Genomic DNA, 121,896 nt, shown 5'->3' on the forward strand with positions numbered 1-121,896 from the left:
ACTGTATGTACAAAGGCCTTGAAGCAGAAATAAATCTGGTGTTTGAGAAAAGTCGTATAATTAGGGCATGATTTCCTACAAATTCAATTTGACCAAACATATTGCTTTCTTTTTCTGAAAGTGATAACTACATTATAAGAAACTAGGCAACAATGCCACTTTATACCTTTTTTGGCATATGAATTAACACACATTTATATATATGTTTGTATTTGCGATTTTTTATTTGCAGTCCTTGTTTTATCTGTTGGATGATAATTTTCTCCATCAATGTCTTGTATGTTAAAATAGCTATGTGTTATTGTAAGACATTTTGGACAAGGCGGGCCACTACTAAAATTGTATTGTTATGCATCGGTTCTGGTTTTATGCACATAAAAATAAATTTAGAGAAAGTGGGTAAAATTAGTGTTAATTTAACTTAGCTTAACATTCTAAAAAAAAAAAAAAAAAGCTATCCTAGTCAGGAAAGGTATTTATAATGCTCAAAGGTAACAGGTTGTTGCTATATGCTGTGCCTCCAAATAAATCAGAGGATGAAAAGATATATATTCAACTGGTGCAATGTTAATTACTTTTCAACATAACCATCAGTGTAAGGGAACAATCATCTTTTATTTAGTTAGTTAAATTTGCAGAAGAGAAAGGCATAATTTGGTTCCAGGACATTGGTTATATTGTACGAATGAGAGCTACTCATAATGTGCATTTTATACTAAAACATTTATGAATACAGATTTCCCAGAAAGTGAATATCATAATTTAAAATATAACCTGGGGAAAATATCAACATTATTTTCAAACCTACATGGACTGTTTAATAAAATGAATATTTGAAAACTATGGCTGTGCAATACTATTGGCATTACATTATTGGGCTCCTGATCCTCAAGCCTTAAAAATATTAACATTTAATACATGATCTATCTGTGGAGTCTAGCATCTTAGACATAGCTTAAATACATCAACTGTCTTTCTCTTGCCTAATTACTCTGGCTAGGGTTTCTAGTACTATGTAAAATAGGAGTGGTGAAAGTGGCATCATTTCTTTGTTCCAGTTCTTAGATGGAATGCTTTCAACTCTTTCCCATTCAGTATGATGTTGGCTATGGATTTGTAATATATAGCCTTTATTATTTTGAGGTATGTTCATTCTATGCCTAGTTTGTTGAGAATTTTTATTATGAAGGATGTTGAATTTAACAAATGCTTTTTCTGTGTCTATTGAGATGATCATATGAATTTCTCCTTAAAACTCTTGATGTGATCAGAAAAGAGGAAGTCAAATGATCCCTGTTTGCTGATGATATGACATCTAGAAAACCCTAAAGACTCCACCAAAAAACTCTTAGTTTTATAAATGGATTCAGTAAACTTCCAAAATATCATTTTATATACCAATATTGACCCAGCTAAGAACCCAATCAAGAAGGCAACTCCGTTTACTATAGCTACAAAAAAATAAAATACCTAAGAATATATTTAATCAAGGAGGTAGATTTCTACAAGGAAAACTACAAAACAATGATGGAAGAAATTATAGATGATGCAAACAAGTGAAAAATTGTCTCCTGCTTATGGATCAGAGAATTGATAGCATTAACATGATCATTCTGGCTAGGCATGGTAGCTTACACCTCTAATCCCAGCAGTTTGGGATGCTGAGGAGGGCAGATCACTTGAGCCCAGGAGTTCAAGACTAGCCTGGTCAACATGGCAAAACTTCATCTCTATTTTTTAAATTATAAATTTTAAAAAATAAAATAAATAAAATGAACATTTACCCAAAGCAATCTACAGTTTCAATGCAATTCCTATCAAACTACCAACATCATTTTTCACAGAATTAGAAAAAAAAAGTCCTAAATCTTATGAGGAACCAAAATAGACCACAAATAGCCAGAGAAATTCTAAGCAGAAAGAAAAAAGCTGAAGGCAGCACATTATCTTACTTAAAATTATACTACAAGGTTATAATGACCAAAATACCATGGTACTATTATAAAAATAGACACATGTACAGGTCAATAGAACAGAATAGTGAACCCAGAAATAAAGCCATCTATCCACCACCAACAAATCTCTGACAAAGTTGACAAGAACATGTACTGGGGAAAGGACACTGTTTTCAATAAATGGTTCTGGACAAATTGGATTGCTACATGCAGAAAAATGAAACTAGATCAACTCAAAAATGAACTCAAGATGCATTAAATAATTAAATGTAAGACCTGAACCTATTAAAATACTAGAAGCAAACTTAGGGGAAACTCTTCTGTACATTGGTCTAGGCAAAGAATTCATGACTTAAGAACCTCAAAACGTAAGCAACAAAAACAAAAGTAGACAAATATCACTTAATTCAACTGAGAAGCTTCTGCACAGAAAAATAAACAATCAACAGAGTGAGCACACAGCCCAAAGAATGAAAGACAATTTTTGCAAAATATGCATTTGACAGGGGATGCATCCAAAATTTACAAGGAATTCAACTCAACAATACCACCAAAGCAAATAACCCCATTAAAAAGTGGGCACAAAATATGAATAGTCAGTTTTCAAAAGAAGACATACAAATGGCCAGCAAACATATGAAAAAAGTCAACATTACTAATTATCAGAGAAATGCAAATTAAAAACCACCATGAGATATCATCTTACACTAGTTAGAATGGCTTTTATTAAAAAGACAAAAAATAACAGATTTTGGCAAGGATATGGAGAAAATAAGACACTTATACTCTATTGGTAGAAATATAAATTAGTACCACATTTATGGAAAACATATAAAGATTTCTCAAAGAATTAAAATTGCAGCTATGTTTGTATTACTCCATTTTCACACTGCTGATAAAGACATACCCGAGACTGGGCAATATACAAAAGAAAGAGGTTTAATGGACTTACTGTTTCACAAGGCTGGGGAGGCCTTACAATCATGGCAGAAGGCAAAGAGAGAGAGAACTCATGCAGGAAAACTCCTCTTTATAAAATGACCAGATGTGTGAGACTTAGTCACTATCATGAGAAACCACGGGAAAACTTCCACCCATGATTCAATTATCTCTCACCCCAGGTCCCTCTTACAATGCTTGGAAATTTAAGATGAGATTTGGGTGGGAACACAGCCAAACCATATCAATATTCGATCCAGCAATCCCACTACTGAAAATCTACCCAAAGGAAAAGAAACAATTATACAAAAAATACATCTGCACTTATATGTTCATTGCAGCATAATTAATAACAAAGATATGGAACTAATCTAAGTGTCCATAGGTGGATGATTGGATAAAGAAAATGTGGTATGTATACACAATGGACTAATACTCAGCCACAACAAAGATGAAATCATGTTTTTTACAACAACATGGATGAAAATGAGAGCCACTACATAAGTGAAAAAATTCAGACAAATACCACATGCTCTCAATTTTAAGTGGAGCTAATAATATATACACATGGACATAGACTGTGGAATGATAGATACTGCGGATACAGAGGTTGGGGGGATGGGAGTGGAGTAGATGATGAAAAATTACTTAATGGTTACAATGTACATTAGTTCAGTGATGAAGTCACTAAAAGCTGAGACGTCACCACTATGTGATATATCCATGTAACAAAATTACACTTGTACCCCTGAAATTTAAACCAAAAATGCCAACTATAAAAAAATAAAGCAAATAATTGTGTTGCTTAAATGTTTGTCTGACTGTACCTGAGAAGGGTGCCTGCTGTCCAGGAATCCCATTTGTTAAGAGTTCATTACCAAGCTTATCTGAGCAGAGACTACAGGAATCCTAGTCATCTTAAACCAGTCATGTTAAAGTATGAGTTCATTACCTCTTTCCTTTAATTTTAAGTTTATACAAGTATGCTTCCATTTATTCTTTTTGGTTTTGTGGTTGGTATACCCATTTATTATTCAATGAACAAATATTTGTAAAGGACCAAAACCAGATTGACATATGTTTATATGTCTTAGTTTGGATTTCATCATAAGGAGACCCTGAAACAAGACTGTGAGTACAGGTACTTTACTGGGGAGGTGAATTCAAGGAATACTGAGTGGGAATGAAGAAGTAGTGGAGAGAAAGGAGGCGAGCTAATAAAAAGTATGGATTCATAAACATTAACAATTCAAAAATGGGACGTTAAAAATATACATGTTTAGCGACAGGTTTGCGTCCATGGGTAATTGGGCTCAATGCTACTTAATTGAGATTACCTGAAAAACTTTGTGAAACCTATTTTCAGAATATATGCCACACACTTGTGCCCCTGAGGGGTGAGGAAAATAGGGAAATTATTTATCAACTCTTTTCTCTCATTGATTAATCCTCAAAACATTAATTTGTTTGCACTCTCAGCCTACACCCCTCTGTGGGCGGAATAGCTTCCATAGCCAGAGGACCCACAGGCAGAGAGATGAAGAAGCCATTTTTTTATATAAGGAAAATGTCCAAAGATGCCCTCCCGAGGGAATGTGGACAGTTAACACACTGGATGATAATATAGAAATTACCTGTCAGTTATCATGGGGGCTTAAAAATTAAATCACCTGGGCATAAATGTTTTAACTTATTATTTTTCTAACAACATTTTAAACACGATTTTATTGTAGCAATTTTGAAAACCTAGAATATAGTATATGGTTTATAAAATCACCAAAAGCACATGAACACCACCACCCAGGAACATCTAGTAATAAAATATGTCTACACACACACAAACACAAACACATACACACATAAAATTCTATTTTACAATAATTTTTACCATTTTGCTTTCTTCTAGTCTCCTATTCTGTAAATTCATATGCAACCACTTACAATTATCCTGTTTTGTATTTAAGATAATATTTTAATTAACCTATACCTAATGTTTCTAAGTATTTGATAACAATATTTATCAAAATATTTACATAAGTTCTATCTACTCTAGTTATACATAATGAGAGTTGGTGTATGGTAGATATACCATTTGGCAAAAGAACTTAAAATTATTTAAACAGAAAGTATCTAACTTTTTGAAAACTTTTACATGTAATGCATATTCATGTAGCAATTTTGAAAATCTCAGAAAATATGAAATGTCAAAATCACATAAAACTAAACCACCCAGAAACAATGAATTATACCATAAACATTCAATTCTATAAAGGGTGCAATAATCATTTTTGCCATTTTATTTTACTCTGCTATTACATAAGTATTCATGTATACGTTCTTATTTTAATTTGTAAGGTGATATTTTTAAAAACCTCACATGCAATGTTACAGATTTTTAGTAATCATTTTTTCTCAGAAAAATTGTGTAAGTCCCATTTCTATTAATCACCAGCTTTTGAGTTCATAAATTATATATACTCACACGCAGAAATATACAAACACCATTGTCACCACCACGAGCACATGGGTTTGTCTTTTTTCTTCCAAACTCATTTATAAGTCATTTTTGGCACTTTTATACATTTCATTTAATATATTTCCTGTCAAAATGTTGTTATTTTCAGAATATATGCCACATACTTTTATCTACTTATATAGGGAATAAATAATGTTTTTTTGGAATAGGAATCTGCTTTCATGGCAATTGATACATATATGTATTTACATACATGTAAAATTTGCCTAAAATCAATAATTAGGTTTTCTTGATACATTAATAAATGACTGATTCAGGGTAGGGAAAGGATCTCTGTTCAGCAATGTTGCTTCAAATACAGTAGAATAAACAAATAATTAGCTGAAAAGATGTTAAGTCAGAAACCTATATTCAATCCACACTAAACATCAAATTAACCCAATCTAAGACTTACAATTTCATAAACTGCATAGTGAGCATACACACACCCACAGACACATAAGCACACACACACAACTTTCCCATTCTACCCCAACTCACTAGCTATAGAATTACTCAATTTATAGTTCAAGTGTTGGATTTCGATAAAAAAAATTGTTCTTGTTTGGGGAGCTAAATTAGTTTGAAGAATCTTAGCTTTTAAAAGACTTTCTATGCATTATTACTTCTTTTTAGTTTACAAATGCATAATTTGTGAACTCCGTTATTTCATATATGAAACACTAACGGAAAATTTCAAAGCCAAAGCAAATATTTTCAAAGTATTTTAAAGAGAAACCAATTTTTTAAAAAAGGAGGATTAAAATCACAAAGTATACTTTTTGTTGATAAAATGTATATATTTTTAGGCCACTGCCAGCTATATTTTACTGGCTGAGGGCTATATACCATATTTTCTCAGAGTGAAAAGATTTAACTTAGTGGAGGAGACTGAAGAACCTTCAGGCATCGTCACTGTTTACATAATTCTAATAGGTTTATGAGTACTATCAGTAATTTTCTACTTTAAATAATCTTTACAGAAAGAAATGGCTTCCAGAATATATGCATACCAAGTGCAAATCTGAAAAAAAAATTTTTTGTGAAACTTATAAACTTATAGTATACTAAGAATGAAACAAATTTCAAAAGTTATTGAAAAATAAACAGAACAAAAACAAACCAACATCACTCCATGAAGTAAAAATAAAATAAGTTTCCTAAAAAAAATAAATGGTTATGTTCGGAACCCTAGTTTTTGAAAAAATATTATTAAAATTGTATCAATTATAAATGTAACCCTGTTTCCACAAAAAACCTGAAATGTCTATACATTTTCTAAATCAGTCAATATTATGAAGCTTTTAAAAATGGAATTTACTGTAAAACTTTAAATAATCAAAACAAGGAAGAACTATGTCCCAAGACTCTTTATTTTTGTTATTTTAGTGCAAAATAAAAGGTAAGGAAATCATAGTACAATAAAAGAATCTGAGCATTTTCCTTGGAGGTAGTATAATTGTATTAATCAGTGTGGACTGATATAACAAAGATATAATCGACTTGGCAGCTGTAACAAGCATATCTCACATTTCTGGAGGCTGCTAACTACAAGACCGGTGCACTGGCAGTTCTGATGATTGATGAGGGCTCCATTTCCTGGTTCATAGATGACAATTTCTAGCAGTATCTTCACTTAGCTGAACTGGCCAGGGGGCTTTCTGGGATCTCTTTTATAAGGGCACTAATTACCTCCTAAAAGTGTCACTTCCAAATACCATCATATTGGGTATTAAGTTTCAAAATATGAATTTTGCAGGAACGAAAACATTCAGTTTCTGGCAATATTGAAACTTTTAATGATAAAGGAAAAAGCTCAAGGAGGCCTGAGACTTATTTCTGCTTGGCCTGACCTATGACTAATTTAGTCTAGGAGTAAACAGTTAGGAATATATACAAGTTCATCATACCAATGATTTCTGATATACGGTCAGAATGATTGACAGGTGGTTTCCAGAAGAGTTAGGAAGTGCCAGGACAGTAAAAAGAGCTATTGAGAAAAGAGGACCAAAGCTTCTCAAAAGTCCTGATAATACTTTATAACCTCTGGCCATATTTTCAGCACTGTGGAGCAATGTGGAGATTTTAGGGCTAGTAAAGCTGTGTCTCTGCCTAAAAACTACCTTTATTTAATCTCTATTCTTTGAAGCCGCCTTGGAGCAGATAAGCTTCTATGTCCTTTAAATTAAAGAAACTTAAGTTATTCCTTATTTGTGTCAACTGTCTTTCAACTCATCACCATTATCCTATCACAGTCATACAGATTCTACAGTAGATATGTAATTTTATCACACTGCTACTGCATCTTTATTGTTATATATCATCTCATCACATCCTATTTTATGATTTTTGAATTTTTGTCTTTTAATACTCTTTTGACTAGCATAAACTAAAATGTTTTGAATATAAGAGGCCAGAACTTAACTTTGTTTTACCATTTCCTTAAACCTTTTAAAATACTTCTTGCTGATTCAGATTTCTCAAACTCTGTAACAGAAAACGAGTTTAATTTTGGTTTCAGATATTTCTATATTTGGCACTTCAAATTACAATCCCTGTTTCTTTTGTTCATCTATTTTGTTTGTCAACCACTTATTTTTTCTTTTGCTTTCATTGTTTTGTTTTTCTTTTTTCATGCTAATGAGATGTTTTAAAAAGATGATAATGAAATTAATTTTATAATTACCTGCACTTACCATTTTACATTTAGATCATGTCTTGAATTTATATCTAAAAATGAGGTTGTTATGTACGGTTTGAGCGAGTTGGTAAGAAGGAAAAATATTTAATGGTAACAATTATTAATAATAATGTGATTATTACATTGATCAGTGACATTTTATAGAGTATGCTTTATTTGCATTACACAATAAGTTAAAAATATATTAATGTCTTATTTTAAAAAAGAAGAGATACAAGGTCAAAATATGTAAGTAGTTTTTCCAAAATCAAAATGGATAGACAATTATGTGGCTAATTCTGGAACCTAAATATAAGTCTTCTAACTTCATGCTAAGACTGTTTCACCTGCATGTACTCCTTTTCCTAAAAAGTACAGGCTCTTAGAGGGATATAAAAATTGTTTCAATTGGCCGGGTGCAGTGGCTCATGCCTGTAATCCCAGCACTTTCGGAGGCCGAGGTGAGCGGATGACGAAGTCAAGAGATCGAGACCATCCTGGCCAACATGGTGAAACCCTGTCTCTACTAAAAATATAAAAATTAGCTGGACATGGTGGAGTGCACCTGTAGTCCCAGCTACTCAAGAGGTTGAGGGAGGAGAATCGCTTGAACTCAGGGAGGTGGAGGTGGCAGTCAGCCGAGATCATGCCACTGCATTCTAGCCTGGCAACAGAGGGAGACTGCATTTAAAAAAAAAAAAATCAAAAACAAACAAAAAACAAAACAAACAAAAAATTGTTACAAAATGTGAAACAAAATAAACTTGATTTGAGAGTGATTATATATTTAGTTCAGAACTTTGATCTTTGTAGGCAATGAGTTAAAATAGTACTATCACTTTCTTTGTGTAATTTGGGCATTCAATTAGATCTTGGAACGTTTTGCTCCGTTATCTCTAAGATAAATGAATAAAAAACAGTGGGAAGTGGTATAAGAATATAAAAAGAAATATAAAATATACAAATCTTTGTTTTAATTTTTTTGTGGCAAAATATAAGCCTTTGCAAAGTTTTTATTGTTTATTCAGTTAGTTAATTACAAATATTTTAAAACTTTAAAAAATATTCTTTATTTCCTACATGAATAAAGTGCATGCATGTAGGTATGTTATCATCACTACTAGATTAGTATTACAAATAAGAAAGAAATTTTAAAATTTCCAGTGAACCATTCCTTCTCCATGTTTTTCAGTGGGAATTCAAATCTTGGCCTCAAGTAGATCTACTTTTATATTTTTCCCAATAGGGTAAAATTTAATTCATATACACTACAGGTTATATTTTAAAACATACCATGTGTGACAATTCTGTTTCCAACATGAACATTATGCTGACATTGCATTTCTAAAGTGAGTGATTCCTGACACAAGGAGACATCCTAGGCTACTGACCTAGAAAAAGCTGGCTCTTTTTCAGCCAGTTTCGTTTCTCTCAGTTACTAAGAAAAAAACACAAATTCAGATGCTATTAATAGCCAAATTCTAAAATCTACCCTGTCATTGTAATATCTATTTAAGCCTCTCAAGTCTCCCAGACTAATGGAAGCCACTGAGCAGAGATCTACTACTGGGTCCTGTATTGGAAAGTGTTGGGTTTCTTTGTCAAACACCAATGGCTTGAAAAAATCTTGATGATAAAAGGTCATGAATATACCTTATTAATTTAATTCATATAAATTGTGATGATTGTAACTGCAAGTAGGATAGCATAATTCAGTTATGAATTGTTTGAGAAGCTATATTTATAAATGTAGTTTCTCAATTTATGAACAGGAAGAAAAGTATGACTTACAGGTAACTAACAACGGTTTAGCACCATGAACTGTACATTTAAATCATTTGACCCCTTTATAATAAAATTAAAACACTTCTTGATACACAATATTTTTAAAAAACAAGAAACTGAAATTAACTCTAATATTAATTTATGTTTTAATTTTTTGTAATGATATGTTACAATTTAAAATTGTTTCATGGAGAAATTTTACATATATCAGTTATGTTTCATTCTGTTCAAGAGTTTATAATAATATGTTTCTCATTTGCAACAAGATGAGATAATTCAATAAACCATATTTGTTATAAAAATAAACTCAGAATTAATCTTAAATGCTCTTTTTAATAATTCAAACTATGAAAAGTTTTACTAGTGCTTTGATGTACTTAGTAACATAAAATATTTTGTGTATTAAAACAAATAAATAGAATAATAGTCACAGAGAAGATTAAAATTATTAAGCATAAATATTTCAAATAAGGAACTTATAGGAAAAGTAAATACCTACATCTCTTTTGCAACTAGTGCTCCCAAACATAAGACAATGAATTTAAGACATATCTACCTCTGCACATTTAAAACAATGAAATAAACATGACTTTTCAAATTCTATTTGTAAATATTGCAAGCATTAAATTATTCTAAAGTTTAGGTTGTATTGGTTAATATTTAAGTATCATCTGCATTTAATCAAGTCATTATATATCTGTATTTATTAAGAGTGTTTTACATGCAAACACTGGCTAAATAATATAGAGAAACTGAAGCGGTAAAACTAAGTCAACTAACAGATGTGTATGTATACATGTGTGCGCGCACACGCTGTGTGTGTTTTACATCTTCAGGAGCCACATAATATTGCCAGAAGACAAAACTGAACACATAAAAAGAGAAATTATATGTGAAGTTATAAAACACTTCTGTAGAAGCAACACAAATATTTCAAAATATTGCAAATATGCTAGAATATGTCTTAAGAATTGTCATGATCAGAAAGAGTTAAAGCCACATTCATATTTAAAATGTTGAGATTACTTCCCTTGAATTTAATTTATTATGCTGTGCCCATGACTTCCACTTGATACTTGACATTTCCTTCTTTCTTTCCCAATTTGAGCTTTCGGCTGAACCGCAAAGAATGAACACAGTAGAAGTCCTTGTCAGGAACTAAGTTCAATGACACAGCAGAGAATTCAATTTCCTGTTGTGGCTTAGAGGCCAAGGGCATGATCGGTTTATTTCCAAAGGGTCAACTTTGTATGGGTGTCTTTTGAGTGATGTGGCCTGAATGCAGGAACTTCTTACCTGATTTCTCAGTCTCACTATACACTTAAAAGAAAATAGAAGCGAAAGTATCTCTCATGCTTACTACCTAGGTTGACTCTTTTCAAAATACTCCGATCTTGTCACATTCAATGTATCTATATTCAGTTCTTTAAGAGGCAGCTGTAATATTTTAATCATGATCATCAAATGCCAATTCTTCATCACTGTTTCTATTTTATTATGCTAACTTCTAAAATCAAGCCCTACTTAGAAAAATTAGTTGTAAACCAAGATAAGTTAGCTGAGTGAGGAGTAGATACATTAGTGCTTCACCCAAGATGCTAGTACATATTCACAGAAGGAGTAGATAATGGTGTCTAAAGCATCAAAAGTTTGGAGATGGCCAAGTAAACTGGATTATTTTCCTTCTGTCTTTTTTACTTGGAAACTAATATGTTAATAAGAAAACTTTCAATACACATCTTGTAATGAAAGCCAGATTGCACAGAACTGAATAGTGAGTGTGATCTGAGAAGTGCTGACAGTGCATAAATCTACTCTTAAAAATTTTAAATTGGAAGGTGATGATACATAGTAAGCAATTGTTAGATAGAAATTCAGGCTCAAAGGTAGTTATTTTATTTTACTTTTTAAGCTAGCACAGGCTTGAATCTATGTTTATAGTGTTCAATGAGGCCATGGAAAGAAAAACAATGAAGAGGAAAGAACATTATTTATGAAAATAGATTTCTGAGTATATGGATGTGGTTAAAGTTTCCATTGAAAGAGTGACTTTGAAAAGGTAGAGAAAAATAATGTTTATTAATGATTAAAGTGAGGTAAATTTGAGCTGTATTGTTAAGAGGTGGGAGAGTAGAAAGAGTTTAGGTAATTAATAGCTAATGCTAATGCACTCTATTTAACAATGAAGATAGCAAGATAATAGAAAGTGTAGTAGTAAGAGTTTATGGAGATTGATTCAGGACTAAAGTGATGCTAAGAAGAAAAAGAAAGTTTGAAAATGCAGAAATTCTAAAGAGTTTTCTGCAGAATGTTGGTATCTTTCTCTACAAATAATTTTTCATGGCTCAGTATACCTGAGAAAAGAAAGTTTTTAGGACTGATCCCAGAGTGGCTATTTGAGGGCAGAAAATGCAACATAACAAGAGTGCAATGGCCCTTAGATAGCTGGAAAGAGGAAGATTACGTGATTGATCATAAAATACAAATTAAATAAAAGAGAAAATTCGATCAGGAAGCATCAGATAAAGTGATTCTTACTGGAGAATAAACGTACAAAACTCTGATGAGAAAGCAAAGTGGCACATAAACGACAGATATGAATATGGAGCTCTGACTGAAGATACAGATATTAAAATTTATTATTTCTGAGGGTGATTACAAGGCTCACTTCTGGCCAAAGAATTGAGAAGTTGAATTTGAGAGCAGGTGAAGTCATTTAATTTGAAGAGACAAAAGTTTATTTTATGGTGCTTATTATTCTATTTAAGTGGATACTGAGACCTTATATGATGCTAAGGAATGAAAGGTAGAGAAGAATATGAGCCTAGTGCCAAAGTCTTCAATAAATGTGGAAGGGGACCAAGAATTACATACATACTGGGACAAGGAGCAGAGATTTTCCAAACTACGCTTCCCAGTGGAGCCAATATATCATAATTATTTTGCTTTAAGCATGTATTTCATCATGCAACCAATAACTTTTTGAAAACAAGAGACTAATATGACTTCTGCTCCTGTCATTTAACTCAAAGTGTTTTAACCCATTCCCATTATTTATAACTACATGAGTCCTGATTAACATACACCTATGGGGTAAGATGCAACTGGGATACAATGAGAAGATTGGTACTCCTAACTGTCAAAGGTAATTATTTTAAACTGTTCTGAGAATTAGGAGAATAGAGTTAACACAGAGCTGTTGCTAGGATATAAAAATTTCTCAGAAATTTTCCATATACAAACTTCATCAAGATCAATAGCTTTGGTTACTCTCAAATAGTAATTAATTGAGAAGGGCTTAGGGCAAATTAATTAAACTTCTTTTTGCTTGAGCTTACTCATTAAAAATAACTTTCACATAAATCATAATAAACAGGGTCTGCCACAAAGTAAGTGCTTAATAAGTGTTGTTTAATAAGATTCTAGCAATGAATACAATGCTTTATAATATTATTATATTAAATGTAGAGTGAGGAGGGAGTTGGATGTAAGGACAGTTTTAACTTACACTAGAGGAAAATAAACCCTTATTTCTTACTCTGAGAAGTGATAGGGAGGTTGGGTGGGGGTGGAAGAGAGAGAGAGAGAGAGCGAGAAGAAAGGAGACTAATTTTTATGGCCAAAACAAAGGTATTTCCATGGAACCTTTTGATAAAGCCTCTGAAAGAGTAAAGAAAATGCCTAACATATTCTAGCCAGAAAAAAAAAGATTTCTAGAAAGATTAACTGAATATTTGTTAGTGTCTGTGGTTTGTTTAATTAAGTCTAAAAAGGTATGCCTGAAAAAAGTAATTTGAGTGTGAATTTTGATACATAGACCAGACTGGAACCATATGAAGAAAACCACAAGCTTTTTGAGAGTTGTGTTGGCAAAAATGATGACAGTCTGGATTGAAAGGGAATAAAGACGGTTTAGTATGAAAAATACTTCTGTTCCTCCACTTTTTAAATTGAGAAAGCAATCTGATAAAGCAACTGAGCAAAGAAAGGCATATTCTACAATTACTTTTGTAGAAGCGGGGAAGCAGGAAGGCAAGAAAGGACAAACCTTTTAAAGAAATCAGCCAAGAGCTTTGAAAAACAATGCACTGGGGAGCAAATTTTAGGGAACAAAGCCGAGGCATAATCAGAGGATAATCTGAGTCTATAGGGAAGAAGGACAATATTTTCCAAGTAGGATTTCCAATAATTATAAACCAGTAACTTCTTTCTTCTTTGGAACTCTCATTCTTCCCTTTTGCAAAGGGAGTATTTATTGCAGTTCTGTCCCAGTTTCATCACTGGGTATGTTTGGCAATTAACATGTATTTCATAAATATTCAGATCATGAAGAGCTGCATCCAACCTTAATGTAGAACATGGTATATTGAACTTCAAGGCTAATAACATGCATAGATAGGATTTGTGAGAACTTGATATGAAAGTAAATACATTTCCATATGAGAGAGATATGTGTAATTGTAACCAAGAGAGTGAATGTGATAGAGGTAATTGTTAGCCTCTATTTATTAATTATCTCTGTATCCACAATCTTTCACATCCCATTATGTATTTTGTCTCGCTAGAGGAATAGAGCAATTCTTTTTGTTTATTTTTTTAAGTGAAAGCAAGTGTATTAAGAAAGTAAAGGAATAAAGAACGGCTACTCCCTAGGCAGAGATCTGAGAAATTCCTCTCCAGGCTTGAATTTGATCTCCACTGTAACCCTATTTTTGGCTAAAAAAAAAGTAGTAAAAGTGACATGTGTCATTTTAAACCCTAGGTCTCAAGGAGAATTGCATGTTTCTTCTTGCCCACTTGTCCTTCTGCCCATGCCATCAGAAAACTTTTCACTGGATATCTGTGGTCCTGTCTGCTGGGCTTTGAAACAATACTAATGTGTGTGTGTGTGTGTGTGTGTGTGTGTGTGTTTAACTTTAAATACATAAATGATAAAACCCCATGTGCGATGAGGAGCTAAGACCTGGACATGGGGTGAAACAGCTCAGCTAAGCCCAACAGGTATTACATGATCTGCAGTAGATTTGGATACTCATCAGGATGAGATCATATCCTTATTTCCATAAGCCATTATGTTTTTGGAAGATGAATTGTCCTGGAGATATTTTATATAACATTTGCCTTCTTAAAGCCCTAAATATGTCTCTGTGTATGATAATTATGTCACTTATTTAAAATTACCCACATACAAACACACACAGATTTGTATATGTTTTTATCATGATATAGTTTCAGGACCTTGCATGTAGGGAAATAATAGAAACTGAAAGAATGAACTTCATAAAGTTTCCCTAAAGGAGTGTGAGAAAACATTTTAAATTTTCTATTTTCAAGGCATGATAAATCTCTTGTTTCATTCATTTAATTCCCTTCTTATATCCTTACCCCCAATTCAATTTCTCTTTCAATAGATGACATTAGATGACTAGGGGTCATCTAATATGTTTATCACTGCTGTGGTTCTATATGCTTTTGGAAAATTTGAATAGCCATACTAGATACATATAATACATTTATATACATTATACCATTTTATTAGTATTTCACTAAACCCTATGTGCTTAAGACACATTCATATTGGTATTAACATTTAGAACTTAGATTTCTTCTGCTACATTTACCACAGGCTATACATACATTCCTCCATTAATTGACAACTAAGTTGTCTCCAATTTCTTAGCATTAAAGATAATGCTACAATCTCTCCTCTTAAAAGGCATTTGAATTAAAGAGAGAAACTAAGCTTTCTGAATGCTGAAAAGAGTCAGGAACCTATAAATTCTGCTTCGTGTCATGAGATATTTGAGATCCTGTAACACATGTATAAAGATAAATAAATTAGAGCCAGCAAGATATTGATAATATTCTACTCTACAATTTATTTTTCTCCGCATTATGACACTTATTTTTTGAAAATAACAACAACAATCACAAAATACATGATATGGTTGGACAATTTGAGGTGGAATTAGAAGGTCTTGAGATGGCAGTATTATAAAAAAACAAATAATGGAAATAGGATATGCAGTGTAAGTTTTCATAAATATTAGCGGAGCAGGGGGGTTTTAAATGGCATGCAGATTACTGTATTATCAACACAGGCTATTTCTAACAACACAAATTGTCAGTTTGGGAGGTACTTTTCAGGCAAAGAGAATGGGACCTCCTCCTTTTAAAAAATGAAAATATTATACACCAAAAACAGACAAACAGAGAGCCAAATCATGACTGAACTCCCATTCACTATTGCTTCAAACAGAATAAAATACCGAGGAATCCAACTTACAAGGGATGTGAAGGACCTCTTCAAGGAGAACTACAAACCACTGCTCAATGAAATAAAAGAGGATACAAACAAATGGAAGAACATTCCATGCTCATGGGTAGGAAGAATCAATATTGTGAAAAAGGCCTTACTGCCCAAGGTAATTTATAGATTCAATGCCATCCCCATCAAGCTACCAATGACTTTCTTCACAGAATTGGAAAAAACTACTTTAAAGTTCATATGGAACCAAAAAAGAGTCCACATTGCCAAGTCAATCCTAAGCCAAAAGAACAAAGCTGGAGGCATCATGCTACCTGACTTCAAACTATACTACAAGGCTACAGTAACCAAAACAGCATGGTACTGGCACCAAAACAGAGATGTAGACCAATGGAACAGAACAGAGCCCTCAGAAATAATGCCACATATCTACAACCATCTGATCTTTGACAAACCTGACAAAAACAAGAAATGGGGAAAGGATTCCCTATTTAATAAATGGTGCTGGGAAAACTGGCTAGCCATATGTAGAAAGCTGAAACTGGATCCCTTCCTTACACCTTATACAAAAATTAATTCAAGATGGATTAAAGACTTAAATGTTAGACCTAAAACCATAAAAATCCTAGAAGAAAACCTAGGCAATACCATTCAGGACATAGGCATGGGCAAGGACTTCATGTCTAAAACACCAAAAGCAATGGCAACAAAAGCCAAAATTGACAAATGGGATCTAATTAAACTAGAGCTTCTGCACAGCAAAAGAAACTACCATCAGAGTTAACAGGCAACCTACAAAATAGGAGAAAATTTTTGCAATCTATACCCCATCTAACAAAGGGCTAATATCCAGAATCTACAATGAACTCAAACAAATTTACAAGAAACAAACAACCCCATTAAAAAGTGGGCAAAGCATATGAACAGACACTTCTCAAAAGAAGACATTTATGCAGCCAAAAGACACATGAAAAAATGCTCGTCATCACTGGCCATCAGAGAAATGCAAATCAAAACACAATGAGATACCATCTCACACCAGTTAGAATGGCGATCATTAAAAAGTCAGGAAACAACAGGTGCTGGAGAGGATTTGGAGAAATAGGAACACTTTTACTCTGTTGGTAAGACTGTAAACTAGTTCAACCATTGTGGAAGTCAGTGTGGTGATTTCTCAGGGATCTAGAACTAGAAATACCATTTGACCCAGCCATCCCATTACTGGGTATATACCCAAAGGATTATAAATCATGCTGCTATAAAGACACATGCACACGTATGTTTATTGTGGCACTATTCACAATAGCAAAGACTTGGAACCAAGCCAAATGTCCAACAATGATAGACTGGGTTAAGAAAATGTGGCACATATACACCATGGAATACTATGCAGCCATAAAAAATGATGAGTTCATGTCCTCTGTAGGGACATGGATGAAGTTGGAAACCATCATTCTCAGCAAACTATTGCAAGGACAAAAAAACAAACACCGCATGTTCTCACTCATAGGTGGGAATTGAATAATGAGAACACATGGACACAGGAAGGGGAACATCACACTCCGGGGACTGTTGTGGGGTGGGGGGAGGGGGATGGGATAGCATTAGGAGATATACCTAATGTTAAATGACGAGTTAATGGGTGCAGCACACCAACATGGCACATGTGTACATATGTAACAAACCTGCAGGTTGTGCACATGTACCCTAAAACTTAAAGTGTAATAAAAAAAAATGAAAACATTAGATTTAAAAACAAGCTTCAAATAAAATACATAGGACTATTTTAAATAAAGATATAATACAAAGGAGCATAAATCTGGAAGTAAAAACAGTCTCAAAGTTCATACTAATTCAACATCAAGAGACTTGAGAACGTAAAAAGAAATAAAAATAAACAAGCCAACAAATCACACTCCAGAAAAACAAAATAATATCATGCAATGGGAAATGAAAGGAACATATTCCATTTTTTCTTAATTTGTTTATTACAGAGACTTCATAATGAGAGATTATCTGTATATTGGCCATATTCAATGCTGATCCCTAGATGGCAGATCATAGAAGTGCTGCATAAAATTTCTATAAGCTGTCTTTTCTTTTTTTGGCTACTTCAGTTTTCTAAAGATATGCGGCAATAAATGTATTAAGGGAATCAAAGAGCATGACAGAAGAGAGTGAGGGAAAGAGGAAGACAGAACACAGACAATGAAATTTCCTTTCAGGTAGCACACTGAATTAACAAGATAACTGAAGTATTAGAAAAGAAAAAGAACAATAAAGCAAATAAAGTAAGAGATAGAGAGAAGGAGTGAGGGAGGAAGAGAGGGAGGGAGGAAGGGAGGAAGGAAGGAAGGAAAAAAGTAAGAGAGAAAAGAGAGAAAAAGAAGGAAGGGAAAGAGAAGGAAAGAAAGAAAGAAGAAAAGAAAAAGAAACAGAAAGGAAGAGAAGAAAGGAAGAAAGAAAGAGAAGAAAGAAAGAAAGAAAAGAAAGAGAAAAGAGATAAAAAAGAAAGAAAGAGAAAGGAAAGAAGGAAAAAAGAGAAAGAAATGAAGGAAGATAAAAAAAGGAATTGAGAGAGAAAGAAAGCAAGCAAGAAAGAGAGAGAGAGAAAGGAAGGAAGAAAAAAGACAGAAAATAAAGAAAAAAGAGAGAAGGTAGTAAGAAAGAAAGGAAGAGAGAGAAAGAAGGGTGGAGAGAAAGGAAGGTAGAATGAAAGAAAGAAAAAAGAAAGAAGGAAGGAAAAGAAAGGAAGGAAGAAAGTAAAGAAAGGGAAGGAAGTAGAGAGAGAATGGGAAGGAAGGAAGAAAATGATACAGAGAGAGAGAGGAAGGAAAGAAGGAAGAAAGAGAAGGAAGGAATGAATAGAGAAAGGAAGGAAGAAAGAAAACAAGAAGGAAGGAAATGCATTTGTATATATAGGTAACTCAAACATGGCATGAATTGCAATTATATCAATGAATTTGGTAGAAAGATTTTTCATGGATCTCTGCTTAGTATGTAACCCAGCTGCAGTGCTCAGTTGAGCTGGCATTGTGATGCTGCAGCCCTTGGAGTGGATGTGGGGAGATGTCAGCAGGGATCTTGGGATGTGGACATGCAGGGGCTGTTAGGCCCCAGGGCAGGGTGCAGTCTGGTGGAGTCTGGGCTCTCAAATGGCAGCATGCTTCAGGTGCTTGGCTCTTGGGAGTTGTGTGGGGCCCAGCATGACCTCTCTCTCTTTGGAACAATGCCATCAGGTGGATTCCAGGCAACTCCCTATACCAGTCTCAGTGCTTGCAAGGGCTGAGGGCCTCTCCCATGGCTAGAAATACAGAGGATCATAGTGAGAATGTGGACCACTGGGAATCTCTCACTCACCTTTTCTTCTGCACAGGGGAGAGTCTCCTGGCTCCAAGCTGATCTTGGCCAGGTTGTCTTCTTTCATGCCCCACAGCTTTTCTGTCACTTAACTGCTAAATTTCGATGTTCTCTCTTAGATGCTTTAGTCAACTTGTGATTCTCTACTCACTAATATGGTCCTTCCTTGCAGAGATGGCAAGTGTTGGATGCTTGTAGTCAGTCTTCTTGGAGCCCCCTCACATAAATAGTTTTTATGCCTGGAAATGACACAGTTTTCCTTTTGCTAAGCCTTTAGTTCAAGTGTTTGAGTAAATCAATTTAGAACTTGAAATTCAAATTCAAAATAAAAGAGAAAACTAAAGCAATTGTAATTATCGGTATTTTAGACACTTTAAAACTTTTTTCCTTAATGGTAGATAAAATAAATACTGTTTATTCTGAATATATATATATATATAACATCTATAGTAATATATGTATATATTAGTAGAAGTAGAATTTCTACAAACGAACTTGTTGAGAATCAGGATGATCTCACATAGATTGTTTTAACATGAGACTGTCTCTTAAATCTTCTTGGAATTATATACATTCTCAGGGCTTGTAGACAGAATCAACTCTTTATCCATTCTGTTCAAAATGAGGTCTAGACATTTTTCTTTTAAATATTTCTCCATGATTTTAGTCTCTGAATTTCACATAAACTTTACATAGATTTATAGTTAATTTTATTGGAACTAGAAAAAATCTAAAATCAATTTATGGAGAGCAAATCTTTTAGAAACTGGCTTCTGAAAATATGATGTAAGGCCCAACAGCCTTGACATCATTTGGAAAATCATTAGAAACGTAGAATGTCAGAATTTATCCCAGGACTGTTGAGTTAGAATATGCATCTTAACAAGTTTTATAGATAAGTGGGCACATTAATATTTGAGACACATTGCTTTACAGGATGAATCAAAGGTTGGCCTGATGCTAATCATTTTCAGTGTCCCATTTCTTCAGGATGTTCAGGTACTTATTTGCTGAAGAAACATCCATTTGATGAAAACAGATTGATCAAAATATCCAGTAAAAGCCCTCTATCATTCGTTTAACGCTATTTACCATTTGATCATCATGAGTTTATGTAGGAGATCGGTCAGGGTGGTAGGAAAAACTGGAGAAAGATGCAAAGCTTCTTGGAAGGCCGGAAGATTTTACAAAAGCTTCAGAAAAGGGTTTGGCTGAAGGCAGCTGAATTCTCTCAGAGTAGATAACAAGGAAGTGTAAGGGAACTGAGCTAGATAAGTTAGTTTACATAAGCCTGGAAACCTGGCCTTTAATCATTTGCATGCAGGACTACTCTCTCTGGGAGATGGGGGGGTGGGGGTGTGACAATGTGAATTGCCCACATGTGTGTTGACTCAAGGCCTTTGACAGTAAATCTATACTGAATACATGTCCACAACGCCAGCTTGTCAGTGCTGTGGCTGTTGACTCTGTACAGCACCTTCCTTGGTGTCTGTGGGTAGCCCGGTCCCCTAGCTCACTCTTTCACTGGATATCTGTGTCCAAGTGCATTTGTTCATCTGTAGTTCAGCCAGGGTCTGTGGGTCAGACCCAATAGGTTCAGTATTATCATTTTACCTTTCTGTACTCACAATTCAAAAAGAGTTTCAAGGCTGAGCACTGTGGCTTATGCCTGTAATCCCAGCATTTTGGGAGGCCTAGGGGGGCGGATCACCTGAAGTCAGGAGTTTGAGACCAGCCTGGCCAACATGGTGAAACCCCATCTCTACTAAAGATACACAAAAAATTACCCGGGTATGGTGGTGTATGCCTGTAGTCCCAGCTACTCAGGAGCCTGAGGCTGGAGAAACATTGCTTGAACCCGGGAGGTGGAGGTGGCAGTGAGCTAAGATGGGGCCACTGTACTCCAGCCTGGGGAACAGAGTGAGACTCTGTCTCAAAAAAAAAAAAAATTCATGGACCCAAAATAATTCTGTTGCATTTAAGCTATTAGGACAGAGAGAGATACAGAGCTGTGTGTAACTCTATTATTTAAAAATGGACCTAGTTCATTTTTACACAATACATGGGAAAGGACCGCAAAGCTATTTGTCATTATTAGAGGTCAAATCCAAAAAATAATCTCACTACTGTCCACTGAATTGCTGAGACCCTCAAGCTTCTTTGGAAATGCACTCTCACTTATTTTGAATAAAATATAAAGGACTCTTTATGTTCACAACTGAAGGTTAAAGTCATACTTTGTATTTACTCTAAGAATAGATTAATACTACACATATTTTTCCTAAGCATATTTATACAATTAATATATAATATTAATATAACAATTAATATCTAAATAAAGTGATAGCATTTAATTTTATAGTCTGAAATATTACCTAAAATTCCAGAAGTCATAACTTTCACATTCTCAACAACGTTAGTAAGTTTCATTTGATTTTATTTAAGACCACTGAAATAACATAGCTAAGTCTACAAGGTTTAAGGGCATGAGATCTATTACAGCTAAATAGTACAGAAAGGGAGAATAATTATGCTTGCATCCCATTTGTTGACATTTCTAAAATACGCTTTGCTACAGAGTGAAAGTGTTAGACTTATGATTTTAAATTCTGTTATAGAAAGCCTAGAGGGATTCCTTTTTTCTTATGTTTACTTGCCAGTTTTTAGCTTGTCCAAGGATGGGCAAAATTTATCATTTTTCTGTTTCAGTCATTCAGTGCTTGTGAACTGTTATCGTTGCAGTTTGGATAGATTTGCAATTCTTACATTTTGCTTGAGACTCTGGTTGGACTCAATCCCCAGATACAAAAGTCAACAAAACCTTTCAAGTTTTCTATTAGATTTGGATTGAAATAGGTAAAGTCAGAAATGTTGCAAAGCAAATTGGAAAAGTGAAAAATAGCCCAAGGGCAATAAAGCTCTTAACTATAAAAGTAGTTAGCAGCATCATCATACAATTTAGGACAACACCAACCTATACACCGAGTATAGATTATATCAAGTTTCCTAATTGAAGAATTGAGTGTCTGCAATTTTATGCTCTTCTTTTTTAATTTTACCATTCAACAAATCTTTGCTTGTCACAAATAAGAGTCAAAATTAACTCTGTGTGGTACAGGATACACCTATGTACTTGCACTAATAACTATGTATTTGTTAACTAATATATTCTTTTAATAAAATTTTCCATTTTTAGTTCATTTTAAAAATGATATGTGACTTAGTCAAATATTCTCAAAATTCATGAGTGGGCAGAAAGTCATATTCAAAAATAGTTATTAAAAAGCTTATTATATGCCTTTGATTTTAAATTAACACCAGTATGATACTTTTCTAAAACTCATAATAAACATAAAAACTAAAATTATGAAAATCCAGCTTCAAAACAATTCAGTCCTATTTGATTTGACCCTTATATGTTAAAACTAAATACTAACCCCAAATTATGTTATTTAATAATGCAAAATTATAAATATTACAGAGATAAATGCTTCTCTATATCTGAGAATTTCAGTTATCAAATTAAAATAGAATTTTATTGCACCATCTAAACATTGCATCTTAGATTATTTGTTTTCTAATTCTGTAAGTTCATAGCTTGGTAGAAAGGAAAGAACATCACTGGGGTCAGATGGCATATTCTATCATTGCAGTATTTTAAATATAATTGTTCCTTTTTGCATAGTCCTTTATCAGATTTTTACATGTAATAAAATGGGTTTGTGCCTGCGTGTGTGTGTGTGTGTGTGTGTGTGTCTGTGTGTGTCTGTGTGTAGAATATCTCCAGGTTCAGGTTTAGGTACAGGCATACCCCTGAGATATTGATAGTTCAGTTCCATACCACTACAATAAAGAAAATATTGCCATAAAGAAAGTCACATAAATTGTGTGGTTTCCCAATGCATTTACCTATAGGTACAGGCACACCTCTAGATATTGTAGGTTCAATTTCAGACCACTGCAACAAAGTAAATATTGCTGTAAAGCAAGTGACATAAATTGTATGGTTTCCCAGTGCATTTAAAAGTTATGTTTATACTATACTGTAGTCTATGAAGCATGCAGTAGCACTATGCCTAAAAAAGTACATCTCTATCTTATTCCATTAGTGTTGTTATAAAGATATACCTGAGGTAGGGTAATTCATAACAAAAAATATTTATTTGGTTCACAGTTCTGTAGGCTGTAGAAGAAGCACGGCTTTTTCATCTGTATCTGGGGAGGGTCTCAAGCTGCTTTTACTCATGGTGGAAAGGGAGCTTGTCTGCAGAGATCACATGGCAAGAGAGGAGGCAAAAAAGAAAGAGGAGGAGGTGACAGGCTTTTTGGAACAGCCAGTTCTCATGGATACAAGAAAACTCACTCTGCAAGAATGACACCAAGTCATTCATGAGGGATGTTCCTCCACAATCCAAACACTTCCTACACTGGGGATCAAGTTTCAACGTAAGACTCGGCAGGGCCAAAAAAGCCATATCGAAACAATAAAATACTTTAATTTTAAAAATACTTTATTGATAAAATATGCTAATGATTATCTGAGCCTTTAGTGAGTAATAATATTTTTCCAGGTGAAAAGTCTTGCTTCAATGTTGATGGCTGTTGATCAGGTTGGTGATTGCTGAAGGTTGGGGTGACTGTGATAATTTCAAATATAAGACAATGAAATTTGTGGCATTTACTTTCTTGTCCTTCAATGAAAGATTTACCTGTAACATGTGATGCTGTTTGGTAGCATTTTATTTACAGTAGAAATTATTTCAAAATTTGAGCCAATTCTCTCAAACCCTGCTAATGCTTTTTCAACTAAGTTTATGTAATATTCTAAATCTTTTCTTGCCATTTTAACAACATTCGCAGTATCTTCATCGGGAGTTGATTCCATCTCAAGAAATCAGTTTCTTTCCTCATCCATAAGAAACAATTCCTCATCTATTCAAGTTTTGTCATGAGATTGCACTAATTCATTCACATCTTCAGGCTCCACTTCTAATTCTACTTCTCTCGCTATTTCCACCAAAGCTTCAGTTACTTCCATGACTGAAGTTTTGAAACCCTCAAAGTCATCCATGAGGGTTGAAATCAACTACTTCCAAGCTCTTGTTTTGACCTCCTTCCATGAATCATAAAGTGTGAAAAATGATGGTGGTATTTTGATGGGAATTTCATTAAATTTGTAGATTATTTTTGGCACTATGGCCATTTTCACAATATTGATTTGATCCATCCATGAGTATAGGATGTGTTTCCATTTGTTTGTATCATCTATTATTTCTTTTAGTGGTGTTTTTTAGTTTTCCTTTTACAGGCCTTTCATGTCCTTGATTAGGTGTATTCCTAAGTATTTTATTTTACTTTTTACAGCTATTGTGAAAGGGGTTGAGTTCTTGATTTGATTCTCAGCTTGGTTGCTATTGGTGTATAGCAGAGCAATGGATTTGTGTACATTAATTTTGTATCCTGAAACTCTGCTGAATTCCTTTATCAGTTCAGGAACTTTTTAGAGGAGTCTTTAGAGTTTTCTGATATATGATCATATCACCAGCAAATAGCAACCGTTTGACTTCCTCTTTACTGATTTGATTGCCATTTATTTCTTTCTCTTTTCTCATAGCTGTGTCTAGGACTTCTAGTATTATGTTGAACAGAAGTAAGAGTGAGCCTCCTTGTCTTGTTCCATTTCTCAGTGGGAATGCTTTCAACTTTTCCCCGTTCAGGAAATGCTGTGGGAAAAAAGTCAAATTAACACCTATAAACATGATGGAACAGTGAATTTTAGCATAGGTCTGACTAAGTATATAACCTGAGAATAGGGGAAATCAGTGGACAATGCCTCCTATAATAGCAAATACAGCTCCTATTGATAATATGTAATGGAAATGGTCTACAACATAATATGTGTCATGCAAGACAATGTCTAGTGATGAGTTAGCTAGTACAATGCCGGTCAGACCTCCTAATGTAAAAAGGGATATAAATCCCAGGGCTCAAAGAATTGTGAGGGATCATTTGATGTTGCTGCTGTGTAGTGAAGCTAACCAGCTAAAGACTTTGATGCCAGCGGGGAGGGCAATAATTATAGTGGCAGAGGTGAAGTATGCTCCTGTATCTACATCTATTCCTACTGTAAGTATGTGGTGAGCCCATATGATAATCCTAAGAAACCAGTTGATACTATGGCTCATACTATGCCCATGTGCACAAATGGTTCCTTTTTTCCAGAATAGTGTGTTATGATGTGGGAGATTATCCAGAAGCCTTGTAGGATAAGGATATAGACTTCAGAGTGGCCAAAAAATCAGATAAGTGTTAATACAGGATAGGGTCACCTCTGACAGCTGGGTCAAACAAAGTAGTGTTGAGATTACAGTCAGTTAATAGCATAGTAATACTGGCAGCTAGGACTAGAAGAGAAAGAAGTAGAAGAACTGCTGTAACTAGGGCTGATCAGACAAAGAGGGGTATGTGATGTTGGGATACGGCTGGGGGATTCATGTTAATGATTGTGGTAGTAAAATTAATAGCTTCTAGAATAGAAAAGATGCCTGCTAAATTAAGTGAGAAGATGGTCAGGTCCACAGAGGATCCTGCATGTTAATATTCCTGTTAAGGGAGGATAAACTGTCCAGGGGGTCCCACCGCCAGCCTCTACCATCGAGGATGCAAATAATAGTAGGAAAGAGGGGGAGGGAGAAGTCAGAAACTCAGGTTATTTATTCGGGGAAATGCCATATCGGGAGAGCCAATTATGAGAGGAACTAATCAGTTGCCGAAACCTCCGATCATGATTGGTATAACTATAAAGAAAATTATGATAAATGCATGGGTGGTAACAATAACGTTGTAAATTTGATCTTCTTTTAGCAGAATACCTGGTTGGCCCAGTTCTGCTCGAATAAGGAGGCTCAAGGCTGTGCCTGCTATCCCTGCTCATGCACAGAATAGTAAGTATAATGTTCCGATGTCTGCGGTTAGTTGAAAACAATCAAAGGTCGATGAACGTAAGTGGAGTGAAAAAGGTAAAATGGCTGAGTAAACATTAGACTGTAAATCTGAAGACGGAGGTTAAGGTCTCTTTTTACCAGTCTCGAGGTGATTTTCATGTTGAATTCAACATGAAAATTCAGACGAAGTTCAAAGGAGCAGCTTCAATCCTGCCGGGGCTTCTCCCGCCTTTTTTCCCAGTGGTGGGAGAAGTAGATTGAAGCCAGTTGATTAGGGTGTTTAGCTGTTAACTAAATTTTCGTGGGTTTAATTCCACCAATCTAGAGAAGGCTTAGCTTAATTAAAGTGGTTGATTTGCATTCAATTGATGCAGAGTGGAGTCTTGCAGTCCTTAGGTTTGTTGCAGAAATTAAGTATAATTTACTTGCTAAAGGCTTTGAAGGCCATGGTCTTATTTAACCTAAATTTCTAGATCATAGATAGTGTTAATGGAGAAATAGGTAAGAGGAGGGTAGAGGAGATTATAAGTGGGGGGAGGGGTAATATGGACTTTATGTTTTGGAACTGTCATTTTATTTTTATGTTATTAGATGTGGGGAAAATTGTCACTGAGGTGGAGAAAATTAAGCGTGTGTAAAAGTATAGGTTGAGTAAGGTTATAGTATCTGTAATGGTTGGGGTAATAAGACTTGTTTTTTGTAAGTTCTTGGATGGTAACTCATTTAGGAAGAAATCCCGTTAACACGGGTAAACCTCCTAGGGATAATAAAATTAATGGAATTATAGGTGTTAGTCATGTTAGTTTATTTCAAGTGTGGAATAACGATAGGGTTGTAGTGCTTGTGCTCAGATTGAGTGCTAGAAATGCGGTAATTGTTAGAATAAAGTAAAAAAGACTGCAATATAATTATTCAAACCCACAAGCAAATTATTTCCGTTGTTTATCGAGATGGAATAATAAGTAACTAAACCTTCCCGCCCACCAGAATATCTAAAAATGGATAAACTGTGAAATATCAGCTTTCTGACACTGGACATCGAGCAGTGCTTGGTAATAATCCATGAGACAAGGTAAGCAAATTATTTAAGGCAAATGTTTGTTCCAGCTCACTGCCTGGAAAGAGTTCCAGGCCACAGGGAAAGGAGGGTAATCGGCGGGGGAGCCTGACTATCTCTGTGGGTTAAAGAGACCAATCTGAATGTTTATGAGACTAAGGCAGATTGATTTTGCGGGGCATAATATCAGGGACGAGAGAGTTGTACTGAGAGAGCTAAGAAGATATGCAGAGGGTACCCTTCAATTCTTCACTTAAATATTGATCTGCTAATGCATGTGATGAAACTACTTGAAGCAGAGACAATATTTCCCCCCAAAAATAGAAGGAACAACACCTAGTGCCACCCTTGGTTCTGGAATAGTTCCTATTTCACTATCCAGAGTAAACAACCTCGTAATACCAGTGACAAATGGATATACTGTAGTTCTCAGAAGGATATTCCTTCAGTAGTATGTCAACATTAGCTCTAAGTTAGAAACTATACTGGTCCTACATAAAATCCTTAAAAGCATGGCTGGAAAGGATCAAACTGCTGTCCAGTTCCTGCACCTCAGAACAAAGTTCAAGAACATGTATAGGTATATAAAAATCATCCAGCACCCAGCAAGTTAAAAATGCCAATGCCAAGATTACAATTTTTAAAAATCCCAAGCATTCAAATAAGAAGGAAAACATAATCCAAAATGAGGAGAAAATTTAAACAATAGAATCAGGCCTGAAATAATAGAGATGACATTACAGCAGAAAACAGGTTTTTAAATTTTTTTTAATACCTGACCAACTAAACAATTAGCCATTGTCAAGGATTTGGAATATATTTATCTGTATTAGTTTCCTATTGCTGCTGTAACAAATAACTTTAAGCTGAGTGGCTTAAAGCAACCTAGGTTTATTTTATTATAGTACAGTTCTGGAGGTCAGAAGTCTGCAATGTGCCTTACAGTGCTAAAGCCAAAGTGTTTATAGGGCTATTTTCCTTCTGGAGGCTCTAGGGGAGAATTCTTTCCTCTGACATTTTCAGCTTCTAGAGACTGTTCGTGACCCACCCCTCCATCTTCATAGCCAACTTTGTAGCACATTTTTTCTTTCTCTGACCTCTTGCCTCCTTCTTATCATGATACAATTATGTGATTATCCTTATAAGAAGGAGGCAGGACATCAGAGAGAGAAAAAAATGTGCTTATGTTGTGATTATGTTGTGCTCTCCCAGAAAATCCAGAATAATTCTTCTGTCTCCAGATCTTTAATTCAATCACATCTGAAAAGGCCCTTATGCACTATAAGGTAACATATTTGCAGGTTCCTAAGATTAGAGTGGGACCACCTTTCAGAAGAGGCATTATTCTATCACTGTTTCCCTCCTGTGAGGCAAAGTGGTCATTCATATGTGTTTTCCAAAGTTCTTCCCACTTGGAGGATTTCACTTTTCTGTCCGTCAGTACCACTCCAGACAGTAGTTGAACTATGCCAGCAGTCCAGTTCCAACAGTTGACTGCATACTGTGTAAGACAAGCTCATTTTTTCCCTCTTTTAATCTGGGGTTAGGAAACTCCTTATTAGGCCACATGCATGTGTGGACAGTGGAATGGTGACGCAGCAAGTGGATGTGTCCTGAGAATCTGAGCCCCCCCGCTCACACAACTTACTCATTTGTGGCAATCTATTCAAGCCTAATTTCATATACACTTACACACATACATATATCTTTCATTTCATAACGGGTTCCTGCTGCACGTGATTAGCACTATGATTTGATGGATCCTCATTGCAACAGAGATTGTAGAGTAATTGGTGCCCCATTATTAAACAATTAGTCTTTACCAGGGTTCTGTACCAAGCAATGAGCTGGTTCCCGAAAGAATACCATGCAGCCATAAAAAAAGAATGAAATCATTTCCTTTTAAGCAACATGCATACAACTGGAGGGCATTATCCTAAGAAAATTAACACAGGAGTAGAAAATCAAATGTCTCATGTTCTCACTTATAGGCAGGAGCTAAATATTGGGTACACGTGGTCATAAAGATGGCAACATTAGACACTGGGGACTACCACTAGATAGGGGAAAGTGGAATGGAGTATGCGTTGAAAAACTACCTACTGGGTACTATGCTTCCTACCTGGGTGATGGGATCATTTATACACCAAACCTCAGCAACATGCAATACACCTATGTAACAAACCTGTACATGGGCCCCCTGAACCTAAAATAAAAGTAAAAGAAACAAAAATAAAATATTAACCATGGAGAAGAACATAAATACTTGTCTCAAAACCCAAGAGTTTTATGCTATGATTCTTTTCTAAGTCTCTACACAGCATCCTTACCTTGGACACGTTCGGACAAACTGAGTCTGATGTGTCATAAGGCCTATGTGGCAGGGGGACTGGCACAGCCCTGTGAACATGCTGCAGAGGTCTCTTTTGCCCTAAACCCTACTCATTTTTAGCAGCTTTACATGTTACACAGGAAATGGGTCAAAGCAGCACATTCAGTTATGATATATGTTGACTCTTAAATTCAAAGAGCTCCAGGACTGACACAGAAAGTTACTTTCATGGTTAATGCTAAGATCAACTATATTTTTTAAAAAATCTAAATCTATGGAAATAAACTCATTTTCTCTCTTTTTTTCCTTCTCTCAAATTTTCCTTTAAAAATTACATCTAAGAAAATCTTCATTATTTTTTATTGATATATAGATGGTATATATTCTAACGTAATAAAAGCAACTGATTAGCACTTTCTGAGAATGTTCTCAATTTGTGATGCTTAGTATTCTTAAACTCAGTTCCATGGTGACATGATTTAAAAGGGCAACAATGGGTGGCGATGCAATTATTGGCTGAGCTGAAAAGTCCCAGTGGGTGTTAGAATCCACTATAAAACAAGTGTTTAAGGACTCATTGTCAGGCACTGCAACATTCAGATGTCTGAGAAAGCTTAGTACAGTTGATTGTAATAGGGCAATTAAATAGAAAAGCACCTACTTGTGTATTTATTACCTTTGGTATTCCATGGGTGTAAGCAACCCTTACATTCTCAGATAATCTTTTTGATAATATATTATTTGGATACAAGGGGTATTGAACAAAGCATAATTGAAAAAAGTGTAGGACAAAACAAGTTTTACTGCAGTTTTGAAAAAGAGAGAAAATAACATATAGCTTTCCCTATTAAATGTTAACAGGTATGATTAGTATTAGGGTTTAGTAGATGGCAGGCTATGGCCAGGCCTATCATACGCCTGAGGATGCAGAGGAGTAGCAGATTAAAAAGAAAGTGTTAATAGCCAATGAGCAACCAGTTTTTTTCTATCCCAAGAATGTGGGAGAGAGAGGGAGAAGAAACACAGGGAAGATCTATCCCCATTTGTGAACATACTAATCTAGATAACAATTACTACAGAAATACACAGTTCTTACCAACTGAATGCTGATAGCAAGATGCACCATAAGATGTCTGTATACAACTGCTTATGAGAAACAGATGTGGGATTTATGGAATTTGGGGACATAGCCTGCTGCAAAATTTCATTGTGAATTATATAATTTATAAGAGATAATAATGGAGATGTTTTAAATGGACTGAAATAGTGCATTTGGTGTAAGTGATCGCATGACCCGAAGCCTTTAGAGATGTCTTTCTGAAAGGCAACTTTTCTACCCTAACAGAATAAAGACAATAAAACCATGTTCTAGCCCCTTTTACCTGGGGTTCCTTGCTCCATGCCAGCTGCATTACATATATAGGAAATTATGGAGACTTGGGGACTTTAGGTTTACCTATTTACTTGCATCCTTTTCTTGTGAACCCATAACATTTTCTTTTATTCTACTGATGTAGGAGTAAACTGAAGTGAAAAAAAAAGGTCAAGTAATATCTAAGAGATTATTTTTAACAATCTTTGAATCTAGTTCAGATTTAACCTGGTATAGACCTAGGGAAGGACTGGCTTGCTTATTTAATTTCAGGATGACTTTGTTTAAGTGAGAAGGACAGAGAAAAGTGAACAGAACTTCCTTCCCCACATACATATAAACGCCCTAAGAATACACAAGTCCTCATTTGAAATATTGAGCTGCTGGACCATTTACCCGAATTTGTGAATATTTTCCATATATGCTTTTTAAACTTTAATGTGCATGTGAATCATACTGGGTATCTAACTAAAACTGAAATAATAGTTCAGTTGGTCTGGGGCACATCCAGACACTAAAAAACAATGCTAATGCTTCATGAACCACACTTTGAGTACCAGGGCTCTAGGGGGTTGTGAGAGTGGACTTTTGCAATGGGAGATATGGTTGTGCTATATGGAATGCAATGGCAAAGAAAATGTAAGTAAATATTGAGAAGGAGTTTTTCTTAGAGGAGGAAGATATGGTATGTAGGATACCAAGACCCAAGCAGACAAGATTGAGCTGTGGAACAGGAGGTCAGTGGTAGCATCTTCCCTGGATATTAGACCAGTCCTTCTGGTGAATCTCTGCTAAAGTACATGCTGTAACATATGCCACACGCTGTAAGCTCTGAAAATAACCTTCAAGAACATATTCCATTTTTTTGCCTCTTTTTCTGCCCTATGTACAGCTTCTCAGATATTGTGCTTCAGTGACAGCTCATACCCTTATACACATAACAAGGGTGTCTGGTGCCAAGAGGTCTTTGCGAAATTAGTATCAATGTTGCTGAAGAAAATCTGAGAGTATATAAATAATATCATAAGGACATGTTAGAGTGTGTCCTTGCATCACGATGATGCTTCCAGAAACTTCTGCTGCTACTTGTTTATTCTATTCAAGATACAGTTGGTGATTTGGTTAATTATTAACAGGGCACCAGATTTGAAGGTGTTGAAATGAGTCCATTACCTGAAGGCTTTAGCCTGGGAAAAAAAATGTGCATTGCTAGTAGAGTGCAAAATAATGCAATCATTTTGGAGAATGGAATGCCAAATTTTCATAAACATACACATATCCCATGTCCTGGCCATTCCACAGATAATTCCAAAGAGAACAACTTAAGTGTCTATCAACTGGAGAAATGGATTTAAAAACTGTAGTATAAATATTTAATGGTATACTTTTAAGAAATGAAAAGAAATAACCTCTTAATGTGTGCAACAATGTAGATGAACCAGAAATGCAATAGATTGAGCTAAGAAATGAGGAAACAAAAGAATTCATACTGTGTTGTTCCATTTAAATGAAGTTTAAAGACAATCAAAACCAACCTGCAGTAGAAGTCAGAAAACTATAGCACAAGGCCAAATCAATTCTGCCCCCTAATTTTGAATATGTATAGCACTGAATAGAGCATTTTAAAAAATATTGTTAAAGGATTATATAAAAAAAAGAATATATGAGACAGAAATATGGAGCCCACGAAGCTTGCAATACTTATTGCCTGATACATTTAAAAAAGTGCAATGATGATGCTGGCTGCATAGCGATAAAATTTAGAAACTAGTCACCTCTTGTGGACTGGAAATTGACTAGAAAAGGAGCACAAGGAAATTTTTTAGAATGACAGAAATGTTTTATACATCATTTTAGTTGTGATTATGTCAAATCACAAAATGAGTTCAATTTTCAAAACTCATTAAACAGAACATTTGAATTGTGTAATTTTATAATTTATACTTCAAATATATAATGGCATAACTTTAAAAACATCAAAATGTAATACTATTAAGAATAATGAGAAGGTCCTAAATTAGCATCTGCCAGCTAATCCCTTGACAATCCTGGGAACTCAAAATAAAAAAGCAAAGAGCCTCTAACAGATCCAGTTCTGTCTCCTAGAGGTGGGCTCTTGAAAAGCCAGCTGTTGATTGGTCACTCCATGAGGGAACAATCTCTATACTCTACTGGTGCTGAGTAGACTTGTGTTACAGATCAAGATCAATATGAGAATCCCTGCTGTAATGCTTGTTGCTGACAGCTGGGACATGTGTGAACACCATATCACAGCTGAGGCGTGCATATCATAGCTCCATGCATGGCACTACAGGGACAATTCAAATGTATCCAGCACCTAGTCAGTGACCATGCTTATGTCTCAACAAATGACACCTCCACCACATCAAGTGTTCTTGAAACTCCACCCAGAAAATACTAGACTTCTCCCTAGGAGTCAGCTGAATAGCTTTTCTGCTTTTCTAGGCTTTGCAAATCTCCAGACTAAATACTAAAGGAGAGCCAGTAGTATTATTACTAACCTGTAGATAGTCTAGATTATTATTGTTAGAGGTCCAATTTGAGCAGAATCCTGGTGGCTTACTTTAAGTATGTTAAAGACTAGCTCACAAAAGTTGTTGAATAAAATTAGTAAAGGTAGCCAGAAACAAAAGTACTGACATAGACCGAATATGAACATTATTCATGATCTTTTTTTTACAGCCTGATCACTGTCAATATGAGCTTGGCATGGTCCTGGGATGAAGATAAATGGAGGCCAGGCGCAGTGCTCATGCCTGTGATCCTAGCACTTTAGGGGGCCGAGGTAGATGGATTGCTTGAATTCAGGAGTTCGAGACCAGCCTGGGCAATATTGCAAAACCCCTTATCTCTCCAAATACAAAAAAGTTAACCAGGCATGGTGGTGCATGCTTATAGTCCCAGCTGCTTGGGAGGCTGAGATGGGAGGATAGTTTGAGCACGTGGAGATCGAGGCTGCAGTGAGCCATGATCAATGCCACTGCACCCCAGCCTGGGTGACAGAGCAAGACCCTTTCTCAAAACAAACAAACAAACAAACAAAAAAGATAGAGTGGAAAGCCAAAGAGGTGCTAATACAGAGAAATGAGGAATAATTAGCAGAGGAAACATGTGGTGTCAGCCTGACACCCAATAAGCCAGGCAGATATAGATGATTGTAGATAATCTGGGTAAACGTATGGGTGGTAGAGAGAAAGTGATTTAGGTTATCATGATTGAATGGCTACAAGTAGATACAATCCCTTTATAACCTCTAACAGTTATTGCCACAGAGAGGATCCTGGGCCCTGTTTGTATATAGATACTACAGAAATAAGCCAAGTCACTCAACTTATGAATTACGGAAGTTAGATATGATAGATTTTAATGTCACTTCATCATCAAACCACAGCTTTTGTGTTACCTTTCTTGACAGCAATTTTGAAGCGAGAGGCGTGATCCTCAATAAGCTGAGGATACTAGCAGGAATAACTTATTTTGTTAAGTCCATTAAGAGTATGCAAGTAGTATGTTTAATTCATAGATATTGGAAAATAACAAATGCTGGGAATGTGCTGAAAAGGGAGGATGCCCGTACACTGTTGGTAAGAATATAAATTGCATAACCACTATAAAAAAACAGTATGGAGATTCTTCAAAAAGCTAAAAACAGAACTACTATTTGACCTAGTGACCCCATTCATGGGTATATATCATAAAGAGAGGAAATCAGTATATCAAAGAGATATCTACACTCCAGATAATTTGTACTCCATGTTTATTGCAGCAGTATTTATAATTGCCAAGATAAGGAATCAACCTAAGTGCCCATCAATGGATGAAAGAAAATATGACATACACATTGAAATATTAATCAGCCAAAAGAAAATGAAATCTAATCGTTGGCAACAATAGGGATGGACCTGGGAGGCATTATGTTAAGTGAAATAAACCGAACACAGAAATACAAATGTCTTATGTTCTCACTCATATGTGAAAACTAAAAGAATTGATCTAATGCAGTGGAGGTGGAGAGTAGAATAATGTTTACTAGAGGCTCAGAAGGGTAGTGGGTAAGGAGAAAGGGATAAAGACATTGGTTTTAATGGGTACAAAAATGCAATTAGAAGAATTAAGACCTAGTGTTCAGTAGCATAATAGGGCAACTACAGCTAACAATAATTTATTGTGTATTTCAAAATAGCCAGAAAAGTACATTTGGAATGTTCCCAACACAAACAAAGAGTAAATGTTTGAAGTGATACATATCCCAATTGCCCATATTTGATTATTACACATTGTATGCCTGTATCAAAATATTACATGTACCCCATAAATATGTACAATTGTGTATCCATATATATAAAAAACTGGCATTGGCAGAAAAAGTAAAATTATTCATCTAGAACCAGGGAAGTTATAAAAATGGCCACACTGAACTAGTGAACATCATTATATAAAAATTTGGACATAAAAGCCAGAGCCTTATCTTTAAGTGACATGAAGAAGCTATTGAATGTGTGGAAAGGTAATATAAAACTCTCGATAAATAATATTTAAACTTTTAAGAAAATTTCCAGGTGTAAACCCTGCCTTAGGGACTTGTACTATGTAATATGACTTAATGCAGTAATGTACTCTAAGAATAATATTGTATAATTGAAGTTATGGAAATAATTTTGAAAAATTAAGACATGCTATGAGAACAAGCAAATATGGAATATACTCTTCTTCTGAATGTTATAAAAAGTTGATCACAAAATTAATCAAAAGGCATGAATATAGTTTTTCACATTTATCAAAAACAAAGATATATAGGGAAATGAATTTTATATTTCTTTAGAAAGTCCACAGTCTCAAGGGGACAGATGTGGCAATTTCCAAAGTGAAACATGAAGGATATTTGATTACAACTTGCTAGGTACAAGGTGAATAACAGTTGACATGTGAGATTACAAATGTCAATCTATCAAGTATTTGCTTGTTTCTCAATTTTAGGAAATGTTTAGATAGTGTTATGAGATGAGGAATGTACATCTGGTGATAGTATATACCTACCCTTAATTATGTCACAAGAAATGTACTAGATTTGGGTACTTATTACTAACTTCACGAGTAAGTACCATATGTACTTGCTTTTTAAACGTACTTACTTTTAATATGGAAGAAATAGGTACTGCAGTGATGTGCTAGCTTTAGTGTAGGAGTTGGTAGGGGGCAGAAGATTAATGGTGTGGAATAAAAATGTGAATATGAGAAAAACAATGATCAACAGCGCAAGATCACCAGTTGCCTTAAATACTAAATTGGTCGTGAACAAATGTCCTTTATAAAAACTCTGAAAGATCAAGGGTGTGAAAATCTCAAGAATGAATTTTAAAAATGATAAAATACTTGTGCATAAAATATTATTTCTGAGGTAGGCTAAAATGTAGTTCCCTACATGGTAAATATTTTATAAGAGGGGCACTCAAGTGTTTATGTAATCAGAAATATAATAAATATGAATTATGTTGTTTTTAAAATGTATTTTTTGTGGTTTAATTATTTTTCTTTATTTCATTTTAGATCCAGGGAGTACATGTGCAAGGTTGTTGCATGGGTATATTGCATGATGCTAAGGTTTGGCCTTCTAATGATCCTGTCACCCAAGTAGTGAACATAATACCCAACAGATAGTTTTCTAACCCTTGCCTCCCTGTGTCCCTCTCTCATTTTGGGATCCCCAGTGTTTACTGTTCCCATCTTTGTGTCCATGTGTATTCAATGTTCAGCTTCCACCTATAAGTGAGAACATGTGGAATTTGGTTTTCTGTTTCTGCATTAATTCACTTAGGATAATGGTCTCCAGCTGCAACCATGTTGCTGAAAAGAAAATGATTTTGTTATTTTGTATGGCTGTGTAGTATTCCATGGTGTATATATACGTTTTCTTTCTCCAATCCACGGTTGATGGACATCTGGGTTGATTCCATGTCTTTTGCTATTGTGAATAGTGCTGTGCTAAACATATGAATGCAGGTGTCTCTTTGGGAGAATGATTTATTTTCTTTTGGGTAATAAATTCCCAGTAATGAGATTGCAGGCTGAAATGGTAATTCGATTTTTACTTCTTTGAGAAATCTTCAAACGGCTTTCCATAGTGGCCAAACACATTTACATTCCCTGCAACAATGCATAGGTGTTCCCTTTTCTCTGCAACTTTGTCAACATCTGTTCTTTTTTAAAAGTTTTACAGCCAATCTGACTTGTATGAGATGGTATTTCATTGTGGTTTTGATTTGCATCTGTCTGAAGATTAGTGATGTTTGTTAGCTGCTTATAGGTCTTCTGAGAAGTGTCTGTTGATATGCTTTGCACACTTTTAAATGTTTTTTAAAAATTTTTTTAATGGTTGATTCGCTTAAGTTCCTTAAAGATTCTGGATATTAGCCCTTTGTCAGATGCTTGGTTTGCAAATATTTTCTCCCATTCTTTAGGTTATCTGTTTACTCTATTGAGAGTTTCTTTTGCTGTACATAAGTGCTTCAGTTTAATTAGGTCCTATTTGTCAATTTTGTTTCTGTTGCATTTGCTTTTGAGGACTTAGTCATAAATTATTTGACTAGGCAAATGTCTAGAAGAGCATTTGCTAGGTTTTCTTCCAGGACTTTTATATTATGAGGTCTTACATTTAATCTTTTAAGACATTTTGAGTTAATTTTTCTATGTAGTGAGTTTTGCAAAGATAGGAACAAGACTGAGTAGAAGGTATCTCCTTATGCTGGAACATCCTGTTTATAGGAGAAAAACTAACCTGGATATGTTCTAGGATCTATGTGTTTCCTTAAAGTCTTAGTTTGATTAGTCACATTTAGCACGAGTTACTCCATTTTGGTTTAATTTTGTCTGTTGGCGCATAGGGAATGAGCTCAGTCCAAAACAAGGGCCTCCTATAATTTTGTTTTTTAAAAAAATTCCCCCTTTTTGGTCAGGTTCTCACTTAGGTGAGAGTGTGAACAAAACTTAGGGCCTTAATGCCATTCCCAGTTACAATTACTTCGGGTTTCTGACCTCAACATGTCATTCATAGGTTACAGTGTCTTCATGGTCATACATTTATTTCAGCTCTTGCTATTCCAGTGGAAGAGAGAATATTTGAAACTCTAGAGATAGCTGTATGCAAACATTTAAAACCTTTGAGAGAATATAGTGCACCAGGAAGACTATTTTTATGACTATCAGGTGGATAATACCAAGAGTTTGGAATATGCTCCTTACCCAGGGTCCCCGTAAACCGAGCAACCTAAAATCAAATAGATCAAAGAATGGGCTAAAGAGTCTATTCACTTTAATAAGCAGTCTCTTTGTTAATCCCCTGCAACTGAATCTCTATAATACCTAATGTTTTCTCCATTGGCCATAAGTGCCAGCAGCTCCACAGATACTTTTCTGTTCAGCCAGTTCTATTATTTAACATAGCTTTCACAAGAGAATTTAAAGTCTGTTGTGTAACCATAGCCTTTATAGTAGAATCTTCTGTAGAGCATATCATGAGGGATACATTTCTAACCATTGCCCCTTTTATTCCAAACCATGGAAAAAGGACCTAACAAATGAGGCCCTTCTAGAAGAGTGAAGGCCTCCTGGCAATGTTCTCTTTAACCTACAATGTGGGTTAAAAGGAGTGAATCAATGTTCTGTTTTTGACTGTTTATGAGGCAACATGTGTACCATTAAAGTTTCTCACTTACATTGGGCCTTCATTTTTTATCTATTAAAGTTTATCCATGTATACGACTGGATGCAATATCATTCACACATAAAATTATACCCCATAAGTGCACATAACAGACCCCCTTTTCATTTCATTCTATTGTTCATAGAGTCATAAACAAGGAAAATATTCTAAGATAAGAGTCTCATAACAGTAGAGAATTCATGTTCTTGGGAAAAGCTGTTCACATCAAGGATGCCATCTTCTGGGGAGAAACTTTCCTGGTTAGCTTTACCTTAAGGTTTCCAATGGGTGTACTGTTCCAAAATTGTAGAGGAATCCTTCTTGGTTGTGAGATTGTGAACCCAAAGTTCAAGGTCCCAAAGTTTTGCTGTAGATGGATGGCAAGGACAGTCTTTCTCTGATGTTCTCAGAAGATCCAATCTTCAGGTTCTAAATTATGAAAGGGTTGATTTTCCCAGTCAGAGAACCATAAAGAGCTTTCTTGATGTGGTGAAAATACACTGTAGCATAATAATCTACTGTTATAACATTAGCCCTCTTGCATGGGAAAGCTTTTATACAACCAGAAAACAAGCAATGAAAATGATAATTGAATGAAATTCCTTTATAAATGTTTAAATGGCCCATCAAGTAGCCAAATGTAACTGAAGTTTTGATTGTTTTCCTAGGAATATGGGTTTGACAAACATGGATTATAAACATTTTAGCAATTTATAAGACACCACACCAATATATTTAATTTAGATCATTTTATCTTGTCAATGATGAGTCATGGAATGCAGAACTTTTAATAACAAAAGCTTTAAGGACTCAGGAAGCACAAGGTGATCATTCTAGTTTTCCAAGAGTCCATGCTTAATTAACATTAGACTTGTATCCTCTTAAATACCAGTTTGTTTCTCCAAATTAAATGCATAGCATTGACAACAGATGGGTTTGCATAGGTAATTTGACTTAGACCATGTAGTTCATTGAAATTGTATATATAAACAATTTCAGTACTGGCTGATTTAGCATGCAAATCTGGCAAAGTATTTCCTTTATATTCAATTAATTTTTTTTCTACTTGGGTTAGCAGTTTTATAACTCAGTCACTTTTTTTCATTAAAGTTCCAGGAATTCTTATCCAGTCCAATTCTTGGGGAATTGGGGAATTCATGGGGAATTCTTACCCATGATATGATTTTAACGTTATTAGAAACCTGTATTCAAGAGTGCTTTTCAGGGTCCTTTCCATCCTTTCATGAACCTCCTCAAAGACACCATATTCTAGGATTTGGTGTACTTGTGAAGTTTCCCAAAATTGCATCAGCATGAAGCAATTGACTGTGGAAATGACTTTAAACAGTTACAGTTAAAAATACAATTGACAAGGAGATTTGGCTATTTCTGTGGTCTACAATTACTTAACATAATAACCATAATTATGATTGATAGCATATACTCAGGCATATTAGAACTTTAGAAATTCCATACAATTTTGGAACATAGTGATGACATACACAAAAATATAACCTGAAGAAGGTTAAATATTAATCTTTTTTTTTTTTTTTTTAACAATGCTTCCCATGTAACTAAACATGTCAAATAATCCTGTTTACCTCTCTGTTAGATGCTTTGGAGCCCTCTATGGCATTGCAAAATTAGAGGTCAGAAAAGACAGTTTTAAAGCTGAAATTTGATTTTGGGAAGACTACCAAATACATTAAAGGTTAAAACACTTGATATTATGAAATATAATTCCAGGTTACCATAAGTCATTCATTTAGCTAAAATAATGACTCAAAAGTTTTAAAAAGGCAAAACCTTTTACTGATTAACAGAGGGAACACTTAGATTTCCAAACAATCTGTCTTTTGGCATTTCCTACTTTTATCGGTAGTTTATTTAAAAGGCAAACAAAATCTTTCATTATCTTTTAATATTACATGAAAATCTTATTCAACAGAGAAAGAAAAATTTCACCCTTGCATTAGTGTACTATTAATGTCAATAACAATTTTCATTAAAACATTAGAGACAAATCTATCCAATTTTAATCAGTTTGATCATAAGGTGAGATTTTCATAAACATTTTATAACCCTTTACCATTTTTGTGAAAGAGCATATTAGTGCTCTAAAAAAACCTCTTGTGACTTTATTCCAACGTTCAATTTATAGAAAAAAAAAGAAAAAATAATATCCTTTTAACTTTTGCCAATGTCCACATAGAACTTCTTTTTACAAGATTGATTTTTTTACAAACCTTCCACAACTTGTATAAACTTTTAGCTTTATATTATTCAATTTAAAACAATCCTATCAACCTTATTCAGTTTTAAACAATCCCTCTAGACTAGGCAAAATTTACATTCCCATGCCTTGTTATAGTCATTTACTAACACATTTTACTTTTCTTACACACCTTGCATGTAAAACAACTTTTTATTTCAGTAATCTTCATTACATGTGATAATGGTAACTCTTAGCAATTTTTAATTTTGGTGAAAAATATGGTAAGTTATTTTAATTACATGCCAGGTGGAGTTAAGTTCTGACTCTTTCCAGCATAGCTAGGGGCATGGTTAACTTCACATGTCTCCAGGCCTTACCAAGCTGCAAAGCAGGCAAGTTGAACAAATTTCAAAAGCCAAAGAAGCAGTCTAGGACCTTAAAGCATTTAGCAAGACTAATATCTGACCTGCCTAATTTAGACTAAATGTCTTTATTTTACCAATAATCTTAAAGCTGTTTCTATTTCCCAAAGATTGCTAAAGTTACATAAACTAAGTTATAGTTTTTATTTTTCTTTTAAAAGATTTAAGTGCTTATTTTCTCCTTAAGCCAATTAGAGTTCTTTTTTATATAAACATCACACACACAACACATATATAACTACTCAGACAGACAGAAGATCCAGCAGTGGTAGCATGTTTCATTTGCCAGTTTCTGAATTGGATTACTGGTCTCAAGGTGGAGCCCTTCAACAAACAGGGCTAGAAAAACGCAGTTTCTAGGGCCTAATAAGCAGGCACAGCTGGAAGACAAAAACAGTTCCCCAAAATTAAGGGTCCCATTTTTACACCAGATCTTAGATCCCAAAAAGGAGGAAAATGCTACGGCAGAAGACAGTGTAATGTTTTTACTATGCATTTTATTGCATGGCAACCCTAAACCAATTAGCCTATTTTGCAATTAGCCCATCCTTCATGGGAGCCTTATTTCTTAGTAGGGGCGTGGGGATGTTGACGTTGTCATACCTTCCAGTTGGCCAAGACCATACTTCTCTTATTCAAATGTGCCAAGAGCCTCCTATCACCCCATAACTGCCATTAACCATTGCTAAAAGTGTATCTAGTCTTAACATTTTGAGAGTGTTCTACCCACCTCCCATTCCTGGGATTTCAAGAGGAAAACAGAGATTTTTCCCAAAATGAGTTCTGTGCTGCCTCCTCTGTTTTTCCCAAGGAGTCCCATGCTGTTAGAACTTGAATATCTGTTTTTAATTAAGCTGACTTTTTTTTTGAGGAGGAGGAGCCTCACTCTGTCACCCAGGCTGGAGTGCAGTGGCATGATCTAGGCTCACTGCAACCTCCATCCCCCAGGTTCAAGAGATTCTCCTGCCTCTGCCTCCTGAGTAGCTGGGATTACAGGTGCCTGCCACCGTGCCTGGCTAATTTTTGTATTTTTAGAAGAGACAGGGTTTCACCATCTTGGCCAGGCTGGTCTTGAACTTCTGATCTTGTGATCCACCCGCTTCAGCCTCCCAAATTGCTGGGATTACAGGCGTGAGCCACAGCGCCCAGCCCCAATTAAGCTGACTTTTAACCACAGTATTCTTTTAAAAATTCTTTTCAAGCCCAGTTTGGATCAGAAATTTGCTCAAAGAAACTCAGAGAGCTCAAAACACAAATCTGTGGAGCTCTGAAATGGGAGAGAGAATTGACCCAGAATTCCCAGCCACTCTGAGAGATCAAGGGACACAAATGGGTCCTTGCAGATACTTTGCTTGTTCTCTCAGTGCTCCTGGAGGCCGTTAGAAGCTCTACTTCAGACCCTGCTTCTGACACCATCTGTTTAAAGAAAAACTTCAGGTGAATTAAGTTTTAAGGAATTTGATTGAGCAATGAATGTTTCAGGAATTGGACAGCCCCCAGAATCAGAGCAGATTCGGGGAAACTCCCTACATATATACTTTTTGTTAATGATATTTGATGTTTTCTCTATTTCAAGAGGTATTACTAGTAAAACTGAATATGAGCTAATATGCATTTCATTTTAACAATGATACAGAATTGAGACAAGCTTGTTATTATGCGTTACCATGAAAAGTTGTGATCATCAGTGTATATGTTGCAAACAAAGTAGGTCCATTACAGGTGGATAGAGCCTCCAATTGGGGCTGGAAGCACCACCTGACCTGTACTCTTATCTTTCAGTGTGACTGCTGCTGTTTGGTTGTGGGTTTCTTTACCAACTTTGTAATTTTGAGTTTATATAAACTGGAAGTGAGCACCTATTATGCACTGTGAATCTTTTAATCAATGTTCAATCTATATCTAAATGATATTGAGTCAGTATCATAAAGCTTATACCATATGTACACTACACAATACAATCCCTGTTTCTCTATCATTGTGTACAATGTGTGTGTGTGTGTGTTTATGTTTGCTGTTTGTCTCTTCTGCAAGAATTTACAATCCATTGGGCAGGAAATTTGTCTATTTGTCTGCTTTTATTCCTTGTTATGTATGTAGTACATAGAACACTGCCTGACACTGAATAGATGACCAACAAATACATGTTGAATAAATTGTGTTATTTCTATGTTTCAAATACTTTGAAAAAAATATAATAAGAACCACAGTTAAGGTTTGGCAATTCAACATGATATGCTGAAGGCAAAATGTTAGTAAGAACCATTTTGTTTATAACAGAATTGACCTTAAAATTGCTTGATGTTTGAAATTCTAATTTTTAGTAGAACAATAATAACTCTAGGATATTAAATGACAGCACACCTTTAGCCAGAAATTATTTTTTACTAGATCATTTAATTAAGTGAAGTTTATGAAATTTGTAGGCATGAAATATATTCACTGTGCTACTTTCCTCACTTAAAGTCCTGAAGCATGAGACGATGGTATCCACTATTTAACGCGTGGAAGAAAATGACTGGGAAAAAAATAGATATGACATTCTGCCCTTCTTAACATTCCTTTCACCTCAACTCTGTGGTTGTTGTCTATTCTTATGAATAGACAACCTATGGCACAATATGTTGATTTCCCTTAGCTCCATTCAAACTCTAAGCTTAAAAAAAATAACAGCTGCTGTGGTTGTGTTGGTCTCTTTCTCTGTCTCGTTTACTAAAAAACTTATTCTTTGCTAGGAATAAGGAAGCTGAGGCTGAATAACTGTCAACATAATCTAAATTAAAGCCACAGGTCTGTGCTTTCCAAGACCCAATGTGCAAATGTGATTTTCTAATAATATGTATTCACTGTGAAGGAAGTAAGTTGGTTTTATATATTTTTAAATTTTTTTGATAATGATTTTATTTTAAGAACTGTTTAGGTAAGCTCTTAATTGCTTTATTCAGTATCACTTATGCCAGAACCAAGCGTAAGGAAACAATACCACTTTTAATACACTGATAAAATTAAAACATATTCACACTCATACATAGAATATTACAAAAGTAAAATAAACAAATGTGAGGTAATATCTTGCTCATGAGACGTTTTGACATTGAGACTTATGTGTTTTGACATTACCTAAACAATGATAAACAACTCATCCTGATTCTGAACCCATCAAAATGACCACAGATGACAGTCAGAATATAAAGTTGCAGACACTACTTAAAACCAGTCAATAGTATGAAACCATACAGAACAGTTTCTTCCTAATAGATATTATGTTGGAAAATTTAGTTTTTAACATATGTTTTTATCTTTAAAAATGATTGAGATAGTAAGGAATCTTAGCAAGTAGCAGGCGAGATGCAGCCACTGTGTTGACATCTTCCTCGGAGAAAAGCCTTGGAAACTGAATTTTTACTCACCTACTTACTACAGAGAATCCATATGTGGAGACTCACACCTCTCCGTGAGTTTATTTAGCCTAACAAATTAATTCAGGGACACACACTTCCAGTAATAAGATATAGCTGAAAAATATAGGAGACAAGCATTGATTTCTTCCATTCTGAGCTATGGAGTTGATTCTAGACAGGTTCAAAATCAGAAAACATTTCGCCATGAGGCAATTTCAGTGATCTATTGTTCCCCCCAGTTGAATGAAGCACCAGGTAGGCCACGTGCAGGCTTACTGTACTGAGACTTCCTGTATCCCTGGCAATTCAATAAGAAAGACAATATTGAATTAAGTATCTGTGGTGCAGCAAAGATTTTCTTATATGGTAATAGGGTAAAGTATTGAAATGTTTACCTTCATCTCCAATTATTAATAGTTAAACTGTAAGTAGTACTGAGCAAGTCAAGATCACAGCTATATGAGAAAAAACAGCAGCATAAAGAGACAGTTGGTGTGGGTGGGAGATTAATATTTAAAAATAAATCTCTAGTTAGTAGACAAATATTCAAGCAGACGAGGTAGCCATGAATCCATAAAGGGAAATAGAAAAAGAACTTTCAGAGAAAGAGTAAAAGCTATTAAAGTTAAGAAATGTATGTGGTTGTCAAAATAAATTTAGTAAAAATTTTTTAATACAGTTAAATTATAATATGCATATTTAAAAAGATCAAGAATCAAAGAACATGAGAAAAATCACTTGTAGAAATAAATCCAAATGTCCATGGCTCTATTTATAATGATACACAAAATGTGAAATTCTACCATTTCTTTCTCAACTACCTTTTCCCTATTCAAGCCATTTCTTGTCTGCTCTTTCATATTTGTTTTCTTAGTGGTTTGCTTATTTTAGACTGGTGTTTACACAATTCTATTATCATACAAAACTGGGATGATCTTTTGGACTCATATTGTTTTCGCATTACTCCTAGTTGACCCATTGCAACACATCCCTATTGCGCATATAATAGAGTCTGTTAAATCTTTCAACCTTAATTATTGTAATTCATGCTCAGTTCATGTTCCTCTCATTTACTTTTAGTTCTTCAAACATACCAAGTCATTTTCTACCTTGTTGCCTTGGTATAAGATGCGCATTATGTATGTGTCTCTTCCTACGACCGGTTCTTTCTCGCCTTTCATTTCCTCCTCAGAAATAGCTTTCCCAAATTTCAGTATAAGTAGATGCTATTTTTCTATTCTTTTTCACAGTGTTCTTTCATTTTTGATGGGAATAAAAATGATAGAGTCAAATTGGAAAATTATTTAATAGTTTCATATAAAATTGAAATATGGTTAACTAGTGAGTTGGTAATTTCACTCAAGAGATGAATATGTACCCAAGAGATGACAACACGTGTTCACATGAAAATATATGCACAGCACTATTCATTGTAGCCAAATATAATAAACAATTTAAATTCCCATTAACTGGAGAGTATATGAAAAATTTTGATATCTTCACACAATGGTATACTAATCGACAGTAAAAAATTTGACCTATTGATTCATGCAATGACATGTATAAATCTCGAAAACACACTGCTTAGCTTGACACAATAGAAAAGTGTATATTCTATGAATCTCTTTATATGAAATTCCAGAAAAGGAAAATCTAACTTGTAGTGATAGACATCAGAATAGCAGTTTTTATCGGGGTTGGTTTTAATATAATGGCACAGAAATAAACTTGCTGGGGTAATGACAATTTATCGTATTTTTATATAAGTTTTGGTTACACCATTCATTATATAATACATGGTACAAATACATTAAATTATATACTTCAGACCTGTTTATTTCACTATATTTAAATTTTATTTTAATGATAATAATAAAATAATAAAAATGATTTGTCCTGCTATTTTTCTATATGTCCTTTGTATGCTTCTATTTGTATTGTTAAAGTTACTTGGGCTTAGCATGGTTTTTAACCACAGCACCAACCACAGATGTGCTGTCAATATTTTCTTGGCCATTTTTTTCTTTTGATATTTTTTCTCTTTTATTCTATATAGTTTCTGTTTGATATTTATGAAATACAAAATATATTTCTAATTAATATATGATAGGACTGGATGTTGGCACTTCAGATTTTAGACTATCAATTTTGTGATTTTCCCTAACTTTGCCCCACTTATCATTTTATCACATATATTAGTTCTCCTTATCAATATATTGTTTGGATTGTGTATGTTTTTGAAACATCTATAAATGGTATAATACCGTGTTTTAACTGATATATTTAACTTGGAATAGTTAGAATAAGTGTAATGCACTTATACATCATGAAATGTTCCAGGTTCATGGTGTTGGATTTTCTTCTTTCAAAGGCCTGCTGGCTCCAGTGATTCCATATTCTAGTTATACTGTGTCCCCCTTCATGAGTCCACATGCATGTGTGTGTTTGAACAAAGCAGTTTCCTTTTGAAAGAGAAAACTGACACTATTTCATATACACACTTGGATTACAGAGATTTAATTAGGATATCAGTCTGGCATTTTTGGAATAATCATGCCTAGTTTTTTCACACACTTTCTGACTGAAGATCATACATTTCTTGATTTAAGTCACTCTTCTTATGGTCCTATTTTAGTTTTGACTTCCCTTTGTATTATTAAGTGAAATAATTTTTCTCAAATGAGGCTCAAAAGCTAATGCTCTGCCTTCTCTAGAGTATATTCACTGACCTTAATTTACTAATCTTACTCAATCTTTATATATATTCCTGTACAATCACATTAAAAACCAGTCCCCATATGTGTGTGTGTGTATAATATGTGTATATGATATTTAAGATGCAAATATTCTTTTTGCTGTATAGTACCCAGTGAATTGTCTTATTTTTATGCCATGTATTATTATATTTTAGCATCCCTATATGCATAAGAAGATATTTAATTATGTACATCTGGCATATGTGTACATATTTACTCATACTTAACAACCATGTTTCTCTATTTCCATACTTTAAACCAGAGGCTATGTTTCATGACTTTAAGTTTCATTCTAGCAAACATTAATAATTTTATAATTTTATTTGGAAACGTAAAACAATTGCCATATGACACTTTAGATATTAAGGTAAAATATATATGTCAGGTTTGTTTATGAATTAAATAACTCTAAAGAAGTCATTGAGATGGAGACATTAGGAAGGGCTCAAACAACTCTGTTAGGCTCTATGATGCAAACAAAAGAGGTAGTAATGAGATCCCTAGTTTTAGGGAGATTGCACGCAGAGTTTTGTGTTTTGGTGTGTGTTTGTTGGCTGTTGTTGTTATTTGTTATTATTTTGCTTTTCTTTTCAAGTATCTTTTCCCAAAGTAATAATTTGGAAATAAACATATAATTTTAAAAGAGGTTCTATTACATATACTCTGTTTTTAACACATATTATTCTCTTTTCCATTGAATCATATTTGAAAAATTCAAGTCATGTTTGCATATATATTTGATATTCCTCATTCAATTCTGTTTCATTTCCATCATTTCAAATCATTTATTCTAAATTCTCATAAGGGTCTTATAAAAAAGAACTTAAATATTTTATGATTCTATTTAAAATATTATTAACATTCACAGACAATTCTTAGATTGATTTAATAACCTTATACATAGGTAAAGCTAAGGTTTAAAATATTTTTATGTGACTATAAGGAATATAAGGAAAAGGTGAATTAGTAAAGTGCTCATGCCATCTTAAAATGTACTAATTAACATTGATCCTTATGGAAATGTTGCTAGTGGTCTAAGATAATAAAAACAAAATATGAAAATATAATTGATGTTTACAAACAGACTTCTAGAAAATCCTCAATGGCACATGCAGGAGAAATTTCACAACAATCTAATTTGTAATGCAGTTTTACTACATTTCAATACACATCTGTTCTCTCCTCTACTACAATAAAAACAAACAAACAAACATATTTGACTTCTATTCAAAACCAGATTATTTTTTTACAATGGCTTCCAGACAAACATTACATTCCTATTTAGCATAGAACTCAATGTACATTTCCTAACTGAAATTTAGGAAGCTGCTTCTATTCTCTCTTCCTCTTGTTACTTAGAAAATATATACTTCTGATCCTAGAAATTTAGCCCCACTGGTTACCTTCAGAATACCTTTATCCTTTATTTTCCATTATTTATTATATCATTCCTTATTAAATTTTCAATATTGCTTTATATAGTTTGGATATGGGTCCCCACCTAAATCTCATGTTGAACTGTAATCTCCAGGATTGGAGGTGAAGCCTCATGGGGGGGTTTTTGAATCATGGGGTGGGTTTCTCATAAATGGTTTAGTACCATCCCCTTAATGCTGACCTCACTATACTGAGTGACTTCTCATGAAACCTGGCTGTTTAAAAGTATGTGACAACTCACTCACTCTTGCTTCTGTTCCCACCATGTGAGATGGCTGCTCCCCTTCACCTTCCACTATGATCGTCAGCTTCCTGAGCCTCCACAGAAGCAGATACTTGTGTTATACTTCCTGTACAGCCTGCAGAACCTGAGCCAATTAAACCTCCTTTTAAAATAAATTATCCAGTCTTGGGTATTTCTTTATAGCAATGTAAGAACAGCCTAATACAGTACTATAAATTATAAAGAACAAACAACAAAAATGATTTTTATTTCAATTTGCATGTCCATGGCTCCTTTCATAACCATACTCCAGTCCCTGTCATAATTAACATATAACTAAGCTCGCTCATATATAGACACATGCATATATTTATATACACATACAGAAATACATTTTATTTTTAATATACTTAGATTTTTATCTCTTTAATGGAAAAGGAAACTCCTAATACCCATATTCAGATGAGTTCCATAAATCTAGAATCTTTCTTTTCTTATGATGCATACATTGTCTTTTTCAATAGTGAACACTATTAAGGCACTAATGTTCTAATAGGAAGATGATTTCTACACAAATTTTTGTAAGAACATTTTTCTGCGGGTGGACTAAATTATTATGATACCTCTTTTTAAAAAAGGACTCTAGTTTGTTAGCTAATTATAAAACCCTGGTTTAGTTTTCTTTTTTAGAATACTGACAATATAATGCAAAATGATATTTACTGCATAGGTTATTGTGAAAAGTAAATTCAGTAATACATGTAAGGTGTCTAGAAGTGCCTGGATTATATAGTAAGCAAATAATAAATGATAATTTCATTAACACCACGTGAGTGACAAGATTCCAAAAAATCAGTTTTTCTGTTTCAGAATTTCCTGAAAATGTATTTAAGTTTTGAAGAGTGTACAAGCAAATATCATCAGACACACTTAACTCCAAAGCATGCATTTCCCCTTAAATGTGAATAGTCTGTGCCCCAAAGAACAAGAAGCAGATAAATTTCAGGCACAATTTAAATTTATTCAAAATATGAGGTTTTATTGTTCAGAGTAAAATCACTTTGTGTTGATTTAAGCAAAATTGTAAAACAAGTTTATTAAATAAATTAACTGCGGACCTTATAGAGATAGTAACTCAATACCATATCATTCAAGTGTCCCTTAGAAATGATAGCTAAGATGAATGAGTATAGAAATGATAAAATAAAATTTAGACGCCTGTACATGGCTCTGTGGACTACCAGTAGAGATCACAAGGTACCAACTCATGGAGTTGAGGACAAGTTGAGGAGTCCTTCACTCTTTCTGAATCTCTCAGAATGTCATACTGGGTTACAGGTGCAGTTTGAACCACAGTGGTAAGGAGTTCTCAAATGAAGACTACGCTACAGGAATATTGTCCCAGTTCTATTTTCTCATTTATGGAGTAAGTATGATAATGACTTTGTAAGCAGAACTTTGAAAGCAAGGGTATAGATCATTTTCTTACAGCCATTCCTGGAAAGCCAGCTGTTCAGTACCCAGAGTCGTTTGATCCTTAAAAATTAAAAAAGTAATAATGCAAAGTAGTAGTGACATTAATTTTAGGACATGAAGAAAGTGATTGATTACATCCAACTCTGGAAATTGGATTTCTGGTGCTGCCATTGCTTGATGCCAGGTAGGGATGGAGGGAGGAATTATTATTCACCCCACAATCCCACTTGAATTCTCATAGTAGATAAACCTTTGCATGATCAAGAAGCAAAATAAAATTACAAATGAAAAATATACAGCATCTCTTGTAAAAAATTCTGAACAGATTTTCTAGAAAATAAAAAAATAAGGATTCATTTACTTGTGAAATCTTAGAATGTTTCAATGTCCTAAGTGAGGTTTCCATAGCAATTCTAGGAGACCTGGTTTGGATTGTGACAGCCACAGCCACAAATTTTGCTTGTAGTATGCAGAATTTTCAGGGAGTTTGAAATGGTTTAGAAAAGTTGTAAAAAGCATCAATTGATGCCTGGTAAATTTAATGTTTTGTTATAAAAGCTATATATATATAAAATATATATACTTGTTTTATATTTTCATTTTTATTTTATTTATAATAGTACTTAGCATGTTGTTTCACAGTTATTTAGATAAGCATTTCTATGATAGTTTATTTTTAGATTTATGGTTGCATATCACCTCTCATGATAAAAATAGCTTCTTTTTCTGCCAGGCACTGTGTTAAGCAATTACAAGCATTGTCTCATTTAATTGGAACACCAACATTTACATTTTACAGGCCAAACCACAGAGGATTAGAGAGGTTAGGTAAATGATCCCATGTTACACAAATAATAAGAGTTGGATCCCAAACCTAAAACATCAATTATGGTTGATAATAATAGCAGGGTGCAATGCATTGTTACAGGTTGTATTGTGTCCCCACACAATGCTAGGTTGAAATCTTAATCTCTAGTGCTTCAGAATGTGGTCTTATTTGGAAATAGAGTCTTTAAAGAGGTAATCAAATTCACATGAGTTCATTAGGGTGAGTTCTAATCAATATGTTGGGTGTGTTTCTCAAAAACGGGGGGATTGGACACACGAACAGACATGTACATAAGAAAGGCAATGTGAATACATATAGAAAGAAGACAGTCTTGTGACTGGAGTGATGCATCTGTAAGCCAAGGAATGGCAAGGATTGCTAGCAAACACCAGAAGCAAACAGGTGCAAGAAAGGATTCTCCCCTGGAACCATCAGATAAAATACTGCCTTACTCACACCTTTGGATCAGATTTCCTTCAGTCTCCAGTGCTGTGACACAATAAATTATAGTTGTTTTAAGCTACCCAGAGCTATGATGCTTTGTTACAGCAGCAATAGGAAATAAATTTACCTCTTTAACAAAATTACTCCAGGAATTCTAATTTTGTCATATATTTGAGGAATGCAATTTTAAGGTAAATAGATGAAAGGAATATATCTGTAAAACATGAATGCTGTCTATCATAAAGTGCTACTTCTCTCTGAATTTTAAATGTTTCGTAGCAATGAATTTATATACTATATATGTGTGGGTGGGTTTGTGCCTGTGTGTGTATATATCTTGGGAGATACTTTCATTTATTATATGATATTTGTTAGCTACTGGGTCAAATGCCTTAATATTCAGACATTAATGGAGCAAGGGGAGTATTAATATCCCCTATTGAAAATTAATGAATGTCTCAAAGATTCACACCTGAAGGCATTAGAGAAAAGTACACTTGGGCAAGGTCCATAAAATTCAGCAGAAAGGGGTATTAATAGGGAAAGAATCACCAAAGAAGCAGTTTGGCATGCTCTGCATCTTATGGATAAAAGTTTAACCTTTTTGCTAGCACTGAGAAACAATAGACTTAGTTTGCGTTCCACCCAATAAAAAATTAAACAAATAGACAGATGTGGACAAATAAATAGGTGTAGCTCTTAAAAATAATCTCCCCCAGTAATATTTACAAGGTTTGAAAGTCAACCTCCTAGATTTTTATCCTTGATCAAATCACATGATCAGAAAAACTTAAACCTGTACAGTGTTGATTTATCTCAGGACAATTTGATTTTGTTGAATTGCATTGTATTGTATCAATTTATAATTGGTAATTTTAATCTATTAATCTTTATTAAATAATAATACAAACAACTTTAAAAACTCATTGTTCAATATATTGGATGGATGATGTGGAAGACATTGATCAACAGAATTTCTTGTTTTTGTTTATACGATTTGTTCTAGATAATTTGTAGAAAATAAATACTAAGAAGAGTTGTGCTTGAGGCTAACATAACAATCTTAAATTCATGGTGTTTGTGTATGTTTGTATCTCCCTCCTCAAAAGAGCTGTTAGAAAGTTGGTTTCACATTTATAGAATATGCGGAATTTCAGCTCACATGAAATTCTGTACTATACTTATTCATAATATCTTATCTTACTACTATATAATTCTTGTCTTTCCTTCCAACTCACTTACTTGTAATTGCTATTTTTTCTGTATCTCTAACTTCATATATATTGCATTGCTATTTTGACATATTGCATACCAGAAATTTTTATTCAGTCTGAGATTAAGCCAGAATCCCCATATAATGACACTTGACATACTTATTTGAAGTTAATGTACTATATATTTTTATGGATATAAGCATGGTTAAACATCTCAAACACTGACATATTTGCAGAATTTATTTGCTAAAACTCTCAACTATACTTGCAGCAAAAAGACAGTATTGAATACTATTATTTGGCAGCTTGAGAGACTACTTATTTTGAAGGAATTTGTCACTATAAAAAATCTAAGAATGTTAAATACATGAGTTCATAAGTAAATAAGAATAAATCTATCAATTAATCAAATACAATGAGTTAAAGGAAAATCAGAGTGGTAATTATACGCGATTTAGCTAGAGTGCTACATTATGTTGAATCATAATTTATATATAAGATCCACAAATTTTAAGTTGAATTTTGAAAACTGTATACAGCCATGTAACCACCAACCCAGTGTAGGCAAGAACAGTTCCTCTGAATCAGAAAGTTCCCTTCTGTCACTTTTGCATTAATCCCCATCTCTGCTTTATTTTGTCTCCACTTTAGCACTCATGTAAACAATATCACATAGTATTACTCTTTGGGGTCTGTTTTCTTTTGCTTAGCATAGTGGTTCGAGATTCATATACATTGCTGCATGTGCAGGTAATTCATCCTTTTTATTTCAGAGTAGAATATCATTATATGACTATAACATGATTTGATTTATAACATATTATGAATATAATTTCATAAATGCCTGTTGATGGACATTTATTTTGCTTCAAATTCTATACTATAAAGAAGGTGCTATAAACATTATTGAAGAAAAATTTTGAAGACATTTTATTTACTTATTTTTATTTTCATGGGTACATAATAGGTATATATATTTATGGGGTACCTGAGATATTTTGATACAAGCAAGCAGGCAAAATCAAAACATCAGAGTAAATGATTCCTGTATCACCTCAAGCATTTTTAATTCCTTTGTGTTACAACATTCCAGTGATACTCATTTATTTTAAAATGTACACATGATTGTTGACTGTAATATCACCCTGTTGTTCTATTAGGTCATGTACCTTCTATCTAACTACATTTTTGTACCTATTAACCATCCCCACTTTCTCCCTTCTGCATTACCTTTTGCAGCTTCTGGTTATCATTATTCCATTCTCTATTTCTCTTTAATTTACGCATTTAGCATGTGCAAATTCCAGGGTCTGAAACTACATATTCATAGGGTAGGTATATATTTAATTTAATAAAAGTGCGACAAACTGGATTCTAAAATGGTTCTAATATTTTATGGTATACATAGAAATGTATGAGAGTTCTAGTTTCTCCACATCCTGATCTCTATTTTGTATTGTCAGACTTTTTAATTTCAGTGATTCTAATATATATGACATGGAAATGTTCAACTCCATGATTATGACTGACATTGAACACTTTTTCATATGCATATTTGCTATTTGTCTATCTCCTTTTGTAAAGATTATGGCTTTTTCAATTAGTCTGTTTTTATTATTGTTTAATTCTTATTTTTACCTAGATTTGGCCCTTTGTCAGATACACAGTTTTCTAAACTTTATTTCAGACTTTGACAAGTCTTCTTTATTTAAGTGTGTCTTTTGAGGACCACATGATTTTAATTTCAATAAAGATAATTTTATTAATTTTTAAAATCATGGTTCATGTTTTCGGGGCTTTGTTACCAAAAACCCCATTAAATATTATTTAATCAATAATATTAAAAATATTTTAAAAATATTTTTAAATATTTTTTAAAATTCTAAGGTTTCTTCTAACATTTTATAGGTCTAGTTTTTAAGTAAAGAACCGTGATTGATCTTAAGATAATTTTATTATATGGTATGAAGCATGGTTCTATGTTCATTATTTCCATGTACTTATCCGGTAGTTCATCATCATTTGTTGGAAAAACTTTGAGCTTTGTTTTTGATTTACTTAGTGGCATTGCTAAAAAAATAAAAACCAAACAACTTTATGATATATTTGTAGACCCTCTCTTCTGTTGCATTCATTTATTTGTTTATCCTTAAGCCAATACTGCACTGGTTTGATTAATATAGCCTTATTGTAATTATTGAAAGCAAATAATTTAAGTATTCCATTTTTTTCTTTTGCAAGGTAAGTTTAACAATCTAAAGCCATTTGTATTTCCATAAAATTTTAGAATCTGTTTGTCAATTTGTATTTTAAAAGACTGCGAAGATATTGATTCGAATATATATTTACTATTTTATATGTTAATCATATATATGAGAATAGACAAAGTGTGAATAGACATATGTGACATTTGATAATTACAATTCTCTAAAGAAAATATTTGATTGATGCATGTACAGATAAATGGACCAATGAAATAAAATAGCTCAAAAAGTATCAACAACCAAAATGAAAACTTCATGTATAAAAAGTGAAGAGATAGAATTGTTACTCATTGGAGAGCTGATCGACTACTTAATTCTTGGCCATGGATGGTAGGTAATCTATAGGAAACAAAATAAAATTGGAATACTACACAGTTTATTTAAATCATCCATGTAGTTACAATGTATCAATCAATTTCCTGTAGACTAAACAATAATAAGTTAAAATATTATAAGAATATATAGGAGAATGTCTTTGTGATTTCTATATTAGAATTTTTAAATGCTGTAAAAATCAATAAATTATTAATCATAACTATTGTCTTTATTATCTTGTCTTTTGTGTTGATTTTAAGGACGATTTTTAAAAAATCTGTATTATAATTCTTGAGATACAGAGAGAAAGAGAGACAGAGGATGCAGAGTCAAAAATAAACCAAAGTGAGGATAATATTTATATACAAACAGGGAAGTTAAGAATATTATCAATGTGGATATCAGAGTGAATATGAAGGATTCATGAGGGTTTTAATTGTATTTTGATATATATTTTGCAATGGCATAGCTTATTTTTCATGTGACTGGATAGCAACCTAAAAGAGTTTTTACTAACTAAATAACTCATTCCTCCTTTTGAATTGATTATATGAAACTCAATGACAATGTTGTAGCCAACATAAACTATTCTCCTAGTTCTCATTGTATATTTTAAAAATTAAACACTGTACAACTCCCTTGGGCATTTCATCCAGATATATAGGATGTACACTCTTCATAGAGACTGTTAATATCACTTAAAAAATAAGAACCAACACCAGAATTTTTTCACAAGTGTAATAGGGCATGAACAATGAATCTTTGCTAGGCCCTACATCTCAGTTTATAAACTTTTTTTTATTCATTGCAAAATTTTAAAAACAAAATAAAGAATTGGATGCTTCTCATGTTATACAGCTTTCAGAGTCATAGTGTTCAAAATATTTTCTGTTTTATTTAGAAGAGTTAAAAGGCAAATGCAAAACCTATATAAATTTTAAGATTAAAAGTTACTATTTTGTATAGTAAATTTGTATTTGTTAGCCCACAGATATAACAAAATGTATTGAATTATAAAACAACTAAATCATTTGGTACTTTGTGAAAATGATATTAAAGCAGTACCACTGACTTTTTATTTGTAATTACTATGCTATTTGCAAGAAAAATAAATACAAGTTAACCAAAACTGAAAAGTTTATCAGGTGGTATACTGAAACAATAAAGGTATTGCCATCTAAGCAATATTTCATTTAAAATAGTTTACATAAACCAATTTATAGGGAAATGCTATAAAGTGCACACAAACATAATTACAGGCATAACTTCTACTCCCAGAGCCTCTGAATGGGTTCCAACAAAAGAGACACAGCACATAGTATTGCTGAGGATAGTGAATAAAAATGTATCTCAAAATATATCATGTTCTTAAACCAATAATTGAATGCTCTGTAGGATACAACATTGCTGTGTGATTCAGAATAGCCTCCCGTGTCTTGCTCTCATGGATTTAGTTATTAGGAAAAAAGAGAGCTAAAATGAAGCAAATCTTAACTAATGGTCTGTTTTATAATGGTGCCACATATATAGTTATTTGGATTTACTTATTTCTAATCACCGTCCAGGATAATATATACACTGTTTTTTAAAAGTTACCTTTATAATTCAATATTTGAATGATTAATCTAGATAAATATCATATAAATATATCAAAGTATAAAACTGCTAATATTGTAACCAATGATTTCATTTTTAAAAGCAAAAGAAAAGAAAGGCATATTTAAAGGCAAAAGAGTTTGGGTATTCAAATCTTGGTTATTAAGTAACTGAAATATTATTTTTATTTATTTCACACTATAGAAAGAAACATGAAAATTATAATGGTAGGCCTTTTGAAAGGAGAGTCTCTATGTCCAAGAGTGTTAAAAAGACACTGGATTTTTTTAAGTAGATGTTATTCTTATGCGAAAAGGAAAATACACACACATATAAAATGTTTTTCTTTTCTTGTTTAGTTTCTCTATTACACCCATATACTATACCTGTAGTACTCACATAGATTTCCCACTCAATATATTGTGATCTTACTCAAGACACAAACATTAATTTGACATGTAACCAAACAACCATTGTATAACACTGGAGGGACATCCCTCTTTCATTCTGTTTTTCTGCCTCTCTCTCATTTCAGTATATATAAGCAATTATATACACCGTTAAAGATAAATTAAATAAGCTTGTAATTCTTAGGGTCACTACTTGATGCTGCATGGAGAAAGCCTACTTAAGAATAAAAATAACAGTGGTCAACAGAAGAGAGAGAGAGCTGGTAATCTTGAACAGATGAACAGCTATCCATAAAATGAGCTTCTCTGTTTGCACTTCCCCTTTACAAAAACGGACGTCTTTTATCACTCGACATATTTTGGATTGGAGTTTTGGCCTTAAAATTGAAATATCACTGACCAACACAAAGATCAAGGTTAATGTCTATATATTATGGATAAACAATTATCAGGCTTAGAGTAATTAAACGAATCAGACAACATGCAGGTAAAACCAGTATGTATTAGAGGGTAAATTTTTTAGCATTTGTTGAGATCTGTAACGTTCAGCTTTCGTGATGCTGCAAGCAATAAATTTTATTTTTTGATTTTTGTATTGATAAAACATAGAAATCTTTATCTGACTTATTTAACACTCATCTCCTTATATATTAAAATGCCTCGGTCCTTATTATACCATAACATCTTAGGAGTAAAATTAAGTATAATTCACTTATTTTTGTAATATTTTTTTCATAGAACAGAAAATTTTACCTTCTTTCTTCTAGGATTTATAATTTTCTGATAAGTAACATATATTTAAGATAATCCTTCATAATACCTTTACAAATCAGGTAAGTTAAAGATTTGAAAAATTAATATCTGTATCTCCTCCCAAATCATATGGAGTTTCAAATACAGCAAGGGGGTTAACTGATGTGGCATCTAGTCATATATCTGTAACATTAGTAACAGCAAATCTCTAGAGGCTTTTTTCCATTAATTTTCCCCTGTGGTTGTGAAGAAATGCTTAAATGTCAAGCAATGGTACATTAAGTTTTTTTCTTTGTAATATAAGTAATACAATAGCACAAATCTATATGACTAGAAAATGAAAAACTCTACTTAAACCAAGATGATGATTGATTGAATGTCCATATGTTATTGCTGAAGTTTATGTATTTAGAAATTGTTCAAAGATAATTTTGGACAATTTCTAAATATACCAACAGTTTATTATAATCAGATGTGCATTTTAGCAAATGTACTCAGTGTGTTTTTTGCTATACATCATAGTAAAATAAAATTACTGCAAGATTTTTTAAAAAGTTGAACAAATTATTATTAAATTTAAATAATACTAATTAATAATTGTCAATATTCATGGCTAAATTTTACTGTGTTTATGGGCAAAATATATTATTTTATGATAATAACCCCATCTCAATAACTTTTGACCAAGCATTTTGTTTATTTTTTTCTCAATATCGGATAATATACAATTTTGTAGGTTGGAATATGATATCTAAATTTACACACACACATAAACATGTGTACATGCATACTCATCCATCTCTCTTGAGATATTTAATTTGGCATATCATTTAACCCAAACTAAGTATAAATTTCATGCTTCCTTGAAAGGACAATGCTATATTTTTGTGTACTATGTGTTTATCTTAACATTACTCATGAGAACCACAAATTATGAAATTTGAATATTATGAGAACAAGAATTAATATGAATGAAATAACCTAATGTAATGACCTGTCCTCATTCATAGATACATACGCTAAATGACATACATTCCTATATGCCAGAAGAAGATACACATTTATAGGTATGCCACATTTTTTCTCATAGACCATCTGTCTTATGAAGGTGAAATTCTCATAATATTGTATCTCTCATCTGCTTTCACAAAATCTGTGAATGGTTTACCAAAAGAGAAATGAAGGCAGATGTGGGTAACTTCTGGGAGAATTTCTGTCTCTTTAACATTTAGAAATATAAGTATGAAAGTTGATGGCAAGGAAGCACAGAGATATCCATATACACTGTTTTAGGATCCTCCTCCAGGTAAACAAATTGTCTATATCAATCAAATATTTGTTTTCTCTTTTTACACAAAAAATACCTTTATAAATGTAACATAGGATGAGAAATAATTTATATTAGAATATTAAAAATTAATCTTTCATTTATTAAAGTAGGAATATTATATCCCTAGATACTATTAGTATAAACTTTTGAGCTATATTTTCTAAGGGAAAATATTAATATGGGAAAATATATTTATTAAATTTTATATATAATGAAGTTATAAATATTTTATCAGAATATAATATAATGTTCATATTTTAGATATAGTTATTATTATACCAATTGTTTTATGACTATGCTAAATAAAATATACTTTGATACAGTCTTAAATGTGTAATTTTTCATTCTTTTGATGATATTCTTATAACTAGAGGCTTATCTTTGTAATTATAAAAATATCATCACAAGAATGATTAATTAATCTATGCCTTAAAATTCTCATATGAAGATAAAACTGATCAACAGAAACAAAATAGTTAAAAGAACATATTGCTCATGGTATTAATCCACTCCCTCCCATTTTCCTATATGTTTTTTCTTCTAATCTTACATCACAACAGCCCACAAGAGGAGTTAGTGAAACAGAAAATATTACTAGGGGGTGAGGATGAGGAAAAAATTCTAAACAGGCAAATTCAGACTGTTTCTTTTGACTGTGGAGGGAATAAAACTAAAGATTGTGAGATGTTAATTCATCGAGGAATAAAGAGAGAGAGAACAAGAGTGGACAGCAGGAGAAGAGAGGACAGGAAAAAGAGTGTAAATAGTACAGGCAATTTTGAACCACAATTCCATTTATACTACTTATAGTTTAAACATGTTAATGTGTAGAGCCTAATTTTAAAGTTTAAAAATATATATGTATATAACATTAATTCAATAAATACTTATGGAATACCTGTTATGCCTCTAACATTCTTAAGGAACTGAGGATATAACGATGAACAAAACAAAGTTTTTGTCCTCATGGAGCTTATGTTTTATGGAAAAGAAAAAAAAGGCTAAATAAGTGATATATTTGATGTGATTACTGCATATGAAACAAACAATAAGGCGATCAAAGCTAAAAGACGTGTGTGTGTGTGTGTGTCCACGTGCATGTATGCTGCCTGTGTGTTGGCCACAACACTGGGAAGGTGAAATGTAGGCAACATACCAATAGAGGTAAAGGAACTTAAACACAATGAAATTTGGTTGAGAGCACATCTGTCATTGGTAACAGCAAGTCCAAAGGCTCTGAGGTGAGACTTGCTTGAATCTGTTTAGAAAGATAAAGGAGGGGGTGGGGTTTTCTTCATGTGGAAGTTTACCTGGTATTAATAAAAATTTTCACTTTTATTTTATTTTACTTTACTTTTATTTCATTTTACTTTACTTTCATTTCTTATTTTTTTGAGATGGAGTCTTTCTCTGTCGCCCAGGCTGGAGTGCAGTGGTATGATCATAGCTCACTGCAGACTTGACCTCAAGCAATCCTCCCACCTCAGTCTCCTGAGTAGCTGAGACCTCAGGCATACACCACCACACCTCATTATGGTTATTATTTGTAATTTTTGTAGAGACAGGGATCTCACTATGTTGTCTAGGCTGGTCTTGATCTCTTGGGGTCAAGTGATTCTTCTGCCTCAAGATGGGAAGCCATTAGGAAGGCTTGAGTGGAAGGCTGACATTTTATATTTTTTATTTAAGAGGATCCCTGCCTACTGTGCTGAGGATTAAAGGGAACGATGGGGTAGGAGGAGAAGGAAAAGCTGACTGGAGTCAATTGGGGGAAAATTCTAATAAGAGCCTTTTCCAGTTTGGTCTCAAGATGAAGTGCTGGAGGTGGGGAGAGATGGGCAGATGTAGGTGAGAGAAATTTCTGACAACTTGAATGTGTTCAGAGAAAGAAAGATCTTAGTCAAGGTTCAACATAGCCCCTTTTACAAATAAGACCTCAATCAAAAATGCAGTATTTGTTTCCAATTTTGTATGAAAAATAAAAAGTGCATAGCAATCCCCCTTCTGGTGTATATGCAAAGGAACTGAAATCAGTATGTTTAAGAGATATATGCACTTTCATGTTTATCACAGCTCTATTCAGAATAATAAAGATTTGGAATCAATCTAAGTGTTCGTCAACGGATGAATAAAGAAAATGTGGTATGTATACATATTAGATCACCATTTTGCCTTTAAAAAGATGGAAATCCTATCATTTGCAACAATATGAATAAAATTATCGGACACTATGCTAAATGAAATGAGTCAGGTACAGAAAGACAAAGCACTGCATCACCTCACTTACATGTGGAATCTAAAAAAGTCATAGAATAGGAGAGTAGAGTGGAGGTTGCCAAGAGCTGTGCCGTGGAGGTGGGGGTGGGGTGAAAGGGCGGAGATATTTGTAAAAGGATACAAATTTTCAGTTAGACAGGAAGAGAAGTTTTTGAGATCTATCACAGAGCATAGTGACTATAGTTAATAATAATGTAATGTATAGCTCACAATTACTAACAGGGTAGATTTTAAAAGCACTCACCAAACAAAAAAAATAAGTATGTCAGGTGATGGATATGTTAATAAGCCTAATTGAATCATTGCATAATGTATACATATGTCAAGAATCACACTGTACTCTTATCACTATTATTTTTCAAATAAAAATAAAATAAAAATTAGCAAATAAAAATTATATTAGTTGCTCACTGAATATGTGCATGATGTCTTCCTAAATTCTTCCCAACTGTGTTTTCAATTATGTGACATCTGTCTTTTCTGCTAACTTTAGTATCCATCTTTGAATAAGGTGTCATTCTGTAGTGTACTAGAATGGTATAGACTGTAGAGAGCTGTCCAGCATGAAATAATGTTGAGTTCAGTGAGGCTACCTTAAAACCTTCCAATCATAAGCAAAATGACATTTGAAAGTAGACTTGAGATCTCTTATGGATTGATCAATCTTTTCACTCTGTCTACTTGAGAGAATGTTGTTCTGGAAGTAAGGTCTATGACTATGGGAAGACTGTTGGCAGCATAAATCAGCATTTGTTTTAGTCTCAGAAGCTGTGCATATGGGTATGGGGAAAGGGAGAAGGTGGCAGTATATGTACCACAGATCATTTATTTAGGTGACTCCTGTCCACCACAGGGAGGTCAACAATCTTTGTCCAATCTAATGGAAAATTATGCAATTGAAGAGCCATCAGGATAAAGAGATCACACACATTTGAAATTCCTTCTAATGTTTGATGCTCGCTGCTTATGAAGCCTTCTTTTTGTTCACTCGGGGGCACTCAGTGCTCAGGGTCTAGAGACTGACTTTATGTTGGTCTGTTCTTGGATTCTGATCTGTGTAAGTGAATTCTCTGCCTTCATGGCAATGCCTTTACATTTTTCCCTCACTATTGTACTTACCTTTCTTCTTTTTGAAAGCTTTAGCCCTTATTTCCTGCCTGTGCTTCCTAACCAGACACTTATTCTTTAATTTAACATGTTCAGAGAGCTGCCTTCCCTCTGTCTGAGAGGAAACTACTCAGTAGCAAGTCATATGTACTTTTCTAATTTTATATCAAAAAAAGCTTTAGGTGGTATTTGTTAAATGTTTCCTTTTATAATCAGTATTTCATATTGCTTTGCAGAAAACTCTATAGATTTATTCATCTTCTACTAGAAAATTGTTCCTTCTTTGACTCTCTTGGTCTTATTTTCAGATATTTTCCAAAGATCTGGGTTGGTTTTTTCTTTGCGTGTTTTCTCTTAAAAAATAACAATTTCATCTACTCTGAAAGCCTTCTCTAACACTCATCCTCCAAATATAGATTAGAGATGCTTATGTATGCTGATATAATATGTTGATGTTTAAGCAATCACCACAATGTATTTTGTTTCTTTATCAATATTGTCTATTTTTCAGTAAAATTGCTGACAGAAGTCTGTTTCACTCCTATACTTGTAACATGTAGCTCAGTACTCAGAGAATAGGTGATCAAATATTATAGAACTCATTAACTAATGGATATCAATGCCATGCAGATGACATCCAAAGCAGTACTTACGACTAGAATTCCTCTCCTGTGTTCCATTCTCATATGTTAAATATTTATTTGTCCATATTATATTCTATGTTCTAAGACAGTCTCATCATTTTTTATCCAAACTAATTTCATTTTCATTCTTGAAATAAAAATTACTCTAAGCCATAGTCATACTCATAAGCTTTAAAACCTCCCACAACCTCTTTGCAAGCTCTTTGCAAGCCATTCTATGTTCTATATCATCTGCTCAAGCACGATTTCCTTGTTGTTTTCCTTCTACTCACAAAGAAAGAGTTTTGATAGTGGAAAATGTATTCATTTTGGTAAGAGGAATGTACTATTTGGGCTTTTGTTCTCTAATTATGTACCTTTGAAAACTGGCAAGCCCCTTACTTGTCTGAAGAGATCAGGCAGTCAGTGTGGTATGGCCGTAGACTCCCTTACTTGTCTATGGCTTGGTTTCTTTCTATAAAAATAAGATAACGATATTCTATGTTTTTTGGTGGGGATTAATTATGACTATGTAAAGCACTTAGAAAAGTGCTTTTTGTATGCTGACTGCCCACTTAGCATAGCTGTAATTATGATGTTTGCCTCTTAATCTGATCAAGTTGAACTATCCCTTAGTCCACTTACTATATTGTACTTTAGACACTCTGCTAATAGACATAGAGTGTTGCTGAGTGTCTACACACTTGTATAACTAATTACAAAAAAAACACAGATGGTTTGTTAATTCTCCTTGCTCTTCTTTTCTTTTTTCTTTTTATTTTTTTAGAAGGAGTCTCGCACTGTCACCCAGTCTGGAGTGCAGTTGCCGATCTCGGCTCACTGCAAGCTCTGCCTCCCGGGTCCACGCCATTCTCCTGTCTCAGCCTCCTGAGTAGCTGGGACTACAGGCGCCCGCCACCATGCCCGGCTAATTTTTTGTATTTTTAGTAGAGACGGGGTTTCACCGTGTTAACCAGGATGGTCTCGATCTCCTGACCTCGTGATCCACCCACCTCGGCCTCCCAATCTCCTCGCTCTTCTTTAGAGCAGTGATCGTACATAAAGCTGTCTGTACTCTTATAGCTCTGTTCACTTCTATTCACTTCTTTCCATTTCCTCTTGAATCTGCTCAATCTGGAGTTTGCCTCTAGCACTCACCAAACTTCTGTAGGTCACCAGTGGTGTACACATATTGATAACTCAATAGTAATCACTCAGTTTTCCTCATATGAGGTCTATCAGCAATGATTAGCACAAATTCTTATTTATTCTTTCTTCTTGGGGAAGATACCACATTCTTCTGTGCTTTCTCCAACAACCACGTTCTCTTATTTTAAGTCGCTCATTCTAGTTCTTTGTGTTTTAATCAATCTCACAAATGCTGGAGTACTTCAGGGCTGAACCCTTGGAACTCTTCTTTTCTCTGTAAACATTTACCCTCTTTTAGTAATTTCATCCAGCCTTTTGTGTGTAAATAAAATAAATATTTTGATGACTTCCAAATTTCTACCCCAAACCTAAATTTTTCTCTAGAAATTGTGCTATCACTATTCATTCCACATTAGAAAAAACGGATTCAGCATTGATTAACCTATAACAGGTTTGGCTTGAATGTCATATCACTGGAGACTACATGAATCACCTATTTAACATTGTGCACCCACACCCACAATCCATCTACCAACTCCTCTTGCTTACTTTGTCTTCATATAACACCATCTTATTTTTCTCTTTTTGTCATTCTAACCCTTGTCCTTGATCCCTCTTTCTTTCATTGCATCAGTTATTATCCTTGTCATCATTATAATACATATTTCCCTTATATAATAAGGGAAATGATATAATAAGGGAGTATTAGATAAAAAAGACAAATGCATTAACACTGTAAGCTCCATGAGAACAGTATTTATATCCAATACTTCCTACTCTGTGATCAGCAACATAATATAAATATTCATTGAGTGATGAATGTATGTTTTGTGGAGAATGCTCATTCATTTTAGTATGTCATACATTAATACTTAGAAGCTCTCTTTATGTGACTGAAAGCATGAGTAATATATATACAGTAATGATATATATATTATGAGTAATATATAATATATAAATTATTAATCTGTGTTTCAATACTGTAAGAGCATGTTCCAAAATTAATCTTATGATTTTACATTATATATTATACATTATATATCATAAATAGTACATATTAAATATTATGTTATATACAACATATCCAGGCCTAAGAAGAAAAATTATATAGAAAGAATCAATATCATTGTTTTGTAGATCTGACTGAACTCTTCATTAGCTGATTTATCCACGTTTTATGCTTGGATGTTACATAGAGAAAACTGATCCATCATGGTGAGTCTATAAATATTGTATATGATTCACTTTTCTATATATATATAATTATTAACCTGATTAGTTTAATTTCTAACATTGAAATTTGATGATGTGGTCATGCCCATAGATTTAAAATCGCCCATCCTTATAAACAAAAACCTGATCATTTTCTGTTAGTTACATTATAAATATTCAAATGTATGTTTTATAATGTTTAGAATATAGTCAATCATTTTCAGTTATCTTATTAGTAAAATACTTAATAAATGCTAAATATCATGTTGATATGAAGAAAATGAAAGCAGAAGCAAGAAATGAAAAGGTTGTTTCTTAGAGCTCTTCTTGAGAATTGATTAGTGACACCCCTCCCGTCATCAAACTACCTAAGATCCTCATTAATCCTTAAGATAAACTTCCTCACATAAAGTATTTCTAATACCTCTTATCTTCAAATGTAATGCAATATAGTTTCCAAACACTAAAAGGAACCATGAGCACAGTAAGATTTTCTGGGCTTGAAATGCTTAGTGAATTATGTCAACCAGATTCTGAATTGTTTGTGCACTCTCCATGTTTTCAAGGAGCTGCCATAATTTTGATGAACATTTTCAAAATTTTTTGAGTTACTTAATAGCTATTCAAAATTTTATTACCTCTTCCCCTCATAGCAGCTTTTAAAAATGATGGAAGAGGGATTATGTATTTATTTATTTACTTTTTTTTTTTTGATACGGAGTCTCGTTCTGCCGCCCAGGCTGCAGTGCAGTGGCACAATCTCTGCTCACTGCAAGCTCCGCCTCCCAGGTTCACGCCACTCTCCTGCCTCAGCCCCCCGAGTAGCTGGGACTACAGGCGCCCGCCACCACGTCTGGCTAATTTTTTTGTATTTTTAGTAGAGACAGGGTTTCACTGTGTTAACCAGGATGGTCTCGATCTCCTGACCTCGTGATCTGCCTGCCTAGGCCTCCCAAAGTGCTGGGATTACAGGCCTGAGCCACTGCGTCCGGCCGATCTTTTTTTAGTCTATCTTATGACAGTATAAAACTTCCTTTTTCACACTGTGCTTCATCAATCTTGAAGTAGGTAGTGTTTACTCAGAATGAAGGAAAATGAATGCTATATCCTTCAGTAGGTCTATACTATTCCAACACTACATTTCTGAAATATTTCTTATTCATACAATTATTTTTCTTCATTGTTACAGTAACTATACATTTCTGTATTCATTATTTAATGTATGCCTTTACAGAGTTCCTAGACACATAATCTTCCCTTTTCTCTCCAGTGAATAGCTCCCTGATTAGTGTATGTCTTTATGGTGTATATCTATATCTATCTATCTATCTATCTATCTATCTATCTATCTATCTATCTATCTAGATTTCTGATTTTTCATTATTTCACTGCTTTACAAAAGCATTATTGTGAAATAAATATTGTTTTTTCTTCTCATTATTTTTAATGTCCCATGGTCAGAAAACCTCCATGACTAATGCCACCTTACACATTGCATTTAGTGTTGGCTTTTAAACTTGTTCATTTAAAATTGAAAGTGCTGATTTTAGCCATGCCTTCTTCAATTCTAGACCTTATACGCACTGAAAAGAGAAAATGTGGGGAAAATTCAGACAGTTTAATGTCCTATATCCCATATGCCAATAGGTGCCACCATTGTACTGTGACAACCCTTTATGCTGTGGTAACAAAGAACATTTAAGTATGAAATAATTAAATATAATTTGGGGGATATATGCAGCACTTAGTTTTTTCTCTCCCCTTGCAATAGAAATGGAAAATTAATTTTTCATGGAAGAAAATTTCTTGCTGTTATTCCGTGTAGTTGTTGTTACTAATATAACCAAAAATGTTGCTAGACAACGTTCCTGTGAGTATTCTAAACTTTTACAAACCCCAATTTTTTATTATTAAACACAAAAACTAAAAGAAAATAAGCAAAACAAAGCAAAGGCCCACATCTGATTTATGTCTCATGTCTGTATTTACAAGTCTTTCTCTGAAAGTCTTTCAAAATTAATCTCTTGCTTAAATTTTACCATAGAAATGTAGTAATACTATATAAAGTAATTTAATGATGTCACATGAAGTGTCTATTTAAAAAGCCATAAGGTCATCAGACATGAAACTCAAACTTTATGTAGAGAGAAACCATAGGCAATCATTAAAAGTAATTTTCTCTTTTGTGTTAGTGAATACATTCAGTTTACAATTTGCCGTCCATTGTATTCAAAGATAACATTCCTATTACCCTCATTGCATTTTCTTACAATTCCTGATAAAATTAATTTGTCATTTATAGTTTTATTCTTTCAGAAAAATTCTACATACTGCCTTCTAATTAGTGGTTTGTGCTATAATTAGTGATATTCATCTTTCTTCTGTTTTTATAGAAAATAATCTCAGCGGACATACAGATTTCTCCAAAATAAACTTATTTATATCTGAATGCCCCCTTCCAGGTTAATTTTCCTACCCTTCGAGCTTAACTGAAGCATACTTGTGAGAGACTTATTTTAATAGAGTGAGTAAAAGTATATTCTATACTATTTCCTGCTTCAATTTTATGGAACCTTAATCAATGTTGCTCAAATTTGTATGCTTATGTATTTTTAAAAATTCTCTCTATAGAAACATGTGCATAATTTCCTCTGAATACAATTTTAGAAATGGCAACAAAATTCAGAGTACCATTAAATATAACAACACCGTCTTTATCAGCTTTTAGTACATATCATAGCTCAGTAAAATTTTATGATGTTGGAAAATATAAGAAATATGTTTGCAGCTGGGCGTGTTGGCTCACGCCTCTAATCCCAGCACTTTGAGAGGCCGAGGCAGGGGTATCACCTGAGGTCGGGAGTTTGAGACCACCCTGACCAACATGGAGAAACCCTGTCTCTACTCAAAATACAAACTTAGCTGGGCATGACAGCACACGCCTGTAATCCCAACCACTTACAAGGCTGTGTCAGGAGAATCGCTTGAACCCGGGAGACTGAGGCTGCCGTGAGCCAAGATCGCACCATTGCGCTCCAGCCTGGGCAACAAGAGCCAAACTCTGTCTCAAATATATATATATATATATATATATATACACATACATATATATTTTATATATAAAACATATAGATAGAGTTTGCTTTATAAAGAATTATGAAGATAGAGTTTTCCATGAGTTGTGAAATTTTATTGGAGTTTTCGTCTGTCTTTCGATCAATATTTACTCTTAAAAAAGGTTATATATTATTATTCGAATGCTAAGCCATCTAGTTCTTACATCTCTAATTAGCTTACTTCCTATTTTGCTATTGATATTTTCAAACTCACTTGTTTGAAATGTATTTATCTTCAGGGTTCTGAAAGTTTCCACACATGTATACTAGGGGCAGAGATATTTACTTTCTTCATGAAAATCAAGAATTTTGGATGAAATTTAAGTTTTTATGAAAATATAACAAATTTTTCCTCTTTCTCAAAAAAAACAAAGAAACCTCCCAACACTAACGGTAGGAACCATGGGGAAAAATGACAAAGCAACTGCTAGCTATTCCACTAAGAGAGCAGAACAATGGGATATCCTATAGGCTAATCAAGGAATTTATTCCATTACCAAAGCAAAGAGACTGCCAGACTTTGCTTGTGAGAGACTAGGACAACGGACTATTTTTTGTTTGTTTGTTTCATTCTTCTGTGTTTTGAGTGGAAGATTAAAATGCAGTTTTCTTGTTTCAATTCCACATCATATAATATGTCTATGCCAGGGAATGGAGATGAGAACATAACTTTTTTTTTTTTTTTCAATTTATAAGACATCAGTGCATATGGAACCATGGCTAGGCAGGGCAGAGAGGACTTTTAATTACCCAGAGCTCCTTCACTTTCAGCCAGATATTATAACTCAGGGTGTTGTTAATTTTCTTCCTTAGGAATGATTAGTGTTCTTTGTGTGGGAGGAAGGGTATAATGGGTACACTCAGATCCAGACTACAAGAGGTCATCATAGCAATTAATGAACTATGCCCAGTATCTATTCTCTCTTTCCCTCCCTCTCTCTCCCTCTCTCTTTCTGTTTGTGTGTATGTCTCTCTTTCCCCTCCCTCATTCTTGTTTGTTTGGGGTGTGTATGAGTGCTTGGAGGGCTCATAGCTGCTCATCAGAAGGCTGCATTTCATTTCCTTTGCAGCTCATTTTAGCCATATGACTTAGTTCATGCCTGAAGTATGAGAGTGAAAGTGATGTGAGCAAATATCTGGGTAATTTCGTGGACGTTACTTATTATAGACTTAATTCACACTCATAATTGGAGCACCTTGACAATCCACATTGCCAAGAATGGTAGAACCATAGCATCAGTTGGACACTTATTTTTTACTAGTATGCATGAGAAAAATAGTATCTGTCTTTGATAACCCTCTGCAGTTTAGTCTGTCTTCTAACACTTTAGTCACTGTACCTCCAATAATACAAGTATGGTGCTATAATTTTTCATATGCTATTGCTTTCAGCCCAATATTTTATTTAAGACTTTTAATAAACACAAGCCAAATTGGCTTATACTATTCTTCTCTCATTATTCTGATCTGTTTTTGAAATTATCAATTGGTTCAACCTGAGAAAGCAAATTAGAATAAAAAAAGAACTTATCATTTGGTTAGTTTAATAATGTACATGTAGATATTGTATTTAGAAATAGAAAGCAAATTTAATCATATTCTATAAGACTGAAATGCATGATTTTTTCATATATCACGCACTAAGATTCATATTCTTATTTTCTTACGAATATAAGGCAAGCTGTTTTAGAACTTGTTATTTTTCAGTCAACAAGTCATAAAGAATATTTCTGGTAAATTAAATTCAAGAACATCAGAATGTGCAGACTTTCTGGAATAGTGTGTATCAGTGCTAACCAAGAAATGTTTCTGAAGTGTTAGAGATAATTATCTTACTTACTTTGTGAATCTGGAGGTATTAAATTTACATCACTTAAAATAAATGGTCAGAATAATATCAAAATATCCAGAAAATTCTAAGTTTGCATATATAATGTTTTTGAGTTATACTTTTAATAAAAAATTACTTGCCACTAATTAAAAATAACACTAAAGCAACTGTTCAGATCAAATAATGACAAGTTTAAGACATATTTAATAGCCTGGTGAATTAATGTATTATTTATACCCAGCAACTACCATTTCACTTTTTCACAGATGTTACTAGATTGGGGAAAATTAAGAATAATAAATTAGTAAATAATCTCAATTATATTAAATAAATTTACTCTATTTTAGATATATAATTTATATTACCAATATTTGACTATTCAAAAATAAGTTGGAAATTTTTGTTTGGAACTATATCTAAATTCTACTACAAAAGCATATTGAACAAGTTATTATTTGTTGCGGGAAGTAAAATTTGTTCATCATGTTTTGCAATAAAAGCAGTATTGAAAACATGTCATTAAATAATTCATATATGTTTTTCTCAGTATGGGCCAGCTCAGAAAATAGTCTAGGCTAAATGAAATCACATTCAAATTTCTGAAAACATACTTATAAGCTATTTCTTGTCTCTAGAGCACTATATATGTCCACAATTTGTATAACTATTTTATAAGTAAAAATGAATCATGCAAATAAACATTATACTTTTCTTCTAAAACTAATGCAGTTTGTGGCTGGCTTACATTTGTCACATACTCTATTTCTTTTGAGAATTGCCAAAAAAAGACATTTAAATGAAAGCTTAAACACTGAATACCTGCACATACTAAATGTAAGTTAAAAGGATATTCATTTAACTGCTATTTTTAAATTCCTATCTACATTGTCTCGGAATATCCGAGTGAATGAAACAATTAAAAATAGGGTAATCACATAAAAAGCACTACATTCAACAGGGTATGACAGAACCATTAAATAAAACCATGTTATTGTGGAGTTATGATGTACCAACATTTACTGATTTAAGTAGACAATGCCTTATTTCTATGGGCAAGAATATAAGAGTTTTCTGGTTAACAAAATGTCTATAAAATATTAATAATACTTTTTGAAGCATAATCTATTCACTAAAGCCAAAAAGTATATGCATCCTATGAGGTATTACATTATTTCTGTATTTTGAAATACCTAATTCCATGCTTTAATATGTACAGGCGGTTCAATGATACTTGAATGTATGCTACAATCTAGGCACTGTGATCAGTACTGGAGTTAGGAAAAAATGTAAGATGCTTTTTTTTTTTTATGCAGTCAGAGAACTTATTTTTGAAAAGTCGCCAGTCCTGTAAATATATGTTTGCATATTGTTTCATACATTATAAAGTAATCTCACATTTAACATATCTGACTCTTAAAAAAAATTTCATGTGGTTCATAATAATCATTCCCATTTACAAACACAGTCACTCAGATTCTGAGAATAAAGTATACGTTTACAATAAATTTTAAGAAACATGCAAATACATGTTGCATGTTGGTTTTATTTCCAAATTCACTGTTATTATTACTTCGTCACACTACTTTCATTTCAGTAAAAAACAGAGATTCAAATCCATCAAAACACTGGCCAGTGTCATACCTTGTATGGAAAACAAGGAACATGAATTCTGTTCTTCAAACCACCAATTCAGGATTATGTTCATTACTACATGGCCTCCTAAGTTTACTGGCAAACCTAATATTATATGCCTAACTAGGTCTGCCATAGAGATGGCTAAGAATTTTATTTATTTTTTATAAAATAACTCAAAATTAAAACAAGATCAAAAGTTACTTAGATTCATCCTGTCCATTCTTTTCCATCAGTTCAATGGACTCACTTGATTTCTATGTTGGATTTCCATCTCTTCCTTGTGTATTTTATTTATTTTTTTTGAGTATGCAAAATATTAACCATTTATGAAAACATTCTTTATAACAACGTATACATACACATTCACTTTTGACCATAAAAAATATTGTAAAGAGGCCGGGTGCAGTGGCCAACACTTGTAATCCTAGCACTTTGGGAGGCTGAGGCGGATGGATCATGAGGTCAGGAGTTTGAGACCAGCCTGGCCAGCATAGTGAAATCCCATCTCTACTAAAAATAAATAAATAAAAACAAAATTAGCTGTGTCTGGCAGTGTGTGCCTGTAATCCCAGCTACTCAGAAGGCTGAGGCAGGAGAATCGCGTGAACCTGGGGGGGCAGAGGTTTCAGTGAGCTGACATTGCACCATTGTACTCCAGCCAGGACAACAATGCAAGACTCTGCCTCAAAAAAAAAAAAAAATATATATATATATATATATAGAGAGAGAGAGAGAGAGAGAGAGTAAGCAGTCTATCAAATTAAGTTAAAAATGTTACAGGTGGTCAACTGGTTGTTGCAATCTTTATGCTCACCAGTATATTTTATTCTTTGGATACCATTTGTATCCTAACCAACTTCACATCAAAACTAATATTCTATATCTATTTCTGCATCCATTATATGATTCCATATGTGATTATATGATTCCATATATGTATACTCTATTTTCTCTATTTAAGGCACCCATTAGTCCTACCTCTTTTATGAAAGGCTTTCAAAATGGCTCCTATGTATTTATCTCTCTCTTCTTAACATGAAGCAGATAAAATGTGACTCAGCATATATTAAACAATTATTTTAGGTCTTTTTTTCTTAAGTTTTTTATCTTGAAAGAATTTCAGATGGTGACCAAAAATTTTGCAAAATCAATTAAAACAATTCTGCTCCTGCATATATATCCCAGAATTTAAAATAAAAGTTGAAAGAAAATAACAAAGCAAAACCAAAAGAAACAGTTCTAGTTACTTGTGTATCATATTTTTAAAAACTAATTACAAAACCACAGTACAAATATGAAAGCCGGAAACATAACATAGATATGATACTATAATCTCTAGACTTAATTTACTTTTAACAATTGTTTTACAAGTGTACTTTTTGTTGTCTAGGATTAAATCTAGTTGTCATGCTTTTTCATTCTCCTTTATTGTTTTCCCAGTCTTTTAAAAAAATTATCATTTTACATTTTTGAAAATATTGGCCACTTATTTTGTAGAATTTGAACTTGTGTGATTTTTTTAGTTATTAATATTATTTCTCAGGGCATCATATCAGCAGGCACAAGGCATCACATGTGCCATTGTTAGTTGTGTTAATTTTGTTATTTGGTTATGGGGTTGTCCACTAAATTTCTCCACTGTTAACAACATTTCTACTTTAACTAAAAATATGTTTTGCCGAGACTATTTGAAATTTTTCTCTTGCCATAATTTTCAATTATTTTTACCATCCATTGATAAAATTCACAGTACACCTATTACCATAATGTTTGTCAAATGGTGGTTTTTATTTATACTATATTTTACATTAGTTGTAATACTACTATAATAAAGAAATTTCCCTTATTTTTTTTTAAATGTATGCATTACATTGCTCATGTAGATTAGTGTAGATTCATGAATTCTGATTTTATTTTTTGTGTAATACTCTAGTATGGACCATTATCTTTTGTGGCTCATATTGCCTCATGTTTGGTTAGACATTGTGAACCTCTTAAATTGATTATTCTATCTATTACACATCTTCATCATGCTTTGAATACTTTCATCCATTTTGGGACCATTCTCATATTTTAGTTCCATTTTGAACATTTGTATGCTAGTCCTGCAATTATCCATTTCTCCAATGAGTCTGGTTTCTAATTCTGGAGATGCAAATTCACAAAATAATATCCAGGTCTTAGATATACTCATTGTTATTGGGTTGTCACTACTTATTGGTCTTCTCAGGGGATAGAGATAAATGCATCACACATGCATACATACACACACACACACACACACACAACTCTCTCTCTCTCCCCCACCTACCCCCCCTCCCTCCACACTGACACACTGACCCCTGGTCCACAGGGTTTATTTTAGCCTTTTTTAAAAATTTTACCTGCTTTATCTGACAGTGAAAATTCTACCTCTTATTATCCAACTTTTGTTTGTTTAATTCTAGAATATAGATTAAATAGTTGTGGAATTGCTAATCTATACCCCTATGCAAAGCAAGCTACTTATTGCAACAATACAGTTGCTTATAGTTCTTTCTTTTAGTTTTATCAGATATAGAGAAAATACCGTTTTCCAAAGTTACTTTAGTTCTTTTCTTCACTACCTCCACTCTCTTTTGTGTGCAATTATGATATTCATTTGTACTATGTTAGGTTCATTTGCTTTTGTGTGTTTTTCATTTTGGATCCTCTTCTCCAACTTGATTTTAATTATTGTTCTTTGAGCCTGTGAAACTAACCATTATAGGCTTTGGTTTTAAAATATTGATGGGCCTCTTACATTTATTTTTGCCTTATTTCTCTGGCCATTACAAACTTCTTGAAGACAGAGACCAAAGAGATTTCATATAAATTCTCTTCTCCAAAGTGCTTGGGAAACATACAGACTTTGATAACCACTTATTTCTTAATGATTACAACCAGAAGAGAAATCTGAGTATCTGCACTATTTTCTCACAATAATTCAATGAACAAAACCAAGAGCGGAGATAGGTAATTTAAGGAAAGGCACAGTCTTGGAACAAACTGCTTTGCATTCAAATCTTAGCTCTGAAACATAATAGCTTTGTAACCTGGATACAGTAAAATGATATCTTTGAACTAGGTTTCCCTTCCATTAAAATGCAGATAATGTTAATTGTGATAATGGAATGTGATAACGTATAATAAAGTATCTCTCAGGAACTGCTATGTTTGGTAACATATCAGATATTACATATGAAATAAACACGTGTGCTGTATTCTTACAACCACATGATTGTTACTCATAATATATTTAGCAAAGTTTGTTGCAATAGAAGTGAGGGACCATATGCATTTTTTTTCTAAAAAAGTTCTTTCAAAATTGTTACCAAAAGAAAATCGAAAGCTCTTTCAATCTGTCAAAAGATTTTCCATTGCAAATGGCCACCTATTAATCTAAAGAGGAATTTAAATAATATCCAACATAATAATAGAGGAAAAGGCTATAATTTGGAAGTAAAAGAATATGCTAATCTAATGATCACTTATTTTTTTCTCATAAAATTGACTCCTACACTATTAAAGGTCAAGTCTATGTTTGTACAAAGGAGCTTTTTAAACTAACACCAAAGAGGATTTTCCAACCCTTTAAATTGTTAAATCAAGAGATATAATTTTTCATAAAATAACAAGGCTTTTAACTAATATTATGAGAGTTAATGATAATCTTCCTACAACTAATACCAAGCCAAATATCCAGTTTATCATTCATTCATTTGTGAATTCAGCCATTTCTTATGGAGTTTTCACTACCTGTGAGGCATTGACTTAATTCATTGGGGTATAGAAATGAAAGGCATTGTCCATGACCTGCATGCTGCTGAGGAGGGTATATATGTCAAGGTATTCTTACATACAAATTATCTGTATAGCATATCATTTCAAAGTTACACAGATGTAACAGAATTAAATCAATGTTTTCTTTTTATTTTTTTAAAATACAAATAATAGATTCCTTACAGTAGGTAAAAACACTTAGAAAAGCTTGCAACAATTAACTCTGCAATTTAATATAATAATAGACTCAAGCTTGAAAACTGCTGATCAGATAACTTAGGTGGAGATGTTTCTTAACCTGGGTAAACTTAAACAATATTGTGTTTCACTATTGTTACAGCTTATATTTAAGAATTGACTTTCTGTACATTGATAGTAGATTAATTTCCCAATGTTTTTCTCTGTTACAGAGAGATAGAGAAAAGAGTGAGAAAAATATTGTGTAAGGTCCTCAAGGGAAAGTTTGCTTATTTTCAAGTCAAAGCCTCATTTTGGAATGTTTACACAAATAGTATTGACCAAGAAGGCCTTAACGTTGTTTCTCTCAGTTTGGCTAAATTTTAGACAGATTTCTTCCTGACTGTAAGCCCCTGAACTCCCAAACATCTACTTGCAGAAAACTTGCAATTATGAACATTTTCTTTGCCCCTTTAAGATGTACATCTTATTCTAGCCTCTGGCCAGTTCTACCACCCAGAAACCTCTTTCTCAAGGAAGATACTGCTATACTTGTCATTTGTGACTGGCTTATTGCACTTAACTTAATAGTCTCCAGGTTCATCCATGTTGTCAGACCTGGAAGAATTTCCTTCTAAGGTTGAATAATATTTCACTGTATGCATATGCTACATTTTCTTTATCTAAGATATCTAAAATAGTCAAACTCATAGAAGGGAGTAGAATGGTTGTTGCTGGGGGCTTGAGGGAGGAGGAAAGTGGAAGGTGTTCAATGGGTATAAAGTTCCAGTTAGATAAGATGATAAGCTCTAGCGATCTACTGTACAGCCTGGTGACTATAGTTAACAACACTATATTGTACACTTAAAATCTTTGTCAAGAGGGAAGATCTTGGGTTAAGTGTTTGTAACACACACACACACACACACACACAAACATATACACACAGGCATGCAAAAACAACAAGAAAAAACACACAAGAGCATAGAGAAGCTCTTGGAGGTTATGGATATGGTTATAACCTTAATTGCGGTAATGGTTTCACAGGTATATATATATATGTTCAAATTATCAAATTGTAGTCATTAAATATGTGCAGTTTTTTTTTGTAAATCTATTATAGCTCAACAATGCTCTAAGAAAGAAAGAGCCCCTGTCGCCAATTATGCAAGGGAGTGTAGAAGCCTTTTGTAAACAATCAGCCATTACACAATACAGATGGCCTGATCACTTTGAACAAGCTCTGCCCTAATGTCCTCCAGTATTTTTTCAGTAGCTCACCACAGCACTTAAAATCTCTTTTGTTAAATATACTATTGTTTTAAAATGCGAACAATTAAAAAAATCTATGGAGTAAATTTTAAATCATCTTTCAACCACCTTTTTCACTCTCACTCAAAATCTGATGATTATTAGAATTACTTCAATATTTTTACATGCATGCAAACATACAAATAAAATGGTTTTGATTCGTTTATTATTTGTTCAGAATGAAATTATGTTTCATTGTGTTCTACTTTCTTTTACTCAGTTAACATTATATTTTGAAGATATTCTAGGTCAAAGCACAAAGGCATATTATTTTAATATTTTCTATAATACCAAGTTCTAAATTGGCCACAGATATTTTAAGCATGCTTCTAGTGCTCAATATTTAGTATTTTTTTTTAAATTTTACTTTTCCATAAGTTATTGGGGTACAGGTGGTATTTCGTTACATGAGTAAGTTCTTTGGTGGAGAGTTGTGAGAATCTGGTTCACCTACCACTCAAGCAATATGCACCATATTTGTTGTCTTTTATCCCTACCCCCCTCCCACTCTTTTCCCTAAGACTCCAAAGTACATTCCATCATTCTTATGCCTTTCCGTCCTCATAGCTTAGCTCCCACATATCAGTGAGAACATACAATCTTTGGTTTTCCATTCCCGATTTACTTCACTTAGAATAATAGTCTCTAAGCTCATCTAGGTCATTGCAAATGCTGTTAATTCATTCCTTTTTATGGCTGAGTAGTATTCCTAACTGTGATATATATATATATACACATATACATATATGATATATATGATGTATATGTTATCTTCTATAATGTTTATGGTTTCAGTTCTTAGATTTAAGTCCTTAATCCATTTTGAGTTGATTTTTGTATAATGTGAGAGATGAGGATTCAGTTTCATTCTCCTGCATGTGGCTAGCCAATTATCCCAGCACCACTTGAGAAAAGGGAGTCCTTTCTCCACTTTATGTTTTTGTTTGCTTTGTCAAAGATCAGTTGGCTGTAAGTATTTGGGTTTATTTCTAGGCTCTCGATTCTGTTCCATTGGTCTATGTGCCTATTTTTATATCAGTACCATGCTGTTTTGGTGACTATGGCCTTATTGTATAGTCTGAAATCAGATCTTCAACATAGTACTGGAGGTCTTAGCCAGAGCAATCTGACAAAAGAATGAGATAAAGGGCATCAAAATCGGTAAAGAGGAAGTCAGACTGCCCTGTTTGCTGACGATATGATTGTTTGCCTTGAAAATCCTAAGGACTCCTCCAGAAAGCTCCTAGAACTGACAAAATAATTCTGCAAAGTTTCCAGATACTAGATGAATGTACACAGATCAGTAGCTCTCCTACTACATCAATAGTGACCAGAGAATCAAGCCAAGAACTCAACCTCTTTTACAATAGCTGCCAAAAAAATAAAAATAAATAAAATACCTAGGCACATACCTACCAAAGCAGTCAAAATACCTCTACAAGGAAAACCACAAAACACTGCTAAAAGATATAATAGACGACACAAACAAATGGAAACACATCCCATGCTCAGTGATGGATAGAATCAATATTGTGAAAATGACCATATTGCCAAAAGCAATCTACAAATTCAATGCAATCTTCATCAAAATACCACCATCATTCCTCACAGAGTTAGAAAACACAATTCTAAAATTCATGTGGAACCAAAAAAGAGCCTGCATAGCCAAAGCATTACTAAACAAAAAGAACAAATTGGGAGGCATCACACGACCTGATTTTAGTAAGTTTTTGAATAAGTTTCTGAACATGTAAGAAATAGTCTCAATTTAATTTATTACAACATCTAAGCAATATATTAATTCCCCATGGATTTTAAAGAACACAAAACTCAATTCCTTTTTCTATTTGTGTATTATTGTATTATAATCATGCAGTTTTATTTACCATGACTCTCAAATACGTTTTGAAAACTAATAATATGACTTTTCCCTCATCATTTAAAATTAAATTTCTATTTTTAGCTTTGTTTGTTGCATACTACTTATACTTCGTGATCAAGCCATTTTAGGTTTTCTATAGCCATACTTACTGTCACATAATCTTTTTTCCCTTTATATTTCTATCATTTATTGTTAGACCGGTTTCAAAGACAATTAATTGTATAAAAATATATGATTGTTTTTAACTTTTGTGTGTGTGTGTTTACTGACTCATTCTAAAGACAAGAGGCTACAATTACCTTGAAAAACAGTAAGATAAGTTTTATAAAAAGATCAAAAATTAATTATATTAATGTAGTATCCAACAGTTAGTAGGTGGTTTAGAAAACATCTAGATATTTCCTCTACTTAACAAATAAGTCTGTTGGGGGGAAATATTTGCAAACCGCACATCTGGTAATTAGTTATTATCCAAAATATATAGGGAACTCAATTCAATACCAAGAAAACAATCTGATTTAAAAATGAGCAAAGGACGTGAATATACATTTATCCAAAGACAGACAAAAGGCCAAAAGGTATCTAAAAAAATTCACAATGTAAGTAATTATCAGGAAAATCCTAATTAAAACCACAATGAGATATCACTTCATACCTGTTAGAATGGCCGCTGTCCAAAAGACAAAAGATTACAAGTTAGAAGAGGATGTAGAGAAAAGAGAATCTACCTACAAAACTGTTAGTCATAATGTAAATTAGTACAATCATTATGAAAAATATAGTATAATGGTTCCCCCCAAAAATTAAAAGTAGAACTACCATATGACCCAGAAATCCCAGTACTGGGTACTTATACAAAGGAAATGAAATCAGTATGTCAAAGCAATATCTGCTTTCCCATGTTCTTGCATCATTATTCACATATTTTCTGTACTTAATAAATAAATATGTTCTATGTCTCTGATATGTTACCACTTCTCTTAGAAAATGCATTCCATTTTACAGGAGTCAGTTATACATTTGCCAAAACTGCTAGACATTTATTTTTTTCTTTTGTTTGAACTCACATCTTCATTTCAATATTTTATATTTCTGGGATATAGCCTGGATCCCAAGAACTTAGATAGGAAATTTTGCTCTACTCCTAACTTAGTGGTGGCTTTTCATGTTTTTAATTCATAAGTTATTTACTTTTCCTATCATGAGGCACCACATTTAAAAAAAATGTATTTCTATAACATAATAATAATTTGTGCTTTTTGTAGGAGTATAAAAATTATGAGTAATGGCTTGATAAGAAATATGAAAATATTTTGGATTTTATGAAAAATACAAGCTATGTGAAAATAACAATACCTGTGAAAGCCTAATTTTGTTTTTATTTAAAATATTTTTATTGCAATGATACACCAAAAAGAGAATGTTTATTTGCAAACATTGTTAAAATTGGTTATACAGCCTTGATTAATTGAACTGGTTAGCTGCTTTATTTTCTTTGGATATTTCTAGTGTTTAGCTATAAAGTTGTAGTCATATTTATATTTACACATAGTCATATTTATTTTGCTACATAATTGCCTAAGGTTTGGGTGTTAATTATACTGTTGAAACTAAACATTCTTCTTTCTGCAGCATAGCAACTTTCTCTTGTTTGGAGTTTCAGTCCCTAGTGTTTTTAGAAACAATGCTGCTTCTCCTCATGGTCATTTGGAAGACAAATTTAGAGATGACATAATTTGTTTTTGATTGCAGTAAACTAAATTAGTCTGTTTCTGACAGAGCCTCTCAGGAGACTGCAGCTATGAAGTCAGAATTCTTAGTCCAGATTAATCTCTTTCAGCAGTAAACGTAAAAATATGATAATATTTCAAAGTTATATTTGGCACATGACATTCCAGTGGTTGATTATAATTGAATCTGCATTGCTGATATATTGCAAAGACTGATTACACACTTGAATAATGTTATTTTATTGTTATTTTGAAAATTTGGAGAAACAAAAGAATCTTAGTATATAATAACTAAAAAACATATAAATAACTAGAATTTTGAGACTCATATTAGCTGAATTGCCAAATACCAGAATATGTGGCAGAAGTGAAAGTAATATTTGTTGTTTTTTCTTCCAAAAATTTTTTTTTCACACTACTATGCCTTGCTGGAAAACAATGGTATCTTGTTTTGATGATTAGTCAAAAATATTCAATACCATGGCCTAAGTTAGGAAGCACTAAAGTAACTTTTTCTGGAAAAGCAGAGTGCGAACTCATCCCTGGAGAACTAAAAAATTTGGACATATGAGGCAAATAAGTGGTGGGGACCATTACATAAATAAAGAGCTAAATTTGAGGAAGCTCTTTAGGAATATATAGAATTGTGTTTCAGATTAATGTGTCCCTTTGTAGTGGAAACTTTGAGTGACAGTTCAGAGAATATGCTACCTTAGAAATTCTACTATTGGCTTATAGTCTGTTCTTTGGCTTGTAGGCTTCCATGCCTAGTTTTGCAGTATCTTCTATTTTATTTTTCAGGTGTAAAACACTGAAACACAAAATATGGAAAGAAAGAGACTGAAAAATACCCAAATCGAATAATAAAACTTCAAGATACTTTTGTGTGTAAATTTGGCTTGGTGAACTTCGAAGAAAAACAAATGTTTCCTGTTACCAAACCGAAGTATTAATAACTAGAATGCTTGTGCTATCTCAATGGAGTGATATTGGTCAATGATTTCAAAATTTCACATTTCATAAGCTAAATTTTTGGAGTTTGTATCCCAATATATGGGCATTTAATTACGTTTGTAAATTACATAATATGCACTAAACAAATTTATTATTTGCATTTAAAACAAAAATATAGTAATTGAAGAGCACGAGATTTAAAAAAAAATAAAATTCCCCAAATTTCTGTTTGCTATACCAATGAATACACTTAGGATGTATACATCACAACTTAGGAACTGCTTCTCTGGAGCATACCTCATAAACTTTACAAATTCTCATGCACAAGGGGCGCTCTGCTCCAGATGTTCCTTGGATGGGCAAAGGGAACAATTTCTTGTAAAATTCACATGGAGGATATTTTCTAAATAAGTACAGTTACCCTTTTTTGTGTCATTTAAATGACAAAGCACATTAAGTAATGCAATTTATAACCAGATTGTGTTATTTTGTTAAAATGTGCAGAGGGTACCTTTTAAAACATAGCTTCAACTAGAAACTATAGATGAGTATAGGGGTTAAAAGAAAGTCTGTCACCAGAGTACATTTTCATAAACACATAGTTATACTCAATAGAATTGGAAAGACTTGGCCGGGGGCAGTGGATCACGCCTGTAATCCTAGCACTTTGGGAGGCCAAGGCAGGCGGATCCTGAGGTCAGGAGATCGAGACCATCCTGGATAACAAGTTTCTATTAAAAATACAAAAAAAATTAGACGGGCGTGGTGGTGGGCGCCTGTAATCCCAGCTACTCTGGCAGCTGAGGCAGGAGAATGGCGTGAACCCAGGAGGCAGAGTTTGCAGTGAGACGAGATGGCGCCACTGAACTCCAGCCTGGGTGACTGTCTCAAAAAAAAAAAAAAAAAAAAAAGAATTGGAAAGACTTATTATTTGTATATCTGTGATTGAGAATGATAAATACTATCTATAATTTCTGAAATGTTATTTATACTCAATTTCTAAAGAGGAAAGGATCACAGTGATATTAATTGCTGAGTCTAGAAAATTTACTGATTGTTTTAATTTATATTTTAAAAATATAATTCAATATTTAATCCTGTAGGTGTTTTTTTTTTTTTTTTTCGGAGTCTCACTTTGTTGCTGAGGCTGGAGTGCAGTGGCACCGTGTGAGCTTACTGCAACCTCCATCTCCTGGGTTCAAGCAATTCTCCTGCCTCAGCCTCCCGAGTAGCTGGGAATACAGGTGCCCACCACCACGCCTGGTTAGTTTTATATATATGTATATATATATTTTTTTAATTTTTATTTTTTAAGTAGAGATGAGGTTTCACCATGTTGGCCAGGCTGGTCTCGAACTGCTGACCTCAGGTTATCCATCTGCCTCGGACTCCCAAAGTGCTGAGATTACAGGTGTCAGCCACTGCGCCTATCCACCTGTAGTTTTATAATAGGATTTTTCTGTTCTTTTTAATTATTAGTTACATGGTTATGAACACAGTATGCTAAATATTTCAATCAGGAAGTAAATTCAAACAGTTATAATGAGTTTAAATATTAAAATTGTCCTGCAGTCTTATCAGTGACGTGATAATTTTAGTTCATGAACCCTTGGATTTGCACTATCCTATACAAATGCTATTGGCCACTAGAACATTTCCATCATCATAGCTCTATTGAACAATACTGCTTTAGTACTTTTTAGAACTTTTTATTCCTTTTACTCAGGTTGTATTTCAATATTTGCTTCCCCCCATGCATTCTAAATTAGTTAATTCTTTTTTTAATTTTAATAATGTATTTTATTTAACCCAATATATCAAAAGCATTATTTCACATATAATTACAATAAAATTATTGAGGTGGTTACATTAATTTTTTCATACTAACTCTTTCATATTAACTCACATACATTTTAAACTTACAGTACCTCTGAATTTGGACTGGCCATATTCCAAGGTTAAACAGCCACATGCTGCCAAACACTACATATTGGACAGTACAGCTCTAACTATAGTATCTCTTAACTTTTCCCTTGGCATTTCCGTGAATTTACCTAAATTTTATTTTGAGAAGCTGAGAAATAAAATTCCATGGTCTGTGTCTATAAAGGAAACAGCTCAATAGAGTTGGGAAGACCTCCAATATATACAAAATCTTACATATCTCAGAACATTCAAAAAGAGTCAGACCTATCAAAATGGTATCAAGAAAGCAAAAGACTACAATGGGCAGATATTTTAAAATAAAATGTTAAGACTTTAAAAGTTTCATCATCATTGTTAACTTTATATTTTCTCTGCACTAACACTGCATCTGATAAGTTTTGAATCTCACATTTTAATTTTTCTGTGATTAAATTATAGGTTGGCCATAATATATGCTATGACAGATAATGAGATATACAAGCAGCAGACTCACAAAATAAAAAGAACTCTTACTAAGTTTATGACACACTGTGCACTGTGCTAAGCACTTTCATATATTTTATGTAACACTTGGCAACAACACCATGAATACTATTATTGACATTTAAAAGTGAGGAGCAAAGAATTTAAGTAATTTCACCAAGTCTCATAGCTAATAGGTAAATGGTAGAGCCAGGATTTAGACCCAGAGGCAAAGTCTTCAAGTTTTCTTTTTTTTTTTTTTTTAAATTATACTTTAAGTTCTAGGGTACGTGTGCACAACGTGCAGGTTTGTTACATATGTATACATGTGCCATGTTGGTGTGTTGTACCCATTAACTTATCATTTACATTAGGTATATCTCCTAATGCTATACCTCCCCTTCCCCCCACCCCACGACAGGCCCCAGTGTGTGTGATGTTCCCCTTCCTGTGTCCAAGTGTTCTCATTGTTCAATTCCCACCTAAGAGTGAGAACATGCGGTGTTTGGTTTTTCGTCCTTGTGAAAGTTTGCTGAGAATGATGGTTTCCAGCTTCATCCATGTCCTTACAAAGGACATGAACTCATCCTTTTCTATGGCTGCATAGTATTCCATGGTGTATATGTGCCACATTTTCTTAATCCAGTCTATCATCGATGGACATTTGGGTAGGTTCCAAGTCTTTGCTATTATGAATAGTGCTGCAATAAACATACGTGTGCATGTGTCTTTATAGCAGCATGATTTATAATCCTTTGGGTATATACCCAGTAATGGGATGGCTGGGTCAAATGGTATTTCTAGTTCTAGATCCTTGAGGAATCGCCACACTGTCTTCCACAATGGTTGAACTAGTTTACAGTCCCACCAACAGTGTAAAAGTGTTCCTATTTCTCCACATCCTCTCCAGCACCTGTTGTTTCCTGAGTTTTTAATGATGGCCATTCTAACTGGTGTGAGATGGTATCTCATTGTGGTTTTGATTTGCATTTCTCTGATGGCCAGTGATGATGAGCATTTTTTCATGTCTGTTGGCTGCATAAATGTCTTCTTTTGAGAAGTGTCTGTTCATATCCTTTGCCCACTTTTTGATGAGGTTGTTTTTTTCTTGTAAATTTGTTGGAGTTCTTTGTAGATTCTGGATATTAGCCCTTTGTCAGATGAGTAGATTGCAAAAATTTTCTCCCATTCTGTAGGTTGCCTGTTCACTCTGATGGTAGTTTCTTTTGCTGTGCAGAAGCTCTTTAGTTTAATTAGATCCCATTTGTCAATTTTGGCTTTTGTTGCCATTGCTTTTGGTGTTTTAGACATGAAGTCCTTGCCCATGCCTATGTCCTGAATGGTATTGCTTAAGTTTTCTTCTAGGGTTTTTATGGTTTTAGGTCTAACATGTAAGTCTTTAATCCACCTTGAATTAATTTTTGTATAAGGTCTAAGGAAGGGATCCAATTTTAGCTTTCTACATATGGCTAGCCAGTTTTCCCAGCACCATTTATTAAATAGGGAATCCTTTCCTCATTGCTTGTTTTTGTCAGGTTTGTCAAAGATCAGATTGTTTAACAAGTGTTGCTAAATGCTTTCAAGAGACCACAACTTTGCTAGATGCTATGTATTGTCAAGTTTCTGTCAGAAAATTACAAGACATGGTTGTTTTGTTCTGGCAATTTATATGTTATGAATAATGTCACCAATAGTCATTTGGTTAAATGTGTATTGACTGGAAAAATTGTATGTTTGATCCATAAAATATATGCATATACTTCTAATTTATTTTGAATTAACTAGAGACACATAAATTGACATATAGAGTGACGTTTTCTTTAGATGATAGTTTATATATAAAGGAGAGATGTGGCTATAAGACTTCAAGTTACAGTTGGTAGACAAGGGCATCAAGTTCTGACTAAAACCTGACCATGATGAGTTTCTTCATTGGAATTGATTAGCAATAGGTCAAGAGATGTTGAGTAGCAAAGTAATTCAAGTACAGCATTAGAAGCATAAAGAAAACAGAAAAAAGTAGGAAAATAGTTTGTTGGCTGACTTTTTCAATCTATTTATACAGAGGGGTTAAATTGTATCTGCTAAATATTTTTGGTTTAAAAATAGTATAACCCATCAAAATATGTTTTAAAAGATCAAGATCTCATGCTGTAATTACTGGTTGTCCACATGCAAAAAATTAATCAGATCTTATGCCATTTGCCAAAACAAGCTCAAAATAGATCATAGACCTAAATGTAAAACACAAAACTATAAGACTCTTAGAAGATAGCATAGCAGAAAAACGTAGATGACCTTAGATATGGTAATGGCTTTTTAGATACTACATCAGAAGCATGATTCATGAAAAAATAATTCATAAGCTGGATTTCATTAAAATTAGACATGTCTGCTCTGCAAAAGACAATGTCAAGAGAACAAGAAGACACATTATAGACTGGGAAAAAGACATATATAATAAAGGACCGTTATCTAAAAGACACCAAGAGCTTTCAAAACTCAACAATAAGAAAACAAAAACACTTGATTAAAAAACAAGCCTTGATAGACATATTATCGAAAATACATAAAGGTAGCAAATAAACATAGGAAATGATTCCAACCTTATGTCATAATAAAGGGAAATAAAAGTTAAAACAACTATGAGAATTGCTTCATGTCTATTAGAACAACCAAAATCTAGAACACAGACACCACAAAATTCTAGCAAGGATGTGGAACAAAAGCATCACTAACTTATTGCTGGCGGCAATGTAAAATGGCTCAGCCACTTTCGCAGAGTTTGGTAGTTTCTTATAAAAATAAACATACTCTTAGCATTCAGTCCACCAATTGTGCTCTATGGTGTCCACTCAAAGGAGCTGCAAACTTATGTTCACACAAAACCTGCACATGGATATTTATAGTTTTATTCATAATTGCCCTAACATGAAGGCAACAAAGATACACTTAGGAGATGAATGGATACATAAAATATGGTACTTCTAGAATATGAACTATTACTATTCAGTACTAAAAAGAAATGAGTTCTCAAGCCATTGAAGGACTTTAAATGCATATTACTAAATGAAAGAAGCCAATCTGAAAAGAGTATATACCTTATACCAGCTATATGACATTCTGGAATAGACAAAGCTATGGAAAGAGCAAAAAGATGAGTGATTACTAGGAGTTGGCAGTGGGCAGGTAGGAGGGGAGATGATGAATAGTTGGTATACAGAGTATTTTAAGGTCAATGGAAGTACTTTGTATGATACTACAGTGGTGGACACATGTCAGGGTAAATTGTCCAAACTCATAGAATGTACGTCAACAGCAAACCCTAATGTAAATGATAAACTTTCGGTGATTATATGTCAATGTTGATTCATCAGCTGTAATGAATGTACCACTCTGGTTGGGGGATGTTGATAATGGGGGAAGGAATGCACGTGTGTGGGTAGAGGGTATATGGGAAATCTCTGTACCTTCTCAAGTTTTCTTTGAAACTAAATCTGTTCTGAAAAACCATTAAGTCTTAAATAACACGTATGTTATTATCAAAGGAAAGACTTTTGTTTAAGCATGAGAGCCCATTATATATGTATACCAAAAGGCAAGAAACCAGAAGTGAGAAATATGATTGTCAGAACAATCAAAGTAAAGCTAAGGGTCAGTAAATGTGGAGGTAAATGTATTATCTATGTAATAACGTAAAATATTTGAAAATTGAAGTTAAGAGTATCTGGATTTGAAGTCACTTCCCTCACCTATTCCTCACTTCTCACTCTTTATTTGCTCTTTCTACTTATCTCAGCCAAAAACCTTAAAATACCTTATAGGGAATGTCAGAAACTGGTTTCATTATAATGTTCCAGCCTCATCTTAAACCACTTCCACACGTTCTGTGCTATGACCATTCTGCACTTAAAAGTGTTGACTTTGTGCTATTACATAGTAATCCTTGTATTAAAGTAGCATAATATCATTAAGATAAAATGTTTACTACAGTGCTACCTTTGCAAATGTCCTAGATTTACATTCTGTATCAGAGAGCTTGAATTTAAAAATGTAATTATTGCATTTGTTCAATAATCCATACCAGTCTACACATAATGCATCTGATTTATTTTTGATAATTTATTGAATTTAATACAGCTAATGTCTCATTTATTTCATATCACGTTTTATAAATAGAACAAAGTATGTATTTTATACTTTAAAGATTTTAAAGTAGTTATCAACTAATTCCCTACCCTGAAATTTTTATAATGATGCCTGTGTAATATCAGTTTAAGAATTTAATAATGTAGGCCAGGCCGGTGGCTCACCCCTGTAATCCCTGCACTTTGGGAGGCCAAGATGGGCAGATCACCTGAGGTAAGGAGTTCAAGACCAGTCTGGCCAAACATGGTGAAACCCTGTCTCTACCAAAAAATACAAAAATTAGCCAGGCGTGGTGGAAGGTGCCTGTAGTCCCAGCTACTCAGGAGGCTGAGGCAGGAAAATCACTTAAACCTAGGAGGCAGAGGTTGCAGTGAGCCGAGATGGTCCCCCCCCTCCAGCCTGGGGGACAGAATGAGACCCCGTCCCCAAAAAGAAAGAAAGAAAGAATGTAATAATTGATTAATTATATTTCCTTTTTCTATAGTGATTATACTTCAATGTTTTTACATAGTAATAGCAGGATGTTGTTTAACAAACCTGAAATCCAAAGTCAAGAAATCTGAATGTCTGCATTCAAGCACAATTTCAGCACATATTATTAATGTTAAATTTTATTTTTAAATATGTCAACTCCTGTGAACCTCAATGGGCACACATATGGAATAATACAATAATAATATTTTTGGTAGATATTTTGTGTTAGATATAGGGCTCACAAATGTGCACTCGTTAATGATATGGGGTAAATACTTTTGCTGTCTTACTTTATTAAAATGAGAAACCAGGCTTAGTAATTTTTCCAAGGTCACAGAGCTCCTCATAGGGCCAGGATATTGACTCAGGCATTTTCCCTACAGAGCTTACAATCTTAAAAAATGGAGCATCCTATTTGTGTTGGATTGGTAACAGTAATGGCCCTGGAATTTCACTCCTCCTTGTATTTATACTCTTGTGTAGTCAAGGTGTAATTCTCTGCACCTCAGCTTGACCATGTGCTCTGCCTTTGGCCAATGTGGAGACCCAGGTAACAAACATGACATGAGTAGAGTTATGAACAGCAATTGTACACTGGGCCTTGTGCTTCTGCCCTCTTGAAGATCATGTCCCAGTCCAATCTGCTTACTCCAAAAGGAGAATGAGAGATTGACAGACACTGAGCCCAGATGTCCCATTTATCTCAGCCGGACAGCCTTGATAAGCTAAGCCCCACTGAGATCAGTGAATTTTAGCCAATGACACATGAGCTATAATTATACAGTATTGTATTATTTTTGTAATGTTAGTATGAGTTTGGGAATATTTCTTATAACCCAATAGCTAAAAGATAGACTACATCTCTAACTATAACATGAGAGGAATATTTACATCTCAGGTTTAATGGAAAGGCCAACATTTGAAAATATTTATATGTGGGAATAGGTATTCAGAAATGTGTGTTATTTTTACGTACTCTGATTTATACAATTTTCTAAAAGGAGTTTTTCAGGTGGTTTGAGAGGGCAAAATAAACTGTAATTTGGACACTACTCCCCCACTTTCTGTGAACATTGTTCATCAGAGATTACCTTAACTCTTAAAACCTAAGGGCTTAACAGATATTTGACAATTACCCGGAAATCTTCACCCAGCTTCACTTCCAACACTGAAATATAATGCCCGATTGGATAAATATCTGATCAGTCATTCTATTTCTATCTTCTAATCAAATTCTATATATGCCTCTTTTTCTTCAATAGCATTCACACTGGCATAATGCAAACTTTCATCATCCCTTTCCAAGACTGGATTAACAGTTCCAAGACCTATAAATAGACTACCAGGAAGTTAGTGCTTTTAGGCTAGCTACTTTCAAGTTAATCATCAATGCTCCCACTAGAGTGACCTTTATAGCAAACAAATATGCACATCTGACTCAGATATTTTCAGAGACTAAGCATGTTTTATTGGATACATTCTAAATTATTTTGCATCACATAAAATACCCGTATATTTCTCTTTAGTTTCAATTCCTAACATTTTCCCATATTACACAACAGCCTTCGTCCCCCAAACACAAAATAAGCAAATCACAAGGTTCTGGATGAGCAGAGTTTCTTAACTGTTTTATTTCTTGGCATATACTAAGTCTTTACTGACTTGCATATACCAATGAATTTTTCTGCAAATATTTTTTCTTTCTTGGACCTAAGAAAACTACAATTCATCTCTTTAATTCTCTACTCATATTATTAATTCTTTATCTTCCCTATCTTTATTGCTCTCACTGCAGCTCTATTCAGAAATTTTTTTTTCCTTTATAATTAATGTTATCTTCTCTAGAATATGCATTTCTTAATGATCATCTATGTTCTTTCTTTCTATCTAATTACACAGCACTTGAATATAATAAAGGATTCAGCAACTATTGGCTAAACACATTAAGTAAGTGATTATATAATTCATAGACAATCTATTCATATTTTATTGATGTGTTTTTTTGAATAAATCAAATTCCTATGCTATAAACTTGATAACTTGACAATTATTTAAGTTATGATGAGTATGTGTGGAGTTGTATAAAATACTGGCCTAAGTTACCATCTCTAAACTGACCCCAAAGTGTTGCAGAATTAACTAATAGTAAATCATAACAGATACTATTAATATTTTGAGAATGTGAAGAGAGGATGTAAAAATTTTAAGTAGATATTCTGGATGGGTTGAATTTGCATGCTTACAATGAAATTTTATCATTGCACAAAGATGGGCTTCACTTCAGTGTTATTTTTAAGAAAAATAGTATTCTTTCATATGTCATATTGGAAGACTACCAGAAATTTATGGAATTATTCATGACAATTAGACTTTCTAATTCATGACATAGTTTGACCCAGCTAACATTTAAGCTCCTTGTGATGAGTTAAAAAGTAAAAGGGAGGAATTAATATGTAATGATGAATCCCCTCTATTTATGCTGGACATTAAGTCTATTTACATGTAAGTTTGATTCTAATTTTGTGAAACATAACCTTAGTTTTAGCCAAATAAAGTCATCTTACAAAAATATTCAAAGTAGACCAGGCACAGTGGCTCACATCTCTAATCCCAGCACTTTGGGAAGCCGAGGCTCGTGGATCACCTGAGGTTGGGAGTTTGAGACCAGCCTGACCAACATGGAGAAACCCCATCTCTACTAAAAATACAAAATTAGCTGGGTGTGTTTGCACATGCCTGTAACCCCAGCTACTTGGGAGGCTGAGGCAGGAGAATCGCTTGAACCCGGGAGGCGGAGGTTGCAGTGAGCCGAGATCACGCCATCGCACTCCAGCCTGGGCAACTAGAGTGAAACTCCCTCTTAAAAAAAAAAAAAAGAATTCAAAGTACAGGCAAATTTATCGTTAACAAATAGTTATTGAGCACTCTCTCCACCTATGCAAGAATGTAGAGGAAGCATCACAAGTAATATTATGGGATATATATATATATATATATATATACACACATATTTTTAATGTGTGTGTGTGTGTGTATATATTCCATAATAGAAAAAAATGATGAAGGAGGGGCAATATTCAAAATAAAGCAAGGTAATAAATAAGTGGTAGAAAATCTGAACAGGAAAACAAGAGTTTTAAAAAATCAACTGGCATGTAGAATCTGTTTTTAGTTAGGAAAATAGTTGATTAAAAATGGGTGGAAGCTGAAGTGGCTGCACATGCCCTACCCAGTCTATTCTGAGTGAAATAATAGCAGAGGGGTAGAAGAGAAATGCCTAACATGATTGAAAATTTCCTAACTATAGAAGAGGTTAGTAAACTTATAAGAGGGAACATGCAATCTGAATAATAACTAAAGGAGCCAGCCTCAAAGTTTCAAAGCACATTTTAAATAATTTTGTAATGTGCTGATTTTTAAACATCATTTGAAGTTATAGAAAGGAAATAGACTGAGTTGAAAAGTTATTCTTATTTTTTTCCTAAAGCTAGAAAATTTAAGTTAGGCTTTTTGGCATAAGGAATCTAACTCAAACTGAGGGGTCAGTTTTGTATCTAGAAGCTACATGATTTGAATAAGCAGAAGCCATCTAACAACACATTGATAACTGACATAATTAAAAATTAACAAATAAAATAATACAGCATTGTTTTTACAAAGATGCTTTCATTAGATACTAATTTTATGCTCTGAAGCATATTCATTTTGTTTAGATTTTCAAACTATTTAAAAATTAGAAAAATTATTATAATCAACCTAAAACAATTAACATAAACAATTAAAATGTTTAACATAAACAAATAAATAGATGTTTCAATATTTTACCCAACTAGCAGGATCATAGTGAATTAATAACTATTTTTGATTTTTAAGTTAAGCCTGGTTTTGTCTAAGTAATTCTCATTGGTATTCAGTGGAGTAAATACATTTTTCACTCCCTTTTACATATTAAGAAATGAAGATTGACAGAAGAAACTCGCTTATGTCAGAGAGATAATAAGTGGAAAAATACAGATTATGTTGGATCATTGTGGAACATACTGTGTAATTGGAAAACAAGAAAAAAATATATATTTGTATACAAATAATATTAAACTGTAAAAATTACATGTCATAAAAGCAAATAACAAAAAATAAACTGGGAAATATTTACAGTATGTATTACAAAAAGTTCATTTTTAATGTGTATTGGTTTCCAATATTCATAAGAGAAAAAGTCAACAAAAGAAAAATAAAGTATATAAGCAATTTGCAGAATAAGTGTGCATGCATATGTATGTAGGCTATTGATTTCATTTTATATATAATATGTATATTATATATAATCAAGCTTTGTAATATTTAAAATCAAGTAAATTAAATAATAAGAATATTTTATTTTAAAATCAATTAAGTTGAATTGGTCAATAAGTTGAAGTAACCAAAAATATTGCTTTCTGACTTGAGCTGTAAGATTTTAAATATTTTACATTGTTGATGAAGAAATAAACTCAATGTTTCTGAAAAAATAATTTTACACAATATCTAAGATGGAACATTTAAATGTGATTTGAAACATTAATTTGCCTACTATGAATAGGTAAGGGAAAATAATCAGAATGAAGGTAAAATATTAAGTACAAAGTTTCTCATTACAGCATTATTTAGGTAATAGCAAAAAATTGATGAAAATTGGAACAATAATAACAGTATTATAATTTTTCTGTAAATTATGGTATATTCACATTCTTAACTCTTTTAAAGTCAATAGAAGCACATTTATGTTTCATTTTATCTAAAATAACAATTAAGTTCGTTCTTTTAACTATGTCTGCTTTAGAAGTTTAGTAACTCAACCAATATTCTTGCTAACAAAATATGTTGATTTTATGTAGTTAGACATCACTCTGCCTCTATGTGACTTACATATAGATGACCACATACTGAGCTTATGTGAAATTCGTGATTCATCTGTCTTAGTGGAACCATGAGCCTTATTGATCATGGGCTTAAAGGTATGTGACTCAGTCTGGCAAAAGCAACAAAATTTAGCCTTCTGAAAGCAAAACCTATTTATTAGCAGGTTACCATTTTGGAAGGAAGAAAATAACCTAGGTTCTTAGTAGCTTTATTAAGCTGCAAAACTGCTAATTATATTATATTTGAAGTTGCCTTACTTTTAAATCTCCAGTATGTGAGAAAACAAATTTCTCAATATTTAATTGAGTTTGAGCTTGGATTTAATGTTTCAAATACTCAGTAAATTCCTTATAATAACTAATACTTAGACAAAAAAAAATACCTTACCTGTATACACTATAAGAATGTCATCCACTCCCACAAGCAGAATCCTGAAGATTTTTTTCAGAAATAATAGAAACGAGAACAATGAATGTGGTGATCACTTAACAGAGCAGCGGATGTAGAAAAAGAAACTGTTGGGGGAATAAAGATTCTTAAAGGAATATTACAAACAAATCCTCTTTTGAACAGAATAATTGCTTTAGAGGGGACTGTAAGGAAGATTGGAAAGGGAAGAATCAAACTATTATATTAGAGCTTTCACGCTGGATACCATTATTGATGTGAAGGCACATTGCAGAGTCGACATTGTTTATAGAGAAATTTTACTGAGTCTATAAGCTCCTATTTGTTTACATTCTCCTTTAAAAGATTCTTTGTGGTTTAGTTTGAAAGTCTTTCCCTCTCCCCCAACCCCTGAGAAATTTCGTATTTATTCGTACCAAAAGTCTGGGGTCTTTTAAATTGCTATTAATATAGTAGGCCTGAATTGGCCATGAAAATGTTTCAATTCAAGCCCAAACCAAAATGAGACTAGTCAGTGGCCTCAAATTCTCAGCAGAGATGTTTTTTTCTTGCAATAAGTGATAATGTGATGGGAAAAATTTCTTTGACATTTGTCTATGCGGCCCAGGATTTCATATCCAGTTTATACTTTTTTGAGCATATAGATGTATTATTTTTTGACATTTACGCAGAGATTTTTCAGATTCTGCATGGGTCCAAATCCCCCCTATCCACTCCCATCTCACACCATTTGCCAAGCTGTCTTTAAAACCAAAACCCTCAATCTGCTTGTATTGGTAATGACCGTAGGGCAGCTAGTTACTTCAAAGCTTATGTCTTTCACTGAGAGTAAAGGATTTACTTCATTTTCTTTCAAGTACAGTCTTTTATTTTAAAACATAAGATTCTAGAATATGTATCCAGAATTTTTTATTTTAATATTTATGTATTTAATTTAGATGATAGACTTATTTCAGGGTACCGAGTCTGCCATTTTGCTAGGAGAGAAATCTTTGTAGGAAGAATTGTCCCAATATAATTGCTTATAAAATATTAACAGGAAAACACCACATACAATGTGTTTGTATGCATGCATGTGTGTATAATGTCACTTAGGTAACTTACATATATGTATGTATGCATACATGCACATATGTGTCTATGAACGTGTCTATGCAGGTGTATACATACGTATATGCCTATATGTATGAAAAATTTACATTGCATATATATTTCCAATAAATATAAGCATGTTTGTATGTGTGTATATACATAGCTATGTGTATATTTTAAAAACATATTTTATCAATCTATAAAATATATTTTGCCATTGTGCTGAGATGTTTAGTGATTTTATATTCCTATTTCTTCTGTTAATCATCTTGAAAATATATAAAGCTAGTATTCATTAGTTTATACTAAAAAGTAGGTTATTTAAAAACAAAAAAGTAGATTTTTCTACTGTTGCCCAGGTTAGAGTACGGTGGCTGTTCACAGATGCATTAACAGGGCATTACAGTCTCCAACTCCTGGGCTCAAGTGATTCTCCTGCCTCAGCCTCTGGAGGAGCTGGGACTATAGGCACATGCCACTGCTTGTGGTTTTGTTTTATATATAGGACTTTATCCGCTTGTAGATAATAAGCTCTTTAATGATGTCATTCGTGTTTGTTCCATCTTTTTGATTTATAGCAGCTAATAAAGTACAATTCCTTAAATAATATTATACAAGAGGTAATTTAGACAAAAATTCTCATAGCCATTTTAGCAATATTGAATCTATGAAAAAGCCAGTTTGATGTACTCACAGTTTACATAAAAAACCTTGAGAAGATATGGGTAATCATCTTTAAAAATAGCTCCACATTAATAATAGAAAATTTTAGAAATTATTATATAATTTTTAAATATTAAAACTTCTTTTAAGTTTTGTGTTTCTATCTTAAACCTAGAAATAGTGATGTTTTGCCTCTAATTCAGAAACAGGACTACTAAACAACTATTGAAAATAGTATATCATCTTTTTTGAGATTTACACCACCCATCTATTAGTTCTTAAAAGCTGTGATCTGAACTGAAAATGCTCTGAGTCTTTGGTGTTACGTGTCATCTGTTTGATTTCAGCTAGTCTTCAAATTATAGTCCTAAGTATCTTAGCTCTATCTAATTACATTTCAAGTACAAAAGGAGACTATTCAGTTCTCTAAGTTACAAAAAAGATTTCGAGAAATTTCTACCTAATAAAGTAACCATTACAAAGGCACAATATAAAAAGGAAAATTTTAAAGCAAAGGGATGCCAACAAAGAAATATTGACATAATAACATTTTGGTATTTTCTTTTTGAGTGTCAACTGTTGCTCAATGCAATTCTACCTAATTATGATTTTTAAGGTTACATCAAATGTTACAATCATGAAACTACTTCAGTCACTTACGTTTAACTTTTTTCCAAATGCTTTTCCACAGAGTCATTTATTATGATTATCATGTTAAAAATAAATTAACAATTTCGGTTGAATTCATACTTTTTACCTTAATCCTTACGTATATTCTTGAGGTAGTCTTTATTATTACTGTTTTACACATAACATTGAAACACAGTAATATACCTAATGTGACAGAACCAAGAATTGATCACAAATCTATCTCCATACCTGTGCCAATTGTCAGAGGAAATTAATTTACTAATAATTTTCTGGAAAATGTTTTACTTATTATTTTATGCCTTTTATGACTTTATTTCCTCCAAATTAAATGGCATTTTTTTGGCAAACTACCTTAAAGTTATTTATTTTCTTGTTTTTCCTAAAAATTAAAAAAGAAAGCAACATTGTAGATCTTTCACTACCTGATTTCAATACTTACTACAGACACAGTCTGTCTTAATTCATTGGTGTTGCTATAAAGAAATAACTGAGGCTGGGTAATTTATATTTAAAAAAATGTTTATTTGGCTCATGGTCCTGCAAGTTATACAAGAATCATTTAGCAAGCAACAATTTCTGGTAAGGAGTTCAGGAAGTTTCCACTCATTGTGGAAGGAGAAAGAGAGCAGGCATTATACGGCAAGAGAGGAAGAAAGAGGAAGGGAAAGAAAGTGCCAGTCTCTTTATAACAGTCAGTTCTCACAGGAACTGACAGAATGGAAACTCACTTGTTACCAGGAAGAAGAGAAAGGCACCAAGCCATTCATGAAGGATCCACCTTCAAACCCAAATACCTCCCACTAAGCCCCACCTGTAACATTAGCAATGAATTTTCACATGAGATTTGGAGGAGGCAAATATCCAGACTATATCACTGTATGAAAACAAAACAAAACCAAACAAAAACAAAACCAAAACAAATACAGTTCCAGGAGTTTGACACCATCCTGGGCAAAAAAAGTGAGACCCTGTCTAAAAAATATATGTGTAAAAATAAAAAAAAAAAAGAACAGACACATAAACTAAGTTGCATATAAAAAGTATAATAAAGAATTCAGAAACAGACATACACAAATAATTCAACTGTTTTATAAAAATGCAAAAAGGCAATTCAGTGGAGAAATAATAGCATATTCAAAAATGATGCTGAAATAATTAGCCCTATGCAAAATGGTGGTACTACATAGACTTTACCATTTACAAGAAATTAGCTCAAAATGGAACATAGAGCTAAAAATAAACAGTAAAACTGTAAACTTTTAGGACCTAACATAGAAGAATATCTATATACCTTGGGTGTGGTAATAAATTTGAATTACAACACCAAAAGCATAATTCATGAAAAAAAGATAAGTTAGAATTCATTAAAATTATACTTGTGCTCAAGGAGAAACACTGTAAAGAGAATGAAAAAAGTCAGAAATTGGGAGAAAATATTTGCAAAATACATATTTGATAGAGAACTTGTATCCAAAATATACAAAAATTATTTAAACTCATCAATAAAACAATAAACAAACTAAATTAAAAATGGACTATCATCTGCCCAAATGCCTCACCAAAGAAGCTTTACATATGGCAAATAAACATACAAAAGGATGCTCAACCTCTGTTGTCATTAGGGAAATGCATATTAAAATGTGAATGAAGCATCATTACATAATTATTTCAATGACCAAAATCTTGCAAACTAGCAATACCAAATGCTGACAAGAATAAAGAGCAACAGGGAATTCTCCTATGTGGTATAGCACTTTGGAAAATAATTTATCAGTTTCTTACACAGCTGAATATCATCTTACCATAAGATCCAGCAACTGTGTTCTTAAGTATTTGGCCAACTTTGAAACCATACGTGCATACAAAATCATGCACATGACTATTTATAGTGGTTTTATTTAAAATCTAACCCAAACTGAAAGCAAGCAGTGTCTCCAATAAGCCTGTCAATAAGCGAATGTGTGTACAAACACTGGTTCATTTGTACAATAGGGTATATCCAAGGATAGAAAGGAATGTGCTGTCAACCCATACAGAGATGAATCCTAAGGGTATATATGTAAATGACAGAAACTCTGAAAAGCCTATATTCTATAATACGCCATTTATATGACATTCTGGAAAAGAGAAACTACAGAGACAGTAAGAAGTCAATGGTTACTAGAGTTTGAGAAGAGGGAGTCTGAATAAATAAAACACAGAGAATGTCATGGCATTATGCAACTATTTCTTGTGATGCTGTAATAGTAGAAAATGACACTATACATTTATTAATACCAATTGAAATTCATGACAAAATAGTGAATTACAACACAAACAGTAAAACCTAACATATGAAGATTTTTTAAAAAGTTAGGAAGTTGGAACTTCCCAGGATGGAATATAAAATGTGACAAAATAATTTAACTGTTTTACAAATGTAGCAAACTACTTCACTGAAGCGTGGTATGGGAGATGTTAATCTGAGCAACTTTGATGAGTGGCATATGAAAAAATACAGGTGAAAGGAACGGTTCATAAGCACTATACTCTGTTCTATAAAGTTGTGTCTTATACGGGAATGAGTTAACAATTCTGGAGCCAATATACAAGAATGCAAAAAGTGAACAATTAAGTAAATGGATGGCAGATGGCAGAAACTGGGTTTCTTACAGTTTGAATGTTAGATTACAGATAAGCAATGAGAGGAGACTGGGATGATGTATGTGGTAATGAATTAGCTCAATAATGATACGGTGGTTTCATGCAGGAAAACATATAGATCTGTATCCAAATACAGGTTGATATACACACACATATAAATTTTTGCTTTGCCAGCTAACAGGCCTAGGAACAACCAACAACAATCAATAAACAACAATCAATAAACAAAAAAGGAAATAAAATGCAAAGTACTTGCGAAGGAACCAAAGTCATGCTACATCCGGAATTACTATGTTTACCATTAAATTTAGAAGACAAGAGAGCAATCCATCTTTACAGAGAGCAATCCATCTTTACAGCTTTAGGAAAAAAAAAAGTCAGCTTTTATATTAGATACAGGGAGTACATATGTAGGATTGTTACATGGGTATATTGGCCCCACAAGTGGTGAGCACTGTACCTAATAAGTAGTTTTTGAAACCAAGTCCCCCTCTCTCCCTTCCCTAGTAGTCTGCAGTGACTATCATTCCCATGTTTATGTTCATATGTGCTCAATAGTTAGTTTCTACTTAAATATGAGAACATAAGGTATTTCATTTTCCATTCCTGTGTTAATTCACTTCGGATGATGGCCTCCAGCTTCATCCATGTTGCTGCAAAGGACATGATTTTATGCTTTTTATGGCTGTGTAGTATTCCATGGTGTACATGTACAAATTTTTCTTTATTTAATACACCATTGATGGACACCTAATTTGATTCCGTGTCTTTACTATTGAGAATAGCATGGTGATGAACATATGAGTGCATATGTCTTTTTTGTGTAATGATCTATATTTCTTTGGCTAAATACCCAGTAATGGGATTGCTAAGTCTAATGGTAGCCCTGTTTTAATTTATTTGAGAAATTTCCAAATTGCTTTCCACAGTGGCTATACTAATTTACATTCCCACCAGCAGTGTATCAGCATTCCCTTTTCTCTGCAGCCTTGCAAGCATATGTTGTTTTTCGACCTTTTAATAATAGCTATTCTGACTGGTGTGAGATATTTCATTATGGTTTTGATTTGCATTTCTCCAGTGATTAGTGATGCTGAACATTTCATAATGTTATGTCTTATGTCTTCTTTTGAGAAGTATCTGTTTATGTCTTTTGCCCACTTTTTAATAGTGCTATTTGGTTTTCTCTTCTTAAGTTCCTTGAAGAGTCTGGATATTAGACCTTTGTCAGATGCATAGATTGCAAATATATTCTACTATTCTGTAAGGTTGTCAGTTTACTCTGTTGTCGGTTTCTTTTTCTGTGCAGAAGCTCTTTAGTTTAGTTAGGTCCTGGTTTTCAATTTTTTTTCATGATTGCTTTTAGGGACTTGATCATAATTTTTTTGCCAAGGCCAACTTTACTAAAACTTTTCCAAAAAAAAATTAAGGAGGAAGGACTCCTTTCTAATTCATTCTGTGAAGCCAGCATAAGCCCAATACCAAAATCCAGAAGAGACACAACAAATGATAAACAATTTTAGCAAGATTTCAGAATACAAAATCAATGTACAAAAGTTAGTAGCATTTCTACACACCAATAATGTCCAAGCTGAGCATCAAAAGCACAAACCCATTTACAATAGCCACAAGGAAAATGAAATAACTAGGAATGTAGCTAACCAAGGAGGTGAAAGATCTCTACAAGGAGAACTACAAAACACTGCTGAAAATATCAGAGATGACAAAAATAAATGGACAAACCTCTCATGCTCATGGATTGGAAGAATCAATATCATTAAAATGGTCATACTGTCATTTTAGCAATCTACAGATACAGTACTATCTCAATCAAGCTACCAACGTCATTTTTTACAGAATTAGAAAAGAAACAATTCTAAAATTCATATGGAAGCAACAAAGAGCCCAAATATTCAAAGGAAACCTAAGCAAAAAAGAACAAAGCTGGAGGCATCATACTATCTAACTTCAAACTATGCTGTCAGGCTACAATAATAAAACAGCATGGTACTGGTACAAAAACAGACACATAGACCAACGGAACAGAATAGAAAACTCAGAAATAGAGCCACACACCTACAACCATCTGATCTTCAACAAGGTTGACGAAAACAAGCAATGGGGAAAGGAATCCCTATTCAATAAATGGTGCTGGCATAGCTGGCTAGGCTTAATACAGAAGATTGAAACTAGACTGTCACTTTTCACCACATACAAAAATTAATTCAAGATGGATTAAATGTAAGACCTCAAACCATAAAAACCCGAGATGAAAAACTGGGAAGAATATTTTGAAAATTGTTTAAATCTAGCAATACAGCGTTGTGTGAGGCTCAGCATGTGCCTTTCATTTCCAGGACTAAGCAAATGTTCCATTTCTAATTTTTCAGGCATCAGAAAGCATATATCACTTCTTTCCACATCTCTCTGGTCAAAACCATCTTTTCCCAAATTTAGGTTTTTATATTTTTCAAATACAATGTATTACAACTTGCAGAAAAAATTAAGAAAAATATACTCACTAAAGCTCTATTAGGTGTGTATGTGTAGAATTACAAACGATGTCAAGGAATGTAACTTTTCTATGGCCATATAACCCGCATTGCACGCTTTAGTGCCAGGTAGTAATCAGTGTATATATATTTTTTGTTTTGTATGTGCAAAAAATAATGTTTATTATAATAAATTAAGTAATTGTTGGGAGAAAAGAAACATAATGAGCAAACTTCAAAAAATCATAAATAATCCATTAAAATTATTTTTATCCTATGTGTGTATAGCCAACAACCTTCATCATAGTAAAGTTAAAACAAGAAGAATCGTTCAGTAAATTAACCATAGTTATCAACCATACTTTGTCAATTTTAGTCTCACTGACTTTTTATAGTATTTGAACACATTGACTGTGCATCTACATTTTGTCAGACACTGCGTAGAGCAAGTATTTAAATAAAAAGTATATGAAACTGTCTCTTTCTTCACAGGCTCTCAGAGGTAATAAACATAATTGACAATAATTAAAATATAATATGTGAAGTAACATGTTACAAATAAGTTCAGATTTTATGAGGGCAAAGGAAATCACTATCGTGAAATCTCCCAATGAAATGCATTCGGATAGAATAGAATTCTTCTTGGCTCCTGTTCTTTATAGCAAGCTCATTCAGACAATTCTTCTGATGACATTATGGCAGAGTTTTACCAGAAAATTTGTTGTTTTATCAAATCAGGGAGTTGTATCAGTAGATATCACACTTTGGCCTATGTCTTACATGATGAATAGGGCTTCAACAAGTGGAAGCAGGTGAAAGGGCACTTAAATATAAGCAAAATAAAAGAGGCAGGAAAAATAATTGTGTGTTCATCGGCTAGCATGTGGTTTTGTCTGTGCAAAGCATAGCTTTGGTTATGGAAAGAACAGGACGTAAGGCTGTATATAGATAGAACCAGATTGTGAATGGCCTTATTTGCCGTAATAAGTTTGCTTGCCACTGTGAAGCTACTGAAGAATTTTTACAAAAATAGACACATATTGAGTAAAGAGTCAGTATAGAAAATGGAATGATTGCAAGTAGGGAAATATGCTCTTCTACCGCTATTTTAGCAGTCCATGTAAGATAATGAAGAACTAAAATGACAGTGAAAATGAATAAGAGGTCAGGATGTTGAGAAACACTGGAAATATAATGAAATATAATGAAAAGACTGGATCTGGATTAAATGTTGACTGCTGTGGAGGTAAAAGTACCTTAAAATATGGTAGAAAAAACAGGAGAACAAATACTTTCATGGTACATGATAATCAAAAGGCATTTAAGAGAAGTTAACATGAGTTGGAAGATAAGTACTAAGTTTTTAGGAACATGATTTAGAACTGCTGATCTATATATTTGAATATCCAACATAAAGTGAGTAGTTGAACCAAGTCATAAGAGTATCAGATATCATCCAGGAAAAGAGTACTTTTTTGAAAAGTAGACAAAACTTCAGGAAATACATCATTTTTGTCATAATTTGTTTCTTCTAAGAATAATTTCCTATATGTAATTCAATAAGGCTTTGCTCTTAATACTCTTAACTACTACATAATTGCTGTATGTTCACCATTTTAATTGCAATACAGAAGCTTGCAGTTTTCCAATGCATCTGTTTTCTGAAAGAGCAATCGATGAGAAATGAATTTCTTTCAGTTACCACTTAAATAAGGTTTGGGTGGTAATGTTTGCTTATATCAAAGTACATTTGCCAGCTCTTTGGCCCTTCAGTCACTAAACTTAAAAAGAAAGGGAGAATTAGACTGACACAGCCCCTTTCAAATTTAAAACAAAGCACTTATCAAAATATTGACTTTGGTTTTATATTCATCTTTACCTTTGATAATGTCATAAAAGCTCACAGATGATATTTACTTTCCTTTTAAAGAATGTAACTTACATCTACTGTTTTTCAAGTGTAAATTTTAAGAACAATTGAAATGGTTAAGCATTCGTTCTCTGGTAAGTAAGGGAAAACCTAACTTAATTATATTATAGATATAGAATTTTATTTTCTTGATATAATAAGTCTGACAATAGATGCTGCTTATGTTGGTTTCATGGTTCAACCACCTTTAAGGTCATGCCTATGATTCTTCTGTTAATATTTCTCACAAGGTTGCTGGATGGCTATTATGGCTATAGTCATCTGTTCACTTTAAAGAAAGGATGATGGAAGAACTGAGAAAGGTTGCTTCGGTAACCTTTGTCTCTTTTTATAATAATATTTTTAATTTAATTTTAATTAGCCAACTTCTGTTCACTTCTCATTGATTGGTTTCCATGCAAGTAAACGAAACTGAGAAAGTGACCTTTTGGTTTTTCAATTTGCGTGGCAGGCGAAAGCTAGTAAAAGGATTGGGAAAGATTTTGTGTAAAAATTAAGTGTCTTCAACAGCAATATGAAACATGCAAATTTTCTATTAAATCGAAACTCTAACTTGAAATTTTGTTCCAAGTAAGTTTACAAATTTTACTTATACTAAGTACATACATAAGATAAATTATATAAATATTATTATTATATATTACTAATGTTACTTTTATAGTATTCCTTCTTTAGCTTTTTAGAGATAAAAATATTTTACTTACTTTTAAACTATCACCCTCATCCTTTATGCTTATTTTTATTTCTCATGCATATTTAATCTTGAGCAGTCAACAACATAGCGATATTTCATTTGAAATATTGCATGGTACAGTGAAAAGCACATTGGGCAAGAAATCAGAAAATCCCTATGTGAATTCTCGACTGTTTGCTTACTAGATGTATAAACCTTAGCAAGTTAATAAAGCTCTCTGTAATCATTTATAATAATAGGATATTAATGTCTCTGCCTAATTCAAACTTGCTGTAAAATTAGAGATAATGCGTGTGAAACTAAGATGTATGGAGGTAAACAATGTTTGATACTGATATTTGGGGAGAAGAGAATGTCTTTAATATTTTTAAGTTATTAATAAAAATACACTGATTCTTTGGAGGACAGACTATTCTTCTATAGCAGAGTTACATTACTTTAAGGTAAAGCATCTTCCAATATTACTAGTTAGCACACACCTACTGGCACTAACAATCACAGTCGCCCAAACAGATTCAGAATGAATGTAAAAGCTGATGGTAGGAATAGTAGAAATAAAATCCCCAACATGGTCCAGAAACAACAGCACTTCCAGAGTAATCCTGTAATTTTTATGCTATTAGTATATTATGCTAACACTTGGGTTCTAAGAAAATTTAGGCTACAGAGGGTTACATTAAAATCTGACTTAGCTTACTATACATTTTGCCTAGGACTGTCACAATTTTTAGTTTATCTTATCAGAATCAAAGTAGAATGTTAAGTAAATAAAAATATTTTAACCTTGTGAATTTTAACAAAATTTTTGTTAAACTTTTTGACATTATAAAAGGACAGGATGTGCTTTTAAAACATAAGCTACTTTTAAAAGAGGATTTCCATTCTTATTGTACATTACAAACTCGTTAGACTCCGTAAACTAAAGTGCTACAAGGTTCATTTATGACAAGCTCATAATAAGAATAACATGTAATCTATGAAAGCTCAGATGGAACAATCTAAGACTTCTGTTCAACTACTGTGTCAGGAAATTTCTTCTCAAACCATTGAATTTTAGTTTAACGTATACCTTTTTGCTTTATTAATATACCTTTGAGCAAGTAAGATAATTATGTATGTAGGAGTCTTTACAACGAAGAGAAAAACAGACAATATTGCTAAGTAATAAAATATCTATGATTTAGCCAGTAAAGATTCCATTTTAAAAATAGTATTGTTCTGCTCTTTTAAAGCAAAAATCACCTTTAAATCCCTTAGGAAGACATCAAGCTGGAAATCCACATATCATCTCTCAATAAGTCCAAACATAGCAACTTTTCCTTCAACAGGTAAATGGATCAATACTTCTTTGTAACCGCACATGGTACGCAATTGGCTTACATTAGGGCTATGTTAGGTAAAAAATAAATACTGTACCTTTAAGTATCAGAACCACATTCAGGTGAAGGGAAGCTCAGAAAAGAGAGGCACCTGCTGCTGATATTTAAGTGCGTTTCTCTGAAAAGGTGAGATCTCCGAAAAGGTGAGATCACTTTTGGTCTTTTTGCTTTATGTTTTAGTGGTAGGATAAAATTGTAATCCCAATTGATCCCTTTAGAAAGTGAAGATTTATATAACAAAGAAAGGCAAATGCTTGAAAATTACCTAAGAGATGTAATGGTGCAAATGTATCAACATTGCCAGAAGACAAAATTTGAAAATAGAAGCCTATGTATTCTGGCCTGTCTTTGCATAAAATGCATCACATCGCCTGTAATCCCAGCACTTTGGGAGGCCAAGGTGGGTGGATCACGAGGTCAGGAGTTCGAGATCATCCTGGCTAACACAGTGAAACCCCCTCTCCACTAAAAAATACAAAAAATTAGCCGGGCGTGGCGGTGGCCGCCTGTAGTCCCAGCTACTCCGGAGGTTGAGGCAGGAGAATGGTGTGAACCCAGGAGGCAGAGCTTGCAGTGAGCCAAGATGGCGCCACGGCACTACAGCTTGGGCTACAGAGCGAGACTCCGTCTCAAAAAAAAAAAAAAAGGCAAAAAAATAAAGCATGACATTACTTTTTACAGCTTGTACTAGTACCACAAAGACTCTCCAATGTTTATTATGTAATAATTAGTATGCATCTATATATCACTTCATGGAAATTTACTTATTAAAATTGGATATGGCATAGATATCCAGGTAATGAACACACCTCATAAGCTCTTGGAATCACACCATAATACTTTTCCCCCCAAAAGGAGAAACTAATATAAAGTACCGGATTTTCATTCATACCGTGCCCGGAATCGGTGGGTTCTTGCTCTCACTGACTTCAAGAATGCAGCCGCCGACCCTCGCAGTGAGTGTTACAGTTCTTAAAGGCGGCGTGTCAGGAGTTTGTTCCTTCCGGTGGGCTCGTGGTCTCGCTGGCTCAGGAGTGAAGCTGCAGGCCTTCGCGGTGAGTGTTACAGCTCATAAACGCAGTGTGGACCCAAAGAGTGAGCAGTAGCAAGAGTTATTGCAAACAGTGAAAGAAGAAACCCTCCACAGCGTGGAAGGGGACCCTAGCTGTTATGGCTGCTAGCTCGGGCAGCCTGCTTTTATTCTCTTATCTGGCCCCACCCACATCCTGCTGATTGGCAGAGCCCAGTGGTCTGTTTAGACAGGGCGCTGATTGGCGCGTTTACAATCCCTGAGCTAGACACAAAGGTTCTCCACGTCCCCACCAGATTAGCTAGATACATAGTGTGGACACCAAGGTTCTCCAAGGCCCCACCAGAGTAGCTAGATACAGAGTGTCAATTGGTGCATTCACAAACCCTGAGCTAGACACAGGGTGCTGATTGGTGTGTTTACAAACCTTGAGCTAGCTACAGAGTGCCAGTTGGTGTATTTACAATCCCTGAGCTAGACATAAAGGTTCTCCACGTCCCTACCAGACTCAGAAGCCCAGCTGGCTTCACCCATTGGATCCCGCACCAGGGCTGCAGGTGGAGCTGCCTGCCAGTCCCGCGCCGTGCGCCTTTACTCCTCAGCCCTTGGGTGGTCGATGTGACTGGGCGCCGTGGAGCAGGGGGCGGCGCTCATCGGGGAGGCTCGGGCGCACAGGAGCCCACGGAGGGGGTGGGAGGCTCAGACATGGTGGGCTGCAGGTCCCGAGCCCTGCCCCACGGGAAGGCAGCTAAGGCCCGGCGAGAAATCGAGCGCAGCGCCGGTGGGCCGGCACTGCTGGGGGACCCAGTACACCCTCCGCAGCCGCTGGCCTGGGTGCTAAGCCCCTCACTGCCCCACTGCCCGGGGCCGACAGGCCCGGCCGGCCGCTCCGAGTGCGGGGCCCGCCAAGCCCACGCCCATCCGGAACTCCAGCTGGCCCGCAAGCGCCGTGCACAGCGCAGGTTCCCGCTAGTGCGCTCTCCCTCCACACCTCGCTGCAAGCTGAGGGAGCCGGCTCTGGCCTTGGCCAGCACAGAAACGGGCTCCCACAGTGCAGTGGTGGGCTGAGGGGCTCCTCAAGTGCCGCCAAAGTGGGAGCCCAGACAGAGGAGGCCCCGAGAGGGAGCGAGGGCTGTGAGGACTTGCCAGCATGCTGTCACCTCTCAATACTACAGACAGGTATGTAAAATTTACTTCAGGAACTTTGATTTTAGATGTGCAATGAGAATATTGTGCTTGTTTCCCTGGTGTCAGAGGCTGTAGCTCAAAGTAATATTAATCAATGTAACATGTATTTGAAGTCTGACTTTAACATTAATGTAATTACCTTAAATAATATATCTGGATAATTACATATTAACATATTTTCCTAAATTTTCAGGAAAATTTATACTCCTGGAAAAGGGGGCATGTAGTTATCTGTTCTAGGGGCACACATTTTCAAAATGCATAAATCCAAATGCACATTGAATCTGAAAGGCCAATGTTTTCTAAGAAAGGGCCATAGTGAATAATGGAAAAAGATGGAAAGTTCATGTAAGAGCCTCTTAAAAATTGTACTTTTTGCAATGATTCAAAGATGCCTTTTAAAAAGAGGAAAGTAAGAATACTTTTTCTTAGGGTCTCACTCTTTTTCCTAGGCTGGAGTACAGTGGTGCAATCACAGCTGACTGAAGCCTCTACTTTCCATCCTCAAATGATCCATTCTCTCACCTCAGCCTCTCGAGTAGTTAAGAGTACAGATGTGCACCACCACATCTGGATAATTTTTGTAGAGCCAGGTTTTCACCATGTTGTCCAGGATGGTCTCTAACTCCTGAGCTCAAGCAATCCACCAGACTTGGTCTCCCAAAGTACTAGGATTACAGGCATGAGCCACCATGCTCAGCCCAGACTATCATTTTTTAGAAAGTTATATATTTTGAAACTGCACATTGTACCTATGTTAATAAAGTGATGTGACTCAAATGATTGGTTCATGATAGAGATGAAGTGTGGTGAAGTGTAGAAATCCAGGAAGGGGTTTATTATAATGTTAGCTATTGTAATAGTTATATATAATTAGGAGTCAGCTATTGGGTTAGACATTAGTTAAATATTACTGTTTTAAAGTAACCTTTCTGAGATTGCAAAATTTGGAGAGTAAGGATTATAATTTATAGATTTTTCTCAAGATTTTTGTTATCTTATATAGAAGAAAAATGTAAAAAATTTACTTTATCTGAACTATTATTTTTAGTAAGAAAATGAACAGTAGTTAAAAGAAGAAATGTATCACCTTAAATGTCAAGTAGACCTGACATAAGGGAACAGGGTATGTGAATAGTGATACCTTAACTGGAAAAAAAAATTGCACTAGCTGTCTTTCTTGGAGACAAAGGGATATACAGTACAATACTTTATTTGTCTTAATCTTAGAAGGGGTGTTGCAATATGATTCAGATCTTTGAACTCCTGAAATCTTCACAAATGGGGGAAACCACTTTGTGCAGACTTTATCCCCTCCATGTGAACATGGGTCTTACTATAACATCCATTGTAATTGGATGTTAACTTGTAGTTAACACATTCTGATTAACATGTTATCATTGCTATATCACCTGTGTGATGCTCTGTACAGTATCAATATGTTAAAGGTTCCCACAGAATATAATATGAAACAGTTGAAAAATTAGTGTATCCCTTGGGCAAGAGCTGTCCTACTATCTTTTCTATATATAAGTGATTTTTAATTTTTTTCTTATCATGAGGATATATAATTTGCCACCCTGTTTGCTGTAATGTTTGTACTATTTTATGTTCCTGCAAGCAATGTATGAGGGCTCTACTTTCTACACAACTTCTGTAATATTTGGTTTTTGTCATTAGTTTTAATAACCATTGTAGTAAGTGTGTAGATGTGTCTAATTACGTGTGTGTGTTTGTGTATATGTATGTTTGCATGTACCTAATTACCAATGATGGTGAGCATCTTTTAATGGGTTTATGTCACATTTATTTCTACGATGTCTAGTCTGTTTTCTTGCTTTATGCGTCTATCCTAATGCCAGTATCACAGCATCTTGATTATTTAGCTTTACTGGAATTTTTGAAACCTGAAAGTGTAAGTTCTTGTTTTTCAATAATTTTTCTTTTCAGGTTGGTCTAAATCATTTGAATTTTTATATATAGTTTTTAATCAGTTTGTCAATTTCCATAAAAAGTGCTATTGGGATTTTTATAGGAATTTCATTAAATCTGTACGTCCATTTAGGGAGAACTGCTATCTTAAAATTATTAAGACTTCCAACCCATGAACATGTAGTTTTCTCCATGTATTTGCCTCTTGTTTAATATATCTAGGCAATGTGTTGTAATTTGCAATGCTGCAGGTCCCCATTTAAAAAAAAACTGTGTAAAAATGTTTTATAATTATTGATGTTTTAAATTGAATTGCTTTATTAAGTTATGGGTTGTTTCTTCTGAGGACATAGAAATTCAATTGATTATGCACATTAGTAGTGTATTCTGTAGCTCTACCAACCTTGTGTTATGAGAAAAACTTGGGACTGTAACATCCCCCATCCCAAACTGGAAGGCTGCCAGGCAACCAAAAGATGACTCAGACAAGTCCAGTTTAGTGAGTTGATTAATACTTACATATGGGAGACTTCTGGGCAGCAGCCGGGCAGCTTTAAAGAGTCCTGCCGCTTTTCATCTTTAAGCTGCTTCCAAGCTAATTTTCTGGCTTTTTGCCTACTGTGCGTGTGTGAGACGGGACTGTTTTCCTTGGTAGGCTCTCAGCTACTCACTGGGATGTTTCGGTTCTCAGGGATACCTGCTTCTCACCTGGCGTCCCTAAGAATCCAATGGCTGGTGTCCCTGAGAGCCCATGGCCTTGACTCACTGACTAGCCTTTAAGGTTCAAGCAGCAGGCCTACATCCTTAAGTAATCTAGTGAGGGACCTGTCACACTAGACCTTACTTATGAGCTCTAGGCTTTTGTTTGCTGTGTTTTGGGAAGAAAGAGATTTGGTATATTTCTAAAGATTTCATATAACATAAGCAAGTCATCTTAAATGAAATCTATTTTACTTTTTTTTTTCATCTTTATACATTTAGTTTATTTTTCTTGTCTCATTTACTGGCTAAAATCTTTTTTTTTTTTTTTTAATTCTTGTAATGAGACTATTGCAGTAATTTCACTGAGAATTAATGGTGGCCTAGGTCAGGGTAAACAACAGATGTGCTGAAAAGATATGAGATAATTTTAAACATATTTTGAATGAAGTTCCAACAAGATGTGTTAATATACTGGATATGGTGAATAGAGAAGAATGAGAAGGGTCAAAGATCAGTCTGAGCTTTAATATATAAATTAAAGCCATATAAATTTAGCCATATTAACATAATTATACTTAATACATATATTTTGTTAGTAATGCAGTAAAAATATATTTGGATGTTATTGCAAAACATAAAAATTACATGTAATATGCATTTGTACAATTAATTGTACAAAAATAGTGTACTTTTAATGACAAAATTTCTAAGAACCCTAACATTTGAACAAAAGAATGGTATCATGAACAAAAAAACGGCATTTGAATTTTTCCCTCTTAACTTATTATCAAGATTAACGGAGCATTGATTGTGTGCGTACACTTATAAAAGTGCTGAATGTAGAAGATGATAGATGATGAGGATATTAGAAACGCTTCACCTAGAAACTTCTCAAGAGAATTTGGGTAAGATGAGTTAATTAAATGTTTCTGTGAAGTGGAGGGGAATAAATTAATCATCTTATTAATTTAAAATACGGTGATATACAAGTTACAGTAAAACAGAGAGGGCAAGTTTGTGACTCTGTTGGAGAAATGGATACAAATGATTTTCTTAGGCAATTGACATTGATTTGCATATGATAAAGAGATAATCCATTGGAAATGGAAATTGGCTTTGAAATATTACAAATACATATTTTGAGAGTTTCTATTTTGGGTTTCCTTAACAGAGAACAAAATAAAATATTTAACTCTGGGCACTTTAATGTGATAGTGTCTAGTTGTGCACAGACATGGTTAACATTACCTTCCAAACGTAAGTATTTAAAATGATTTTGTCATTATGCAAGCAGAGATAATTCATGCTGATATGTTTTCAAAGTACGAAATGTAACATTACCACTAACACCGGAATCTAAATGGAATGCTATTTCTAGCCACTGAATTATTAGAAGTTTAAGAATACAAATTTGAAATAATTGTGCATAAGGCTCAAAAAGACAGAACCAATTTGTAACATAAACCTTTCTTTTTCTTTTACGGTTCTACAATTATATTATAATTGTGCAGTTTTATAATGTAATTTTTAATGCTTTCCCTTGATGTGCCTACATAAGAAAATATTAGGATAACATTTAATAGATTCAGTAATTCCAGCATCATTGTTTCTGGTGGAAGACACCCTTATAAGTATCATAAAAGCTCCAGGCTTCAATTTGACAGGGATGTAAGGGAGGTTAGGACTCACTTGTTTCTCAAAGGACAGCTAAGTTAAAAAATCTTTCAAAATTCAACTGTGGCAAATGTGTAGTCTTTTCATATTGCCAGCATTGCACTGAGTATAAAGTTTTCTCTCCCCAGGTCAACAGTGTTTATGTAAATAAAGTCAAGATACTTAAGGATGAGTTACGTAACAACAATCTCACACTTTAGTTGTAAATTAAACGGGCTAAAGTTGCTCTAATCTATGCCTCCTTTCTGCTACTGAATTTTAACAAACTTTTCATACTCTGGATCCTCAAAATAATGGCTTACATTATTCCCACTTTTTCAGAGCCTGCTACCTCATTGTTTCCTTACCTTAGCCCAAATGAGCATGACAAAAGCCAACTATAGCAGTCATTTTCTTTTCTTATAATCTCCGAAGTATTAGAAATAGGGACACTTTTATTCCACCCTGAAAGTCAGTTTCTCCATTGCTTCTTATTCTAAACTTTTTGGCCATCACCCACTTTTTTGCCATAGTATTCATATATGCCTTCCTTCCACTCTCAGTGTTGTTCTCAACTAAGATGCTGAGAGTGGTTCTCTACTTTCTTTTTTATTTTCCTTTTCTGGAAAAGCTATTTTACTTCCATGTGTTCAGTTACAGGTAGAAAAATTTCAAAACACTTTTTCCATCCTGACCACACACCTAAGCTCTGTATGTCCATTACCTAATCAATATTTCTGATTTTTATCATGGCCTTTAATAGTCATCCTGCCATGACAGAAAAAACCCTCACTGCACACATACTCAAATGAACACTTTTTCATGAATTCTATAGTAGACTTGAAGTCATGTTTCAAAAAATATACATGCCTGAAACCTAAGCCACTCCTCAAGTTACTGAAAAAGTTCTTTCTATAAACAGAGAGCCACTGATTCAGGCCAGGCAGTCTTTTAGTTGTAATATTTTTATTGAAGGGGTTTTCTAAAGAAATTTTTCATAGTAGTCTGATGCTAACACATCTTGCATGACTTGCTACTTGATAGGTACATAATGTTTAAGTTCCCAGGGGCTCCCTTTGATTTTCTGTAAAATGAGGATATCATTCGCCTATTTTGTTTTTTGTTGCCTATGCTTTTGAAGTCCTAGCCATAAAATCTTTGCATAGACCAATATCCTGTAGTATGTCGTCTATGTTTTCTTCTAGTAGTTTTATAGTTTTGTATATTATATTTAGGTCTTTAATTCACTTTGAGTTGATTTTTGTATTAAATATAATGCAAGATATACATCTGCATATGGATATCCAGTTTTCCCAGTAATATTTATTAAAAAGGGTGTCTGTTTGCCAGTGGATGTTCTCAGCATCTTTTAAAAAAATCAAATGGATATAAAAAAGTGGATTTACTTTTGGGTTCTTTATTCTGTTCTATTGGTCTATATTAAAATAGAGAGCTTCTGCACAGCAAAGGAAACAACAGAGTGAAGTGATAATCTGTTGAATGGAAAAAAATTGCAAACTATTCTTCTGACAAGGGACTAATATTCAAAATATATACAGAACTCAATAGCAAATAACTAACAATGTCATTAAAAAGTAGGCAAAGGACATGAATATATATTTCTCAAAAGAAGAAATATAAATGGCCAACAAGTATATTTGAAAATTCTCAACATCACTAATCATCAGATAAATGCCTCTCCAAACCAAAAGGAGATGTAATCTTACCCCAGTTAAAATGATTATTATTAAAAAGACATTTAAAAAAACATGCTAGTGAGGAAGCAGAGAAAAGGAAACTCTCATACACTGTTGTTGGGAATGTAAATTAGTATAGCCATTATGAAAAACAGTATGGAGATATCTTAAGAAAACTAAAAATAGAACTACCCTATGATTCAGCAATCCCACTACTGGGTATTTATTAAAAGGATAGAAAAACAGTGTATCAAAGGTATTCCTGCACCCCTCTGTTGCAGCACTATTCACAACAGCAAAGATATGGAATTATCTTAAGTGTCCATCAATAGATGAATGGATAAATAAAGTATGGTATACATACACAATGAAATACTTGCTGGCCATAATAATGGATAAAATCCTGTCAATTGCGGCAACATGGTTGAAACAGAAGTTTATTATGTTAAGTGAAATAAGCCAGGCACAAAAAGACAAATATTGCATATTCTCACTCATATGTGAGAGCTAAAAAAGTTGATCTCATCAAGGTAGAAAGTAGAATAATAGTTATCAGAAACTGAGAAGGGTGTGTGTGTGTGTGTGCGTGCGTGTGTGTGCGCGTGCACTGGGGGAAGTGTGATGAAGAGAGCTTGGTTAATGGGTACAAATATAGTTAATAGGAGGAATAAGTTCCGATATTCAATAGCAGAGTAGAGTGACTATAATAACGTAATATATATTTCAAAATAGCTAGAAGAGAGGACTTGAAACACTCCCAACACTTAGAAATGATAAATATTCTGGGTGAGGAATACCCTAAGTACCCTGACTTGATCATTACATATTCTATGCATGTGCCAAAATATCACATGTACCCCATAAAAATGTACAAATTTTATATATTTAAAAAATTGTTTTAATGAAGGTATCAATACTATAAATCATACAGCTGTTCTAGTGAATCAGTGATAATATTATAGTATAAATTATTTAGAATGATAAAGCATACAGAAAACTCAAAATAGTTGCAATAATAATACTTATTATTATCATAATAACACATTACGATGGAAATTTTATCATTTTAGTAATTTAGTTACTATTCACTGACATTTGCCTCCCACTGCAGAGAGCTTGGAGAATCCTAGGTGTTTCTATGAATATTAAGTAAACTGATGGGAAATCAATGGGGAAAAGAATCCTTTACAGCAGCTTAAGGCATAATAATTTAATTCATATTTATTTATAATATGTGGGTTATTTAAATAACCTTTTATATTTAAAGAAAATTTGCAAAGATAGGAAAGAACATTCTCATATGCCACATACCTAGTTTCCCCTATTAACCTCTTCAGCCAGTATAGTACATTTATCACAACTAATCAACAAATACTGATACATTATTATTTACTAAGATCCACATCTTAATAAGATTTTCTTAGTTTTTGCTTATGTTCTTTGTCTGTTCCAGGATTCCATCCAGGATACAGCATTAAATATAATCATTATGTCACCTTTTCTAGAATGTCTCATAATTTGTTGGATGCATATAGCGGTCTTTCAGACTTGCTTCTTTCACCTTACCAATATATATTTAAGGTCTACCCATGTCTTTGAATGATTTGATATCTTATTATTTTTATTAGTGGATAACTTTCTATTGTATGAATTCACCATACTTGTCTATCCACTAACCTATTAAAGAACATATTTGATCCTTCTAGTTTTGACAATTTTGAATAAAGATTCTACAAACATTCACATGCAGGTTTTTGTGTGAATATATGTTTTAAAATTAGTTACATAAATAGGAGTTCAGTTGTCTGATCATATGGTAAGATTGTGTAGTTTCATAAGAAACTCTCAATCTCTTCTCAAAAGGGGCTGTACAATATTGTATTCCTAGCAAGAGTGAATGGGAATTCCTATTGTTCAGCATCCTTGCCAACATTCGGTGTTGTCAGTTTTTCAAATTTTAGCCATCCTAATAGGTATGTATACTAGTATTAAATTGTTGTTTTAATTTGCAATTCTAAGATGGCAAATGATATTGTAATCTATTTACATGTCTAGATATCATCTATATATCTTTTTTGTGGTTGTGCTTATTCAGATCCTTTGCCCATTTTTAAATTGTTTCGTTTGTTTTCTTATTTTTCAATGTAAAAGTTCTTTGTGTATTTCAGATGCAAATTCTTTATCAAATATGTATCTTGCAAATATTTTCTACTATTTCATGGTGTTTCACTTTTTTTTTAACATGGTCCTTTGTAAAGCAAAACTTTTTAAATTGAATGAAGTCCAACTTAATTTTTTCCCTCATTGATAGTGCTTTTAGTGTTGTATCTAAAAACTGATCAAAAAACTGAAATACAGATCTTCTACAATATTTTCTCCCAGAAGTGGTTTTTATTTTTTATTTCTATAGTTAGGTCTTTAAATCATTTTTAGTTAATATTTGTAAAATGTGTAAATTCTATGTCTATGTGTGAGACAGATTTTACGTACTTGTCAACTTTTCCAGCACAATTTGTTGAAAAGACTATTCTTTCACCATCGTATTGCCTTTGAACTTTTGTTAACAATCAATTGATTTTGGAGATTCTCCCTTGTTGCTCTTTATCCTGTTCAATTAATTTATGTGATTACTGTAGCTTTACAGTAAGTCTTCAAGTGGAGTATAGCGAGTCCTCCAACTTTGTTCTTTGGTATAGTTTTGGTTATTCTAGAGTTTTGCTTTTCCACATAATCTTTAAAATAAGTTTGTCAATATTAACACATTAGCTTGCTGGGATTTTGGTTGGGATTGCATTGAATCTATAGATTAAGATAATAAAAATCAATATCTTAAATACATTGAGTCTTTTAGTTCTTGAATACCGTACTGGAAATCCTACATAAAATGATAAGGAAAAAAAGAAATAAAATAAAAAGCATTCTGATTGGAAAAGAAAAAACAAAAAACTAAAGCTGCCTGTACTTGCAGATGGTATGATTTTCTGTGTAGAAAATTCCAAAGAATTAACAAAAATATGAAAATTTAATTTTTAAAAAAAAACTTGGAAATAAAACAGGAGTACTGTATATTGTTGAATGAGAGTGCTGTGAGAGGACATTCTTGCTTTGTTCTCAATTTTAGAGAAAACATATCAGGTTCTCACTATAATGTATAACATTAGTTCTGGAATTTTTATAGATATTCTTTATCAAGTTGAGAAAGTCCTCTTTATTCTTAGTTTGCTATGGCTTTTATCATAAATGGGTGTTGGATTTTATCAAATGCTTTTCTGCTTCTATTCATAGGATTATATGATTTATTTTCTTTAGCTTAATGATGAAGTAGATATTACATTCATTCATTTGTGATTGTTGAGCTACCAGCTTTGTATGTCTGAAAAAAATCCCAATTGATCAAGGTAAATAAATTATCTCATAAATTTGGTATTCAGTTTGATTGTATTTTGTTAAAGACTTTTGTGCCTATGTGCATAAGATATTGATCTATGTGTTTCATTCTTGTAATGTCTTTATCTGATTTAGATATTAGAGTACTGCTGACCTAATTAAGTGAATTAGAAAATGTTCCCTCTGCTTCTGTTTTCTGGAAGAGATTGTAAAAAAAAAAATAGGTATAATTTATCCCTTAAATGTTTGGTATACTTCAGCAATAAATCCACCTAGAATTTTATGATTTCTTTTTTGTTAGGTTATAAATTATTTATTCAATTAAAAAATAGATCTAGGGCTACTCTTCTTTCGTGATTTTGTTAGTTTGTGAATTTCAAGAAATTGATCTATTTAGGTTATAACATTTGGAGTAGTAAAGTTGTTTATAATATTGCATTATTTTCCTTTCAATGTCTGTAGAATAAGACATTTGCTTTCCTGCTGTTAATGTATTGATTTCTGCTCTAATTTTTACTGTTTTCCGTTTCTTAAATTGCTTTTATTTATCTAGCTCCCTAAGGTGAAATCTCAGAGTATTGGTCTTACTTCTCTTCAAATATACACATTCAATTGACACATTTTCATCTAAGCATGTCTTATGCTACGTTCAACAAATTTTGATAATTTTTAATTATATTTTATTAGTTTGAAATATTTTGGAATTATCTGGAAATGTCTTTTTTTTGATAAATGTATTATTTAGAAATATGTTGTTTACAGCTACTTGGGAGGCTGAAGCAGGAGAATGGCATGAATCCGGGAGGCAGAGCTTGCAGTGAGCCAAGGTCGTGCCACTGCACACCAGCCTGGGTGACAGAGCGAGACTCCATCTCAAAAAAAAAAAGAAAAAACAGAGAAAGAAATATGTTGTTTAATCTCCCAATAATTTTGTAATTTTCTAGCTATCTAGCTGCTAATAATTTCTACCTTATTTCCTTTGAGGTCTGAAAACATACGTTGAATTATTTATATTATTTTAATGTATTACAGTGCATTTGATGGCCCTGAGTGTAGTCTATCTGGTGAATGTTCCATATGAACTTGTAAGAAAGACATTATTCTGCTGATATTGAATAAAGTAGCCTACAAATATCAATAAGATCAAGTTGATTAATGATGCTGTTTAGATTATTAATATCCTTACTATCTATCAATTATTGAGAGAGATGTCAAAATCTTCAGTTATCATATTAGACTTGACTATTTTGTTCCACTGTTCTAGCAGGTTCTGTGTCATGTATATTAATATTCTCTTGGAGATGCATAAACATTTACGGACATTATGCCTACTTGGAGAATTGATACCTTTATCCCCTTTTATCCTTGCTTATCCTCCTAATCCTAAAATCTGCTTTTCTATAATCAGTACAGTTACTCCAGCATTCTTTTGAGTAGAATTAGTATGGTATATGTACATTCACTTATTTCTTCTTTTTAAAATTGAGGTAAAATTCACATTAACATAAAATTTACCATATTAAAGCATTCAACTTAGTATTTTCACAATGTTGTGCAACTACCACAACCATATCAAGTTCCAAAATATTTTTATGATGCCAGAAAAAAAACTCTGTACCCATTAAACAGTCACGCTCCATTTCTCTTGCCCTACAGACTCTGGCAACTACCATCATGATTTTTGTCTCTATAGGTTTACCCATTTTGAATGATTTTTTTAAGGGAAATTTTATAATACAAAAGCTTTTGAATCTAGCTTTTTTCACTTAGCATACTATATTTAAGGCTCATCCATGTTTCAGTATGTGTCAGTACTTTGTTCCTTCTTACAGGTGAATAATATTCAATTTCATATATATATATATATATATATATATGTACATATTTACAACAATTTTTTTTTTGAGACCGAGTCTTGCACTGTCGCCCGGGCTGAGGTGCAGTGGCACGATCTTGGCTCACTGCAACCTCTGCCTTCCCAGGTTCAAGAGATTCCCCTGCCTCAGCCTCCAGAGTAGCTGGGATTACAGCCTCCAGCCACCATGCCCAGCTAATTTTTTGTATTTTTAGTAGAGACAGGGTTTCACTATGTTGGCCAGGCTGGTCTCGAATGCCTGTCCTTGTGATCCACCTGCCTTGGCCTCCCAAAGTGCTGGGATTACAAATGTGAGCCACAGCGTCCAGCTTATAACAAATTTTTAATCAGTTCTTCCATTGATGAACATGGATTGTTTCTAGTTGTTGGCTATTGTGAATGCCGCTGCTAGAAACATCAGTGTTCAAGTGTTTGTCTGAGTACCTATTTTTAATTATTTTGGGTATAAAACTAAAAACAAAATTGTTGTATTATGTGGTAAATCTAGGTTTAACTTTTTGAGGAATTGCCAAAATGTTTTTCACAGTGGCTGTACCATTTTACATTTCCACCAAAAAAGTACAAGTGTTCCATTTCAACACTTATATTCCATTTTATTCTATTTAAAATGTTCCTAGTGGGTTTGAAGTGGTATCTCATTGTATGATTGTTTTGCATTTTCTTGTAACTAATAATGTTGAGCTTTTTTATGCATTTTTCTGATCACTTGAAATCTTCTTTGAATAAATGTCTACTAAATTGCATTGTCAAATTTTAATTTAATTTTTATATCTGCTGTTGAAATGCATAAATTATTCATATACTCTGGATTCGAGACCTTTATGAAATATATGCATATCATTTTTTCCATTTCAGAAATTGCCCTTTCATTTTTTTAGATAATGCCTTCTGATATACAAAAGTTTTTAATGTTAATGAAACCAAATTTATATATTGTTGTTGTTTCTTGAGCTTTTATTTTACACTACCTGTGAATGTATTATTGAATTCAAGGTCATAAATATTCACCCATATGTTTTCTTTGAAAAGTTCAATTCATTTTAAGTTAATGTTTATATATGGTTTCAGGTAAGGACACGACTTCAGTCTTTTGAATATGGATATCCAATTGTTCTAACAACATTTGTTGAAGAGACTTATTTTCTCTTCAAATGGTAGTGCCACCATTGTGAAAAATCAATTGTCATAAAGGAATGGGATTCATACAGGAATTTCAATTCTATTCCACTATTTTAAAAGTCTATTTTTATGCCAATACCACACCATTTTAATAACTATAGCTTTGTTGTGAGATTGAAAATTAAGAAGTGTGAGCCTACCAACTTCGTCTTTTTCAATATGTCTTTAGTTTTCTGGGGTCCCTTTTCATATGAATTTTAGGATTCATTTTCCATTTATGCAAAAAAAGGTCATTTGGATTTGGGTAGGATTATATTGAATCTGTAAGTCACTTTTGGTAGTGTTTCCCTTTTAATAATGTTAATCTTCCAATGCATGTACATGGGATATTTTTCTATTTATTCAAATTTTTAACATTGTTTTCAGTAATGTAACGTAGTTTATGCTGTGTTAGTCTCACCTTCTTGGTTAAATTGATTCTGAGGTATTTTATTTCTTTGGATGCTATTGTAAATGAACTTAACTTTTTTGGATTATTTATGCTAGTTTATAAAAACACAACTTACCTGTGTGAGTTGATTTTGTATCACGTAACTCTGATGAATTTGTTTTTTAGCTCCAGTTTTTGTGAAT

General features: G+C 33.5%; 1 long non-coding RNA gene across 2 annotated transcripts; it reads right to left on the reverse strand.

The window, feature by feature from the left end:
• Positions 1-20,967: 20,967 nt before the first annotated feature.
• Positions 20,968-107,832, reverse strand: LOC134737242 (uncharacterized). 2 transcript variants are annotated; one of them, XR_010121934.1, is made up of 3 exons: positions 107,572-107,832; positions 39,199-39,356; positions 20,968-21,076 (listed from the first exon to the last, which is right to left on the reverse strand). It is a non-coding gene; the product is annotated as an uncharacterized lncRNA (long non-coding RNA). The 2 variants fall into 2 exon arrangements; XR_010121935.1 differs by lacking the exon at positions 107,572-107,832 and adding an exon at positions 95,115-95,221.
• Between the last annotated feature and the right edge of the window lie 14,064 nt (positions 107,833-121,896).

The sequence above is a fragment of the Symphalangus syndactylus genome, chromosome 7, assembly GCF_028878055.3.
Source record: "Symphalangus syndactylus isolate Jambi chromosome 7, NHGRI_mSymSyn1-v2.1_pri, whole genome shotgun sequence".
Classification (NCBI taxonomy): domain Eukaryota; kingdom Metazoa; phylum Chordata; class Mammalia; order Primates; family Hylobatidae; genus Symphalangus; species Symphalangus syndactylus.